Consider the following 144,179-nt stretch of genomic DNA (forward strand, 5'->3'; position numbering starts at 1 on the left):
TGCGGCACACCGACAACCCTGCTGCAGAAGCGTCTCGGAAGACTTGAGTAACTTTGTACCTTTGAGTGGGATCGGTTGCAACATTCATCATCCAGTAAGAATTAAAACCATTAAACACAAAAGGAGACCCATTCACCACAAAATGAGATCCCCTTACTTTAACAAAATCTTTATTTGCGCTACCATTTTTACTAAATATACCTAATCCAAGGACTACCAAAGCATACAATATCATCACTAATTTAATGTTATTCATAATTTGGAAATGTTACTTAACCACCCCAATACTGTTTAATTCAAATATAGGTAGGTTTGCATGTATGGTGGTGGGTATTTATAAGGTGTGATAAATATAGGAAATGTAAACTATAATAAATGTTATTTTCGGTGCAATTATAAAAATGTATTGTGTGTGATTTCCAAAGTTGAGGAGGGAATATTATACAGTATAATAGTTGTTGGCGAAGCTGATGAAACATCGTGGATGATATATCCATCAATTTTACACCATTTCCCATATTTAATCGGTAAGCCATTTTACAAGTTAATTTTTTTTTAAAATAATTAATGTAATTATGGAATCAATATATACACTTTAAAATAAGTGAGAAACAAATAAAAGCCCAATTAGTAGTTAAACTTAACTAGTACAAAATAGATCGAGGATAGGTCAGCTAATATATTTTAGAGTGAAATGTTCATATAATTAAAAATGATATAAGTTGGTATATAACTCTAAATATATATATATATATATAATGTAGTGAAAATATTAGAGGAGAGGTTGGTTGGAAAAGAACCGGAGCTGAAGTAGAGTAGTTTGAAATGTCCGTTGAGATCTCATCTTTTGGGAAAGTGTGCAGCGATAGAGAGAGAGAGACGAATATGCATGCATACATGTGATCTGCCTTTTACGTTATATATATTTTGTTATGCATGTGTTTAGTTATGACTGACGTTAAATTTTATTATCGAAGTTCCAACCAACTACGTGTTCCATCTTAATTGGTCCTATTTAGCATAATAATAATAATAGCAGGTACGAGTTATTTTTTAGATTTATTTATGCACCACGCAATTATGATATTTTTAATTTATTTTTTTACTAAATATTGTGTAACATCTTATATATATCATATCTAAGTTAATTCTTTTATTAATATGTATGATTTTATGTATAATATATTAATGTACACAACATTTTTAATATAGCTCATTGAGCAAATTACATATATTCTTATTTGTGTCGAGTAATTTGTATTTACTAAATGAATACAATGGGATAGTCACCATACATTTAAAAATGAAAAGATAAAAACTCAATCCATTGAATGCCGTTAATATGTTCACAAAGAGTAAAATAAAAAATAACACACATGTTAAATGTAGAGTATTTTGAGTTTTGGTTGAACAAACTTTAAGTATTCAACCAATTTAATACTAAAGTCACCACTAACTTGAAACTACATTGCACCATTTAAAAAGATTTAAAATGCGTAAATGTGTTGAGCAAGTTTGAAGTAAACTCAACAATACTGATTTGGATAATTAAATATAGAATGAGGACTTGCAATTAAACTATATTCCACTAGAATCAGTTCAGAACAGGTATTTGGTAGATACATAATGACCTCATATCTGCAGTGAAGAAGATTTCAACAGAAGTCCGTATGAAGTTCATTAATATGTTCAATGGAGGAATAAAGTTGATGTTATTCGAAGCAGTTATAAGAGTTACTGTGAAAACCTAAAGGATTTTAGTGAAGTTGGTTGGATAAGAAGACTTAATAGTGGTTTGTATGGATATAATACGAAGGTCTGAGACAGCAACTAGTCGTCTGTGTATGTTGCCCAGTGAAGATACAATTGTTTAAGGGGGTTGGATACAATTGTATAAATGTTTCGAACAAGTAATAAAATATTAAATCTTTTTATATATCTGATAAAAACTGTTACACAACTCTCTCAAGAAATACTGATGTTCTTGAGAGTTGCTAGGTCGAATGATACTAGAAATCGATACACTATGTGATGACCTAAACTGTGTTTATATACTACACAGCTACAACAAATCAATCTAAGATATGCATTATCAAAAGCTAACTGAAACTGATACATATCTTCAACTGAATAGATAAAGTCCTATAACTCAGACGTAAAAGATATCTACTCCACAATACAAGGAACAGAACAAATCTTATAAGCTGACTGTCTTCAAATACCGATGACATCCAAACGCTGATGATGTGTCAAATCTTGACGATACATCAAATACTAATGACACCAAACAGCCAGATCCTGAGCTTCTTCTGATCATTGAGAATTCAATATGTAACAATCTCCCCCAGTTTATGCTTAATGTAATGAAGCACAAATTCCATTCTCAATGATGCCAAAACCAATATACAAAATGTACAATGAGTAAAGCTCACTTCAGTATTTTCAGATAACTGACAGTTGTTTCCAGAAAGTTTTTCAATCTTTCTTCCTCCTTGTCTCGTAGGACTTTAACAAGCTTTTTCTTCAACTCTCTCTTCTCTTTTATGTCTTCTCCAAGCTGATAGATAGCTGATCTCAACTTAGAAATTGAGCTTTTGCTTATCTCAAGATCACCAATCAACATGTAGCTTAAACTGACATCTTCATGATCAGGACTGAAGGATAACTGAGGACTGTTGAGAAAAACTTGTAGCACTGTAGCTCCCTTTTTCATCTTCATTTCTTGACCAGTATAAGTTCTGTACTCAGGAACATAATCACCATTGTATTTATCATCTTTTGTCATGACTCTTCTTCTAATGACTTCAAGTATCATAGAAGACCAATTTCTGGTGACACTGTTCTCAACTCTAAGAAGATAGTGAATGTATTTCAATTCTGTCACAGTCTTCATTAAGAGTTGTTGCAATGTAAAGCTCTTTACTTTACCATCCCTGAAAAAGTACAGAATCTCTTCTCTGACATCATTATCATTTATCTTTCTATAGACGATCTTCACAGCTTCAACTTTCTCAAGATGTGAAGGAGAAACTCTTTCACCAAGATTCTGTCAGAGTATTTATATCCAGCAGATCAGATCTTGGAATCTCCATATCAGAATGACCATTGCCTCCTCTGGTTCGAGATTTGACAAGTTTCAATTTTTCATTGTATTCCACCCAAGAAGGTTTCTTGATGGACTTATCAACATCTTCCTGTTCTGGAATAGAATCTCTTAACCTTGCTGACACAAATTCAACATGCTTGAACCCTTTACGATAATCAAATGTATAAATGTCTTTCCATCTTTTATCCTTCTTGCTGAGAGGAGCATAACTTGTAGACAAATCATGAATCTTCCCTTTTGCTTTATGCCATAGCTCCCTCTTTGATTTTAAAACTCTTTGCAAATATTCTTTGCATGCTTGATCAGCTTTCCTTCTATCAACCTTTTCTTTTTCATCAACCTGTGAAATATGAGGAGTGACTACTGGAGTAAGGGCTGAATCATTTAATGCTTCGATCACTTTTTCATCAGAGTCAAAATCAACTATCAGGTTCATAGCATCAGGTTCTACTTTTACCTTAGGATTTGTGTCTATATCAGGAGTTACATTTGGATTTGTTGTATCAGCTTGATCAATGTCAGTGGCTGATCTTTTCTTCCTTGGTATAATCAACTCTTCTGGCTTCTGAACTTCTTCATCTCCTTCATGTCCTTGTACAGGAACATAACCTTCTCTGGATAGAAAATTCAGAAAAGTAGAGTTAAATGCAGTCACTTGGCTTGATTTAGAAGTTCTTCCTCCTCTTCCTCTTCCTCTAGCTCATATAGATCTTCCACCTCTTTTTCCTCTTCCTTTAGAATTGTTAGCTTCAGCTTCAATTTGAGCAATTATCTCCTTTTGTTGCATAACTGCTTCTTCAGGTGTTAGATCAGGAAATTATTCAGTTATATACCCAAGAGCACTCCTAGCATTCTTTTGCTCAAACCTCTTGTCTTTGTAGTACAAGACAATTCACCTGTTTCCTTATGCTTGTAAGGAAAGAATAATCCCTTAGCATATGCTAAATTAGAGATTGTAACATCATCATCCTCAGGAGCACCAGCAGTAGTCTTGTGCTTGGCTTTGTGAGTACCAGTAGACTTTCTTTGTCCTGAAAGATGAGTCTTCCTGGAATGTTGAGGTTGTTGAGCAGTAGAAGCAATTTGAACATCTGTAACTGGATTTTTATTCTTATCACCATCATCATCAATATCTTTATCCTTTGTCTGAATAGAATCTGGTGTACATTTTGTAGTAACTATCTTCTCCCCCTTTTTGGCATCAGTATATGAAAGAAGAGAAAACAGAGCATCTAATTTGTCATTTATAGAAGAGACCTTATCTTATAAGGAGGAAATTCTAGAGGCCATGATGTGTTGAGATTCAACAACATCTATTATAGTATTTTTCACACTTTTGAATTCAGCCGAGGTAGGTGTGTGAAGCAAAAATCCATCAATTTTCTCCTTGACAGCAGCATGAGACTTCTTCATTTCATCAAGGTCAGAGTGAATTCCTTTAACAGAAATAGTGGAGGCCTTAAGATGCAACTTTAGATCAGGAGTTTAAATTTCATCATAGGCACGATGAATATGTTGTAGGCCAACAGCAGATGATATAGAAGTATTGGCAAGTTTCCAATTATAATCCCATTCTGTCTGTCGAAAATGTTCAGCATCAGCATTGTAATTAGAAGGATTTTCATTGAATTACGAAGAAGAACCAACATTGGACTTCTTAGATGCATCAATTACAGACTTAAGCTGAGCTGTGTTAGAATCATCCTCATCACTGTCATTATCAAAATCAGACAACCCACCAGAAGAATTTACAGAATCAGGCAGAATTGCCTTGCCTTTAACCAAATTCGTTGCAAGAGATGCCTTTGGCTAATGAGATCCTGTGACGACTGAGAATTTTGTGACGTAATTAAGTCAATAAAGTATGTGTTATGTGATGTGATTATAATTATATGACTAAGTGCTGATTAATTATCTTTTCTGTATATTAGAATATAGGAGCGTAGATAAAAACGTTCCAATTTAAAGAGTCAGCTTAGGAGTTAAGCTGTGTCGTCGGGTCGTCAGGTAGAACGGAACCCGTCCTAATAAGGAGTTAAAGAATATAAAAGAGATAAATGCACATTGCACCCTCAAACAAAGTTGAAAAAACAATTTTGTACCAGAACTTTCGGAAATACAACTTGCACCCCTCAACTTCAACTTACTAATTCAGTATGCACCCTTTTGCAGATTATAATTAAAATAATAAGGGGTAAAAAGGGAACTTTATTTTAAAATGTAAATAAATTTTAGTTGGAATTTCAAAAATAAGTTAAAATATTTATAAAAATGATTTCTTGTATATTAAATATTAATATTGATCAGAATATTTTCATTAAATGCACTTTAAAATCATAACGACGTCAAAGACTTTAAAATGAAATAATTATATTAAATTAAATATATATAAAATATATATATAAAAAAATATTTTGAATTTAATTTTGGTAGAATTATATAATTTTTGGCATTAATAATATTACTAAAATTCAAAACTCAACTATATAATATTATTCAAAAAATTTAAAGATATTATTTTATATCTATAATAGTAAATTCAATTTTTAATATAATCTGAAAAATAAAAAAATTAGTTTAGTTAATATTTTACTGAAATTCCCATTCTACCCCTTACTTTTTTAATAATAACCGTCGAAGGGGTGCTTTCTGAATTGGCAGTTGAAGTTGAGGGGTGCAAACTGAGTTTCCAATACTATTGATACACATTTATTTTTGAAACAAAATAAGAGGGTGCAAAGTGCAATTTTCTCAATATAAAATGTGAATTATGTGTGATTGAATGAAATGAATGTGTAAATAAAGTATTTCGTCCTAAGTGACGTGTCGATCGATAATGATAATGAGAAGCGTAATCGAAACGCTGAGCGTCGGGCCGTCAGACTGAACGTGACCCGGTACGCGTAGAAAAGGATAAAGATTAAAGAGGGATAAAATCTATGATCAGACCTGAGTCGTTATGTGATCGTATATGTGTGATTGCCTGTCTGTGTGCATGACTATGTGTTCTGTGACATCTTTATGAATTTAAAAAGGGATTATGTGATTTAAATAAAGTTTTAATTAACCTTCGCGCATTTTTATAAAATCATCCGAGTAAGATAAAAACATGAGATTTGTTTTGATATCTTCTTAGTAGTCCTAGAGACTTTTTAAAAATGATGAGTGGATTTATTTGGTGGTCTTTGCATTTTTAAATTGATTTTAAACAGAAAAATGTTATTATTAAGGCAAGCTTGCGAAATTCATATAAAATCAACCGTCTGCTCAAAAATCTATTATGAGTAATAGTTAAAAAGCTAATTTCAAGATCTACGTGTTAAAATTATCACTTGCAATAATTTCCGACTTTTCGAGAGAGATATATTTTATATCTAATTTTTGTTGCATTTGAGTAAAAAGAAAATGGACATATAAGCATAAAAAGAATTAGTAAAGTACAAGTTTGCCCTTGATTTGGCGGTATATAAATCCATTCCCCCCCCCCTTTTTCTTTTTCCTCCCCGTGCACCCACTCTTCCTTTCTCTTTTCTTTCTCATCCCTCTCTCTCGAACACTCTCATTCTCTCTCTTTCGGCTCTCTCCATCTCTCATCTCTCTCTTGTATGCAACACTCAAACCTCACTCAAACTCAAAGATATTGCTTCCTTTAGTCTTTATTTTCGGTATACTTCTTGATTCCCATTTGCATGTAAGTGTTTGTAAGAGTTTTGATGATTAATCACTATGGTGGTGTTCAAGGAAAATGATTTCTTGATACATAACTATAAGAGTGAATTTAAGAGATTTTTGGGGTCATAAACTCGAGAGGAGACCCGTTATGGGCTCTCTCAAGTTCGACCACCACCGTCTATGATCCAAGGAGAGCCGGTGGAGTTTCTATGATATGATAATTTGATTTTTAAGCTTTGCATGTTATGGTTTCTTGAAAGATTGAAAAAGGGTTTTGTATTTTTCCGAAACTCAAGTATGTGATTAATAAAATGGTTGCATTGATTGTTTTAGGAAGTAAATGGATGTGTGTAAGTGATTGTTGCTTAGAAAATCAAAAATTAAGGTTTGCATGTGAGTTTTTAATTCGGCTTTATGCTAATTAAAAAGAGGAATTTGATTTGGTAAGTTGATCTTAGTGAACATTAAGTTTATTTAGCGTAAAAGTTATTGCATGTTAGTTTTAGGGAAAAACAAGTAGTGCATGTAATTGTTGGATCCTTGAAGTTGCAAATCATGTTTTTGCCGAATGGAAAATGGATTTTCTTGTTGATTAAGTGGATGCATGTTGATTGAATGAGTTAATTAAAGTTAGAATCACTAGGTGATGCATGATTTGGTGTTTAAATGAATGGAATGACCTAGTAAAGGATTAAAACAAGTAGGAAATGTGATTTATAACCTTGCATGTCAAAATTGATTCTTGCATGTTTGATTTATGGAAAAACCCGAATGGGTCTTAGGAGTAAAAAGAGGAATTAAGTTGGTTTTTGTCAATTATCTTAATGGCTAGTGAGAACTTGATTGCATGACAAAGATTGGGGTGGTGTTTATGTTCGAATTTTGATGATTAAAAGAAGGTGTTGATTTTGATTCTTAATGTGATTATGATTCGGATTTTTGATTAAAAAGGATAAGGTTAAAGTGAGTAAATGACTCTTGTAAATTGCATTAGTTGTGTTTGATTATATGAGGTTGAGATTGAATATACTTGGTTGTGTTTTGTATGTATGGTTCGAATTAAGGAATAAAAGAAAAAGGAAATTAAATCATTTGTTATTAAGAGCTATAAGTGATAGCTATGGTCGTAAAAGAGTTATATTAGTGTGATTTGAGAAATAGCTAAGGTTAAGCAAGTACGCTTTGATTATTAAGTATATAAGGATATAAAAGTTACGAGAAAGGGATATGCTATGTGCTATATGCTATGTGCTTATGTGTATAAGCTATAATCGTACACTCGAGTCAAGGATATAATCGAGTTATCGTATAGAGTGATCGTTCCGGGAACGAGAGTTGAGAAACTGATTAAGGTTTTGGCTTTATTGTAGATTCGGAGCGTGAGGGCATTCAGGCTAGGAAAGGAAAGGATATACTAGGTGGCAGTAGTTCAACCTTCAGGAAAGCAAATTCAGGCAAGTAACTCTGATTACTTGTGTAAATGGTTATAAAGAGAATGTTGTTCATACCATATAGAGTATTGAACTGTTTAATTATGAAACCCTGATATTGATTTGAGATACCCTGCCTTTGTTCTTGATAAACTGTTATTGATAAGCTTAATGATTCAACCCTTTTATAATATGTCCTTTCTGTTCAAGTTATTTATTAAGCCATGAATTGTATTGAACCCTCTGATTATCCTTGTTAACCCTGTTTAATGATACCTTGTTTTCCTGATCACCCTATTGATCCCTAAACAGATGTTGATCCTTCTAACTTAAGTGCTTTGTTATCCCTGATACAGAATCCTTATGAATTGTTCCTTGTTTATCTTTGAATCACTCCCTGAACTTTGTTTCCTTAAAATCTGAATTAATAATGAGTTTCGACTTAAAAGAGTTCGAATGATTTCAAATTCTTGGTAATGATAAAATGAATTTTAGAAAACCTATTTGTTTTTCCAACTCAAGGTTTTCAAAATGAATTCTTGATGGATTGGATTGAGACGTAAGAGGCTAGTGGGACTAGTCCAGTCATGGTAAGAGGCTAGCGGGGCTAGTCCAACTTAAGGCTGAAATTATGCCGATCGGTACCTTAAAGACCGGAATGGAGGTCGGTACGGGCTGATCACCCGTATATAATTAAATGGAAAGATAAAGTGATCCAATCAAGGGTTCTAAATGATTATTTAAAAAGGGAACTGAAACTTTCTGTTCAGTAAATTGATTCTTGAAAATGAGAATGGTTTATATTGTTTTGAAAAGAGTTGATTATGTTAATGTGAAGCTTAAAGCTCGAGAACCCTGATTCTTGAATTTGTTGATCATATGATTGATTCCATATATTGAAATACTGTTGCTTTCCTCTTTTGAAAGATCTATTCTGATCCTTTAATGATTTGTGATGAATGTCGGCTTTCGTCCTGCTTTGAGCCTTGTTCCTTGAAAGCCCCACATTATCCTTCAAAAACCTTTCTTTAACCCAAAAGCTGGAAATCTGCCACCTATATCAAATAAAGTAGAATGCCCTGAGTTTGGTAAAGCATATTGTGAATTGATATTGTAGAACTGCTATATAGTTACTTGCTGAGTTTTATACTCATATGTTTTGTTTAATCTAACCATGGCAGTTAAGCATGAAGATGGCCAGACTTAGGCGCACTGCTCGTAAGAGCGTACCTGGTGGTCCCTACCGTGTTGAGGACTTCCGGTTGCCAGAGCAGGTAGTGGTATTTATGAGTGAGCTCGCGCCTAGAAGGAAGTGTTTAAAGATACAATGGGTTATCTGTCGGTTCCCAGCCGGAATCGATATTGTTTATTTAATAATATTTTGGGTTTGTAAGTTATATTTTATGATTTGTAGTTGTAATCTTGTCTCATACTTTATCCTGTTGATCCTGTTAGTAGTTAATCGGGGTTTATGCTTATTTAATTACTAGATTAGAGGTGTGTGAGTCCTCATTTCCTAACCTAAAGATTGAGGGCGTCACAGATCCTAAAATAGAAACATGGTAACACCTAAATCTCTCTGTTCTTTTCAAGTGATCTCATCACTTCTCACACAATATATTACTTTTAAGAGTAATATTGTTCTCACAGAAGAAACTTTACAAGTAAAAAAAAAACTTATAAGATTCTTGTCTTAAAGCTACCTCTCCTTTTTCCAGTACAGGAGACTGCCACTCAAATTTTTTTATATATGATATTTGCACACAGTCTCACAGAAAGGCTCAATCACACATTTAGCAAAGAAATAAGAGATGGGTGAGAATAGTTGTATGCTTGTCATATAAATAGAGGTAATCCAAAAGAACAGACTATTTATAATCATACAAATATGAGAATATATGATGAAGTTAGCAATACCTGAAGGCGAGTCCTCAAGTGGAAGTGAGGATAATGGAGGAATAAACAGCACATCGGGATGTTTTTGCAAACTAGCAATCAGTAGGGGATCATTAATAGTAGCTAGTTCAGTTGAAGGATAAGTCTGAGCAGGAGCTGTTGTAATATCAGGATTTGATCTGTTAGGAGAAGGTGAGAGACCAGCATCAGTACTTTGAACTGATGGTTCTTGTGGAGTCTGAGAAATGTTAGCTGCTTCATCAATGCTTGGTGAAGGTTCTTGTGTGCTCTTCTCAAAAATAGGATCATTTATGATTGCATCCACCTTTGACAATATTTCTTGATGAGTTTATTTTTCCTGTAGTAGTTGAACAGAGTCAGCAAGAAGATTACTCTGAGCAATATTAACAATGATTTGTGCAGCCTCAGTGTCTGTATCTTCCCTTTGAGAAGATGGTTCTTGTGTGACCAGATGTGTTGTAGCTGCTAAATCCCTTTGAGACTTAGGTTCTTGTGTACTGACATCCTTGGCAAGAGGTTGAGTCTTTTTCTTCTTTCTGATGTATCCAACTACTTCTTCACTTTTTCTTTTCAACTAGCTCTTTGCAGTTTTCTTGTGTTCAGCAGTTGCTTCAATTACTGGAAGCTTGTCGAGCAGAGCACTAGCATCAGTAGTTGGCTCATTAGTTCCAGTAGTGTCAACAGAGTCAGCAGGATGTTGATCAATGGATTTCTTGATTTTTGACAAAGACCCTATTAGCATCTGATTATCTGAGTCAGAATCATCTTGTATGATCAGTCTTCTTTTCCTGACTGGAAAGCAGTCTTCTTTCTTCTCACTCTCACTCAGTGAGGCTTGTTTAGCTTTCTGTCCAGATATGACAGATTTCTTAAACAGCCTTTTCTTATTTACAACTGATGTCTTCTGAGAGACAGCAGAGGAGGCTAATTTAGAAGCTGGGTATGTTTGTTGTTTGGAAGAAGAAGTGCTTGGGTTAGAAACAATATGGGTGGTTTCTTGATTCTCAGCATCAAGAACTGTAACAGAGGTGCCAGCATCAGGATTTGCAGGCACTTGTGTAGGAGTAGGTCTATTTCTTAACAGAATTTGCCTGACCTCTCTAGAAAGAAAGGGAGGTCTTGAAAATTTATTATTTTTATCCCTTTTAATATGATCAGTGATAGCTGTTATGCCCAAAATTTGGTATAAACTTTATTTGGGTCAAAACCGGGTCAATTGGTCAGAATTGGGATGTCGGTGCCTAAAATTAAGGAAAAGATAAGGCATATATTTTACTACAAAGGAAGAAGGCGCACCCTACAGATATGGGGAGGCGCGCCCTTATGCATACGAGAAGAGTAATGCTGTAGCCTTACATAATCAAGGCGCGCCTTCATTGGTGAAGGAGGCGCGTCCTATTGATTTATGAAAAAAGGAGTCCAACTGATTCTTAGAGCTATCCCCAAACGTATTAGGGCGTGCCCTAAGTGAGAAATAGCTTGGATGGGACTTCAACATAGTTACTTGGACGGGTTCTTTGGATGATTCTCGGAAGAGGGAGATTATTATTACTAACCTATTTGATGCAGGTACTCTATTGAAGAACTCCTTCCTGTAGCATATCTACAGGAAAGGCGGTGTCCGTGGTCAGAGACCTCCAGGGGTATGCCTGGACTGAAGGCCTCCTCCTGTAGTCAATGGGTGTCCTCATTGGGGATGTGGGGTGAAATCTGGTGTGTGCTTTGGGAGCTCTGTCTCTGTAGTCAACGGGTGTCCTCGTTGGGAGACTTTGGAGTATCCTGCACTTTGCACCCAAAAGCTTGGGATCACTTGTCCTGTAATCTGGTAGGGGCTCCTTATCGGGGGACAAGGATGCGTCCAACATTTGGGGTGAACCACGGCTATACCTGCGTCTGCGGACTAGAGAAACAGCTGGTAGCGGAGGGTTATCCTTGGCCAGGGAGATGCCTCATCCGTGAAGTCTCGAAGCCGCGGACGAGCCTTGGGCCTTTGTGGTTGGGCCTCATCGGCGGACATTCCTAAAGCTAGTAGAAGACGGTTTCCAGTGGGTTTCCCATTGGGCCCCGGGATAAGAAATCTAAGCCCATTAGGTTTCTTGTTCCCCAAGAACTACGTGGGCTTGATCCTCTATAAATAGGGGTACGTAGGCAAATTGTAAGGGGTCAGAAGCGAGAGCACAAAGGAGCCACCACTAACCCTAAACAATCTCAGCCCCCAATAATCAACGCCACCAAACATTGTTCATACTTCCCGACGAACACTGTTCATCGGATCCACCGGGTACTGTTCACGTTTCCGACAAAGAACCACCGTCACAGATCTTGTTTCCGGCTACGAACCTCAAATTTTGTTGTTACCAAATTCCTCCATCAACAAATTGGCGCTAGAAGGAGGGGCTAATCAAGATCAAAATCTCAGGAGGAAGAGATGTCTCGTCACGATAAAGGTTCTTTGACGCAAGAATTGAAGGATAGCCACGGAGGAGTTGCATACAACGGCCACGAAGGAGATCCGTGAATAACTGTTTTCAGCAGGGGGGTCGAAGGAGATTTGGGTGTAGTATCCGCGGCCACGAGGGAGATCCATGGATGATGATATCCAGCCATGGAGGTTGAAGTATGAAGCCATAGCCATGAAGGAGCGAAGTTGGATGGAAAATTCGGATTTGATGGATTAAGCGATTTGCTTACACTGTTTGGGCCATATCTCGAGTTCCGTAAGTCAGATTTGAACGATCTTACAGTCTACGCGAAGCTTGTTGAATTCTCTTTAATTCGAAGATTATATGATTACGAGAATAAAAGTTGAGCAGTCCGAAAATAGAGAAAAACAGTAGCTGCGAATTTTTTCAAAAAATCCTATTTGGTTAAGAAGATTGGGAGAACCCTATTTGGTTTAGAAGATAGGGAGAAAACCTATTTGGTATTGAAGATTGGAGTATCCTATTATAATTAGAAGATTGGAGTATCATATTCTAATTTGAAGATTGGAGTATCCTATTTGATATATAAAATTGGGGAATCCTATTCTAATTAGAAAATTGAAGAATCTTATTCCATTAAGGAGATTGGAGAATCCTATTCCAATAAGAAGACTGAAGAATCCTAATTGATTTAAAATATTTGAGAACACTATTCAGTTTAGAGGATTTAACCAGGAGCAAATCTGAGGAGGATCGGGAGGAGAACACTTCAAGAAGAAGGAAGAATATTGTGAAAGAGATTTAGCACGGAGGAGACCCCGAACGCGCCTTGATGAAGACATCTGAGGCCCAGGAGACTTCCAACATATTTCAGGAGAGTTCGCTGATTGGACACGTCTGTCCCTCTAGGACACGTCCTCCGGGTAACATTTAAAGTTCCATATTAATTGTATTTCTTGCAGGAAGGAAGCCTTATCTGGGAAAAATCTCATGATTTGCGAAGCACAGTATCACAATCTATTAAGGCGCGCCCTCTGCGTGTGAGACATTCAGTGGAAAATTGCCTTCTCAGGGCGCGTCCTCAGAAGAAAAAATCTATGGAAGTTTTCAATGAAGATGTCTTGATGATCAGATGAGTCATAGTCAGTACTTGAATAATGGCTCGACTGAAACTAATTTCTTATCTTTTAAAACGCGCCCTTTCTTTAAGGCGCGCCCTCAGAGAAATATTGAGAGTGAGATACCCTTTATTGGATGACACTTCATGTTTCTACATGAGATGGTTTCGGCATCCCTTGAGCTTTGTAGAAGATAGAAGCCTTCTAAGAATATTGATCTTTGATTTGGTTTAATTACATGAAGATTATGTAGAAGACCCTTGTCGAGGTAGATGCTCCTGTTACAGTGGACGCGCCCTCCAAGATGATTTCCCTTGTCGAGGTAGATGCTCCTGTTACAGTGGACGCGCCCTCCAAGATGATTTCCCTTGTCGAGGTAGATGCTCCTGTTACAGTGGACGCGCCCTCCAAGATGATTTCCCTTGTCGAGGTGGATGCTCCTGTTACAGTGGACGCGCCCTCCAAGATGATTTCCCTTGTCGAGGTAGATGCTCCTGTTACAGTGGACGCGCCCTCCAAGATGATTTCCCTTGTCGAGGTGGATGCTCCTGTTACAGTGGACGCGCCCTCCAAGATGATTTCCCTTATCGAGGTAGATGCTCCTGTTATAGTGGACGCGCCCTCCAAGATGATTTCCCTTGTCGAGGTGGATGCTCCTGTTACAGTGGACGCGCCCTCCAAGATGATTTCCCTTATCGAGGTAGATGCTCCTGTTACAGTGGACGCGCCCTCCAAGATGATTTCCCTTGTCGAGGTGGATGCTCCTGTTACAGTGGACGCGCCCTCCAAGATGATTTCCCTTGTCGAGGTAGATGCTCCTGTTACAGTGGACGCACCCTCCAAGATGATTTCCCTTGTCGAGGTGGATACTCCTGTTACAGTGGACGCACCCTCCAAGATGATTTCCCTTGTCGAGGTAGATGCTCCTGTTACAGTGGATGCGCCCTCCAAGGATGATTTCCCTTATCGAGGTAGACGCGGCTCTTACGTAGGAAGCTCCCTCTAAGGATGATTATCTTTATCAAGGTAGACGTGCCTCTTATAGGGGAAGCTCCCTCCAAGGATGATTACCTTTATCAAGGCAGACGCGCCTTATATAAAGGACGCGCCCTCCAAGGATGAACACCTTTTTTGAGCAAAACGCTCCTCGTAAAGAGGACGCACCCTCTTATTCACAGATAATTTTATTTGAGGAAGACGTTGCCACTATAAAGGGCGCGCCCTCTAAAAGTATATGATTATAGAAGATCGTAAAGGTTTTGACTTTGAGTTAAAATGAATCACACTATTTGTGGAAAAGACGAGATCAATGATTTCAAGTTATGATTTGACAAGGAGAAAGAAATCAAACATGGAATGGTATTGTGTTGTTCATGGAAGGATCACTTTCACCAACAAAACACGTCCTCCTTCATCAAAGATTATTTATTATTTGAAGATCAGAGAACTGGTCTTTTATTCTGGTTATGCCTTCCCTTAGAGAGCGCCTTCTAATGATGACCCTTTCTGTTTAAGGCGCGCCTATAGGAAACCAATACTAGGATATAAAAGTTAGAAGGAACCCTCAAACCTTTGTTAAATGGATTATTCTTTTCCAAGGTACGCGAGGTGCACTCTTTTGTACGATTTCTCTTGTTTCTTACGCCGAGTTAGCTCATGTAAGCTTAGAGATGTGGTGCATAAGTGGTAAACCTCCCTAGACAAACCAAAGGTTAAAGTCACTAAGAAGAGAAGCGGTAGAGAGTGAAAGATGTTACGTTGTGTGGTGTGAAGCTGTTGTCTAGATTCATGAAGCGCGCTTTTATCTGGGGCGCGCCCTGTCATGTTCAAAAAAAAAGAAATAGAGTAGGATGAAGAAAAATGAATGAATAAGTTCGTAAGGGCATACCCTCAATTTTGTAGATGCTCATACAAATTTTTCAAGTTTGCTAGGGGGGTTGAAAATTCCAATCCCATTTTCAATGGCATATGGAATTTGGGGGGTAGTTGTTATGCCCAAAATTTGGTATAAACTTTATTTGGGTCAAAACCGGGTCAATTGGTCAGAATTGGGATGTCGGTGCCTAAAATTAAGGAAAAGATAAGGCATATATTTTACTACAAAGGAAGAAGGCGCGCCCTACAGATATGGGGAGGCGCGCCCTTATGCATACGAGAAGAGTAATGCTGACGCCTTACATAATCAAGGCGCGCCCTCATTGGTGAAGGAGGCGCGTCCTATTGATATATGAAAAAAGGAGTCCAACTGATTCTTAGAGCTATCCCCTAACGTATTAGGGCGCGCCCTAAGTGAGAAATAGCTTGGATGGGACTTCAACATAGTTACTTGGACGAGTTCTTTGGATGATTCTCGGAAGAGGGAGATTATTATTACTAACCTATTTGATGCAGGTACTCTATTGAAGAACTCCTTCCTGTAGCATATCTACAGGAAAGGCGGTGTCCGTGGTCAGAGACCTCCAGGGGTATGCCTGGACTGAAGGCCTCCTCCTGTAGTCAATGGGTGTCCTCATTGGGGATGTGGGGTGAAATCTGGTGTGTGCTTTGGGAGCTCTGTCTCTGTAGTCAACGGGTGTCCTCGTTGGGAGACTTTGGACTATCCTGCACTTTGCACCCAAAAGCTTGGGATCACTTGTCCTGTAATCTGGTAGGGGCTCCTTATCGGGGGACAAGGATGCGTCCAACATTTGGGGTGAACCACGGCTATACCTGCGTCTGCGGACTAGAGAAACAGCTGGTAGCGGAGGGTTATCCTTGGCCAGGGAGATGCCTCATCCGTGAAGTCTTGAAGCCGCGGACGAGCCTTGGGCCTTTGTGGTTGGGCCTCATCGGCGGACATTCCTAAAGCTAGTAGAAGACGGTTTCCAGTGGGTTTCCCATTGGGCCTCGGGATAAGAAATCTAAGCCCATTAGGTTTCTTGTTCCCCAAGAACTACGTGGGCTTGATCCTCTATAAATAGGGGTACGTAGGCAAATTGTAAGGGGTCAGAAGCGAGAGCACAAAGGAGCCACCACTAACCCTAAACAATCTCAGCCCCCAATAATTAACGCCACCAAACATTGTTCATACTTCCCGACGAACACTGTTCATCGGATCCACCGGGTACTGTTCACGTTTCCGACAAAGAACCACCGTCACAGATCTTGTTTCCGGCTACGAACCTCAAATTTTGTTGTTACCAAATTCCTCCGTCAACAATAGCCTTTTCAGAAATTTGAAAAATAGGGAATAATTCATCATCATCAAAAATAACATTAGGGCATAGAAAATTGAAAATCAGTTGTAGAAATCTAGTATACCCTATTACTCCTGAAGCATCTGCTCTCCTAGCAATTATGAATTGTAGTATAGTATTACTATAATCAAAATTACCAGAGTAAAGAAGAGAGTACCCAATTTTCAGAGAAGTGGATGAAAGAGCATCAAAATTTGTTGTCTTATTCAAGAAACATCTACTGATGTAATCAAAGAAAAAGTTCCATTATCTTTTTAGTTTAGTCCTTGCCAGTTTTCCAATGGTTGTGATTTCTCCTTATAGCCTAATGTCCTTAGCATATCAAATAGCTGCTCAGTGGTATGAGTATCAGGAACACCATCAAGGGCAGGCAATCTCAAGGCTTGAATCAGAATATCAGCATCAACTTCATATCTTTGGCCCTCATATTCAAAAGAAAAACCAGTGTTTGTTGAATTTACCAAAGCTGTATTCCAAACTTGCATGACAGCCCTGTATTACACCTTGACAGGATTCGTAAGAGCATACCCAATTGGACATTGAAGTAGAAAATCCTGAATATCATGAAACGATGATGGTAGTTGTTGTTGTGTAAGCAGAGCTAAGTAATTGTTAGTACCAAATGTATTTCCATGAATGATTGTGGTTTGGCTGAAAAGTGGTAAAACTCCAGACGGTGTCATGATGTGTATAGTTTGTGAGAGAGAGTATAAGTGAGATGTACACAATGAAACTATGTGTATGATGAATTGTGTCACATAATTTCTTCTGGTTTTATACCTTTACCACTCTGGATTATGTATAACACATTCATATGAAGAAGGTAATTTAGCGAATTTGACTTCAAACAGGTAACAATTACTGAGTAATAGAAATTGATGGCGGAGTAAATTGCGGAAGTAAAGACAAAATATATACAGATATGTCAAGCCACAACTGTGGAAATTTATTTATCAGATAATCCACCATTAACCATTAATTAAGTGAGACACTTAATTGCAGCAAGAAAACTACTCAGAAATTAATTAAGACTAATAATCTGAATTAGAACGTGTTGACCTGTCGTCAGTATTTGAGACCTTGTTTCTGTCAGGATTTGATAAACTCAGGATATGTCGATTCAAATTCAACAGTTGTTTGTCAAAGCATCACAAATTATTAGCAAACCACAATTTTAATCAAAACAATCATAAAGATATACATTTTAAGTGGATGCTGTAAAAATTAACATGCTTAAAAAAGAACATTCACATGCATACATAGAAAAATAATCATATACTAAATCTTGCAATAAAAAGAAATTTCATTAATATATCAGAAGAGTACATTTCATGAAATTTGTAGATTACATGCAAAAAGATTACAAGATAGTCCTAGTCTAAGAAGATGAACATCAACAGCCTTGGTCTAAGAAGCCTGACAAAGCTGATGGTGAAGAGAAACGGATGGAGGATGTTCAATGCTTCTTCCTACTTTCAACAAAGAGAATGGTAAGATGAATAATTTTCTCCTGCTGTTTAAGATTGTGGAGATGAAATTCTCTTTGGAAAAAACAAAAGATCATTTTTGATGACGTCTGGAAGTTGGATCCAGATGTCGTGTGGAATGTCGTTGATGGGATATGGAGTTTGGATTCCATTTTGAAAAATTGTCACAATATTTGTGCCATAGCAGTAGAGCCAGCTGGAGTTCGCCATTGTTTGTAAGAAGTAAAAATGAAGAGATGTGTTTGAGTATGAGAAGATGTGAATTGACTGAAGGATGAGTGGTCATTTAAATAATCGAGAGAGAAATAGAGAAAGAATATCAAGAGACCATGGATTTGATTAATAATTAACTGAAGAGTTAACTTAATGAATTAACCAAAGGATGTCTTGTTAAGGTGCGTCTCTCTAGACTGATTTGTAATGATGACAATGATATATTTATTCATACATGCACATTTAGCAAATAAGTTCACTTAATTCATTATGCATAAAATAAAATACATCACATATTCCTGGCTTAATATCTAAAAATAACATTTAGGACATATCAGAATTTGATCAATATACATCAGGATTTGATCAAATATAAATTGAAAGAAATTTATTTGTCCCAACTAACCATACCTAGTTCATTTACAAGCTTTGTAAATGTTGATTCAGGTAATGGCTTTGTGAAGATATCAGCCAGCTGCTGATCAGTAGGAATAAAATGAAGCTCTATGGTTCCTTCCATAACATGATCTCTTATGAAGTGATATCTGATACTGATGTGTTTAGTAAGAGAGTGTTGCACCGGATTTCCTGTCATAGCAATAACACTTTGATTATCACAATAAATAGGAATTTTTGAAAATGATAATCCATAGTCCATGAGTTGATTTCTCATCCATAATAATTGAGCACAGCAACTCCCATCTGCAATATATTCAGCCTCAACTGTTGAAGTAGAAATAGATTTTTACTTCTTACTGAACCATGAGACTAATCTGCCTCCCAAAAACTCACAACTTTCTGATGTACTCTTCCTGTCTATTTTGCATTCAGCAAAATCAGCATCTGAATAACCACATAATGCAAAATCAGCTTCCCTTGCATACCAAAGTCCAAGTGAAACAGTACCCTTGAGGTATCTGAAAATTCTCTTTACTGCAATTAGATGTGGCTCCCTTGGATTTGCCTGTAATCTTGCACACAAACAAGTGGCAAACATAATGTCTGGCCTACTAGCAGTTAGGTATAAAAGAGAACCAATCATACCTCTGTAGGTTGTGACATCAACTGTTGTACCTTCATGAGGATCAAGTTTTGTAGCAGCTGCCATATGAGTACTTGCAGTTGCACTTTCTTGCATATTAAACCTCTTCAGTAGATTCCTTGTGTACTTGGACTGATTGATATAGATGCCATTATCAGTCTGTTTAATTTGTAAGCCTAGGAAATAGCTCATCTCTCCCATCATACTCATTTGATATCTTGATTGCATCAACTTTGAAAACGTATCATGCAGTGTTTGATTAGTTGATCCAAAAATAATATCATCCACATAAATTTGAACTAAAAGCAAATTTTTACCTTTATTCAGATAAAATAAGGTTTTATCTATTGTACCTCTTTTAAATCCACTTTCAAGTAGAAACTGAGCAAAGGTTTCATACCATGCTCTAGGTGCTTGCTTCAGTCTATAGAGTGTTTTATCAAGTCTGTAAACATAGTCAGGATGTTTAGGATCCACAAATCCTGGTGGTTGTTCAACATAGACTTCCTCTTCAAGTTCTCCATTGAGAAATGCACTCTTGACATCCATCTGGAAGACTTTAAACTTCTTGTGAGCAGCATATGCCAAGAAGATTTTGATTGCTTCCAGCCTAGCAACAGGAGCAAATGTCTCATCATAGTCAATACCTTCCTATTGGGAATAACCTTTAGCCACCAATCTTGCCTTGTTTCTGATGATTGTTCCATCAGAATCAGTCTTATTTCTAAAGACCCACTTTGTGCCTACAATTGACCTGTTTTTAGGTCTAGGCACCAGCTTCCATACTTCATTTATTTCAAACTCATTCAATTCTTCTTGCATAGCCATGACCCAATCTACATCCTTAAGTGCATCTTCTACTTTCTTTGGCTCTTCTTTTGAAAGTAGATTATGATATAAACATTCATTCTGAGTTGCACTTCTTGTCTTTACACCATCATCAGAATTTCCAATGATCAGATCAGGAGTATGATCTTTAGTCCATTTTCTGGCACTGGGAAGTGTCCTTCCGGAGCTGGATGCTCCCCCTAAATTGTATGCCTCATCAAATACATTTGAGGCTCCCCCTGAACCTGTTGTGTTATCTCCTGATGAGATATTGGGACTTGACTCATGTTCATCTGATGTTGAATCAGCATTGGATTCTGAGAGATTAGATTGAGAAGAACCTTGAAATGATTCTTCAGTGTTAGTACCATCAGTTGGCCCTTGCTGTTGCTCCCCTCAACATGTGCAGGTTCATTAGTACAATGATTATCTTCAGAATCTGAAGGAGTGTCATGATTTGGATCATCAGGATTTGACAGTTCATTAGAGTTTGATCCAAATTCCAACAATGCATTTTCATTTGCAAAGATTAGACTTTCATGAGTGTCTTCTTCAAAACCAAGAATCTTTTTATCATCAAAAGATACATTTATAGAGACAACTACAGTGTTTGTTCTCAGATTGAGAACTCTGTATACTCTTGATGGTGAGTATCCAACAAAAATTCCTTCATCAGCTTTTGATTCAAACTTTCCTAGCTGATCAGTATGAGTTCTCAAAACAAAGCACTTACATCCAAATACATGAAGATGTTTGAGACTGGCCTTCTTTTTCTTCAGCATTTGATAAGGAGTAACACCATGTTTGTTTATCAGAGTGATATTCTGAGTATAACATGTTGTGTTTACTGTTAGGAATATGTGTATTAGTTTGATGATAAGTTAAACAAAATACTTAAGTAGAAATCTAGTGTTTGTAGCCTCAACGGATAAGACCATTATGGCTATCCGTTGATGGAGTGGCTTTACTTAGAAATAAGTTTAGTATTGTAGCACATTTCAGTTTTTGTATTTAAGTTATAATTCTTAGATGTTGTGGGAAATTATAAGTCATGTTGACTACTAGTGGATATGCAAATAGGAGGGCTAATTGTAAATATTTCATGCCTTGTAATTTTGTATAAATAAAGTAGTATCAACTGATAGATTAAAGGCCTTCAACAGATGAGAAACAAAGCTTCAACGGATGTCTCTAAAGCTTCAACGGATAACATCCATCAACGGATGAGTGCATCAACGGATAAAGATTCAACTGCTAATACATCAACGGATGAAAGCTTCAACGGATGCTAAGTTCAATAGCAGTTGACAGTGATAATTCATAAGCTGACAGAGGCACATGGGTTGACAGAGACAATTGTAATGTGGTAGCCTCTTGGAGGAATCAAGTAAATGCAGCATTTCCATTCTGGTGCAAACAAGGAAGTATTCAAAGATTCACTGATTATCCTAGATTGCATTGGATAGAGAAATGAAGAAGAAACATGTGAAGAATTTAAGCCACAAAATCCTTGTTTTCATTGTGGTAGTATATGGCATTCCATTTATACTTGTAAGGAATATCATAGTTTGTACTATGATTATTATCAGATAAAACCTTCTTTGAAGAAAGTTACTTTAATTCCTTCTAGTGTAAAGTATGATGCAAAGTCTGATACTGTAAAATCTGATAAGAAAAATGTTAACATAAACTCTGATGTTAAATCCGCTGCAAATGCTAATAAACTTAATAAGGCCAAAGGATCCAAGCAAGTCTAGGTCCTTAAAACTAAGCATTAGTGGTCTTTGTGATTGCAGGGCAACAGGAAGAACATCCTAGTTCTGGACAGTGGATGTTCAGGATATATGACTGGAAATAAAGCCCTGCTATCAGACTTTATGGAGAAAGTTGGCCCAGGAGTTTCTTATGGAGATGGAAACATAGGAAAAACTCTGGGATATGGCAAGATCAATCTTGGGAATGTCATCATTGACTCAGTAGCTCTTGTCTCAGGACTTAAACACAATATGTTGAGTATAAGTCAAATATGTGACAGAGGTTATCATGTGGATTTCTTTGAAGAACATTGTAAAGTTATAAGCAATTCTACAAGCAAAGTTGTTCTGAAAGGTTACAGGCATGGTAACATTTATGAAGCCAGTCTTTCAACAAGTACTGATGGTTCTGCAATCTGTCTGTTGAGTAGAGCATCAATTGAAGAAAGCTGGAATTGGCACTCTCATTTAAATTTCAACAATATAAATGAGCTTGTAAAGAAAGATATTGTGAGAGGACTGCCAAAGTCAGTTTTTGCTCCTGATGGCCTTTGTGATTCATGTCAAAAGGCAAAACAAAGAAAATCTTCTTTCAAGAGAAAAACTGAGTCATCAATTCTTGAGCCTTATCACCTACTGCATGTTGATCTATTTGGTCCAGTCAATGTCATGTCTATTGCAAAGAAGAAATATGTTATGGTTATAGTGGATGAGTTCACAAGGTATACTTGGGTGTACTTCTTGCACAAGAAGAATGGAACTGCATTTACTCTAACTGATCATGTCAGACAGCTGGATAAATTGATCAAAGATTCTGTTAAAATAATAAGGAGTGATAATGGCACTGAGTTCAAGAATTCGATTATGGAAGAGTTCTGCAAAGAGCATGGAATCAAACAGGAATTTTCTGCACCTGGAATTCCACAGCAAAATGGAGTTGTAGAAAGAAAGAACAGGACTCTCATTGAAGTTGCACGGACAATGCTTGATGAAGCAAAGTTGCCAACCTATTTTTGGGTTGAAGCTGTGCAGACTGCTTGTTTTACACAGAATGCTACACACATAAACAAGTATGGAAAAACACCATATGAGATGGTGAAGAAAAAGAAGCCAAATCAGAAATACTTTCATGTATTTGGTTGCAAGTGTTTTGTTCTTAAGACTCATCCTGAGCAACTGTCAAAATTTGATCTAAAAGCTGATGAAGGAATTTTTGTTGGATATCCACTTTCCACAAAAGCCTTCAGAGTCTACAATTTAAGAAAAAGGATTGTCATGGAATCTATCAATGTCTCTTTTGATGATAAGAAAATTACTGGACTTGAAGATTTCAATGATCATGATCAGCTAAGATTTGAGAATGAAGATTTAAATTCTGATTCTGTAAATTCTGATGATTTAAATCCTGATCCTGTAAGTTCTGACGGTTTAAGTTCTGATGTCTTTGAAACTGTGGTAACAACTCCAAAGGGAAATGCACCTGTCCAGGGGGAGTAAGCTGAAGATCCTACCACATCTCAAGACTCTCGAGAAGCATCGCAGTGTACAAGGCTATATACATATTTGCACGAAATGGAGGAACCCTGGGAGGAGAATTGGTATGGCAAATCATAGGTCAAGATATGCAATCATATAATGATGGATACCAAATTGTATTAGCCCAAGATCAATCAACCAGTGCCCTTATTACTCAGCAGTCTCATATGCTCTCACTTGTTTGGTACTGGTACACAAACACATTCCCTAAATGATAAGGCTCATGGTACTAGACATAAAGCCCGTACTCATCATTGGCAACATCACTTCAACAACAACCGATATCATCATCATGCTCGTCGAGGTTTCACCATAAACCATTCCCATCATCTGCACCATGTGAAGAAGAAACATGGACATATCATTTCCATGGAAAAACAGGAAACAATAATGAAGGTCATTAGTTATGTCATGACTACTCATGACAGCATCATCATCATAGGCTTAATTAGCTTAAGGAGAAGATCGGCTGGCTGGCTATATTCCTAATTAGCAAATAATTTTATTGATTGGATATTTATTTTGGAGAAACAAAAGATATCCAACACTGATTAGTACTTAATACTTATATCAGTTCCCCTATACTTCATTTATGAATGCAGGATCATTGTTATCAAGATGATTTCTCCTTAATCCCTTTTTCCATTATTATTGGTGCAAAATCTGCAAACCCCCGTCTTACATAAAATCCACTGGCCCACTAAACGAAGTAGTATACATGATCTCTCACAATTAAAAAAAAATGAATTCAACAGTCAAATTTATAATATGACAAATATAACCACAAATTTGGAATACTATTACACAAAAATTTATTTTAAAAGTTGTTATGCCGTAAAATTATCATGGGTATTTTATTGGATATTTAAGAAAATGGGTCAGATTATCGTCAAAAATAAGGAGAACGAGCTCCGAAGAACTCGTCCGCGGACCCCATAGGATGTGTCCCGTGCTATGTAACCGTACGGGTTGGCCGCTCCGCAATGCAAGATGGATAATTATAAAAGATTAGTAAGGAGGTTGTTGTTGGAAGAAATTTGTAACAAGACGAATTTGTAGGTTGCTGGAATTTTGTAATTGAGTTGACAAAAATTGTAATTTTGTTGTTCCTGGTCCTATTTGACAAATATTGTTTTTAGATTTACAACAGGAAAAGTTGTTAGTCCTGTTCCAACTGATTTTAAGTGGGAAAATGCAAGAAGGCAACAAAGGATTTTGTAGGGGAACTCTCTGTGATCCTTTTAGATGCGGGAAAGATCTATGTTTTTCTCGGAGACCATTTGTTCTTCCTTTGTATCTTCTATACTTTGATAAATTAATACAACTTCCTATAATTTCCTTAAATCTGCATTAGTTCTGTGTTTACTCATCTTCAAAAAATAATAATGAGGTTATCTGACATCAGACAGCTCAAAAGAAACTCATGTCCTGCCTTATTGATATATTATTTAGTAAATTTATTTCTTTATCAAGAAAGACTAATCCATATGTTACTCTAAGACGGATCAGTTTTGGTTCTGAAATGAATTCAATATTATCAATTTCTCGAAGAGACTCTGAAGGTTTTAGAGGTAGCATACATTGTTCTAGACGCTTCTCATATGTGAACCGACAATGTTTGTATACTTATTGAGTTCGGTAATATATAATAGTTTTTCATGTTTAGGCTCTGCTAAATTTTGGCTTAACGTTAACACAAGTATCTCAGTGCCTATTGCTTCAAGCATGATATGGTTAAAGCTTATTCAATGTCGTTCCACAATGCACAGCTTGTGAAGAATTAGAATTATGTTCAAACTAGCAAGTCCAGAAAAATGGTGGGCTGTTGATGTGCACATTTGTTAGAATGTTTGATGTTTCTTGTCAAAATGGTGGGATGTTGCTCTGACATCATGAAAGTTGTGAATCAATACAATTCAGAGCCTCTGACATAGCATTGTCAAATAGATACCAATGTCTCTCTGATAACTAAGATTCAAATTTCATCATATTATTTGAATATCGCGCTTATTTTAGTTGCTTATCATGTTAAAAATAACTAGCTACCCGTGCATCCCTGACTATTAAATCATATTAACTTTCTTTAACAACAATATTAAGTACCAAGTCAATGTTTGTATTTGTAAGAAACAGAGTGCGAAGAAGTTCATATAATAATCCTACTACTCAAATTACTACTTAACGACCAAACCCCATTAACTCCCTTGCTCTAATTATATATTATATATATAATATGAAAAACTGTTTTAAAACCAACAAGCTCGGATTGTAGCCACACCTGCCACACTCCCTTCTCGAAACTCGAGTTTTGAAGCCTTGTCCAAGAGAAAATGGATGTGTGCGTGCGTCTGTTTGATTAGAAAAACAAAAGAAAGAGCAATTTTGAAGCTCAGATTTTCGCAACTATATTCAATTCTGGGCAGGAGCAGTTTGTTGCAGACACCGACGGACCGACCTTTGTTTCCAGTACTCCATTACGGTAAATCGAGAAAGTAAAGAAATGGTGCACCAGTTAAAAAAATTAATTAATCAAAGAAATTACCTTTTCACAATATAGACTTGAAATATGCTCCACAAATGCCTTGAAAACACAACAATACTAATAAGCCTACTCAGAGAAATAGCACTTTAAAACACAAGAAACTGGCTATGCCTAGGGGGATTATATGCCCAGACGTAAATTTGATCATCAAATGCTCAAATGATCATCCCTTGGTAAGCTTTGAACAGTATCTGACCATCTCCCTGGAGAATGATCACTGGTGCTATTAGAAGACACTTGTGATTTTGCTCTTGCCTCTTTAATCATCCTCAAGACGTCCCTCATTTCGGGCCTGTTATCCGGTGTAAGTGCAGCACAAGCCATTGCGATGTTCAAAAGAGCCTCTGATCCCTCGTTGCTAGAGGCAGGGTCATCACCGGACTCAGTCTCTTCTTCTCTGACTGAACGAACCCAACGTGGAATGTCCGCGCCATGTTCTTGAACAAGGTCTTGAAATGGAGTCTTCCATTTGCAGAGGCGCTGGATTCTTCGGCTGAATCTGGATTTCGGAACATGGTGAGAGACAGGATTCAAAGTCGGATCCCAATAGTACATTGGAGGATTTGAGGTTTCCATGTGTTAGGCCTGGGTTTTGGTGGATGTAGTTTAGTCCGGTGAACAAATCTTCCGCTATTTGAGGCAGGATGTCAAGTGAAGAGGCTTTCCTCCAGCTGATGTTCTTGATCCTGCAACAGCAATAATCATACTACTGTTAGCTAAACCAAACATACCTACTATGTCCTATTAAAACCTCAGCTCAGTTTTATGCAAACCCAACCTCTGCTCAGATTTACGCAAACCCTAAATTCATTACATGCCTAAAAAGGACTTCGGCTTCATGCATTTTTAACACACAAATGTCACAATGTCACATATAACCAAATCTAGGTAGTATCTTTCACCCATATCTGTGAAGAAGATTAGCTTTTGATAATGAAAGCAGATAAAGAATAATTGAGAACATTATAACCTTGGGCCGACACCTCTAACTCTAAATTGTATGTTTACATAAAAGTTCAAAAGTTGTCCCTCTTGTCACATTTTTCTCAGTCTCTTCTGTTTTAAGTTTGGTCAACTGTTGGGTAATGTCATCACTTTCACAAACAGCAGGTGGTTTAAGAAAATATGTTAACCAAGAACTCTATCAAGATTGCTTGATCACACAGTTGAGGTCGAGGGGGAGCTTACTATAAGGTTCCTGTGGCAGGTAGCATTGCACATGTTGCAGATTTGACTGGCTTCAAGAAAAAAAATAGTTGCAGATTTGACAATTTCATAGCTTTCCTGAATCTGTTGCATAAATACTTGCTGAAGTTCTTGTCTTCGAGTGATTCAACCCGTCTTGGCGCAATTCTTAATTAATTTTCTCCCAGTTACAATGTCCTTTAAGAACCAACAAAGCATTCTAAATTATCTAATGATATAAGGTAGGAAACTATCCAGCAACTTTAACATATAAAATCAAACGGTTAATATCGAAGTTCTGAAAAAAAATACTTTAAAGAAACAAACAAAATTACAGAAAATATAGTAACAAAAATCCCGGTTTAACAAGGGACCTCAACTTGCAAGCAAACTACTAGGGTGTATGTTAAACTTTCTAATGCTTGTTTTCAAAAACTTAACAGATCTGATCAAACATTGTCTTGACAGTAAATGAAAGATAAGGTCTTACACCGTAGGACATTATCCTTTTTACATCCAAATGTTATAATCCTTGTTCATAATCATACCAAGTCTCCTGATAGAAATCAATCAATAAAAAGACACTTTCATGACATCGCAGATCATAAGCAGGGCAACATAGAATCAAAATCTTCCACCTCAGTGATAGCCAAGAGGGGCTGGAGAGTCCTTAAGCTCCTGTCCTTGATAATGTATGTCCTGCAATTATCATAAAAGAAAAATATCACTGTTAGAGATGCTAGGCAATAAGCAAATTTTGTTAGTGCTACACTTTAATTAAATTCACAGTTTTAGGTTTTTGCAATGTGAACATGACTTATATCTGCATTACATTAAGAAAAAATAAGTTACTGTCAAGTCATTACCGAAGCAAAGTGGTTAACATCTCGGTGGTGAGCCTCGTCTGCTCTAACAACCATGACAACATCTCTCAATGTAGAGTCAGCTGGGAGGCGCCAGTAATCAATGGCAATAGCCGGAGCAGGGACGTTCTCGATAGTACCTTTGTCCAACTCCTTCAGAAACTCGGTGTAGGAGTGAATTGCTTCCTCCTCCAAGTATCCCACAACTCGATGAGCCAGTTTAGGAGATGCTAGATAGGCAAGGAAGTAGGCGTTGAAGAAGACGCCCTGAACAGTGAACACAAGTGCACGTTCATACCATCTTGGCTGAGATACCTCCATGAATGTCATAAGGTGCATTCTTTCATTTTCAGCTTCATCTAACAAGGTCTTGATCCAACCTCCACTGTGCTCAAAGCGCCTGAGTGACTTGCAATGGAGCAGCATTCCTCCAACCATGCCTGGGACAGCAGCCACTGTTTCTAACATCATTGCACGGCACCCAAATCGTCTCTGCGATTCCACATACAGACATAAGAAATTTGCATCAAACAAAAATAACAAAAATTCAAGACTTGGCACTTCTATAGATCCTATTTTCAATTTTTACCAATTGATAATCAATACCGAATAATCCAAGTGCAGAAAAAGCAGTCCCTCTTTGTTCTCTGACATAATTTAAACTTCACAAGCGAGTAAAAGATTGTGGTCGATATGAAAATCAATCCAAAACAGATTTGGCATTCTTGTCCAAATGCAGAACACAAACAATACATTCTTGAGTAACATAAGAAAGATACACTACAGATTTGTCAAGCAACATTCAAATAATTACAATTGTCATTGATGAGGTAAATTACAGTACTAACAGCGACCAACCAGTGCCTAATTAAGCAATCAGACAAAAACCAAAACAAAACCGAGTTACAATACTAGAAATTCAAGAACAAAGGTACATAAGTACATAATGAACAAGTAAGATGTAATTACAATAAAATATCAAATTCAAGAACATAGGTACACAATAAACAAGTATGATGTAATTAATCACAATAAAATATCAAATTCACAGACATAGGAAAACAGTCACAAAGACCCCTTTAATCACAAAAATAACAAACCCTAGTAACCGAAACAGGGGAACACACAGTACACAATTCTAATTCCTGTAAAAAAATCGCACGTATGATGCAATTACAGAATAAAACATTAAAAAAGGACAGCAAGAAATAAGTTGTAATACCTGGAAGAAGACATCAGTAGGAAACCTGAGAGACTTAACAGTGTAGTAAGCAAGTTTGTCCAACAAAGTAGTAGGGACATGATGTTTCTTGAGATCTATTGTCAAGTCAGCCTGATATGTCTCCCATGGCTTCATTACAAAACCAAAACCAAACATTAATTAAAATCACATAATTATTTTTTTAACGATTGATTTCAAACATGCAACATAACATACCCTAAAGCAATTCCATTTCCAGGTAGTACCATCATCCTTTTTAACCTGTTCAGGCTTAATTCCCCAGTAACTAGCTACATCTTTATCACCCGAACCATCATCATTGTTTTTACTGGATCCGGAAAAAACATGTTCCTTTTGTTCTTTCTCTTCACCCAACGTCAAAGTGCTCCTCCAACGCACACCGCCCGTTAATGATCTTGACAGTGATCGGGTAGTGTTGTTCGGGGATAATAAACGGGCAGATCGGGCTAACCCAGCAGTGCCATGTTGCATCAACATTATTGGTATGATGATTCTTAAACAAGAGCAAGAAGAAATTTGAGTGGGAAGGGGAGGGGTTTTGTGTGGAAGTAGATGCAATGGGGTTTAAGGATTTTGTTTGTGTGGTATTAGATGGCAGATGCAAGGGTTTAACAAACTATTTATTCACTGAATTTAATAAAATACTAGTATTGGTTTATTGTTAACATGATATTGAATGTATGGTTTGTTTTTCTTGGGCGCCAAGAAAACAACAGATTTGGTAGTTTCTAGAATATTAATAAACAGAATATTGTCATAATTTTATAATTCTCTACATTGTACAACCGCCTGCCCCCTATTTGTTTTATAACCAGCTCTATTGAGGCACATCTAATATAAATTATTATAAATTTTGTATACATGTTTGTGAAATGAAATATATTTTTTATTACGGGAAATTATTTTATATGTGTATAATTTTTGTTGTAAGGATGAGTTTTTTCGACATGTGTATTTATAAAACTCATATGTTAGTGAAATATGTACATGTTATATAATTGAAAAATATGGTATGGTGTGAATGTGAGATGCACTTTTTTTTCAATTTTGTATCAGATAATTAATATATGATTTTTATAAAATATGTACTTCAAATTGTTTAAAGTTTGTTTTGTTAAATTTCATGTATAGCATTGAAATTCATTATTTGACAAAATCATGTTATTCGATTACAAAAAAATTGAGTTCATTTGTGTTAGTTAGCTTAATTTCTTATATCTTGTATGTATGTTTGTATGTATATATGTACTATATGTATGCATGCATGTATATATATGTATATATGTATGTATGTATGTATGTATGTATGTATTTGAATGTTAAATGTGGGAAATTAAATTATACGATAATTAATTTGACACAAGTATATGTGTATTTTGAATTTATAATACAAGTGTTATACGTATCTAAATAGAAATACGATATTTATTTTTTCGTTCGAATTTAAGTTTTTTCTACTGTATATGGAATAATTAAAATGTGACATACGACATTAAATGCGGTAATAATAGATATATAAAATTATAATAATATTAGAATTTTAGACTATACCTATAAAATACATATATAATTATAAGTATAAGTTCTTATTATACAATAATGGAGTAGTAATAAATATATAAAATTATTAGTAATTAACGAGCTAGATGTAATTAATATATGTTATTATATTTGATATTTATTAGTACATATTTATGAGGGGTAACTAAGTAATTTTAAATAAATAAATTATCTCAATAAAACCCTTAGTTGCTCTATTATATATATACCTAGCATAATAACATGTGCCAGGGAGGCACAGGTCATTTCTAGATTTTTTTTGTACACCATACAATTAAATTAGTAAAATTCTTGAAAATTTTCTTATTAATAAATATTGTATAACGTCTCAAACATATCAAATACAAGTTGAGTATTTATAATGTGTATTATTTTCATGTAAAACATTAATAACGTTCATAACGTTTTTAATATATCTCATTAATCATAATACATATTTTCTTATTTGTGTCGTGTAATTTGTATTTACTAAATGAATACAAGCAGAGTAGTCACTGTACGTGTAAAAGGAAAAGATTGAAGTTAATCCATCAAATATCGTCAATATGTTTATAAAAAGAAACTAAAAATTAATATATATGTATATTGCAGAGTCGAGTAAATTTTTTGAGTTTTGGTCAAATAAACCCGGAATAATGAGATATTTTATTACTAAAGTCATTACTAATTTACAAATATCTTATTTGATTTAAAAGGATTAGTAATGCATAATTAAAGTAGTCAAGACGTGCAATAGTAATATTCAATAAAGTAGAATTTACACTACAATTAATATAAGTTATTTTTTAAGAAAAATATTATTTTTTAAGAAAAATATTATTTTTTTTAAATTTTGTCATTGGCTCATTGCTAATATCTTAATTCATTAACTAAAATTGGTCTCGATCGTGTACTTAACTTTTAATCCTCTCTATTATACAAAGTAAATTTTATAAGATGTCTAGATAATTGTCGATTCATAAATTAAAATTGACATAATCTATTTAGTTTTTAACATATTCTTATTTTCAGAACATAAAAGACTTTTGTTATTTTTTCTAGTATATATATCAATAACTTTGAAATATACCATTAAAATTGAATTTTTTAATATTGGTAAAGATAAAGTCACATGTGTGTATGTAAATTATTATTATTATTATTATTATTATTATTATTATATTTTCGAGTAAATTATGTTGGTCTCGTTTAATTATATGTTAGATATCTTGGTCATGTATATATCTAATTTTTATTCAGTAAATTACTCAAATAACATGCATTATGATTATTCAAAAATTATAATTATCTAATAAATAGACTACAATTATTTATATATTGTAGTCGTAGTAGCACTGACAATCAAACAATATCTATTTTTACTCAACAGAGCATCAATCATGGATATGACATAAAAATAATTCATATATCGTAAAGACTAACTACTGATATTCATAAGTTTTTTTTTAAGAATCTAAAGATAAATTTGTGTTAATATCATCATTCAAATTATTTTGAAGTTCCTTTCATTTATGATTCTAATATTTCTTTTTATAGTAACTTGATAACATTGTATATTATTTTTCTAAAATTAAATATTTTCAATTTAATGATTTTTTTAAATATTAGTTGAACTTGTTAATGCTTTCAAAATGTCGACTAATATTAATTTTTTTTATTTAGATAGCATAACATGGATTAAATCAAATAGTACAATACATTATAGTTTTAACCTTTTTTCAACTAATTCAAAATAACTGTACAATATTTTCCGACACTAAATAATTTTTTGTAAATTTATTATTGCAAATTTAAAATATATTTTTTCAAAATATTGAATTCTATAATTATTAGTTAAGTTAAGTTAAGTTCTATTGAGTCATTATTTTTAGTTGAGTACGAGAGTCCATATTTGTTCAGCAAGTAAAATAGTATAATTTGTTTTGGAAAACGTATTATAATGTGAATCATGTTCTACAAACATCACTATTTTAATAAATATCAAGCAAATCTCATACATTTGACAAGTTGAACATTGCAGAACATATGATTTTATAGAACATGATCAGTTTGAAGAACATACTTATTCACGTTGTAGAACACGTAAATATTCAACTTGCTGAACATTAATGATATAATACCATAACACACGTTTATATCATGTATTTTATTATTTTATTTTTTAAATTACCAGAAACATAAAACCGGAACCATTAGATCGGATTGTTAAATAAAGTTAGGATTTTTGACTCCAGAACTCCACAAAAAATTAGGGACTTTATATATATGATTACTTATAATAACCATATCAAATTGAATAATATAAAATTTAGGATTTTTCTCACAAATATTTGAATATAAATATATCTTTAATTAAATAAAATAATAAATAAGCTATTTATATACAGAAGCATCAAATGTCTTAACATTTTTCAAATAATATGTTAATGAAAATTATTAATTTTACTTTATAATTGTAGTTTAATTTTTTCTAAAGAGGATGAAAAAATAGGACTTTGGGTGCACCTTTTTATAAATTCACCATCATTGAATAATATTTTAAACCTATTTTTTTTAAAAGTAAAACATTAATAAATAAATCGATTTAGTATATCTTCGTAGTTTTAACGGAGCCTGTGACATCTCATGTCAAATTTCGAATATATTTAAATATTGGGTCAAGTTCCGGATGTAATAATGTAAAATCTGTTAGTTAGTAATTTTGATACATAATATCAATTGACTTGATCGTATAAGGACCTCAAAAATATTAATTTTTATTAATATAAGACATTATAAAATTATTCCTTATTGGTAAGATATTCTCATCGTGCTCGTAATGTAACTCCTTAGTTTTGATGATCACAACACAGCAAGCCATCATGTTGTTATTTGAGAATGTTTGCAGGATATAACAGCTTAATGTCATGGCTGTTTAAGTATCATGCAGGATATATCATGCACGTATATTATATTAGAGAAGTCCTTACAACTGATATATATGAAGATCCTATAAAATCTCCAAGAAATTCGACTTCCTTGTTGAATCTGGACTGTGCATCTTGGCTTGCTGTTATTCTGACACTGTTGATCATAGCTTACTGAAAGAATAGGAGTTTGTTTCTCTTTCAAACTCTTTCTTCTATCTTCTGATTAAAACGTTTTATCCTCTACAAAATAAAAGAGATATTTTATGTACGTTGGACATCTTTCTTTCTCTTCTATCTAACGTACACATGAACGTTGGAAACCATCCCAACGATCTTAAACGGTAGAATTGGATTCTAGCCGTTGTAAGTTGTTGAGAATATTTCAAACGTTAATGTGTGGTTATATATGTGGTTTCTTGCAGTTTTATGACTGACGACTTTGCAAGCAAGAACACATACAACTCCTGATCTTTATTGATTTTAAAATACTCTCGAGCTTCTAATTATATACACATATTTTATTGAAGAGAGTTTATAGTTTGAGTTGTAATCTTTATCACTGATTTGTATTGTTCAAATTGTATTGATTAGTTGCTGGATAAGTTGGCTAGGGAAACAAGGGTTTAGTGGTACTTGTTATAGGAGTTTGTACTACGGGGTAGTATAGTACTTAGAGAGCAGGTTTTTAAACAGGATTTCAGCAAGCCATTATCAGCAGCTGGGATAAAGGGAGATATATTGTTGTATCTTGTAGTTGTAACCTTCATTGATCAATAATATATTCTCTTACCAAGTTGGTAAGGGACCAGGACGTAGACCATAGGGGCTTAGGGGTCGAACCTGGCTAAAATTCTTGTGTGTTCTATTTACTTTCCTGCACATTATTTTCTGCATTGCATTTAGTCATATCAGCTTACTATCATTGTCAGATTATAGTTCTGTTGGTAAAATCTCAGTAAGCTATTTTCGGGTAAAATTTAAAAGTAATCCTAGTTAGCCATAATCACTTATTCACCCCCCTCTAGGTGTAATTTCAGTTGGTATCAAAACTTTGGTATACTAATCTTTCTGTAACAGGAATAGTATTCGATCGAAATGGCTGACAAATATCCCGAAGGAACCTCAGATTACCGAGCACCTCTCTTGCTTGGTACAGAAAACTATAACTGGTGGAAAGGTCGCATAGAAGTGTATCTATCCAGGGAGCCACTAGCTTTGAGAGTTGTTCAGAAGGGTCCTTTTGAGTTCAAGGACAAAGAAGGCAAAGTGAAAGACGTTGATGATCTCACATAGGCTGAACTAATCAAATACAGCTTCAATGGAAAGGCTAGGAATTCTCTCATGAATGGGTTATGTCCTAGTGAATGTGATAAAGTCTCTTCATGCAAATCAGCTAAAGAGATATGGGATACTCTGGAATTGTATCACGAAGGATCCAAGAGCTTAAAGAAGGTAAAATTGAGCAAACTAATGAATGAATTTGGAAATTTCAAGCTTCAAGACGGAGAAACTATTCGAGAAAGTCAAGCTAGATTCCAGATAAATCTGAATGCCTTAAAGCAGCTTGGCAAACATATCCCACAAGAAGAAATCAACATGAAGATACTTAGTGTTGTGCCATTTATCTATGAACCAAATGTAACAGCTCTAGAATCCTCTCCAACTATAGATACTATGGATCAATTGGCTGTTTTTGCAGAATTGGAACAATTTGAAAGCAAAATCAAGGAAAGCCAATCAAGTTCTATGCAAGCTCCAGTTGCTCAAATGAAGCAATTAGCTCTTCACACTAATGATAGCTTACTGGAATCTGAAGATGAGTCAGACAAAGAACTAGCTTTAATATCCAGGAAGATCAGAAAGATGATCGAGAAGAAGAACAAGTTGAAAAGAGATAAAGGCAGATTTTCCAACAACAAGAAGCCCAACAAAGATTCTAAAGATCAGACGTGCTTTGAATGTGGAAATCCAGGCCATTATAAGCGAGACTGCTACAAATTGAAGTCAAAACAGCAAACTGTCTTCAAGGATAAGAAGAAAGCTAAAGCTCTAATGACTTAGAGTGATGATGACTCGGTTTCCAGTGATGATTCAAGTGGAGACATGGTCAATCTTGCCCTAGTTGGACTTGATGATGATTCTGTTCGAGGAAATTCAGAAAGTGGATACCTAGAAAGTGATTCAGAAGAAGATCAAAGTGAGGTAAACTCTTGTAAATATAATTTATCTTCTGAAAATATTATTTTGGAACCACTAACTATGCAGGAATGTGAGAATGTATTTATGGGAGAATATTATTCTCTTAAAGCTGAAAATAGCAAGCTAAAAGAGAAGAATAATTATCTCAAGACTATGGTTCAAAATTTAATGAGCAAAGTGGATACTTGGATTGACAAGAATGTACCTACACAAGCTGACAAAGAGGCTGAAATCAAGGATCTTCAAGCTAAAGTTAGTCATGTGGAAAACTTCAACAAAATTCTCCTCAAAAGAAACAAGACTCAATTAATGGAGATCACAGAGTTAAAGAAGGAGATTGAAGCAAGGGATGAATGTTTGGAGCTGTTCAAACTCAGAGAATCAATAGATGCAACACCTTCAAATCAAGCAGAAGAAGCATCTCAGCAAGCTGAAATCATAAGTCAGCAAGCTAAAAAGATTGATCTGCTCACAAAGGAAGTTGAGGATCTGAAAAGGGGCATGGGATCGTTTGTTCAAGGAGAAGAAAGTCTCAAATCAATGATGAACAACACAAATATTCCATTGGTCAGAGAAGGAATTGGAATGAATGCAAACAAGAAGGACAAAGCTCTAAGATATGAAGGAAAACATGGCATACCCTATGATTATGCTATGCCTTGGAAGATATGCAACAGATGTTGAAAGAAAGGGCATCTTGAAAAACATTGCAAAGTTCAGAATGGACAAAAATCATACCATGGAGGAAACAAACAGAAAACAGCTTACTATGGTCACAATGGCAGAACAAAGACTGCTTATTATCATCAGGCTGGCAGAGTTAAATCACCTAGATTTATCCAAAAATGGATAAAGAAATCTGATTTACATATTTTATATATTTTATCTGCTAACCATGTCGGACCCAACAAACTTTGGGTACCAAAAGGTTGAGTTATTTTATTTGTTTTGTAGATGTGTCTTGCCGCTCGAGTCAAATCAACTCAATGGATTTTAGATAGCGGATGTACTAGACATATGAGTGGAGACAAAGCACAATTCTTGAGTCTTCAGATGAAAAAGGGTGGAAGAGTGACTATTGGCGATAACAAAACTCTTCAAATCCTTGGAAAAGGTAAACTAGGTAATAAACACATTTCAATTGATAAAGTTCAATATGTTAAAGGCCTTAAATATAATCTGCTTAGTATAAGTCAGTTATATGATGATGGTCATACTGTTAACTTTGGTATTGATAAGTGTATTATTACTATTGGTACTAATAAAGTCCCCCTAGTTGCTAGAAGGGAAGGAAATATATATATTTTGGACTTTGAGTTGCAGAAAACAGCTTGCTGTCTTGCTGCAATAGACACTGATCCTTATGTTTGGCATAGAAGATTGGGTCATGCTCACATGGACTTGCTTAACAAGCTTTCAAAGAAGAAGCTAGTCAGAGGTTTACCCAAAATCAAGTATGTCAAGACTGAGGTGTGTTCGGCATGCCAATTAGGCAAGCAAATTAGAAGTACTCACAAAGCAAAGAAAATGGTATCTACTTCTAAACCCTTAGAACTTTTACATTTAGACTTATTTGGTCCAGAAGCTTATAAAAGTATAGGAGGTAAGTAATATGGTTTTGTACTTGTTGATGATTATTCTCGTTTTACATGGGTATTGTTTCTTAGAACTAAAGATGCTGCTTTTAATGAGTTTGAGAAACTAATTAAATTACTTGAGAATAAGCTCAATACAAAGCTTGTAGGAATAAGGAGTGATCGAGGTGGTGAATTCCAAAAAGACTTTGTTACTTATTGTGAAGAAAGAGGAATATCACATGAATTCTCGGCTCCAAGGACTCCACAACAAAATGGTGTGGTGGAACGCAAGAATAGGTCACTGCAAGAGACAGCAAGGACTTTGTTGTAAGAAAGCAAGTTACCTAGAAGTTTTTAGGCAGAAGCAGTCAACACAGCATGCTATGTTCTGAATAGAGTATTGATAAGACCTATTTTGGACAAGACTCCATATGAATTGCTCAAGAAAAAAAGGCCCAACATCAGTTACTTCAGAATCTTTGGCTCAAAGTGTTTTGTGCTCAAGACAATTGGTAATGATGGTAAATTCGATGTTAAATCTTATGAAGCTATTTTCTTGGTTATTCTATGAATAGTAAAACCTATAGAGTTTATAATTTGTCTAAGCATATTGTTGAGGAATCTATAGATGTTACTTTTCAAGAACCTAACAATGATCTTCCAAGAGACGAGGAAGATGATGCAGGTGAAGCTGGACAACATCAAGCTGAAACAGAGAAGGCTTCTCCAAAACAGCAAGCTGAAACAGAGACTGATTCTGGAAAACAGCAAGCTGAAATTAAAACTGCCTCAGGAAATCAGCAAGCAGAACCTTCTACTCCAGTTGATGATGCAATTGTAAAGATGGCAAAGATGACTCTTAATGGTCCTAGAGGAAATAGAGCAAAGGATAAAATGCCAATCTATGATGGTGAAGACTTAGCTCCTCCATCTAAGATAAGGAAGACTTCACATGAAGATATTGCAAAGCATTCATTACCAAAAGCTACACGGACAGTGAAGAATCACCCTCCAGAACAGGTTATTGGTGATATTTCTGATGGTCTCAAGACAAGAAAAGGCACAGCAAATTTTTGTGCTTATGCTGCATTTTTAGCTCAAGAGGAACCCAAAAATGTCAAAGAAGCACTTGAAGATGAAAATTGGATCACGGCTATGCAAGAAGAACTCAATCAATTCGAACGATGTGATGTTTGGGAACTGGTCAAGCCACCAAAGGATGCTTCAATCATTGGTACAAAATGGATTTTCAAGAATAAAGTGGATGAATTTGGTACTGTTACTCGAAATAAAGCAGGGCTCGTAGCACAAGGGTACAACCAACAAGAAGGCATTGACTTTGATCAAACTTATGCTCCAGTAGCTAGATTGGAATCAATTAGGATGCTTCTTGCTTATGCATGCTACAAGAAGATCAAGCTACATCAAATGGACGTCAAAAGTGCTTTTCTTAATGGATTTCTGGAAGAGGAAGTTTATGTCAAGCAACCCCCTGGTTTTGAACATGAACAACATCCGGACTATGTCTACAAGCTTAAGAAGGCATTATATGGCTTAAAGCAAGCACCAAGGGCTTGGTACAAGAGGCTTAGTAAGTTTTTGATCAAAAATGGCTTCATTCGAGGTAAAATTGATCCTACTTTATTTACTAAGCAAAATGGTAATGATATTTTGATTGTCCAGATATATGTAGATGATATAATCTTTGGATCCACTAATGATTCTATGTGTGAGTGGTTTTCTAAGTGTATGAGCAGTGAATTTGACATGAGCATGATGGGTGAGCTCAATTATTTCTTGGGGCTCCAAATTAAACAATCTAAAGATGAAATTTATGTGCATAAATCAAAATATGTCAAGAATTTGCTGACCAGATTTGGTTTTGACAATGTCAAGCCGAAATCTACACCAATGAATCAAAACAGCAAGCTGACATCAGATGAAAAAGGTAAATATGTTGATATCAAGAAGTATAGAGGTATGATTGGTAGTCTTTTATATCTTACTGCTTCTCGTCCAGATATTATGTATAGTGTATGTGTTTGTGCTCATTTTCAATCTAAACCTAAGGAATCACACTTAAATGCAGTTAAAAGAATAATTCGATATTTAAGTGGGACTATTAATCTTGGGTTATTTTATCCTATTACAAGCACATTTGATCTTGTGGGGTATAGTGATGCTGACTATGCAGGTTGTCAAACTGATAGAAAGAGCACAAGTGGTGTTTGTACATATTTAGGACAAAGTCTCGTATCTTGGCAGAGTAAGAAACAAACTTCAGTTGCATTATCCACAGCAGAAGGTGAGTATTTGGCAGCTGGTAGCTGTTGCTCTCAAATTTTGTGGATGATTCAGACTCTACGAGATTTTGGAATCAAGTGTGGCAAAGTTCCAATCTATTGTGACAACACTGGCACCATCAACATATCAAAGAATCCGGTTAATCACTCAAGAACAAAGCATATTGATGTTCGTCATCATTTCTTGAGAGATAATGCTGCCAAAGGTAAGATTGAATTAGTTTTTGTACCTACTGAATATCAATTGGCAGATATCTTTACAAAACCCCTTGGCGAAGCAAGATTTTCAACCATTCGAAGGGAACTTGGTATGTGGAGTGTATAATGGTAAGTTGTCTTTGGAAATTTGGTAATGTTAGCTTACTATCATTTTTCATGTTAGCTTACTATGATTAGGTATTTAAAAGGCATTTTTGTTTTTAATTTATTTTTTCATTATGATATGTCATTATCTGTTTATTGCTGCTTACTTGTTTGTTTGTTTTGATGCTTGATCTTACACTTATGATTAGCCCTCAACCTAGATCTTTTTTATGCTTTAAGGGGGAGATATTTAGGAGACTTACTTATGCTTATGTTTATTTCTGTTTGGTTATTAAGACTATCTTCTGTTGACTTATGGTTAAGACTTTCTGTTGACTAGTTAGCTTATGTTTAATCTGTGGTTTGCTACTTGGTTTAAATTGACTTTTGGTTTTTAAGACTTGATGTAATGATTTATGCTGGTTGTTAGTTATGATTGGATATTTGGATATGCATATGTGTCATTTATATTAATTGCAGTAACAAGTTATAAGATTTTGAGATATGCATATATTTAGGGGGAGTTTTTATAAATTCTCCTAAATGTGTGTAATCATCAAAAAGGGGGAGATTGTAACTCCTTAGTTTTGATGATCACAACACAGCAAACCATCATGTTGTTATTTGAGAATGTTTGCAGGATATAACAGCTTAATGCCATGGCTGTTTAAGTATCATGACAGCAAGCTGTCATAAGACAGTAATCTATTTCAGCAAGCTATGATCAACAGTGTCAGAATAACAGCAAGCCAAGATGCACAGTCCAGATTCAACAAGGAAGTCGAATTTCTTGGAGATTTTATAGGATCTTCATATATATCAGTTGTAAGGACTTCTCTAATATAATATACGTGCATGATATATAGAGAGCTCATTTATAAAACGTTTTTACTTATTCAAATTGATTTCCTAAAGAATAGGAGTTTGTTTCTCTTTCAAACTCTTTCTTCTATCTTCTGATTAAAACGTTTTATCCTCTACAAAATAGAAGAGATATTTTCTATACGTTGGACATCTTTCTTTCTCTTCTATCTAACGTACACATGAACGTTGGAAACCATCCCAACGATCTTAAACGGTAGAATTGGATTCTAGCCGTTGTAAGTTGTTGAGAATGTTTCAAACGTTAATGTGTGGTTATATATGTGGTTTCTTGCAGTTTTATGACTGACGACTTTGCAAGCAAGAACACATACAACTCCTGATCTTTATTGATTTCAAAATACTCTCGAGCTTCTAATTATATACACGTATTTTATTGAAGAGAGTTTATAGTTTGAGTTGTAATCTTTATCACTGATTTGTATTGTTCAAATTGTATTGATTAGTTGCTGGATAAGTTGGCTAGGGAAACAAGGGTTTAGTGGTACTTGCTATAGGAGTTTGTACTACGGGGTAGTATAGTACTTAGAGAGCAGGTTCTTAAACAGGGTTTCAGCAAGCCATTATCAGCGGCTGGGATAAAGGGAGATATATTGTTGTATCTTGTAGTTGTAACCTTCATTGATCAATAATATATTCTTTTACCAAGTTGGTAAGGGACCAGGACGTAGACCATAGGGGCTTAAGGGTCGAACCTGGCTAAAATTCTTGTGTGTTCTATTTACTTTTCTGCACATTATTTTCTGCATTGCATTTAGTCATATCAGCTTACTATCATTGTCAGATTATAGTTATGTTGGTAAAATCTCAGTAAGCTATTTTCGGGTAAAATTTAAAAGTAATCCTAGTTAGCCATAATCACCTATTCACCCCCCTCTAGGTGTAATTTCACGTAATTTAAATTTATTAAACTTAGATAGTGATGGTGTATTTTCGGCTCGGTCATGTAATCAAATTTCGAGTATTTTTTAAATGGGAAAAATTCGGATTTTGAAACTAGAAATTATGATACCTATCATCAATTGACTTGATTTCATAAAAACCTCAAATATATTAATTTTTTACCAGCATAAGATATCACAAATTTTTTTTTTGTTGATAAGATTTTCTAGTCGAACTCGTAATTTAAATTAAACATAGGTAGTGACGTGGTATTTACGGGCATGTCATTTAGTCAAATTTCGAGTATTTTTTGAAAAATGGGTCAAGTTCTAATTTTGAATTCGAAATAAATCGAAATACGCTAATTATAAATTATCTAAATATGTAGTACATATATATATTATTTATATAAGTGTATTTCTTTTCAACATATAAAAAAATTAATTATATGTACAATTTATTTTTATTAAAAAATATATTAAAAATGTATGAGACATATTTTTCAAATTAATTTTTTTTAATAAAAAAAATGATCCATTTATGTATTTTGTTTAACTTTATATCTCAAATTCAATTATTCAAAAATAACTCTACAAATATCTTCGTAATCATGTTTAAAGTTAAATAAATTATCGTTATTTACGATACTCACATATTATGTATATGATAATAAACTTAAGTAACAGTCTGGTGTTGTGGTAAAGTGATGTGTTTGTGAATGCAAAGACTCGGGTTCAATTTCTCCCAACAACTTTTTTTATATAAATATAAAGTAGAAGGGTAAATCAGTCATTTCAATGAGACTTTTTAATTTCATGAATATTATCACTATATTCTGTTATTATATATAGAAGAGATTTTAAACAATATTATTTCATTTAATTTAAGTTGTAGTAATTTTTGTAGTAATTGTAGTAATTTTAAATATAAATAATTTTTTAATTCAAAAATAAAATAATAAGAAAAAAATAATTAATGTATTGTATTGTGAGATAAAAAGGTTACAAGTCCTTTATTTAATGGGAGACTAAATGAGTGGGTGGGTGCTGGCCAGATAAAAAATAAGCACACATAAATTATGTGTAAATCAACTTAAATATAAATTGTAATTTTTTCTTTTATATGAGAATTATATTTATTGAAAATTATGAGAATATTTAAAAATGTAAAAAGTCATGAGTTGAATTAAGATTATTAGTATTATTGAACCTCTTGATAGTTATTGATAAATAGGTAAATAAAATAATTATTATATCAATAATAATTAATATATGAAATAAGAAATACTTTGGTATCATGTGCACATGACACATACTAAATGCGTATTATAAATTAAAATTATTTTAATTAATTAATTTTTTTAACAGCAATGGACCCCTAAATAAAAAGAACGAGCCGATCGCCTATAGAAACCGAATAAAAAATAACAAAAATTTTGGTACTTTGCTTTCGTTTTGTGGCCCAAGGGACAAAGTAACAGTTTGAGCACTCTTTCTCTCTCCTCTAATTCATCATCTACCCTCATTTCCGCTTTCTCTCTCTATACACACACATATACATACACCCAGCGCAATCAGAAGCAACCGAATCGATCGCCTCGAGAATCGTGTCCTTTGCTTAATCGCTGGTATAATATGATTCACTTGTATGTTTTAATACTTTAATTATTCCTTTTTATTATTTGTTTGCGGTATTTTATCGATTTTAATCCAATTCTCGATCTGAATTTCTGGTTTTGTATATTATTGTTTTTGTTTGTGAACATATGATCTCAGTTTAGTTGTATATGTATTATGTCTTGTTGTATCATGTATGCAGATATATGTAATTTTAAGTTTGACGTGTGTATAAATTGAAGTAATTACGAAATTGAGCTGATTTTGATCGATTATGTGCTGCTATCTCGGTTTCAAGATTTAATTTTAAGTTATTTTAGGTATTGCTAATTTAGTTTTTAATCAAGTTTTCGATAAGTTTGGTAGGTGATCGTGAGTGTATATTTTAATTTTGATGTGTGTATAAATAGAAGTAAGTATGAAAACTGAGCTAATTTTACCGGATTATGTGCAACTATCTTGATGTTGAGATATAATTTTACCTGATTTTTAGGTCTCTCTAGTTTAGGTTTTTATTAAGTTTACGATATGATTGCGTAAATACACCTTTTCGATAAGTTTGGTAGGTGATCATGACTGTATATTTTAATTTTGATGTGGGTATAAATAGAAGTGAGTATGAAATTGAACTAATTTTACTGGTTTATGTGCTGTTGTCTCGGTGTTGAGATATAACTTTAAATAATTTTAGGTCTAATGAATTTAGGTTTTTTTCAAGTTTAAGATATGATTGAATACACCTTTTCGATAAGATTGTTAGGTGATCATGACTGTATATTCTTGTATATATGCTACTTTATTATGATGCTATGTATAATTAGGCTTTGCTGAAGTTGTGAACAGCTGATGTTGAATGTTTAGCTACTATTTTGATGGTTTCTATTATATTACGAGTATTAGTTGCTACAAACTTATCGATTTGGTTGAGAGGTATCTTATGTATGTAGCTTAAATTAACTAGACAATATCTAGTATCTGTTTCTGACAAGCTTCTGTGGCTTTATTGAAACAAATACTCCCTCCGTCCCAATTTATTCTAGTCCTGTTTGACTTTTTCTTGTCAAATTGATTCAACTTTGATCGTAAATTAAACATCAATCTTTCATTATTTTTAAAAACTAAAAAATACATATTAAAGTAGATTACATGTACTTTCTATTGATATAATTTTTTTCGATTATATACTATATGAAATTTTTGGTCAAAATTGGGTCAGTTTGACCACAAAAAGTCAAACAGGAAAGATAAATTGGGATGGAGTATAAAAAATGAGAACCTTAAGCTGTGTTTGGTTGAGAATTAGAAAATTGGAGGGAATGGAATGAATTTGGATTATATTATGGGTGAATGTTCAAAACTCTCATTCCTTCATTCATTCCATTCCAAGCAACCTGAACTAGAGCTCAAACTCGATTCTCCCTATTTGAGAAGGTTTGTTCCAGTCTTCATACTCATTTAATAACCAATTCTCATAATGAAAAGTTTTCAACCGCTCAATTTTTTTAACAATCTTCCTACCTACCTTCATTTTATCTCTTTAATTTTATTTATTCCAATCCATTCTCCAGAACCAACACAACATTAAAGTTTGAACATCAGTAGAAATTTCAAATACCCTTTTCATATGATATTAAAGTCGAATTTATTGGGAATGAAGGAATGGCAAGCAGTGGAAAAGGTGTAATTAGTGCTAGAAGAGTTATAGGCTTCGATTCTCAACTATCTTGATGTTGAGATATAATTTTACCTGATTTTTAGGTCTCTCTAGTTTAGGTTTTTATTAAGTTTACGATATGATTGCGTAAATACACCTTTTCGATAAGTTTGGTAGGTGATCATGACTGTATATTTTAATTTTGATGTGGGTATAAATAGAAGTGAGTATGAAATTGAACTAATTTTACTGGTTTATGTGCTGTTGTCTCGGTGTTGAGATATATCTTTAAATGATTTTAGGTCTAATGAATTTAGGTTTTCTTCAAGTTTAAGATATGATTGAATACACCTTTTCGATAAGATTGTTAGGTGATCATGACTGTATATTCTTGTATATATGCTACTTTATTATGATGCTATGTATAATTAGGCTTTGCTGAAGTTGTGAACAGCTGATGTTGAATGTTTAGCTACTATTTTGATGGTTTCTATTATATTACGAGTATTAGTTGCAACAAACTTATCGATTTGGTTGAGAGGTATCTTATGTATGTAGCTTAAATTAACTAGACAATATCTAGTATCTGTTTCTGACAAGCTTCTGTGGCTTTATTAAAACAAATACTCCCTCCGTCCCAATTTATTCTAGTCCTGTTTGACTTTTTCTTGTCAAATTGATTCAACTTTGATCGTAAATTAAACATCAATCTTTCATTATTTTTAAAAACTAAAAAATACATATTAAAGTAGATTACATGTACTTTCTATTGATATAATTTTTTTCGATTATATACTATATGAAATTTTTGGTCAAAATTGGGTCAGTTTGACCACAAAAAGTCAAACAGGAAAGATAAATTGGGATGGAGTATAAAAAATGAGAACCTTAAGCTGTGTTTGGTTGAGAATTAGAAAATTGGAGGGAATGAAATGAATTTGGATTATATTATGGGTGAATGTTCAAAACTCTCATTCCTTCATTCATTCCATTCCAAGCAACCTGAACTAGAGCTCAAACTCGATTCTCCCTATTTGAGAAGGTTTGTTCCAGTCTTCATACTCACTTAATAACCAATTCTCATAATGAAAAGTTTTCAACCGCTCAATTTTTTTAACAATCTTCCTACCTACCTTCATTTTATCTCTTTAATTTTATTTATTCCAATCCATTCTCCCGAACCAACACAACATTAAAGTTTGAACATCAGTAGAAATTTCAAATACCCTTTTCATATGATATTAAAGTCGAATTTATTGGGAATGAAGGAATGGCAAGCAGTGGAAAAGGTGTAATTAGTGCTAGAAGAGTTATAGGCTTCGATTCTCAACCCCCCCCCCCCCCCCAATACTAAAAAATTTGTCAACTATCAGTGTCATCAAGATTGATCTACTGTATTCTTCCCAAACCCTTTCCACAAATATGAGCATGATAGGTCTTGACTGCTGATCAGAACATAAATGCAGCATTTTCTTCAGGTTGCTTTTGGTCGAGTTCAATGTTTGCAATATGGATGCCCTAAGTGAGAATACTCGTTATCAGAGGTTATTGTTGAAAACAAGTTTCTTTAGCCGATGGTTTCGTTACATGTTATATTGCAAAATAATATGAAAGCTATATGTATTTGAGGTTTTTGTTTGTTTTTATCTCATCTTGTTATGTGCTTTACCTATATGTTTGTTTTGATAGAACAAGCAGTTATCTTGTTGCAAAGTAAATATAAAAATTTCTCATTTTGCATTTGGCTAATTTATCTTTCAAATTTCCATAGTTTATTCTTTAATAATGTAATTCTTCTCTAGATCAATGGCTTCATCCATGGATTCATGGCCGAGGGAATATAATGAAGCGGTAAAACTAGCCGACGATATATCTGGCATGATCTCTGAAAAGAGTTCGATGCCGACATCTGGGCCAGAAGCACAACGTCATTCATCTGCAATTAGAAGAAAAATTACTATATTAGGTACTAGACTCGATAGCTTGCAGTCTCTTCTATCGAAGATTCCAGGGAAACCACTGTAAGTAAGCTATTGCATTTAGTTAATGAAGATTTAATTATTAGTGAAGTTCTTAAATTATTGTTTCTAGTATATTATTTTACCATGAATCTTATTTGTTGAGGTGACACAACAAGAGTTATTCGGATTTACGGGGTTGGGTTTGTTTTGTTTGACTAAGAAAGGCACGGAAACATGTTTGGCCCGTATTTTTTATTGTGGTGTAAGGACATGTAACTAATGCTGCTATAGATAGCCAACTTGTCCTTGCATGTATTTTGTCGGCAATTTTTTTATAAACAATCATTAATAACCCTTTAAACATACTACACAATAGTTGAACGTCTTGAGCTTCAAATTGATAATCCACGTTTGGGAGTTAATGAAAGGAAAGGAAGATGGTCTCCATAATGCTGTTTAACAAAAAATTAGATAAGGATATAACCTCAAACTCTGTAAGCTCTTGTGTATTTTTAACTATATCTTTGAAATTGATTGCTTCCATGTTTACTGATCATCCCGTTTTCCTTCTTTTTTTTTTGATAAATTACCCGATCTGGTTTTCCGTTTCCTGTTCTTTACATTGCGAAGCATTTTATTCGAACAAATATAGACCCAGATGCTTTCCAACAAAACTTAAAAAAGACTCAGCCACCTCTGCGGCTTTGACCATAAAAAGGCATAGCCGCTAGGCTATATGCCAGGGTTATCATCCTGTGATTTTGATATCGCTCACTTCAGAACGTAAATAGTTAAAGCAACATATTTTCATGAATATCAAAGTAACAATTGTTCATCTTTTTTAATACGTGTTAGCTTCATATATAATATGTGTTCTGTGTGTATATATCTTAACATTATCTCAGTGCATGAATACCAATTTTTGTTCAGTCATCTTTGTCCCAAGGGATGTATGTTAATTTTTTAATCCCTAGGGTGTATGTTAATTTTTTTTTATTTGCTGTACACAGAACAGACAAAGAGATGAATCGGCGCAAGGACATGCTTGCAAATTTGAGATCAAAGGTAAATCAGATGGCTTCAACTTTGAATATGTCAAACTTTGCCAATAGGGACAGCTTGCTTGGGTCAGAAAGTAAACCAGTTGATGCCATGAGCAGAGCGTCTGGTTTAGATAATCATGGTGTTGTAGGTCTCCAACGTCAAATCATGAAAGGCAAGTACTTATATGTTGTTCAGAGTGAATGTCTTTCTTTTAGTGCTGATCTTTTGTTCTCATCTTGGAATTGATGTCGCCTGTTCAAACAGAACAAGATGAGGGTCTTGAGAGATTGGAGGAGAGTGTAACAAGTACCAAACACATTGCACTGGCAGTAAATGAAGAACTCAACTTGCATACAAGATTAATCGTATGTTTTTTACATATATCATGTATACCAGCTTCAGCTTCAGCTTCGCATCAAAAGTTATCATTTGATCAATATAAGGATGTTATAGCTTACATATTTTTTTTGTATCGTGCTTTACAGGATAACTTGGATGATCACGTGGATGTTACTAACTCCCGTTTGCAGGTCATAATTGTTAACTTATACCCCGTCTACCTTAAAATAATCGTGCTAATTCCTTTGTTTTCTTCTCACAATTCAAGGTGTATTAAGAACATACTTGAAATATATTTTTTTTTGGTGTTCTTCTGTATACAAGTTTGAACTTCCTATTTTCACATAAAACAAAAATCAAGAAAGATAATATTAATAATTAGGTTTTTATGCAGATTGTGTGAAACAAACTTAAAAAAAATAGTATGTTTATTAGGGGACTGAGGGGAGGGACTATGATTTTTAGTTGGCCATTTTTAGCAAATTTTACTTGTTTGTAACTTTGTGTTGATTTTACCTATTATATATATGATAAAAATGATATTCTTCATGCATTCTGTACAACTTCAACTTCATGTCCTGTTAAGAGGGCTTTCCTCTTGTAGGTAGAACTCACACAAGAAATTAGTGTCACCTTCATTTCTCTGTACTAAGTTCAACAGAATAGTCTTTTATACCTCTCTCATGTGTGTCCTTAAATTTATGCTTCAGTTTCGAAAAGGATTTGCTAATAATGTTAATACACACCCTTAAATTTCAGTCATGATTTTTTCTGACATGTTAGTTGGTTTTTTCATTCATGATATTTGCCACTTAATGCTTTTTTGCTGTTATTATCTTGTTTGAAAACAGCGAGTGCAAAGGAACCTGGCTATACTGAACAAGCGCACCAGGGGTGGCTGCTCCTGCCTGTGTCTCTTGTTATCTGTACTCGGGATTGTCGGTTTGGTTGTTGCTATATGGTTGCTTGTTAAATACTTGTGAGAGCAAAACAAGATGAGCACCTTGCTGAGGTTATCTTCTTGTGTGCTTGTGCTGGGTTGTTTGTCTTGGTTTGCTTGTGAATCATGTGTTCAGTTGATAACTGTATCCTGCCTTTGTAAATTATAGACATAATCCATTTCGGTTGAGACAACCGAGTAAGTATTTATTTTGTTCCCGGGTCTGAACCAATTTGCACCCTTTAATGCTGCATAGCATCATTGAATGAGCATTCTGCAAATGTTAATGATTACCATACAAGACTGTGTGCTTTTTTTTGTGAATCTACGTTGCTTGTTAAGTGTGAATGGAGACCTTAATATTTGCACTTGTTACCTTATCGTCTTCATAATATTACATGGTAAAAGATATTGTCTTTATTATATTAGTAGATAAGATCTCTTTGTACAGCATACTAGTCACTTGGTAAGTTGAATTACGGTTGAAGGCAACTATTTTTATTTATTTCGAGTACGTGCCAAGAAAGAACACATGAAATTTTCTTTTACATAATTAGCCTCAAATTAAATAGCTAATTTTAATCTTCCGCTCGGACCGCAAGTCTTTAATCTCAGGTAACAGTTTGGTTACCGAAGCAGTTACAAAGTTCTAGATATTTAAATGAATAAAGCAAGTAGCAGAAAATTTTATGCAAGTTCCAAGTTGACAAAAGTGTAATAATTCTCGCTCACCCCCGGGAATTTACGAGAACAGATATTCATTTGTAAGGTTATAAGCCATCTTTGTTAAAAAAAAGTGTAATAAATTAGCAAATAATCAACTATGATTATTCCTAACAAAAAAACAACTATTATTATTTTTCGGTAATCTATGAATTTTCAGGTTCCTAGTTAGCAGAATCTATAGATTGTTGTAGACATTTTCAAATTAAAAACTAACATTTCAAAAGCGGAAATGCACGAAAGGCCCTCCGGGCGGGATTTTAACCGGGCCTTAAAAAACTCAGGTTTTGACCGAGTCGGACTTTTCAGACTTCACTTTGACCGGGCCGGGCCGGGCTTTCCGAAAATGTTAGAGTCCGGTTAGGCCCTCGAGGCAGCCCTTATCGGGCTTTTTTCGGGCCGGATTAGATTGGGTTGAACTTTTTTTTTTTAATTTTAAATCAGATCGAGTTTTATTAGAGATTCTGGAAATTAAATATGTTAGCAACTAGATCATCGTAAAAATGTATTAGTTTGTATGGAATATTTTATGAAAACATTACTTCATTTAAAATATTTAAGTTCGGTAAGAAATAAACATGTTTATAGAATAATATGTTTTATCAATTTTATCCAAATATATATAGTGTATTTGCTATATCTTCTTTCATTAATTCTGCAATAAAGTATATAAATAATTTTATTAATCACGAATATGTAAATATATATGTGTTTAAAGTATTATTTATATTTATAGTAAATGTAAATTCATAAATATATAAAAAAATATATTAGAACTAGTATTTTTGCCCGCTACGCATGGCGTTTAATGTTGATCATAATTTTTTTATCCTAAGTCCAGTGTGTGTGCTACCTCTATGATATTTATTTTTTTATACATTTTATTTTTGATGTAACATGGATTAGTTTTATTTAAAATTTTATAATTTAATATGCAAGTAACTTATTCTAATATCAATTATAATAAATATGATTTATTCCTCGAAAAAAGTAACCCATCATTACAAATTTACAAATACAACTAAAAATGTTTCAACATCTATAAACTAAAAATATTTTTAAAAACCATAGATATAATGTCTTTAAAAGATTTGTTTCTCGTTTTTCAACTTTGCCTGATCCTTGATCTTAAAACTCATTGTTGTTTGCGTAAGTCCGTCCATTTGAGCTTAACTTCTGCAATCAACCAAAAGAAACAATCCGATGTCTAAACATGTTAAAGAAGACCAAAATATAATATTATTTAAAAGGTTGTTTTTAGTATAGCTAACAAATCACCTTCCACATAACCAACAACTACAACCGGTAATTTTGGACACAACAAGACTTACACGACACGAAACGAAAATTTAGTATTTGTGTTTGCATTTTTAGTACACGACACGAAAGTACATGAACACGAAAGTACACGGTCGAGATTTAGTGTCGGTTTTGTGTTTATCCTTCAAGTACACGACACGACACGAAGTATACGACATAAATAAATATTATAATTAAATTTTAATATTTTTTATGAATATATGTACAATTATAATAAATATATGCATATTTATTTTTAAAATATGATTTGATTTCATTATATTGTATAGATATGAGATCTAAATATATATATTTTTCATATATTTTATAATTTTTTTACCTAAAAATCTTATATTTTAAGTTATATTAATATTAAATTTAATATATATTAATATTCAATTAACACGTCATACACGACACGAAACGAAAGTACACGAACACGAATGTACACGAACGCTAAACATGTCGTTTTGTGTTTGACCTTCAAGTACACGAAACACGAAAATACACGACACAAAAGTATACGACACGAACGAATTGTCAGGTCTACCTACAACCTCCTTTCAGCTCCTTTCAGCTTTGGAATTTCGGATTCAACTTTATTTGGCAGTCAATTAAGATTAGGCAGTGTAAAGAAAAAGCAGTAGTGATTGTAATCAAGGATAAACCAACTTCATCTCTCTAGAACACAGTACTCAACCTTACACATCAATCTGTTACATTGTTTGCTATATAGCTACAGTAACTAACTTCCCTAACCGACTCAAATCATAATGTTCAAGTTACTAATATATCCCTAATAGGTCTACTGAATTGACTATTGTACCCTTGACTCCTCTCTTTACTCCCCTGCAAACATGGTGGGATGACCAGCAGAGGGCAAAACACCAAGTTTGTTCATAAGAGTAGCAGTCTAAGAAGAAGACAGCTGCTTGGTAAACATATCTGCGAGTTGGGCATAGGAGGGAACATGACGGGTGATAATGTGACCAACAGCTACTTTGTCACGTTTGAAATGACAATCTATCTCCACATGTTTTGCACGTTCGTGCAAGACAGGATTTGCTGAGATTGCCAAAGCAGCTTTGTTATCACAATTGAGTATGGTTGGTGGCAAGTCAGGCAGTCCCATGTCATTAAGCAAAGTGCGCAACCAAGTAACCTCACAACTAGCAAGTGTCATGGCACGATACTCGGCCTGGCACTGGACCGAGCAACCACAGATTGCTTCTTGGTTTTCCAAGAAATAGGAGAGGCTCCCAACAAAATGCACTGACCAGAGGTGGACTTTCGAGAAAATTCACAGCTAGCCCAATCAGAATCACAATAAGCAGTAAGTTGTGTTGCAGATTGGCTAGAGAGAATGATTCCTTGACCAGGATTACTAGCTAAGTATCTCAAAAGTTTTTTAGCAGCTTGCATATGATCAGAGGTAGGGGCTTGCATATACTGTGTGAGAAGATGAACAGGGTATACAATGTCAGGACGTGTAACTGTCAGGTAAATAAGTTTACCTAGAAGGCGTTGATAGGGTTGTTGATCTAGTAAAGGTTCACCCTTATCCGGACGAAGCTTAACCTTGGTTTGCATAGGCAACTTACTGGGTTTGACACCCACCATGTGATACTCTTTAAGCAAGTCCATGACATATTTTTTCTGAGATAAAAAGAAACCATCTGAGGACCTATAAACCTCAAGTCCAAGAAAATAATTGACATTGGCAAGATCTTTCATGTGGAAATTTTTAGACAACAAGAGCTTCAAACCATCAATGTGAGCAGCTGAATCCCCTGCAATAAGAAGATCATCGACATAGACTAAGACCAAAGTGATTTTGTTGTGTTCAACCTTTGTCAACAAACTGTAATCACCCCTTGATTGAACATAACCATCTTTCTTGAGAGTATTGGTAAGCTTACTAAACCAGCACCGTGGTGCCTGTTTCAAACCATACAAACTCTTGATAAGTTTGCAAACAATACGGTGACCAGATCCTACAGGAACAACTAAAGTTGATGCTCCAATTCGGCTCCCCATACTAGTATACCCTTGAGGAAAACACATATACACCTCTTCTTCTAAATCACCGTGTAAAAATGCGTTCGTAACGTCCATTTGAATTGTAATCCAGTTTTGAACAGCTGCTACAGCCAACAGAGTACGCACAGTCGCCATTTTTGCGACGGGTGCAAACGTCTCACCATAATCCACTCCTTTTTGCTTGCACCCCAAAATGACCAATCTGCTCTTAAAACGATCTATGGTGCCATCAAATTTAAATTTGGTCTTATACAACCATTTGCAACCAATGGCAATCTTACCTAGTGGAAGAACTGTAATTGCCACGTACCATTTCGTTCCAGTGCTTCCAGCTCACAATTCATGACGTCAACCCAATGTTGACATTTTACACCTGCTTAAATGAGGTTGGATCAACTAATGTAATGAGGGCTGTCAAGAAACATGAGAATTATGGAGTAATTCTTTTATCAACAATCTCACAGACATCCTGCTGGACACAATTGAAAGCATAATCCTCCATCCAAGCAGGGGTCTTGCGTAAACGAGCAGATTTTCGAAGCTGTTGTGATTGAACATCAGCAGTAACAATAATAGAAAAATCAAAATTATCAGATGGAGAAGCAAAAGTGGTGATAGTAGAAGACTGGGGGATGTATATATCATCCCAATCTGTACACGTTCCAGTTGGCATCTGCATAGGGAGAGGTTCCAAGTAACTGGCCTGAGAAATAGTACGGTTATAAGGAAAAACGGTTTCCTGGAATATAACATCTCTGGACACTATGATCGACTGATCTAGTAAGCTTAACAATCTGAACCCTTTCTGTGTAGCAGGGTACCCAATAAACACACATGGAATCCCCCTACTACTGAATTTGTCAGTGGTAACTACAGTGGAAGCTGCAAACACCAGGCAACCAAATGCTTTAAATTCATGTGTAATCTGGAGATTTCTTATAAAGAACCTCGTACGGAGAAATATTATGCAGCACTGAAGATGGAAGTCTATTGATTTTATAAACAACTGTAAGAATGCATTCCCCTCAATGAGTTAGAGGAAGACCTGACTGTAATTTCAAAGCACGAGCCATCTCTAGGATATACCTGTGTTTACGCTCAACTCTTGCTTTCTGTTGAGGTTTGTACACACATGACATTTGATGAACCATACCAGCCAAGTTATAAAACTGTAAACATGCATTATCTTTGAATTCCAAGGCATTGTCAGTTCGAATGATCTTGAATTTGGAAGAAAATTAAGTGACAATATGACTCACAAAACATTTAAACACAGTCAAAAATTCTGATTAAGTATGCAATAAGTAGACCCAAATCATCCTAGTGCAATCGTCTACTAGAGTCAGGAAATATTTATACTTATTTCTTGTGCACACCCGGTATGGCCCCCATGTGGCAGCATGTATTAAGTCAAACATCTGTTCAGCATGAGATGAGCTAAGAGGAAAAGATAGATTTGTAAACCTGGCCATAGGACATGTCAAGTAAACTTTAGAGCCTTCAAAATTAAGAAGACTTTTCAATTGTGAAATGAGTTTGATCTTGGCTGCAGGAGCATGACCAAGGCGATTATGCCAAAACTCATATGTCTTCTGTAACTGATCACACCCATTTGCTTTATATGCAGAATTATGACATTCTTTAACAGCACCATTGACAAGAAAATATAGACCATTCTTCAGAATTCCCACACCTTGGACGTTATTTGACTGTGCATTTTGAATCACACACTTGTCTGGTAAGAACATGACTATACACGCATTATCCTTGGACAATTTGTGAATTGAAAGCAAATTATGATGAAAAGTAGGTACATAAAGTCCTCCTAGCAGCTTCAATCCATTGTTGAGTGTACGATCACCTATATGTGAGATGAGAACACTGTCTCCAGTAGGTAGCCTTATTGTGTATTGTTCCGGTGCCAACTTAACATTTGACAGCAAAGACATATTGGATGTCATATGATCAGTCGCACCAGAGTCTACTATCTATTCTTGTTGAGAACTCTGTACATTGTAGCACAAAGCCATGCCGGTAGAAGAGACCATTCCAGAAAAAGGAGAATTCAGTTCTTCCTGCTCAGACTTATTAGCAGAAAAGGTGGCTGGTAACATCTTAAGCAGTTGCTCCAATTGCTTTGCAGATAAAACAACATTATCATATTCTTGATTAGCATCACAGGTTTGCACAACATTCACCATCTTATTTCCTTTATTTTGAGTCCATTTCACAGTATTACCAGATCCACCTCCTTTCTGAGAGACAACTCCAGACCTCCTATGTTTGGTATGCCATTTTGGATAACCAATGACACTCTAATAATCAGCACTATCATGACCTCTCTTTCCGCATTCAGTACATACTACAACAGATCCCATAGGTTTAGAAGTATTAAAAACCTTGTTATACATGACACTAATATCATGTCCCAGACTATCATTAAGAACAGATTTCTGCGATTCCTCTTGTTGTATCAATGAACACACCATTTCAACAGTTGGCAGAGGTACAGTCATTAAGATCTGACTTCTCTGTGGAGCATAACAATCATCCAAACCATTTAAGAACTGAAAAAGCCTAGATTCTTGCTTCTGTACCTCTAATGCTCGTAAAAACGCTCTAATTTCATCAGTGAGATTAGCAATTGCAGGTAATACATTCATAGCATCAATCTCTTCCCAGATCGTGCTTAAATTTGTAAAATATTAAACCAGTGGCAATCCGTTCTGTTTTATGCTAAACAAATCTCTATTCAACTTATATTATCGTGATCCATTCGTTAATTAAAATTGTTGCTCTAACGACTTCCATATATCAGCAGCAAAATTAACAAACAGAATCGATTTCTTAATAGACTCAGAAATATTATTATGAAGCCACGAAATTACCATATTATTGCAAGTGTCCCATTGCACACCATCCGTAGCATCTGTTGTGCTTCTCCTTTCAGATCCAATCACAAACCCTAGCTTTCGCTTTGACGCCAATTGAATTTCTATCGATCCTCGCCACGTCCGATAATCCTCCGATCCTTGCAGCTAAGCTACATTAATGGACGTCGGACCATCAATCGGATGCAAAAATAATGGATTCTGCATATCCGCAAACGAAAATCGACTTCCATTTGCCATCAATATGCTTTGATTCACATAATTTGAGCTTTTTCTTACAGAAATTGTTGTTAATAAGCTCTAAATTTGCTGAAATCAAGCTTTAATACGGTTGTTTTTACTTCATGTTCTACAAGAGCAACGAAGATAAATCAAAGATCACCTCGAATAACAGCTCTGATACCATAAAGAAAAAGCAGCAGTGATTGTAATCAAGGATAAACCAACTTCATCTCTCTAGAACACAGTATTCAACCTTACACATCAATCTGTTACATTGTCTGCTATATAGCTACTGTAACTAACTTCCCTAACCGACTCAAATCAAGTTACTAATATACCCCTAATAGGTCTACTAAATTGACTATTGTACCCTTGACTCCTCTCTTTACAGTGCACCTGGTTGATTTAACTTCATATTTCACCAAGCATATTATTTCTTTAAGCCATACATAGTTTTATGCTGCAGCACACTATTTATTTGTATAAAGGCGCTACAAAGATTGAAATCAATAATATTACTTGTAAATTATGCGGCTGCTATTAAAATAGGAGCTGATACAAACTGCCAGTGCGCCCGCTAATTCAGCATAACACAACTGCAAGTAATGGAACTACAATGTGTTAAGTTGTATTTGGTAAATTAAAATTGAAAGCAAAACTTAGCTGTTGCACCTTTTTGGCCTTGCGCCCAAAGGGAAGATCAGTTTAATGAAACAGGAATATCATCATTTAGTGTTATGAACTTAAGCTAACTTGAATTTGTAGGAGTGCTTCCATTACTCTTATGTTTGCAACAATTTGTATTTCCTAACATTCAATAGTGTAGCACTGAGCATTTTGTCCAGTTTCAATATAACTTCGTTTAATACATCAATCAAGAGTTTGTCTGATTACTTCTTCACAAAGTCAAAAAAATCATTTAGGCGCCTTGAGTAAAATAATTGACCGAGTCCTTTACAAAGCACATATCAATGCAACAACAATCAAGTTAGACATTTTCATCAAAATACGAACATATGTCTAAAGTAATTATCCTGTAAGAAGGAACAAACAAATATTCATATTCAAACTGTTTGAAGCATATTAACAAACAGTATATGCTATATGTATCAAAATCTAAATTTTCATAACAATGGTATTCAAAATGTTCTACTAAATCATATCAAAAATATGTAAAACACTATTCACACACATGACACACATGTTTTAAGAAATGAAAGAGGAAGCAACTACTTGTCTGACAAATCAGGTATCTTATTTGTCGGAATACGGTCTAAATATAAGTTTTGTGCCTGCATATCAAATTTAAAAAAAGATTAAAATAAGATATATAATTATGCCTAAACAAAATGTAAATATTGAAGTCTGATATATGAAATTGACGTGTGAAGCGAAAGATTGGGGGAGATACTGGGGGTAGTAAAGTGAGAATTTGAAAATAATCTGCAAATTAGCAATAAGTATGACAATCCATAAGTAATTAATAAAAAAATGATAATAAGTAAGCATTATAATGGAAAATAAAGAACATACTTCGGTGATGCATTATATCAAACAATTGATGGTATATATACAAAATCAGAAATAAAGGATAACAATTTATGGCCAAGAACCAATTAGCAAATTAGAAACAAAAATCAAAGCTTCGTTCCAATATAATCAAGTTTATACATGATTGAAACATCTGTAAAGAAAAAAACAAAGTATAAACACACTTGATATTAAGATTCAAATGAAAAAAAAGACATTCAAATCGAGAGAGAGAGAGGGCGGGGGAGTGGGAGGGGCGAATAACATCACAGGCGGTTAAGTTCAATTTTTCAAAATTTGAAATTTGATTTGAATTTGCTATGTATGAGTTTGAGTTGTGCAGTTTGTTTGTATTATACATGTGGTCCTGCACTTGGAAAAGTGCATAAAAAGTATGGCATATTTTGTTAGTTCAATGGCATTTATGTAATTAAATAGTAAGTCTTGGGGTAGGGGGTGTAAAAAGGGTTGTAATTGTGGATTTATGATTTATCATATAAATAGATTATCAGATTTTAACCGTGTTTTTTCGGATTTTTAATCGGATTGGGCGAAAGATTGGGTCGGGTCGAAGCTCGGGTTTTTAATCGGGTCGGGCCGGGTTTTGCCTAAAAATATAGAGCTCGTCAAGGCCCGGGCCGGTTTTTGACCCGGCCGGACTTGATCGGGTTTTGCCCAGATCGGACTGGACCAGATTTTCGGGTTCAGATTTTTTGTGCATATCTAGATTAAAATCCAAAATTGGTAAGTTATGTTTTTTTTATTGAACTCCGAGATTGACTTGCTCACACCGGATTTAAGGCCTTAAACCTGAGATGCCATGATCTTGTATGGCCTCGTCGAATCAGAGTGGTATAAATAATTTTTTAATAATTAACTTTCATAGTCTGAGATTGTGAATAAAGGTAATTTAATATTTGTGCTGTGATTTTCTAGTTTTTATACTTCTAATGTAATTGTTTTTTTTCATTTCTATCATTACGTACGATAAATAATTTAGGTTGTTTGTTTTAAACCTCAATATTAGTCTTTTATTTACTCACGTATGTGCTAAGTTTTCACTTTATATTTATATAACCATTTCTATTGTATGGTGGATGGACTTTGTTTTGCTTGAGTTGTTTGGACTGGTACGTGGTAAAATTAGAAGTATTTAGTTATGAACGAGTTCTTTAAGAAAAAGATTGAGTTCAAAACATCAAAATGAGTGCAATAATAGAAATTAAAGTGACTTACGAGTATGATAGATGCTATTATTATATTTTATTTTGTATTATATTTTATTTATATAATCGTATCTTCACTATTACACATACAACCCGGAGGTTTTTGTGGAAACACTAATATCTTCAAACACTACGTACATCAAACATTATTTTATACGATATTTACTGGGTAAATTTGGTTGATTGATTCACTTATTATAATTTTATTTGGTTAAAACTAATATACGACTCCTGTGCTTTTGTACTTTTTATAATAAAAAATTACATATAATATAATGATAATATTAGCAAAATACATATAGAAACGTCTTGCCTGGCGCATGGCCTGTGTTACTATGCACTCTTCAGGGCCTACATATGACTCCGGCCGGCTCGGCTACATTATTTAGGAAACAGATACAACGAAATTTGGGACTTCCAGTTTGAACTGACGTGAACGTTAATAGCATTAGCTCATGCACTAATCTCGACCCGGATTACCTCAGATTCAATTGCAGTAATGAAATCGCATGCTTAATACAGTCAACAGAGATTATTTAACTTTAGCCAAAAAAAACCTACTCATCCTTTCACTTTAACTGATTCAGTTTAGTGCTAAAAATATATAAAAACTTGTTTAGGCCTTACAACGTCGATCAAAACTCGATTAATTTTTTACCGATTCTAGCCCAGAATTATGAGATCAGAGTTGTTGACAGGTCATGCAATAACTTTTTTCTAAAATACTTGATCATGCAAAAAGTCATATTTTTAAGACCTCATTTTCAAAATAAAAATTGTAACCCTATAACAGTATCAAAAAAACTAGTACTACATCTTAAAGTTCTATTCAGCCTATTCATCGAGCCAACCTGCCGAATTATTCTGCAAAGGGCGATAAGGACCTGGAGCAAATCCCAATGAATCAAGCCGCATGTTCCCCTTAGTGTGGTTTGACTCTGTAGATTGCCTCGGTATGGAAGACTTCACTTTGTCATCACATAAATCAGCCATGGGACTTAACTCTGTAGATTGCGGCGGTGTGGAAGTCTTCATTCTCTCGTCATATACATCAGCTGTGTGGTTTGACTTATCAGCTGTGTGGTTTGACTCTGAAGCTTCACTTGCAGTAGATGTCTTCATTCTATCATCATGTAAATCAGCTGCAAAATTATTTGCAATTGGAGACTTTGGATGACATTCCACCATACTACTGCTTCTCTGACATGGTGATTCAGTAGGATGTGAGACTTCCGCCCCCCTGCATAGGTGGCCCTGCTGTTGAGCAATTGCCATGTGTTTAGACGTCCAATCTGGACGACTCCAAAAGTAGAGTGAGTGTGTAGGCATGTTCCACTGCTCCATCTGTTTGCCATCTACATCCATGGATCCAGGCAAATAGAAGGCCTGTAACAGAACAACTACAATATTGATCAACTAAATCCTACAACAAATACAATTCCAGTGGAAGGGAAAAAAAACCCACCGACAACTTTAAAATTAGAAGTTCTGAATTGGTACCTTGCCAGTAAACAATTCATTATCCTCGAAAAGCAGATCATATGGAGGATTCTTTCTATCTAACCTGGTCAAGAGGAAACACATGTAATTATGTGAGTGTGTGAGAGAACGGGAGGGGTAGGCATAATGGGAAGTACCTTTCACTTTCCGATGGAACAATAAGAACAATGAGTTTCGGCCTGAACTCGAGGGCCTTGTTGATGAACTGATTTGCACGACTTGCATTAGCTCCAAAAGGCGGGTTTAGTCCAATAATCTACTTAAAGTCGATAGTCAATTCAAAGTTGTAAAAAATCAAAATTTTAAAACTTCAAGGAGTCTAACAAAAATGAAAATAAACAAAATCTCACCAACTGAGACCCTGGTAACAATTCACTTGGGTGGACAGACATCCAATTCCTCTTCTCAAAGTGAAAATCATTCTGCAATGCCGACCCAGAAGCACTTATCAAACACACAGTGATATGATACCGATAGAAGTTTGAAGTCACTGATAAGTTGCTAAGGGCATTTACTTCACTCCTGAAATCTACTGACTACCTTACATTGTTATTGTTCAAAAACAAAAATAGAACTGACAGATGATATAATAATTAATTGCTGATGTAATATTAATGACCACAAAATAAAAAGCTGCATATAACACAGGCATCCCCAGAATTTGGCAAGTCAAAAGTTTAGATATATATGGCCACTACTAGGGACCCAAGTTGACCTCGCACACAAATTCAAGCAGCTAGGAAATTTGGTTTATCCAACTATACTTTTACTACAAATTTTAAATTTATACAGAATTAGGGACAATTATAGATATGCGTTGCAGGAATTAAGACCCGGCGATAATTGTGATAAATATACTTTCTAATCTGTAAGGAATTTGAGACAACTGTATATGTATTGCAGAAAGAAAGACCCGATAATAACGGTGACAAAAATTTGGGATTCAAAACATCTGATGATACTCTTGTATGTAAATTTTTAATATATTCAAGTAAGACCATGCTCAGCCAAATAGAACACGTGCGATCAAACTCTGAGAATTTTAGTAGTTGTAAGGACTCTACATACAAGAGAACGTGGAACGCATGCATTCCCCTCTATAAAATTGAAATTCTTGTAACAGTAACAGAGACCCGTGGGAATTTAGAAGAAACAGCCAGGGAAGAACATGTACACTGAATGACCTAAATGTGTAATCAAAAGATAATGGTACTTCACCTTGGGCTGTATTATATCATAGTTTTTGTACGAACACTTCTTCCCAATATCATCAAGCTTCTTTTTCATAAGGCAACTAAAATCATTGGCACCACAACCAAAGTCCACAATCTATCAAAACAAAACAATTTAATTAATAAAATAATATAAATATACGAAGCACGTGACATTCAAGGCAAAATCACACACATGCACAAAAAAACTATATACCAGCGGAGAGTATCTATCTATGAAATTATACAGATATGAGTTATTTTCATGGGCGTGTCACAAAACGAGATTGACCCATGCAGCCGTACATTAACATAAAATAGTAAAGATAAAACCAAACACAGAATCAATGTAGATATTCAACTAGATCAGATTATCATTAAAAAACTCACAAGTAAATATAAAAACAGATGAATTGTCAAGTTTATAGAGAGACATAATTGCAATAACTTGGACACCTTACAAGAAAAATATAGAGGAACAGGGGTATATAGTCATGTATATCCTTCCATAGCAATAGTGGCACCCTATTTACTATTATCCACCATCCTCCAGACTTGCTCTAAAAAATTAGCTAAGATTAACATATAAACACAATACAATGAGAAACTGAGTAATGGTGTCCAGTTTAAATATCTTCTAACAGTGTTGCAAGTATTAGCATATGTGATTTTATATGTATTATTGGCAATCCAATCACAGCCATTTCCCTCAATTCAAAATACGCCAGAAGCATTAAATCCTTTCGGAAAAGAGCTGAATAGCAATTTGAAAAAGTGTGCGGAGATAATCAAGAAGATTGTCTCATATCACTTATATATGGGATGAACAATTTTTTACTTTTAACCATAACCAGGTTAGCACCAGATACGGCGAAGGTCAATGATAAAATTTTAGCCTCACAAGAAAGTGCACATATCTAACCCTAGAAGAGAAAGTAGACCAATCATAGGATTTGTTTTCTCCGTGACTACATCTCAAATCAAGCCGCAAAAGACACCAGATCAGTATATTATGACCAAGTCCACATGATTAATACAAATACCAGAATAAAGATATAGATATGTGGACCTCTTTATAAGCAGTCAGGCAACACTAATTAACAACCTGTTACAATGTAGTCAGGTTTAGCAAAGAATACTTCAAGCTCCTAAAGACATCAGATAAGGTACTTTTTATGAAATCTAAATTTTCAAAGAGCGCTTGCTTAGACAAAAGTTACTAAAAGCATGCACTAAATTTGAGTATAGCTGCGGGTTCCGTACGATAAAAAAAAATGGGTATATACTGAATAAGTGTACTAATTCCTCATCATCAAATCCAATAATATAGAGAGAGAATCCATACAACAACACTGTAGCAATTTCAGAAAGCAGAAAACTTTTTCAGAAATTTATTCTGCATGCCTTTTTAGTTGACATTAATAAAATATCACTTTCCACATCATTGCAATTTTACTTAAATACCTAATGCCAAACTAGTTGTACATGCACGGAAAGCAGATCATATAATCTGCTTTCTTACACGAAGAAATATCAGAGGGAAAGTCAAAACAAACATAGAGAGAGAATTCATACAACAACACTGTAGCAATTTCAGAAAGCAGAAACTTTTTCAGAAATTTATTCTGCATGCCTTTTTTGTTGACGTGAATAAATATCACTTTCCACGTCATTGCAATTTTACTTAAATGCCTAATGCCAAACTAGTTGTACATGCACGGAAAGCAGATCATATAATCTGCTTTCTTACACGAAGAAATATCAGAGGGAAAGTCAAAACAAACAACTTACCATGTCATCCTCCTGAATATAAGAGTGAAGAATATCTGCTATCTGCACAGAAGAATATCATGCTCTTAGATCTAACATTATTAATGTAATTAAGGATCCTTAAAAGGAATCTGCATGTTTTCTTTTTGGCTTAGATGGAATCTGCATGGTATTGTTCATGGACATTTATACGCAAACATTAAAAATATAATGACATAAAGCAGAAATTCATGTACTAGATACATAACCAATATATAGGGACAAACTAAAAGAATAAAGCCTTTAAGAGGCCCAAGTAACGACTTCTTCCATATATTAGATACATAACCAATATATAGTTACTTATCACTTCTCACTTCTCAGGTATGGCATAAAATCAGAAGCATCAACCAACTGTATGCAATTTTTCCGGGAAAGATTGTAACAGAATCTGGTCGAAATTCCAAAAATTGGTCTTTGAACCTAAGCAGTCTGTTTAATTTTTTGGTATAGAAAAAATGTGCATTACTAATTTTAGTACCCATAACCTCTAACATCATAACCAATTAAAACTAGTTTTAAGACCTCATTAGGTTTTGTTGTGCTTTTTATTGTTTGATTCACAAACCCAGGTACAGTAAAATTGCTAAGCACATTCTAAAATACATGTGGAAATGACGTCTACAGCAATAATTGCCTAAAAAAATTAGCTTGACTGGGTTGGTATGCGAGAGAAGAAGATAAACCTGAAACTAACCAAAATTACTTGTAATTTAATCAGGTTTTTTACTTCAATTAAATTTTTTGAAGAATATCCTAGATTTTACTAGAAGAACAATAAAAAGGATATGTTTCCTTTTTTTAGTAGTTTATTCATTCTCCAAGTTTTAGGATTTTTATTCAAACCATTATCATCATTGATATTTGTAGGAGTCAAATTTTATGAACTGAAAATTTGATAGATCTTAGGATTTTTTTGTGACTCGGTCCATCCAGTGGATTTGGATGACTAATCTACAAACAGGTGACATAAAATTCATTCATGAGTAATAATACATTAGAAAAAAAATCAGACAAAATTAATATATATAGACCACTATACAATTGTAGAGCTCACCTCTTGCAGCTTGTCAGATTTCGTAAAATAGCGACCATGTGAGGTGTAATGTGCACCAAGTAAAAATGGTTCCATATAGGTTCTGAGCTTAGTCTAAAGAAATATAAAGAAGAGTACATGAGTATGACAGTTTATGGTATCTATAATCTACTTGAATGTCAGGAATTTTATATTATCCGAAAATTAAAAGCATTAGTACAAGGCATGAGATATTATTATTAGGGGTAGTTTAGTCATTGCAGAATCAGTTAGTAGAGGAAGCCTAGTAGCCAGTAGCCTAGACAGTAGTCATGTTTGTATTCCTGGTTAAGCATTATGATAATATGAAAATGGAACTTGTTCCACAAGTCCATCTCTCTTCTCTCTGGGGTTTATCTCCCTAACTCTCTATTATATGTCTCTCTAGCTCTGCTCTCTCTCTTTATTTCTCGGATTATCTCTCCCTATATCTCTAATTTTACTGTTCGCTAGTTCCTGACATTGAACAGTTCTAATAGTTAAATAAATGGTTGTCACTGCAGCAAGTCTAGCCGAGTCGACGGGATTCTGGCTGAGCGATGAGACTAGCAACTAGTCAATAACTTAAAAACAATAAACTACATATTTTATATAGAAATATACACACACACTTCAATTTATTTAAACAAAAAAAATTAGCACCTTTAAGTATATTGTATATATAAGAATAGGATCCCACCAACCACCAAAAATTGATTTAACAACAGGTATATAATTCAAAATAATTTTAACTTCTAGTTTAAAAATTAAAATTTAATCGAAGGTCCCCCTCCCTCTCTTTTTCTCTCGTTTTCAGCAGCGAATGATTGTTTGGTCCGATATATCTAATGATATCTACTATACATTTGCATTATTTCATTTTTATCATTTATTTCTCTGCTTTCTAATATTAATTTGATTTTAATAACAATATCCTACTTCATCATATTAATTGAAGGGTCAACAAACCACATCTAAGTTTCAATAATGTGTATATATTTAAACCTAAAAAATTAGGCTTCAATCCCCATAATATCTATCTAGCCCCACTCACCACAATTCCTGGGTCAAGGTGCAAAGAAAAATGTTTCAACATTTTACTACAGCAGACCATTCTTTCTACAGTGGATCTATTCACTGGATAGTGGAGGATCTTAGTTGGAACACTCTTAGTTGAAACAGTGTTCCAACTAATGTTAGCTGTGGATCCTCAGACTACTCATATAAATATATAGAAGACCAAGTGTCCAACTTAGGCAGGACATGCAATTTTCACTCATTAGTCCACCTTTTAGTAAGCCTTCACAGGCTCTGGATACAACAAGGAGGTTATTGACAGCTAAGTATATCGTAACAATCTTAAAAAATGAAAGAATCAAACAATAAAACACAGAAATACTAAAATAAAAAAAAAATGAATTGATTCAATTTTTTTTAACATCTGCATCCACAAAAATCACCAGGATCTTAATTGAAAGTTGCAATCAATTATAGAGCTCAATATAGTAGTTTTAGCAAAGAAAAACTGAATAGTGATATGTGCTTTGGCCCGTGGAATATTGCAGAGACTAAAATACAATACTATGCTGACCTGGTATATTCATCGGGTTAAGCAAATAAATCAAAAAATCAAAAAATATGCATAAATTTCCAAAAAATATATATTTCATCACATTTCCCGCCTTTCTTTCCAATGAGCTTACCACCCCACCTTTTTAAAAAAATATATCTCTGAAAATTCAAACATTCTTAAAAGATGGAGAATTTGTGGTATCAATATTTTAGTAGGACATTTACCTTCCACTGTGTCAATTGGTGGAGAAGCCCAGGCCCACAAACTGCTTTTGCATCATCAATGCTGCATCCTTCATCTAGCTTCTGCAAAGCTGCGTAAAGAGCCTGCAACCAAATGCACAGTGGATGAGAAATAAGTTTTAAACTAGATTGAGACATTTTATTACAGAAGTATTCTGGACTAGTAACATAGGACATACCTCGACAGAACCCTGCACCTTTCCTGGTGTAATCTTGTCCACAGCATTCTGGGATAAGTTTGCATTTCTTGTTAGCCGCTTGTGCTTTGTATATATATCCTCAATTGTAATCGAGGAGGAGACATCTTTTATCAAAGTCAATATGCTGCATCATAATATGTCAGTTTATGACTCCATGCCAATATCCATTATATGAACATCAGTGCCAAAAAAACACAGAAACCCCGGTTTAACATTCACCTTCTTTCTGATTCAGCACCTAAAGTTGGTAGACTGTATTTTTCCTCTGCCGACTTCACATCATGGCATGTTTCATTATCATGCCTTGCTTTATGCTTTTTGGAAGAATCAGTCCTTTCAGGTAAGGAGATACTCCTTTTTTGTGTAACCAAGTTACTAGCTGATGGTCTTTGATCAGTCTGAATTGGTGATCTGACAGAAGATTGCTCTCTAGAGGCATTCTTAGCTGGAGCTGAAGTTCTCTTACTAGATTCAGCTTTTTCTCCACTTAAAGGCACCTCTGACGCTAGCTTTTTCTTCTTCATAACAGGGAGCTTCACATGGTTTCTTATAGGAGTTCCCAAAAGCTTATCAATCTTATGGTCTCTGAAGAGAAGGGTTATAGGGTTATAATAATTTGTTAAGTTAAATAGTTTCATTCATATTTTCTAACCATGATGTATGAAATCGAGAACATATAACTTACAGACAATATATCAGTACACGTTTCTTGGGCAAAACTGCATCCCAAGCTCTTACTGTGATTCCCTCATCTTTCACAGCTTTAAATGAAATCTCCCTGGTCAAAATTGCCAAAGCATCACTCAAGCATCACTCAATTAAAGTAGAAGTATAAAGTTTGTCAAAAAAAAAGAGAAAATGTTAAATATCATATTAAACAGTACCTTGGCAAGCACTTAACATGGTATGACTTTGGACAACGCCTACACAAGGCAAACCTCATCTGATCATCTCTTTCAATTTCGCCCTGGTTACAGACAGAACACTTATGAATAGGACAAGTGAATGATGCCCCGTTAGAAATTTTTTCCATTAGCAGTTGTGCCTCCTCTTCGCTCTCACGATGCAGCATCTTGGAAACGCAGAGAGGATGATAAAATCGGCCGCATTCACCAGAGACGCATCGGAATACCTAGATAACGTTAAGACCAAGAAGTGCAAAACTTAAATTCACTAAAGTTGATGTTCGGTGGTCAGAATTTAATTGGAAACTATAAGGGGCAGGATAGCTATGTATTAGTGGATACAAACGGCAGTTTATGATATAAAACATGCAAGTACTCTCTGTTTTCGAACAATAGTTATTCAAGGTTTACGCACAAGACTTGAGCAAACTCACCCTTTCTAGAAGTGAGATTGTAAGTGACAAAAGTACAGATTAAGTTTGCAAAAATTATGCAGAATACTCTAAAAATTGAAAACGAATTTTATCTACAAACAAATATATATTTTCTTATATGGCCCCGTCATTGTAGAGATGGAGCACTGTTGAGAGATTAGTATCGTATGCAGAGGTTAACAGCTGAAATTATTTTCTTAGGCTTCAAATAATGAAAATTGGCTTTTATCCAACTCTACCTAAATTCTCCAACAAACTTCACACATTCATCCATAAATTCTACACCTAGATAACACACACACTCCCTGAATCTGTTCTCTATATCTCCCAGAATGACTCAAATGACAATTGTAATAAAATACCATGATTAAACTGAATTGAAACATAGATCATACCTCAGCAACAGCAGAATCTTTATCAGAAGATCCCAGTTTTCCGCAGATGAAGCATTGGTGTTGTTTATATTTGCAATTATCACAAAAAAAATTGCAGATAGCCTTCAAAATATATGTCAACCCATGATTAATGCTATGAAGCAATACAAAGTAGCGCAGATGATACAAACTCGTAGAAAAATATCATACCTCTACTTCATCACTAGCGAATCCGAGAGATTCACAATTGATTTCCGCACTGGGATGAAATGACCTCAAACACTCCCCATCACAACTGAGTGAGATCAGAAATTTATAAATTAGCCTTAAGAATAGCTACCTCAAAATTCAAGCAAAGCAACTATGACACAAGACCTTTCTACGGACCACAAAAAGAGATAAAATACTCAAAAGCTAGATGTAGAGTTCATTCAGAATAGAGCTAGCTAAAAAAATTCACACAGCTAGACACTTTCAAAAATATCAGTAAAATCTTGTCATTTTATCTGAAGATTGGGTCACTAGTCGTTTATTATTCAGTTAATTCTTAATTGGCCAAGAACTCTACTTTTTTTAGTTAGTGCCTAAAAGCAAGCACGCATTCAGCAGTGAAACAATGGAAGGGAATTAGAAAAACATGGCCATCACGGAACATGTGATAAAAACGAAACCAAATTCAAAAATATCAGTAAAGTCTTGTCATTTATCTGAAGATTGAGTCACTGGTCGTTTATTATTCAGTTAATTCTTAATTGGCCAAGAACTCTACCTTTTTTAGTTAGTGGCTAAAAGCAAGCACGCATTGAGCAGTGAAACAATGGAAGGGAATTAGAAAAACATGGCCATCACGGAACATGTGATAAAAACGAAACCAAATTCAAAAATATCAGTAAAGTCTTGTCATTTTATCTGAAGATTGAGTCACTAGTCGTTTATTATTCAGTTAATTCTTATTTGGCCAAGAACTCTACTTTTTTTAGTTAGTGCCTAAAAGCAAGCACGCATTGAGCAGTGAAACAATGGAAGGGAATTAGAAAAACATGGCCATCACGGAACATGTGATAAAAACGAAACCAAATTGATTTTTACAAAGATTCTTCTAGTCTACATAGGATAAAGCCGTGCTACTACAACAGAGGGCACATCTATCTCACTATATAAATAACTGGAGAGTATAAGAGGGTGTTCTTCATAGAAGTAGTACCATAGGTATTCAAACTACAGCAGAATAACATTATAAGAGCACTAGTAACACAACGGACAGCAAGCAATACAAAATATGCAATTCAGCATTGATATATAATACACATAAACATTGTAAATAATGACACAGATCAGGAGCATTGATACGGAGTGAGCTTGTAACGTCAAAGATATAATTATAACTGTAAATGGTGTAAAAAACTGCATTCAGTGAAAAGTAAAGATTAAATACAGACCATAAAACATTGCCCCCATCGTCACAGATATCACAAACACCTTTACCCCGTTCATCATCATCATCATCCCAAGATCCGTCAACTTCCTCGACCATAGCATCACATAAAACCTCAGACATCTTAGTAGTTTTAGCATCCTGTAATCACGAGTACTTTTTCATAAACGAAACAATAAACAATCAACACCAAAATAGGTTTTATAATATAGGATGAGTTTTTACCTTAGCAGAGGCATCGGTTTTTTTGGCCTTATCATTCTTCTCATCCAGAAGTGTAATCAGAAACTGATAAAAAAAACTTGTTTAGAATCATTAATAATACTCCATCCATCCTATGGACTACAAGTACAGATACATTCAATTCTCTGTTTGTTACAATAGTAATAATTTTGTAAAAAGCAGACAGGTTTAGGGTGTTTATATATAGTGTTAGCTTGTTATATCTGTTTATAAATAATCTATGATGCAAATTCTACTAGTGATAGTGTAAATATTTTTGGCATAGATACGTCAGCCTAGACCAACAGTGAATTCAGACTTTATTTCTTTATTGACTCTCTGCAACTCCTTTGTTTGACTCACATTCAACTAACGTAAAAGATATTTGTCTTCATGAAAAACATTTCGCATGTTTATACGGGTAAGCATTTAATCCAGCAAATTATGTTTAATTATGCAAGTCCAGAGATGAATACATAACAATGCATATGTTTTTTTACTTTAAATACCTACGGTTTGGCCTCATACATTATGTATCAGTAATGCACAAGATAGTTATAATCTACATTAAAAGCATACAAGATTATATGACAGTGCTTGGCTATTAATTACAGGTTTTCTTTTTTACGGCTTACAATATCTGATATATTTAATAAATTACAAACAAAAAAAAATTCAAACCAAAGCAAACCTTTGATTTTGCGAGTACTTTATCCTTTCTAACAGCCTCGCCAACTAAATCCATGTGATCCCTTAGATCATCCTTAGAAGGTCTACGCCCAAACCTATCATTTGGATATCAAAATAGTAATCAACTTGTGGAAAAATGTGCTCAACAAATATATGTAACAACTTGTATAATAGAAAAAATGTAGTGACTAGAAAACGTAACAGGAACCTGTAAACTTGAGATATGTGATCAAACAAAGTTTTGTTGGCTGCTCTAAGGTTGTCTCTACAATAATGTAGTGCATGCAAAGTAATCAAGATGGTTCTGATTAAACTTTGCGCATAACTTTTTTTTGGTGATTGCAGCTTCACCCAACGATTTCTGGAAAGCACAAATATCTTGAGCTTTGCATCTGAAAGGTCAAACTTCCATGCAGTAACCGGAAGATATTTGTTCAGTATTCCATTATCTACTTTCCCACGCAAAACCATACTCTGTCTTTTCCCGCCAGTGTTCTCACCATCACGCCACTGAAGAGGCAAATCCTCAAATGATATAGCCTCACCGCTCTCATCCTCAAAATAATATTCTGTCACAGCACAAGGCACCCGCTCATCCTCTTCATCAGAAGATGCCATCTTTGCCTCCCAAATTAATTACAAACCCAAAACTGCAACATCGCAACATACATCAGAATACTGAAAAAACTGCAGTAAAGTGATAACGCAGAACTTAACTCCAATAATCATATTACACTCTAAGCACAACACAACACCGATCACAACACACAATTTTTAAAGCTTAACCTCAATTACGCAAACAACTTCTTTCCCGCAACCAAATCAACCACAGTTACGCAAATAACCTCTCAACAGAAATCAATTACTACGCAAAAACAGAAACATCCATAAACCACTACAAAAATCTCCTAAAACTACAATAAACCAATCAAACAAAAATTCAAAAACCACGACCATCATACCGTAAATCTAATTAAGCAAAAAACAGAAACAAAATCAATTAAAACAACAAAATTACCTAATTTCCTCGAACAAAATAACAAACCTATTTAAAACCCTAACTAAAATCTTCACTAACAACTCATTAAAAAAATTTAGAAAACACGCTGCTTCTACTTCACAAACTTATACAAAAAAACATAAAAACAAAACAAAACATCGAAAATTGAAAAAAAAATTCGCAATTATTTATTTCCCCAATCATGTATAAACAATGATAATACATGTATAAACAATGATAAAAACATGTATAAACATGCAAATATGTATGTAGAGGTGTGATCATACCTGACCGGAAAGTGTCGCCGGAGCTTTGATAAGTTTAATCGGACGGTGAAGAGTGAATAAATAAATAATTAACCCTAGGCTGGTTAAGAGAGCTGTGTGTAATACAGATGTGTTGTGTGTATAGATGGCAAGACAAGAGGGGGCGAGTGAGTGAGACAGGCTGTTTAAAGTGGGTCCTACTAAACTTTGGCGGTATTCAAAGATGGAAAAGGAAATTGTGTAATTAATCGAACAAAATATCGACATTGAAAGTATTTTATGAGAAATTAAATATGATAACACCCTCGAAAAATTATGTAACACTGACTTAAACATGTAGGATCCGCAATAAATATCGAAGCACGCTTTTCGCTGTGTTCAATGCGGATTATAAAAGGGAAATATGGTCAAAGTATTTTTAGAAACTCTTTTATCTAAGATATCGATCCATTCTATAATTAGGTAAACTAAATAATCATCTGATATTGTTAGTGGAATATCATGATAATACCTTTTTCGTTATTATATTATACTAGCTTAAAACCGGTGCAGTGCACAGGTCGCATAAATTTTTTTAATATTATATAATATTTTAAAAAAATGAATTCAATTTTTAATTTTTTTCATTTAAAATTTTAAATGATGTGACTTCATAATAATTATATTAGTAGACGTATATGTTCATAACTTTTTAAAATATTTAAACTGATTTAAAGTGATAGCATTGTTAAGGAAAGAAATGTTATTATAACGAAATTATTATTTTATTGAGGGTAAAAATATAATGTTTTCATTATGCTGGGACCTTAAAAAATATTATTTTAGCATGTTGATTACTTAATCGATTGACAATGATTATATAAAAGATATTTGAAAAATATAATATTACTGAGTGAACGATATAGTTTTATTGATAATTCTATGTGTATTTTTTAAAAATAATATTTATGTTTTAATTAAAAATTGATTTTTAGTTCACATTAATAGGATACGAATTATATTTAATCTAATATTAATTTGATTTATCTCTGATCAGTGATTTATATTATTTTATTTTAGAATACATCGACCAAATCAAACTAATTATTTTTAGTTTAATTTAATTTTTTTTAAGTGTGGATCAATAAGATAATTTTCTTTTAGGCTGAATAATTAGTATATATTATTTTTTTGTTGTTCGCATTTTATTTTTATTTTAGTTTTGTGTTAGTCTGAATTAATTGTATAATGTATTTTCTTATCCTGGATAAATAAAATATATTATTTTGTTTATCTAGGTTTATTTGTATAATTTTTTTAGGAGGACTAATAGTATTATTATTTTATTTTAGCCCGATTCAAAGACATATCAACTAAATCTTAATAATTATATTTAGTTTGCTTATTAATTTTAGCCCGAAGTAACAAATTAAAATAATATGAAACTCGATATCAATTAAAATATAAATTGGTGGAAGATTTTGAATTTAATATAAATTATAATGATATAGAGTTCGATATAAAATAGAATTGAAATTGGTAAAACAATAGAGGAAGTTGACTACAATATCAATTAGAATTAGAATTGATGGACCCAATAATAAGAATTGAGCCTGCAAGGGTTGACTCAATTGATTAAAGAGGGGATAACTATCATATTGGTCACGGGTTTGAATCCCCACGAGAGGAGAATTTATGATTATGTCTCATGAGTCAGAGTCCGTCGTTTAATTGCGGTTTACATTGATTCACGTGCTTTGCAGGTTATTGCGTGAGGTGAGCCCGTAGGGTTTACCCAGCGTGCACCCGAAGGATAGCGGCTGCGGGTTACTTACGATAAAAAAATAATAAGAAGAAGAAAAATTGAAATAATTAAGTAAGGGTAATAAAATAATTTCACCAAGTACCTACCGACCGACCGACTACCAGACTTTTAATGTTTCATTTATTATAATATAGTATAGATTATGGATGATACTATTCTGTGTATGATATTTTGCCATGAGTGAAATATTATGTAATTTCTTACTTTATTTTTTGAAAATTTAATATTTATTTAATAATTATATTATTTAAATATGTACCATATTTTATAATTTTTAATATTTTAAGATTAAATAATTTCTCAAAATTTAAAAATATATAAAACTAATAAAATTAATATCGATTTAGGGATGAGGATTTATGCCGTAAATCTGAGATCCTAATCCCTACCTAAAATGTTGACATTAATTTTACAATTTTTAAAATTTAAAAATTTAAATAATATTTTTATTGACAAATGAGTATTTTTATTATCCAGTGCGCACCCGAAGGGTAGCGGCTGCGGATTACCTACTATAAAAAAAAATTAAAATAAAATAATGGAGTATTCTGGGTTGATACTCGGTAACAAATAAGTACCATCCTCATATTTCAAAGATATTCCTTTATTATTGAAGTATTATTTTGGGCAGTCTAAAAGTCTGTTAGGTAGTTTTGACAATGATTATAAAAATATAGTTATTTAGGACCTTAACCCGGAATGAAAATTAAAATTTTATATTTAAGGCGTTTTTAATTCGGATCCTAAAAATATTTTAAATTCGATGATGTTTAATAAGGACTAGAATAGCGGGAATAGTGGGAATGGGTCGGGTTGAGATCGGTTATTGTAAATTCAAATCAAAATATTTTCGGATAAAATTTAAATTTGTGAGATTTTTTCATGTATCTAAAATTACAAATAATATAATTAAATTTAATATTATTCATATATGCAAACACTATTAATTATATCTATATAATGATTAAAAATAAAAAATAACTAATAACTAGTCAAACATATTAAATTGAACGGATTGACATGATATAAAAAATACACGATATATTTATGTATCGAATTTTTATCCGCTTACTAATTTGAATTAAATTTTGGATTTCTGATCGGGTATTGGTTCAGTATTATTAAACACTATAAACTGCAAATTATGTTACAAATATGTTTACAAATTTGCAAAATGTATATTCATAAATATTTTTTAAAATTCAAGTCGAAAGCGCGGTTGCAAAACATATTTTTACAAATATTTTTAAAAAGTGATTGTATTTTTCCAAAAAAATAATATAAAAATTTTGGTAGTAATGAAAAATCCCTTTTAAAATACATTAAAATTTTAATTTCAAAAAAACTTGTATTCAAATTACATGGGTTTTTTTATATTTGATATGATGGTAGATTCTGATTAAAAAATTAATACATTTTATGTCTTCTAAAATTTTAGCAAATTTTTTGAAATTTAGAAGGATTTCTCAAAATCTATATTTAATAGGTAAGACTCCAGAAGATATTATAATAATTTTGCTAAAATTCTGTAATCGGTAACAATCATTTCAAATTTCTTAATTATTTTTAATCCTCTAACGTCCAAATCGAATACACACACTATAATCTGTGTCCATATAAAGCCAGAAAAAGACAGGGTTGTTTTTCTAAAATTTATTCAGCTTAGTCGGGAAATATTATGCTCAAATGAAGAACAAGTGACAAAAATGTTCTAAAAGGGAAAGAACAGAAAAAACATGGTTGCTTTTCTAAAATTTATTCAGCTGAATCAAGAAATATCATGCTAACAAGTGAGAAAAATGTTCAAAGAGAAAGACCGGTGTAACAAAAACGAATTTCTGAAATTTTAAATAGGCATATGTCAAAAATTTCTAACAAAAAACAAAATTTCTAATCAATTTATGTCCTGAGAACGAGATCATGTAATTTTGAAGTATATTCTTCACTATTTATATTGTGAGATTAAGTTGAATAGATATTTACCCCAATTTGATCATCTTATTTATACGAGGAGGCACCTTGTGAAACTGAACAATTTTTCTTAAACCTTCTCGGTTGATACAGTCTTCGGAAAAGGAAAGTTGAAGCAATAAACAGTCTTCGGAAAAGGAAAGTTGAAGCAATAATGAAAAAATCAAAATTTAGGGAGGTCAGGACCTTGGCTGTCATTTTAATGCAAAATCACAAATAAATTAGTAATGTAAACTATGTTAATCTATACACTAGTTTATATCTGCTATTCCATACTAATCAGTAAACGCTAATGCTATTGAAGATGCTCTTATGGTACTTGTCGCAAACATTTTTCATGACATACCTAGTTAACACCATTTCACAGTGAAAATAAAAACACTTCCGGACTCGTGCCTTCATAAAATATGACACTTTCAGTAAAACGGACTGATATCTATAGTAGCAAGTACTGAAATTATATTTATATATATGGCAAAAAAGTAACTAGGTATAGAACAGGCTTTTTTCTATTTTTTTTCACTATGAGAACATTTGATGTATATATCTGCACTTATGGAGGTCTATCTTATCATTGTACACATTCTACGGAAACCTTTTGGTTCGTCTCTTCCCTTCCCACCTGTAGTTCAAATGACCGCTAATATATATAAAGCAATCACTTTTCATCATGTTCTAAAGTCTGCATATGATCATCAACCTGTGAGGAGACCAGTGCGTTGTTGCTCGAGACTTCATCACCGCTGGCAGCACTTTCATCCTCACCACTAACAGAAGGTGCAGCCGATGATAGACTGGTAGCAGAGACATTGCATCTAGCTTCCTCGTCAATTGTCATATTTGAGAAGTCACCGTCCACAGAGCTTTCATCCTCACCATTAACAGAGGGTGCAGGCGATGGATCAGGAGTCATAACCACAGCAGGGGTGGAAGAAGCATCGCCATTAATCGATGGGGCAGGAGATTCATCAAAAGTACAAGCATCACCATTTATGGAAGGTGCAGGGGATATATCAGGGGTAGTAATTGAAGGAGATGGAGATGACTCTGCTTGCCGCTGAAGGCTCCATAACATGATGCTGGCTGTGAGCATGAGCATCATCTTTTGGTTTACCTGAAATGTATTTACCAAGTTTAAAAATCCAAAACTAAAAGCTGTCAAACATTCTTCGACACCCATATTGGAAACATAAATTTAGCTAGGAATGGATTAGAGTTATTAGCATTGCCAGAATTTATTGACACAAGTAAAGCCTTTAGAAACTATTAAAACCTTTCATCATCCAATTATTCGTATTAAAATTCACAAAAATAATGTGTGCTTGTAATATGTACACTATCTTACAATTCATGCATCTGCTATTTACTTATATCTGAACAAAATCTTTCTGCAGTTTAAACTTTTTGCATAGAAGTAAGAACTTCATATGAAAAGTTACAACAATCGTACATCATATGCACAATTTGACCATATAAAGCTATATTTTTGCCTTTTCTTAATTAATATCGCATGTATCTTTAGGTGACAGACACAGTATTAGAGGGAAACCAGATTCATATATCAACAAACAATACTACATGGGTAAACTGTTACTAACACTCGAATAACACCAGTAAATCCCATACCTCCATAATATCTTCAGGCAACAAGAATATCGAACACCCAAGCTTCCGCGCAACACTAATAATATAAGTAGCATTCAGCTTCTTCTTGTCATCTGAGAAATAACAAGTGTCAAGCTTCTGTCATTTGGCAGGAATTGATCATGATATGCATTATAAACTGAAGGAAAGTATGACAATGCATTGAAATTTACAAATATAGATGCAACTTCAAAGACACTCTCTCTACCAAATTCAGTTTGTAGAATACATTAAAATTTTAGAATGTTAAGGAACCAGTTACTCTAAAACCTCAAGGTGTTAGAGAATGGCCATTTCCAGGATCTTATATTATTCTAACACTCCCCTCACTCGAAAGCCCATTTATGGGTCGAAGAGTGGATCACGGGCGCCCATCTTTGGGGCATAAATTTGCCTTTCGTGTCCCTCATAAATTGTGATACCATGGTATTTAACATGATATCAAAGCTAACCAGTTACTCTAAAACCTCAAGGTGTTAATGAATGACCCTTTCCAGGATCTTATATTATTCTAATATAGAAGACACAAGGAACCAAGAAAGCAATCATCCCCACCGGGTTCCACTAAGTACTAAGACATCTGTTACACTATCCTAGTACGTCTTTGTTCTCGAGAGACTAGAGACCAGTATCCTAGGGGGTTCATTTGGTCTGCAGCCAAGAGAGCTCCATATAATTGCTACCACAAAAAGTGTACATTACCAATAAAAAAAGTGATACCTGGGGCGATCATGAAAACATAAACTTAAAAGTCATACCTTAACAGGTATAAACAGTTCTTACCCCTTCCACAGTAAAAGTTTTATGATTTGTTAGTTTATTTTCTACCGTAAATATGATCTTAGTCAAACTACTCAACTGCAAAGAGTCGCCCTCATTTCATATTACACATGTAAATGATCTTACTGCTTTCAGGACAACTTCAAAAGGAATCATACCAGTTTCACCCTTAGTAACAAGATTCCAGTTGACGACCCTCGGTTCTACTGCACTAAGAAGCTCAAGAAAGAATAAGCCATTTGAAAGATTTTTGTCCTAAAAGAAAAAAAAACAAAAATAAAACCAGTCAAACTAAAGACGATAATTTAAATGACAATGTTGCTCTTAAGGAAAAGAGAAATTAAGAATCTGTAACCTTAAAGCTCTCAATTTTGGAAGTTCGGCCAGTGCTTTTCACTTTCCTGTTCGCCCAATGTAAAATATCAGCATCAGTGATCTCCTTACCTTGGGTGCGCGACCTTAAGTTCTTTAAGAGTTGAAGCATATTGAATCTCATCAACTGCCACAGGAAAGCTGTTTAAAATCAAACAAAAATAAGTACTTTGCAAGGCTAACTGTGATCTTTCTGTTATTCTGTAATCACATTAATTATAATTTCGTAACCAGTTGCAATGAAAATTCCTTAAGCTAATTAAGTGGTAGCACAATAGATAGAACTTAGAAGAAGGCCGGAAGTTCTGGGAGGCCAAGATCGACATCGTAATTTGTAAGTTCTTTTTATAGATGACAAGATTCTGCTAAAGACGGTGCAAATTTCAAAAGGCTGTAATGGTTGTCCAGTGAAGGGAGAAGTTGCATAAAACAGTAAATTACCTTGCGTTTGAAATAATTAATATTTTTTTCCGGCTCTACGAAGTTTTACTTCATCTATCTATGTGAAATCTCAAATTTGACTCTATAGATGGTTCAGTCTTAAGTGGAAACAGAAAATAAAAACCTTTTGACACTGTGAGCATAGACATTTTCTGGAACCTAGATGCACGTGCGATCGCACAGACATACAGTAACTTGGATATGACTAGCTAGCTTCTAGTTTATACAACCCCCATAACCATCTAAAATAATTCAACACGGAGGTAAGCCGATATAGATAACCCTGGCACCGATTTATTTCACAACAATACATATCTTCCTAGAAGATCGGCAAAATTGTGTTTGGGATGAATGACTGTAGAGGGAATGGAATGAAATTTAACCTAAAATATCACTATATGTTAAAAATAAATAAATTATTCCTTTCTTCATTCCATTCCTAATAACCTCACCTAGAGATCAAACTTCCTTCTTAATCATATGCCCATTTTCTACCCAAATCTCCTCATAGGAAATTTTCTCCCACTCATTTTTTCAAGTCTTCCCTCCTACCTCTGAATTTGGAATAATTACTGGCAATGATATAACTGTTGGTGGATTAAGAAAACTAGTTTACACTTCAAATCCCAAGAAAACATCAAACACGTGTGCTACTATAATGATAATGTAGAAACAGAAAAGCAAGCCAAACACGAAATGCAATTGTATAAAACAAAAAACCCAGCATTTCAGTATTTGAGAATGAGAAAATTACCGAGTATTAGTTTTTTATTCCCTTGAACAAAATCATTCCCAGCTACATTCACCAAAGAAAACTTCAACTGCCCCCCAATTCTAACTACTTGGTTACAGTTCTCTACTTTTCTAAATGGCATTTTAATAGGAGGCTTTGTTGCCTGCTTCCAATTAACTGATCCTGGGGATACCTTGTCAAGTGCTTCCAGGAGCATCCATCTGCAGAAGTATTACATTTCAATATTTACAATCATACGGTAGAACCAAACAACTTTAACTAGCCACTTAATTATATTTACCAGTAATTACAATGAAAATTTTGGGAAAAAATAATTGAAATTCTACAACCATAAAACATTCGGATTTTAACCAGGTCTTTAATGCGACCAAGTAATACAAATAGACATTTACATAAATGAAAAAGGTTTTGCAATTATTGACGGCCTGACACAATAATAGAATTCTGAAAAGTAAATAAAATACCCGTTTCTTGCATCCTCAAATATATTATTCACATAAGAAGAAATCCCAAGACTGTTGATCCACAATCGAAAGCACCTCTCATCTCTAGATGTTTGCTCATCATCGGTCATCATCTCTGCATAAGAAACTTTCTTGTTGTCCGCGGACAGGCCACTCCTACACGAAAAACCCAAGTTGTCAAACATGTTAAGACTGCGAACAGATTCCAATATGGAATCAGCCAAAAAACAAGACACTGAACTTAAGACTTTTCTAAGCACTAGGCTTGCAATAACTAGATAAACTAAGAATTGCACAAATACACAAGTCAACACATTAGATTTTTTATTAGAATGGAAGGAAACGAAATGCAACTCTAAGACACCCAAAATTAAAGGGTACCAACTCAGATTAATTACACCTGTGTGAAAACTTTGTACAGTCAGGCTGAAGCACTTGACCACTAGCAGAAGTATTGTGTTCATCCACACTACATTTTCTGAAGTGTGGCATCGACTTCATTGATAAACATAGTAAAAACATAGTAACACAGTAAACCTTTTTTGTAGATACAAGTTGGATTATCAACACGCCACAAGCGTGATCCTATGAAGGGAAACAATTAACCAGTATTCCGAAAAATAACTAGATATCTAGAGCTAACTTCCTAACAAACCTTTGATGGAATATCTGTGCAACAAATGCAAGGTTCAGATTTGATGAGCCATCAACGATGTCTTCTGGATTTAAGTATCTTTTACAGTCTATTTTCTCAGCATGTTCAAGAACCAAGTTAGCCCTTTCAATAGGATCCTTGGCATCTATTGTATCTGGGTTGCAGTGTTCTGGTGCAAGAACGTTTAGCAGGTAGGCATAAGCTTCCCCATCCTAAAATTTATGAGTGTAACATGTCTGTTAGTATGTCATATACCAAGAAAATAAAATGAGTAATTACTTGTAACTTATAAGTTCTAACGATGACGTATTTTGCATTCGTCAATCAAGTTGTCATGCTGGATGATGCATCTATGTACGCATAGATTATTGTGTATATATAGTTTAATACATGTCAGCACAGTCAACAAAGAAGAATTCCAAGTAGCAAATGACTCGAGCTCCATCCTTTTTTTCTTTTCTTGAAATTCTATTTCACATTCATATAGATTATCATACTAAACATGAACTTATTGACAAACTTCAGCTGATAACCTCCTAAAAAACCTACAGATAACAACAGAAATTGGAAACCTGAAACTTTGTCAAAAAGCCATGAACAGAGAGCTGTATGGTTTACTTCATGTATTTGGCAGGTTTCAATGCAACTTAGTGACAACTTAAGATTTTTAGATTTAATAATTTAATAAGAAATAGATCAAGCATGCATTTTATAAGTCCATTGTGAAAGGTTCTTACAATTTACAACCAAAACAATATCATGAATGAATAGTCTACCTTCAAGTCAGAAGAGAAATTTGCTACAGTTTTCTTATAGCCTGCTTTTTTGAGATGGAAGTTCATCCATTTTAGAAGTACTTTCTCGGGCGGTAAACCGATAAGCTCCTCAATATCCTACATACATTTTGCACAATTGCCATTAGTATCACAAAGAATTCCAAAAGAAGCAAGTCAATTCGTGTAAACAACTATCACTATCAACTAACATTGTTTTCTTCAACCAATTCCAGAAGCTGAGGTGTTTTTCTGAGGTTAAGATCTGCCAATAGTTGAATCTGAAGACCACAAACATGAGTTCAACATGCATTAATAAGGAAAACCAAAATCAACAATTAACTGATATATATACACAAAACGTACAAGTCCCATATCAATAATGTTGTCATCATTCTGGAGTCTTTTAAAAATTTGAAAAGGGCGCAGAGATAGGTTATCATATCCCCCTCCCCAATTATATAGACAAATTAATGATAGTTGATAAAAGGATGACATACCTTTATGATTTGAGAGATTAATCCAAGTACCAGATGAGTCTGCATTTTTTATAAACAAATTAAGTTATATCCTGTTCTCCAAATTTTTTAAAAATAACTTAAAATAATAACCACAGCTTACTCTTCCTTCAACGATGTCCTGGGTACCAATATTAACTACAGTGCAGCCTATAGCCTTGGCAGAGTTAAGGCAAAGCGTATGATTCTCATTTCTTTCCCATGGATTTAGTACTTTTTTGGTGTTAATGGCTCTTTCATCTATTGTATTCGGGACAGCAACATTAATAAGTTTGCTGCATTAAACCATATACATATCATCGTAACTTCAAATATTAGCACCTTATGTTGTACTTAAGAATAAATATACAACTAGCAATTCTGATTAAGTACCATAAAAGAACTCCATCTTTTGCCAAGTCAAACAAAGCATTTGTTTTTGGATCTATAGGAAGAAACTGCTTTAAGAAAGGATCATCCCTTAGATAGCTGTTGATATGAGCAACGTAGCATGCCTTCTCCGATTCAACTATCGTGTGAAGGAGAGTAGTTGTTGTGGCTTTAAGGAATGAGCTATTTGAATTGCCCAATTTAGCAGCAGCTCTTGATTGCAAATCCAAAAAGGTCTGCACGCAACATGTATTAAAATAACGATTCAGGTTCATGTCCTTAAAGTAAAGAAAAACAAAGCAGCTCCCTTAAAATAAATCGGATACTCTGCACTTATAGCAATAATATTGATATTGATTTACATTTTCATTTACATGAGAGGAGAATGGAGTCTATCAGCTTACAGATAACAAAGCAAAAATGACTGGAGAGTAAACAAAATCACATTCAGTGGAATAAACCCTCACCTTGAGGAATCCTTCAAAATCGATCACAGTGCTCAAATCAGACCCAGATTCATCCAATAACGCTTTGATCACCTCCTCGGTGAATACCTCACTAGAAGTTTTCCGTTTGGCCAGGACAGGTGGCAAATCGCCAATTGTAACTTTACCATTCTTGTTTTTAATAGTTGTGAACTGTAATAAAATTAAGATAATTTTGTTAACTTAGTAATAGAACTATAAAAAAAATCGACCACTAATTCAACATTATTTTAGGAGTTGATCAGATGCAACAAATTGTAACGATAACAATAAGCACATTACTTTATTCTTCAGACTGCGGAGCTCAACTTGCGTGAACTGGCTTTGAAGCCACTGATCGGAAACAAGAACACCCTGAAATTTAGACATCTCCTACCCGCGGTTACAGAGTTTGCAACCGGCGGGGACTCCAATCAATTACCCCCGATAAATTCCTTCCTGCCAACCTTCTCTAAACTAGAATAAGTCACAAAACAAAAGATATGTCATTACCAAACAATAAAGTTGAATTCAATACTAGTGAGCAAAAACAAACATATGCCAACCAGTGCATACCGAAAAACCTCACTATATACCTAAATCAATAACAACCCTACACTACCCTTACTACCTATAACACAAATGAAATCGACAAACACACAAGATTAAAAGAAACACCCTAGTCTGCGAAAATCACCCTAAATATCCAATTCCATCACTACACTGCTACAAACTCAAAATAAATCATAAAATAAATAATTCACAAATATATCCAATACCATATGACAAAAAATTCTTCAACACACATTAAGATAGATACATAATTGCAAACAAATGCCCATCAATGATAAGTGCAAAAGCTCATTAAATAACTAAAAAACCAATCTAGCTAAAATGAATCACAAAGCATAACAATAACCAGATCTTTTCACACAAAACAAACAAATGGGTCATCAAAAAAACTACAAATTCAACATTTCTAATCCTAAAAAATCAATTCTTGAACACAAAGCAACTCAAGAACACAAAATTACAGGTGCCCGTGTGAAAATAATCAAGAAATCGAGAAAATAAAAAGAACCCATTAACACATACCTAAAAAGATGAGAACTTGTGAAGAAACAATTCTGGTTTGAAGAGTTTGACTAGGTTCTTGAATTTGTGGAGAGTCAGAGATTTACTCCGAATAAAACTCAAAACTCACTGTTTTATTGTTGTTGTTTTTGAAAGTATATTATTTTTTGTGTATGTAATTATTTTAATAAAAAGGGGTGCAAAAGGGATCAAATATATTGCTTGTATATAAGGCAAATAAAGACCAGTGATGGGGGTTAAAGAACATGGACTTGCCAGTTAGGCGAGTAGTGTATCTATTTAGAATTTTTTGTGAATTTTGTATTCGCGAGTATGGTTGATGAGTCATTGTGTGTACTCGCTTGAATTGGTTGACAGCTGGTATGGGCGGTGGACACGTGGATTTGCCACCTGGGTCATGTAATTGGTGGGGGATATAAATAGTGTGTGTGTCATTGTGTGAATTTCTGTTGCGGAAAAGTTAATTTAGCTTTAGTATGACGGGTCATGGAGTATGGACTCGTGGGTCACGAAGTTTCGCTGAAAACTAGATTGAGAAAATTTTAGAAGTTTGTTAAAAAGGGTCTCTCTGCGCGAGTCCAATTACGGTATCGAAATCCGGTCCGATTTGATCCGATCCGAAATCTAAAAAAGCGGATATAAATTATTAAAAAATAAATCTGATTTAATAATGATCCAATTCAATAAATAACATATATGTATTTAGGTCGATCCGATCCGTTAACAATTGGATACCGCTATTTATTATATATATAATAAATAATTAAAATATATGATATCTATACTATATTATAATAGACGAAATATTAAAAGTTTTGTGATGGGTGGGTCGGTACTTGCTGAAATTACTTAATTACCCGTACTTAATTATTCTAATTCTAATTATTGTGTCGATCAATTCTAACTCTAATTAATATTGAATTCAACTTACTCTATTACTTTATAAATTTCAATTATATTTTATATCAAACTTTGTATCATTATAATTTATATTAAATTTAACTTCTTCTACCAATTTAATTTTTTTTCATATCGAGTTCTATATTATTCTAATTTTTGCTTCGGGCTAAATTAAATTTAAGTAAATTAAATATAATTATTAAGATTTAGTTCATATAATGTGACTCGGGTTAAGATAAAATAATAATACTATCAATCTTCCTAAAAAAAATTATACTCATGAACTAAATTAAATAAAATAATATATTTTATTTATTCAGGATAAAAAATTATATTATACAATTGATTCAGACTAATACAAAAATAAAATAAAAATACAATTCGACCAACATAAACAAAATCATATATACTAATTATTCAGTTTAAAACAAAATTATCTTATTGATCCAGATTTAAAAATAATTAAAAATAAACTAAAAATAATTAGTTTGATTTGGTCAGTGTATTGGGCATCAGACTGAAATAATATAAAGTAAACCACTAATCCGAGATAAATCAAATTAATATTAGACCAAGTATATTTTGTATCCTATTGATGTGAACTAAAAATATCAAATTTTAATTAAAACATGATGTGAACTAAAAATATCAAATTTTAATTAAAACATACATATTTTTTCTAAAAAATATACAAAGAATCATCAATAAAACTATATTAGTAATATTGTCTTTTTCAAATATCTTTTATAGAGTTATAGTTAATCGATTAAGTAATCACCATGTTAAAATAATATTTTTTTAAGATCAACATAATCGAGACATTATATTTTTACCCTCAATAAAATAATAATTTCGCTATAATAATATTTCTCCGCCTTACCAATGCTATCATTTTAAATATGTTTAAATGTTCCAAAAAGTTATGAACATATATGTCTACTAACATAATTATCATGAAGTCATATAATTTAGAATTTTAAATAAAATTAAGAATTAAAATCATTTTTTTAAAAAAATAATAATATTAAAAAAAATTATATGATCCCTACATTGCACGGGTTTTAAGTTAGTATAAATTGAAATAATAACATGTACATTCGTTGAAATTCCTAATACTAAATTCCTAACATGAGAATATTGAAGGTTACACAATATTAACTCTCATACTAGCTTTGTACCCGTGCCATGTTGGGTGATTATAATTTTTTATATAATTTTTTTAATATTTATTTTTTTATTGAATTAATTTTTAATAAGAAAATTTTTATTTTTTAAATAAATTTTATGTATTTCATGAATAATGTATTTTCCAAAAAATTGTACTTTTGTACTTATATCTTTAGTTATTGTTGTGTTATTATTATATTTGACATTGATAACATAAATATAACATATGTGTTATAATTTATTTTATTTCTTTCATTGTTTATTTTTTTTTCACAATATAATTTTTTAAATATATTATTTTAATCATATCATATATTATGTTTACGTAATTATTTTTTTATTTAAATATATATTTTTCTTAATATTGTGGAGTTTGATAAAAAAATAAAAAAGTTATTTGGAATTTGCATTTTGCGGCGTTTCTGAAAGGATAACTTCGATATATTATTTATTTTGGTATTTGTACGATTAAACATAAAATTTAAGTACACTTAGATCCTCTCCATTAGGACATTATTTTAATTGATCCAGATCAAAGTCAAATAGTCAAACCAACTAAATTATTTTCAAAGACTATTTATAAAAAGAGGCATTCCATTATTTTAAAAACAATCAAAATTATATTTTATGGAATATATCTCTAAGGCAATTTGATCAAATAAGAAATATCAATTATGATATTTTTTAGATTACAGTTGCAACATCAATAAGGCAACAAACTCGAATAAGGAATATATCAAAAATATTTTTTAGAGATCTGGTGCTAAATCAAAAATGTTTTACTCTTCGCTCCAAAATATATCTCTACATATAATCAAAAGAGTTTTTATCCAAAGATTATTAATATTCATGATTGGAATATTAAAATCCAGTTCTGCAACTCAGTTCTGTATACTTACAGGAATTTTCTTCCGGTTCGTAAAATCAGCATCTCTCGGAGAAAATCATTCAAAAATACTGAAACACATTTCCTATCCTCCAAATATATTTCACATATTAGGAAATATATTCTAAGTATTTATACAAGTCAAAACTTTGGTCAAAAGATCCATCTCCTTTATTTTAAGACCAATTGTATTTTTACTCGGAAGAAAGACTGACAGAACAGTTTTATTTTAGATAAAATACTTCCACATGCTAGAATGACTTGAAATTTTATATGGATCATTTAAATGGTATTTTCTAAGTATGGTAAAAATTTCGTAGCATTCAGAGAATTTTTGTCCGGGCACAAAAATCGAGGCAGTTGGTCCCACGGTTGACCACGTTTGACCTAGTTACCATTGACTAAAGTTGACCAAACTTTGCAGGACATCATTTTATAATATTTAGATAATTATCATATTTTTTATGATATTTATTTAAGAGTTTTTGGGATGGTCATAATTAATGGTGCTTAATCCTTAATTAAAGTGATTAAAAGAAAAGGAAAATATATATTTAATATATATATTTCAGCTGGGATTTGAATGAATACTATCTTGTGTTTCCTTCCCACTTGCAAAGAAACACAACCTACTTGCCATGTCATCAATCCATATGATACACTCCATCCACCATCCATTCATTCTCAAATCTCAACCATTCACTCCACCCAATTTCCTCTATAAATAAACCCCCACCCCAACCCTTTTCAACTAAGCTAAAGAGCCAAATACTTGCTGGAAATTTTACAAGAAGTGCCTCTCTTCATCTCTTTCAAATTCTATACACACACTTCTTCTCAAAAACCTTCTCTTTCTTAAATATATACACATATACTTAAGGTTTTTGATATCCAAGCTTAGCTTCACCCAACCAAGCTTGTTCCCACCAAGTGAACTCATCCACCACCACCACTTTCCGGCCTCCCGAAGGGCTGCCCAAGTTCGTCCATAGTGCCAAAATCCGGCCGAACCTCCGGCGAATTTTTTCGGCGAACTTTTCCGACCGTTTTCCAAAAGTGGTGAGTTTTTAGCTTCTTCTTTGATTTTCTTTATTTTGAGCTTTGTGCTTAATTTCTCTACTTCATTTCAATCTCTAATACAAGATCTCCTATAAAGAAGGTTCTCTAAGAAAAGAGAACGAAGATTCGAACTCGGAATTCGAATAAGTACTTTATCTTCAAACCGAAGCTCTAAACGAAGAAGATATATAATATACAAGTACTTAAATCTCTAAATAACTCCTCACGAGTGAGATTTCATAAATCTCTAAATAACTCCTCACGAGTGAGATTTCATATTTGACATCACGAGTTGATCAATTACTTGCACTTCATTTATCTCGACCTTGACCAACATATTTCGTGAATATAGTATCATTACGAAAGGTATCGTCTTCTAACCCCTTCTAGCATCTTCAGTGTTCCGGGGGATTTTAAGTCGATCAATAGTGATCTTCGTAATTTTGTCAAATATAAGAGACGGATTAAATCACACGAGTTGGCTAATTACTCGCACTTCTATTATTTGGATCTTGACCAACGCATAGTTCGTGTATATAGTCCAATTACGAAAGATATCGTATAATCCCCTTCTAGCACCTTAGTGTTCCGTGGGGTTTTTATTCGATATATATTAACTTCGTAATCATCCGTCTAAGCTTCAAAGGTGGATTTAATCACACGAGTTGACCAATTACTTTGCACTTCATTTATCTCGATCTTGGTCAACACATAGTTCGTGTATATAGTATCATTACGAAAGGTATCACTTATAACCCCTTCTAGCATCTTCAGTGTTCCGGGGGATTATAAGTCGATCAATAGTAAACTTCGTATTCATCCACCTAAACTTCAAAAGCACAAATTCAAAGCCAATTACTCGCACTTCTATTATTTGGATCTTGGAGCTTGCTTTGTTAGGTATATTCTTCTTTACATATCTATTTATATATGTTTGGGCTGCATGTATATATTTGTGTAGTTGCATGTATGCATGTGAAATTGAAATGTGTAGTTGTTGCATGTGTAGTTGTATGTGTAGTTAAAATACGGATTTACATGTAATAACAAGTGCTTGTATATATTTGTGTTTGTGTTGTTTGTAAATATATTTGTGTTTGGGGCTTGTCGTTGTAAATAACATGGTTTATGAGTGAATATAGGAATTTTATATTGATTATACTAGGTAGTAAATGTACTATAGTATATAGTAAATTAATATGTTATTTGACAATCAGGTAGTTTGAGAATAACATGGACAAATCTTGGATTTTCAAAGATAGGGACACACTTGACTATGAAATCGGGGTTGAAGAGTTTTTGATATTTGCCGAGGAAAATGCTAGTGATCCTAAAAGAATCCCCTGCCCCTGTAAAAGATGTGCTAACTTCAAAAAAGTTGCATTTAAGATTATCAGGGGACATTTATATGAAAATGGTTTTAGTCTGGGGTACCTTGATTGGATTTGGCATACACAAGGGTCTGCAAGTAGGTCATCAGTTAATAGAAATGCTCCGACCCCTGCATCTACGCCTGCCCCTGCACCTACGTCTGCCCGCGCACCGATACCTTCCCCTGGCCTTGCATCAGAAACAGTCAATGTTTGTGATGCTGCATATAATTCGAGTGAGTACAATAATGAGTCGTATCAGTTTAGGAGATTTGTGGCTGATGCTGAACAGCCTTTGTATGAGGGTAGTGAATGTACCAAGTTGGAGTCGATGCTAAAATTGCACAATTGGAAAGCTAGGTTCGGAATTAGTGATAGTGCCTTTAACGATTTATTGTCTACCATTGGCTTTCTCCTTCCTAAGGATAATGTGATGCCACCTAATGCATATGAAGCCAAGAAAACCTTATCTGACTTGGGCCTAGAATACATAAAATATCACTCATGTCCAAACAATTGCATACTGTATCGGGGGGTAAATGTTGATGCTTCCGAGTGTCCTAAGTGTCGTTTATCTCGCTGGAAGTTAGGAAAGGATGGTAAAATAAGGATTAATGTTCTTGCTAAAGTAATGTGGTATTTTCCAATTATACCGAGATTCAAACAGATGTTTAAATCTCCTTCTACATCTGAACTAATGACCTGGCACTCAAAGCAGCGAATAGAAGACGGAAAGATGCGGCATCCAGCCGACTCTCCTTCTTGGAGAAATATCGACTATAGGTGGCCTGCCTTCGGTAGTGATGCACGAAATATTCGTTTGGCATTGTCTGCAGATGGTATAAACCCACATACTAACGGTCTAACCAATAGATACTCTTGTTGGCCAATAGTATTAGTGACATATAATCTTCCTCTGTGGTTATGTATGAAGAGGAAATTTATGATGCTAACAATTTTAGTTTCCGGTCCACATGAGCCTGGCAATGACGTTGACGTATATTTACAGCCTTTAATCGATGATTTAAAGAAGTTGTGGGAAGAAGGTGAACCAAATGTTTATGATGCATACACCAAGTCATATTTCACTTTAAAAGCAATTTTATTGTGGACAATAAATGACTTTCCTGCATATGAAAATCTGTCCGGATGCGTTAATAAAGGTTATATGTGTTGTCCAGTATGCGCTGATGATACAGTTGCCAAGTATTTAAGCCATAGCAGGAAGATGTGTTACCAAGGCCATCGGCGTTACTTGGCTAGAAATCATCCATAAAGGAAGCAAAAGGCCGCTTTTAATGGACAACAAGAATTAGGGCAGGCACGCCAACCTCTGCCTGGAGAAGAGGTTTTATTGCAGCAAGATAAAATTAAATTTCAGTTTGGGAAGGAAGTAAGGAAGTCAAAGAAGGTTGATTGTCCATGGAAGAAAAATCGGTTTTTTTCGAATTAGAATATTGGAAGTTTCACCATGTCCGTCATTGTTTAGATGTCATGCACGTCGAGAAGAACGTGTGTGATAGCTTGATCGACACACTACTAAATATGAAATCTAAGTCTAAAGATAGTGAAGCTTCTCGTCTTGACATGATTGACATGGGGGTTAGGGCTGATCTAGCTCTACAAAAAGGAGAAAAAAAACCTACTTACCCCCTTCGATTTTTAATTTGTCCAAGGCAGAAAAAAAGAAAATGTTGTCATCGTTAATGCACATGAAACTTTCTTATGGACACGCGTCGAACATTAAAAACTGTGTTTCCATGGAAGAATTAAAGATGTTTGGGATGAAGTCCCACGACTGCCATATCTTACTCCAACAACTGCTTCCTATTGCAATTCGTGCGGTACTTCCAAAAAAAGTCAGGGTCACCATAATTAGGTTGTGTTTCTTTTTTAATGCTTTGTGTAGCAAAGTTGTAGACGTATCGAAACTAGATAAATTGCAATCAGATGGAATAGTAACTTTGTGTGAGTTGGAAAAAATCTTTCCTGCATCATTTTTTGATATAATGATACATCTCATAGTGCACTTGGTTCGGGAATTACGGTTATGTGGGCCGATATTTTATAGATGGATGTATGCATTTGAGAGGTTTAATAAGGTGTTGAAGAGTTACGTACGCAACCGTTATTACCCCGAAGGCTGTATAGCTGAATGCTATCTGGGAGAAGAATCAGTAGAATTCTGCCAAGAGTTTGTCAAGCAAGCTTGCACCACTGCCGGTCTTCGTAAAAATGAAGGCAAGTTAAGTGGTCCATTATCTGTTGTGACAATGAAATCAATCGAAGAAAAAGAGCGGGATGAAGCTCATTTACATGTTCTTCTAAACAACATTGAAGTACAGCCATATATTTTGTAAGAATTTATTAATTTTGTGGCTGTTCAATTAATATATAAATTATATATTTACTGGCTAGTTAATGATTATATAATTTCTGTTAGAATGCATAAAGAGTATCTAGAGGGAATCCATCAAGGAAAAAAGAAAAGTGTTCATTGGCTCTTGAGAGAGCACAATCGCCTTTTTGCCGATTGGTTTCTCGAAAAAGTTAGTATTTTTATAGTTTCATTTGTGCCTAATTTATTTGCTCTGTAGTAATATGGAATTTAGAAGTATTTTGTTTCTGAAAATGTGTAGGTTAGTAGTGAAATGGAGGAGAATCCTGGAGGAGTTTCAGAGACAATAAGATGGATAGCCGGAAAACTATCATTTTCAGTTTTGACTTACGAAGCTTATCTAGTAGACGGGGTCCGATACTTTACAAAAGAGCGAGACGGTGTGAGGGTTGTTCAAAACAGCGGAGTGTCTTTAGTTGCTAAAACTGTCCAAGTGTCTAGCGCTAAAGATTTGAACCCCGTAGAAAGTGACTTGACATTTTACGGTGTTATCTTAGAAATATGGGAGCTAGATTATCATGCATTGAAAGCCCCGTTATTTTTATGTAATTGGGCAGATAATGACAAGGGAATTAAGGTGGATGATCTTGGGTTCACACTTGTCGATCTAAGTCGACAAGGCCACAAGAGAGATAAATATGTGTCTATGGATCAAGTAAAGCAAGTTTATTATATTGAAGATCCAGTGGATGCCAAGTGGTCCGTTGTATTAACCTCTACAACTCGAGACTACCAAGATGTGTATAACGACGATGATTTAGGAGACACAACCATGGAAAATTCCCCATTCTGCTGCCAAATTCCTATATGTGATGTCAGTGAAGATGTTGAAAAAAATATTAGAGAAAATATTAAGGGCACTTAGGTTAAGAAGTGACAATATTATTTGCAGTCATGTATCTCCTTTTTTTGTAACTGTTTAGCATTGTTTATGCCTAATGATATTATTTGAATTTTCGTATGTTTATGACTGTTTATGAATACATATAGTCATTGTGTCTGACTGTTTATAACTGTTTATGTATGCATACTTCACTAGTTTAGTTATGACTGTTTATAACTATTTATATACGCTTTTGACTAATGAAATATATGTTTCATTTTCAGATTGAAAAATATAAATGGCAAATAAAAAACAAATATCTAAAGTACAAGACAAGTCAGATGAGGAGGTGGATAAAAGCTTGGAGCCGGAAACAGAACCTCAAGATGAAAATGTGGATTCTATGGAAGACACGAAGACAACAGTCACTACTTCCGAAACTACAAAGAAAAGGTATGGATCTGCCCGAGGGGTTTCCTCTATGCACAAAGTGGTGGTGAGGAAGGAGCAGGGCAAGAAAGCAAAGGTATCGTGCAATACACATGGAGTTCCAGTCGGGAATGCAAGGCACAATCTACAGTCCTACACCGGAATGTTGGCTAGGACGATGATTCCGATTGATTATCCTAACTGGTCAAAGGTACCCGATGAACTAAAGGAGAAAATATGGATCCATGTGAAGGTATATAAATAAGCAATTTCTTATGCACTTTGTAAATTTTGCATTTTCTTGTACTCATGTAGAGCATAACATTGGTTTCAGGAGACATTTAAAGTCCCCAAGCAACTTCAGAAGGGGCTGATCAGGTCTGCAGGAGCAAAGTGGAGAAATTTTAAAGCAAATTTAACAAGGGATTATGTTAAGCCGTATCTTGGACAGAAGAAGAAACTACGAAAGCCTCCAGTGAAGTATGCTTTTGTTGGTAAGGAGGCTTGGAAAATTTTTGTTGCTGAAAGGACTACCTCGACATGGAAGGTATACGCGAAAGAGATCGTGTGTTTATATCTGTGTTTTATTTATGTTGTGAACTGATATTTTTATGTATTACAAATATTTTAGGAAAAATAGCATGTTAATATTATTTAAAATGTTTGTTGTAGTCACTTAGTGAAAAATAAATGGAGCGGGTGAGCAATCGAAAATATCCTCACCGCATATCTAGAAAGGGTTATGTTGGATTGTTGGAAGAAGAGGTAACCTCTGTTTAAGCATTGAACTTAAATAGTTGCATTCTACATATATTGTTGTTTTAATATTTTTTTGATTTTAATCAGCAAAAGAAAGGAACCTTGGCTCTCGATGAAGAACCTGGTCGGGCTCTTATGTGGCACAAGGCTCGTAAGGGAAAACTTGATGATGAGGAGGTTGATCCAGAGCTAGCTGAAATAGGAAAAAGAATTGTGAGTATTTAACAAGCAACGTTAATTTTTTTAATTCAATTCAATTCAGTTTTAATTTTAATATTTTTATGAGGAGGTTCATTCAGTTCTGATTTATATGTTAACATTCTCATGACAGAAGAATTTACTGGAGCTGCAAAGTAAGGGGGAATTCATTCCTTCTGGGAGTCAAGATGTGTTAAATACGGCCTTGCAAACTCCCGAACATTCGGGGAGGGTTCGAGGAGTTGGAGTCTTTGTTAGCCCATCAATTTTCTTTAATTTACCAAATGGAAAAAGAAGTAGAATAACCAAAGCTGGGTTGTTGGCCCGGGATTGTGAGAGGGATGCAAAGTTGGAGAAGGCCAAGCAAGAGATGGCGAAGGAAATGGAGAAGACAAGGCAGGAGTTGGCTGAACTGAAGGGCTTACTCAGTAAAGCAAATATTTAATCTCCTCTGGTTTCGGATAAAGCAAGTTGTGATGCTCAAATAGTTGATGATCAAATGGATCCTTTTCCACCAGAGAACAAGGTAAAATAACAAGCACATTTATTTAATTTAGCTCGACATTATTCAAGCATTCGTCATAGTTACTCGTTAAATATATATATGTGTGTAGGCTGGTCCACGAAAATATGAGTTGGCTGTGGGCATAATAGAAAATAAGGTGGCATTTGGCTTGTTGTTTGACGATGATGACATGAACAAATCTATTCACGGATTGCCAATGCAGCCTGGTTGTGCTCGTGTCTCAGTGGATGGGCCAATCCAAGGACAAGCCAAGATTCCTATTCCGGTAGTCGGTGAGATTGAAACAGTAGAGCAGGCTGTTGGCTCCTACGTCTCATGGCCCCGCGACTTAATCATATTCCCAGATGCCCCTGCTACCGCGGTATATATTTTTACATCTATGTTTTATTGGATCTCGCACTATTATATTAACTCTATATTTGTTTCAATAAATTTGATAATATTTTCAGAAAAGTAAAAGGAAAGGGAAGGTTCCTTTAACTGATTTGCATAAGGTTCAGTCCTTATTTGAGAATATGGAAATTAATAAAAATGTTCCGAAGCGCTTTCGGTTGTTGTATAAACATGCAACGACATTCATGAAGTCCACTGGAAACTCCATTCAAATCCCGTGCGATGCGGAGGTGTTTGGTGTTGAGAAAAGAATTTTCATTTTGCATGAAAACATAATTGCTTTGCTTGAGTTTAAAATGATTGACCAAGCAGCAATTTCTGCATACATGGCGTGAGTAGTATAAATTTTTTAATTATTGTCTTGTCTTCTTGTTGATAATTTCTGCATTTATATTTATATTTTTTTTATAATTTCATTTTATTTGCAATGCAGATACTTGCATTGCATGGTTTGTGAAAATGAAAATTTGGAGCAATTTGCTTTATGTGATCCCGGAGTCTCGTTTACCTTGTACAATAATTTTGAAGATAATTTGGTTAGTCGATTTAAAGAGGGTAATCCTGATCGTCTCTTTTTTATGCCACATAATAGCAAGTAAGTACATAAAAAATGTCTCCAGATTTATTATAAATCGCTTTATTTATTTATTTATAAGCATGAAATTCAAAATGATATGATTCTGATATTAATTCTGTTTATTATAAATATTTATAAAAAATAGCTGCCATTGGATATTGGTTGTGATTTGGGCGGGCGAGGTTTTCATACTCAATCCTCTGCCTCGTTCAACTACCTATCCCGAGTTGGAAAAAGCAATATCAAGGTATTTGCATTTAATTTCGAGTGATTATTTTCATTATTGAGATATCAATCAATTTGTGTTATTGATACTGCTAAGATGACAGGGCTGTGATTGCGTTCAAAGTTTAGGCCGGAAGGGGAAATAAAGCACCGACTATCAGATATATTACCGTAAGAACCAGGGGCATTAATTTACTTATTAGTCAGAGTTTTTTCGGTTAGATAGGGGCATTAATTTACTTATTAATTGGTCTGAGTTTTTTGGATTAAATAGGGATGCCCCAAACAGCCCGGTGGAACTGAATGCGGCTATGTTGTTATGTGGTATATGAAAGAAATTGCCATGGATAATGAAATGAGATTTGTCAAAAAGGTATATTTTTTTGCTTAATTCATTCTTGATATAACTGGTGTACATATAATTTGTGGTAGAATTCATTGTTACTAATTCCTGTGTGTTACACTTTTCAGTGGTCGACAAAGAATCGAAAGGTGACTGTTGCCAAGGCTGAGCTGGACGAGGTTCGATGTGAGATTCTTAGCCATATCGAGTCCTTCTTATAAAAAGGCCTAATCTGCAGCTCCTTTATGTAGACTGAATTTGTAAGAATTTGTAAGAGCTACTAGTGGTTTTTGTTGATAAATATAATGAGGGAACTTTAGTTGGTAAATTTCTGTTTGGGATGAACTATGTAAATGATCGATGGTGGATATCTAGTACTTGCTATTGCAGCTATGTAGTTTGTTTGGATTATGAAGTTTGGTTGGTGGTGGATATATGTACGTAATTGGTATAATCTATGGTAAATCAATGAATGTATGTTTGTTTTGGTTTGGTTAGTTTTGGAATGGTAAAATGGCAGTTGGTATGTTTTTGGATGACTCTTGTTTGTGTTTTGGGCATTTGATTGAAACAGGGGATTCATGAATAAAAAAAATAAACAAACATCACTTCATGAACAAAATAACTGATGTAAAATGTAGTCAAATAAGACATTTCATTCAATAAACTGATGTCATAAGCAGGCACATATATCAGCTCACAAGAAATGAATGATGTAAAATAATATAATAGATATCACATTTTATAAGAACTGATGTTAAACACACATAAAGACATCGGTTCCATTAAAAAAAGAAAGGTATGACATCGCTTCTAATAAAAGACTGATGTAATATGTTAAGTTACACATCAGTTTAACAAGTTTTTCGATGTTAATGTATCATATTGCTTTATATGTGATAAGTTTAAAATAATATACATGACATATGAATGAATAACTGAAACCATAGTGAAGGTATACATTGAAGGAAAATACATCACATTGTTAAGAAAAACGATGTCTAAATTGTGTATAGACATCGGCTAATAAGCGATGTGTAATGCACCTACCTTTCTCATCGCATGCAAAGACATCGCTTGGATTTTAAATAGACATCGGCTAATAAGCGATGTCTATCGACAAATTTCTAGTAGTGTATGGACATGAATAAACATGATTTAATTGGACTTGTGGTAGAATATAAAAGAAAATACAAAGATGTTGATCAAAGGCTTCACTTAGTATGGTCCGAGAAAATGAAAATAGAAGAAATACATTATACTCAAAATAAAGAGTATACTCGGATGATGGACTCAAGAGTCCAAGATGAAAAAAAGATTACATCTCTAAGAGATCAAAACCATCTCATCAAGGTTGAAGTAAATAAACTTCAAGAAAATATAATCAACCTTGAAACAAAGAATATATCACTAATCCTCAAGGAGGAAGAGATGGTACGTGAAAAGGTTCAATTGAATGAAAATATATGTGAACTTCACGTTGATCTATTGAACCTTAAGATTCAAATGGAATCAAGTGTTCAAAATAAAGAAACATCTTCTAAAGACAATCTTGATAAAGAAAATGAGCTAATAAAGATCAACGAGCTTACAATTGAAGCTCAAAAGTTGAAAGAAGAAAATTACAAGCTCATAGTTCAAGTTAAGGATCAAGAAATAATCCTTAACAACAAGATTGATGCCTTACAAAAAGATAATGAAAGTCTTGAAAATGCTCTTCAAAGATTTACAAAAGGCAATAAGATGTTTGATCAAATGGTGCATACAAAAACCTCATACAATCATGAAGGTTTAGGATATAATAAGAATTCTCCTCCTAAAAATAATATTCGGAGATTTGTATCACCAACTAAGACTTCACCCGAATCACCATCGTATAAATGTTCCTATTGTAACGAGATTGGACACACTGTTCAATATTGTAAATTCAAGAATGGTGAAATTAAGGGGAAGCATGTATGGATACGCAAGGAATCATACAAGAAAGATGATAAGCGCGTGCCTTACAAAAATATGGAATATAAAGATCAAAGGAAACAAAGGTCTCATCAACCTAATACGTTTCCAAGAAGAAGCAACCAACATCATGTCAACCATAATGATTATGCACTTAAAAGACAACAATTTCTTAGATATGCAGAGTAAAGTTCTATGGAGTCCACCTTTTAATTGGAGTCCTCGGAGTCCATATATGTTCTACAAGTAAAATATAGCTTAAAATATTGCAAAATATATTATTTTTCGACAAACATCACTATTCTATTAAAAATCTTGTAGATTGCATACATTTTACAAGCAGAACATTGTAAAAATATATTATTCTACAAAACATGTTTAGTTTGCAGAACATAAATGTTCATGTTGCAGAACGTATTGCAGAATATACATATTGTACTGTAAATATATGAGATTTGCATGATTTTGTTGAAGTTATGCTATTTGTGTAACATGTTTTGCAAAATAACACGTTTTACAAGATATTTTATTTGCAGAACGTAAATGGACTCCGAGGACTCCGACAAAAAGGTGGACTCCATAGAACTTAGCCCTAGATATGCATATCATCATGATAATAACATATATAATGCTTATCATGCTCAATCTAAATTCTATGGTACATCTAGAAATTACCCAACTAGGAATTATGTACTTAAAAAGGTTCATGTTTTTAAGGAAGATAATAACATGCCTAGCTATGATTATCATCATACAAATGCTTTTTATGATGTACTAACCCCAAGACCCTCAAGACAAAGAGGTACCTATAAATTTAATTAACTTGTTTTATAGGTTTGTCTTGCCGCGAAACAAGATTTATGGTACCTTGATAGTGGGTGTTCAAGACACATGACCGGCAACAAGTCACTCTTGAACAACATTAAAAGGTTACCGCGGGGAGCGTAACATTTGGAGATAATAGCAAAGGAAACATTGTCGGCATCGGGGATATCGGAAATGGAAAGGTTAGAATTTCTGACGTACAACTAGTCACCGGACTAATGTACAATCTTCTCTCCATTAGTCAACTATGCGACAATGAATACAAGGTAATCTTCTACACTACTCATGGTTCAATTTTAGATAAATCCGGAAAATTGGTTCTCACTTGCCCCATAAATAAAAATGTTTATATATGCGACATGAGCAAGCAAGTGAGCATATGCCTAATCACTATAAATGATGATCCGTGGCTATAGCGTCGAAAATTAGGAAATGCCAACATGAAGTTAATAAAAAAAATTATCAACCAAAGACCATGTACGAGGTATACCAAAGTTAAACTATCAAAAAGATCATACTTGTGAAGCTTGCGAAATAGGAAAACAAATTCGAGCCTCTCATAAAGCAAAATTTATGGTATCTACCTCAAGACCTCTTGAGTTATTATATATGGATCTTATTGGTCCGGTTACTATACAAAGTCTCGGAGGTTGTTCATATACGTTGGTAATCGTAGATGATTATTCACGATTTACGTGGACGGAATTTCTCAAAGGCAAAAGCGATGCTTTTGAATCCTTTTCCTCTTTATGCAAAAGGATTCAAAATCAACAAAATACGACCATAGTCTATATAAGAACTAATCATGGTAAAGAATTTGAGAATTTCAGTTTTACCAACTTTTGTGATGAACATGGCATCACACATAATTTTTCCGCTCCATATACCCCACAATTAAATGGAGTTGTTGAAAGGAAAAATAGAACACTACAAGAAATGGCTAGCACAATGCTACATGAATATCGTCGACCAAAATATTTTTGGGTCGAGGCCATGTCGACGGCTTACCATATTCTTAATCGGGTTTTGCTACGACCTATAAAATAAAAGACTCCTTACGAGCTCTATTTTGGCAAAACTCCAAAGTTAAGCTACTTTCGAGTATTCGGAAGCAAATGCTTCATATTAAATTCAAAAGAATACCTTACAAAATTTGATCCTAAGTCAGACGAAGGTATATTTCTTGGATACTCGAATAATAGTAAAGCTTACCGAGTGTTTAATCTAAAGTCTCTTGTGGTGGAAGAATCAATGAATGTAGCATTTGATGAAAGTAAACCACATGCGAAATATAAAGATCTTGTTGATCAAGAAAATGTCGAGAAATATGATATTGAAATTATCATTCGACAATTTGAGAATATGGATCTCGGGAGTCCTATCAATAAGAATCCATTAGAAATAGACGAAAAAGAGGATGAACTACCCAAAGCCATTCCTACTATAAGAAGTCATCCACTTGAAAATATTCTTGGAGACTTAAGGAAGGGAGTCCAAATGCGGTCACAAGTTCAAAACGTTGTGAATCATCTTAGCTTTTTATCTCAAATAGAACCTAAGACCGCTAAAGAGGCTTTATTAGACGAGGATTGGATCTCTGCAATGCAAGAGGAACTACTCCAATTTACTCGAAGTAAAGTTTCGGAACTTGTCCCAAAGCCTCGTGATACCTCTATAATTGGCACCAAATGGGTATTTCGAAATAAATTAGATGAAATTGGAACGGTAGTTCAAAATAAAGCGAGATTAGTCGTACAAGGATATACCCAAATGGAAGGCATAGACTTTGATGAAACATATGCGCCGATAGCAAGAATAGAAGCAATAAGAATGCTACTAGCCTATGTATGTCATAAAAATATCAAAGTATATCAAATGGATGTGAAATCTGCATTCTTAAATGGGATATTAGAAGAAGAAATATATGTCAAACAACCTCCCGATTTTGAAGATGCAAACTATCCAGATTACGTCTATAAATTATATAAAGCCCTATATGGGTTAAAACAAGCTCCAAAAACTTGGTATGAAAGGTTGAGTAAGTTTCTCTTAGAAAATAAATTTAGAATGGGAACAACCGATAAAACCTTATTTACGAGGCAAGAAAATGATGATATATTGCTCGTACAAATTTACGTAGATGACATCATCTTTGGTTCAACAAATGATGCACTATGCAAAGAATTCTCGGAAAATATGAGTAAAGAATTCGAGATGAGTATGATGGGAGAATTAAACTTCTTTTTAGGATTGCAAATAAGGAAATCAGATGAAGGCATCCATATCTCTCAATCAAAGTATTGTAAAGAGATGTGGAAAAAGTTCGAAATGGAAAATACCAAACCCATCTCTACTCCTATGTCTACATCCGATAAATTAACGGAAGATCCAAAAGGAATACCTGTAGACACAATGAAATATCGAGGAATGATAGGTAGCTTGCTCTATATCACTGCAAGTTATCCCGATATTCAATATAGTGTTTGTAAGTGTGCTAGATTTCAAGTCGCACCAAAAGAATCTCACTTATCAGCAGTAAAAAAGATATTGAGATATCTTAAAGGAACCACTGATGTTGGTCTTTGGTATCCTAAGGGTATACCATTTGACTTAGTATGTTTTTCTGATTCAGACTATGCCGGGCATTTAGTTGACAGAAAAAGTACTAGTGGTACGTGTCAGTTTCTCGATGGATGCCTAGTTTCTTGGTTTTCAAAGAAACAAAACTCCGTATCCATCTCAACTACAGAAGCTAAATATATAGCAGCTGCAAAGTGTCGTGCTCAAATATTATGGATGAAGCAAACACTGGCTAACTATAATATAAAATTTGAAGTGATCTCAATATTATGTGATAATACGAGTGCTATTGATCTTAGTAAAAATCCCGTATTACACTCAAGATCCAAATATATAGATGTGAGACATCACTTTTTACGTGATCATGTCAATAAAGACGACATAAAAATGACTCATATAGATACTGAGTTCAATCTCGCTGACATATTCACAAAACCATTGAATTCCGAAAGATTCACTAAACTCCGCTTGGATTTAGGAATGTTGGAATCAATAAAATAGATAGACAATTGTATTTTTATCTATCTGTTGGGTTATTTAAGCCTATCTTATGAATAGGATATTTTCTCGATCGAGTTATTGAGTCTCGTAAATTCAGATTTGTCAATAAAGAAATTTATTGATCGGATTTATTGAGATCTTATATAGCTTTGATTAACTGAAAAAATAAACTGTGCAAGCAATTTTATAAATTACAATTGAGATTTATAAAGGCTAAATATATATATATATATATTTTATTATTTGGGTATATCAAAAATCTATTTTCAAAATATATATACAAATAAATATTTGTTTTGGATTAAATGTTATTTGTTAATCCAGCCCGAACAATATTCAAGGCCCAAATGTTTTATAAAAACCTAAAATCCTATCTATATATTTATATAAAACCCCAGCCCAGAATTTTATTCAGCCCAGTTTTTATAAGCCCAGAAAATTAAAATGATTTAATCGTGGTCATTGATCATTTGCTTAGATCAATCTAAGCCGTCCATTTCGGTTAATATAAAACCGAACACACTGTTTGCACAGTGCATTCGTCTTCTCTCCTAACCCTAACCCCGTCTCACTTGTTCTCCGCCTCTTTATTCTCTCTGTAAACCCTAGATCAATTTCATCGTTTTCTTTCAAAAATTCGATGAATATGAACAGATACTATACTTATTTCTTATATCTCGTCGTTTATAACATACAATTGATGATTAATCGTGTTTGGATTGAAAAAACAAATGATTTCGATGATAAAAATCGATGATTTCTATATGAATCCATCGAGAATCATCAAATCAAACATTCAAATCATGTTTATATACATATATACTTTCGTTTTTGATTCAATTATAACTGATTTGATGAACCCTAACCAGTTTATTGAGACAATATGCAGGAGAAGAACGGAATCGAGCCTACAATCAAACATAAATGAAGAAAAAGGAGTGCATGCGGTGTTTTGGAAGTTGACTTAGTCCGCGACTGAGTCAACCAGGTAAGACCTGTAAGCCAGGCCAGGCTACAGGCTCAGGTATGAACAAATCGAACCCTAACAGTGTGCTACTGATTTAGTTCTTGTGAAATCGAAGAGTTGAAGCTTCTGTGATTGAAATTTATGAAGATATATGTGCTATTTGCGGAGATTATTTTAATGATATGATTAATTCTTTACGAAATCGACTTGGTTTATCAATTGATTATACGAGTTCATAAACTGAGATATTTATATATGGCTGTTGAGGAATTTCTTGAAATATGTTTCAATTCTGGTATGAACAAAACGTTATTTGTGATAATATTTGATAAAATCAAGTCATTTATGTCTGATTAATCAAAACTGATGTATGTTAGATATTTGTGAAATTTGTTCCTAAAAACTGCCTTGTTTTGATTTAAAGATAACTCCCTGTGAAATATAAGTGAAAAATCAATCTCAGACAAGAGTTTAAGCATATGGGTTCTTAATCTGAAATATATGTGATCTTAATCTGAGATATGTGTATGAATGTGGTTAATATTTGTCACTGATTTGAGTAAACCTCCAGTTAAGAGTCACTTGGTGGGATCAATACTAAAAGCTGTTTATTAGTATGTCTGTGATCAAAATTGAAGTATATATCTAGTATGTGAACTTTTGACTGACTCTGGTTTTATGTCATCTGGGATAAATCAAATTCAGTATAAGTGTTTAAATATATGTGATCATAAATTAATGTATATATATATGTACTATATATAATTGTATTTTGGGTATGTCACTGTTTTGACCATAATAAAACTCCAAGTGTGATTTATTAGGTGAAATCAAGACTACAGTTGATTATGTGCTAATTGTGATAAAAATTTATACATGTGAATTGCTAGTGAATTACTATGCGAAATGTATCTTGAGTTAACTGTTGTTCTGAGTATAACAGTCCTGAATGAACTGTCTTTAGATATGAACTGATTTGATATAAACTGATTAAAGTGTGAACTTTTCTTGATAGAATCTGATTCAGTGAATAAGATGCATAAATATTGCTTTATATTGTATGATCCAAAGAACTATGTGGTCTTATTGAAACAGATCTTTTAATTCTCTTAATCAAAATAACTCAGGCTTGATAATACTCAATAATGGGATAAATTCATCAACTTGTTATTTATGAATGCTTACTGATCCATGGCTGAGTTAATATTTATGAGAAATTAAGTGCTTAACAGTGTATCATGTATCTGGACTCATTGTATCCTATCAGTATCTACTTGAATCAATCTACAAGGTGTCCTGTGCTTATGATCTTTTGAAATATGTGCACTTATTTGATCTGTCAGATTTAATTTGAATTCAAAATGTGATATACTTCCTGATTCATTGAACTTCTGTGTACTTCAATCTTCATCTTTATATGTGATATATATGTACTCTTGTACACTATGATTGATTACACTGTGATGATTTACTGTAGATTAATGTATAAATTTAAAGATTTAATGCAAGAAATGAAAACACAAGCACACACTGCCCTCACAGAAAGACCTGGCAGGGGAGCCTTGAGCACCTCTGTATCTGGATCACTGCTGTGATTAATGGCCACTTAGAGATCTTAGGAAGAACACTCTAAAATGCCATAGAGAAATTATGTTTAAATCTGACTTAGTGTTTATTCTGTGTAATTGTGTGATATTAATTGCTATCTGAATTAAATGGAATTGCACATGTAATATAAATGCATCAGCTGTGTTAAATGTGATATTACTCTCATAAATTCCTTATCATTTAACATAATCTACCTATAGATATAAATGCATTATTCTTTGTTAAAAACAAAAAGGTTATTCCATTAATATCTGTCAAAAGGTGCTGCACTTTTTGCATATTCAGGACAACCATCTGAACACTCTTAAATGCATAATTTGTCATCTTACTAGAAGTCTATGCTGCACTTCACCTTTATGTCACACAGTTTCCCAAAATCTGTGTACTATGTACTTAAAACAATATTAAAAAGTATAATCAGACACTTCTGTCACTATTTTCCTATAACTGCTATAAATATATTTTGTCCTAGAATAACTAAGTAAATACCTAGGATTTGGACTTATGTGACACAACATGCTTTGGCAAACTGCACTTAATGATAAACACTATTCATAAACAGTAAAAGTGACTTTAAAATGAAATTATTTTCTAAACTGATCTTGGATTTTGTGCAATGTGCATGCATATATACTTGTTACTTGCTGCATTCACACACACTCAAACACTTAGAAAAAGGTTATCTTCTTTACTTTACAAGTCATGAATCCAAATGCAATGCCATATTACCCCAGACCTAGACCAGCAATCACCAATCCATATCTACTTCAAGATATGAAAAATAAACAGTTTATTCACCACAAAAATTCTGCCTTCAAAACTGTAAACACTTCCCAGTCCAGAAACCCTAACCAGAGAGTCCTGTCCAAAAACGCTAGAAAAGGATTTAGAAATCACACCATTCCATTTTATCAAAGCAGAAAATTCCAGATCCCAAATGCTCAAAACCCTATTCCCTCTAAGCCTTTTCAAGCTAGAGTATACACCAGGAAATCAAACCTCAGAAATGAACCAAACACAAAAACAAACACAAACAGTTCCAAACCCCCTCCTCCAGACCTTGCAAACCCTTCCAACTCAAAGAAATACCTAGACCTTGTCCAAAATGTCCAGCCTGGCATTTATGTGAATCTGACTGGTGAAGTTGAGAAGGTAATCAGATCTGCTAAATGGGATGGGTTAGTATTTCATTTGTGTAGACAGTATTTCATACATCTGATGGGTGAATTCTATTGCAACATGAATATCATTAAGGGAGTAGATGGTTTGCTGCATTTTACTACAACTGTGAACAAGAAGGTTATTTGCATTGATAACAAGAGTCTAAATAGAGCTTTGTATTTACCTTTACACCCGTGTGAACTTCCTTGTCATGATATTTACTCATTGTTTGTCTTTAACAAAGCTGAGTATGAGTTAATGTTGGGGGTCCTCTGTGAATCTGATGTGCCTTTAGGGTTGTGTGATGTTAACTGTGGTATCCATTTTAAGCATTTTAAAGGGGTATTTCAACACTTAGCTTTAATAATAGGGCCAATATGTTACCTAAGCCAAATCAAAGCAAGTATTTTGACTTTTATGATGTAAAACTCATTTACCTCCTTTATAATAACAAGATAAACTTCAGTATATCCTATATAATCTTGTTAAACATGATAAATGCTAATCTGGTAGGATATATGCCCTATGGTCTTCTCATTACATCCCTCTTTCTGATGTGTAATGTTCACCTTCCTGAAAAATTTGCTAACTTGGGTGATTCTCATATCACCAAAGACCATATCAGACCTCAGATCTCCCTTAAAACCTGTGAACCTCAAGAGGTTGAACCTACTGTACTTCCTCCAATACTTAGAGAAGAAGACATCTTCCTCTCAACTTTTTAGTCTGTGAGAGTCATAATTAGTGAGCTTAAAACTGAACTTAAAAAGGTTAAAACATAAAATAAGGAGATTAAGGAAAAGGTGACTTACCAAGAAAGTGTGACTATATCCTGTAAGAATAGGATTTCCTATTTAGAGAACCTAGCTGGATCAAACCTAGGGGAACCTAGTTTGACTGACCTAGAGATGGTGAACTCATTCCAAGTTCCAGTCTCAAATGACTTAGATATGGTTCAGGAATTAGAGGATATAGGCATGGATGCTAGAGGACCCCCCATTGAACTCTTACCTGATTTGATTCATGTTTGTGATGTGGATGGAAATGTGATTGGATGATCTGTGTTTGCTGAACTTGAAGTGGTGTGTGATTCTGTGCTACTTAACTCTGCTCATCTGATGTTAAATTTTGTATCTTTAACTTTGTTTGTAATGAATGGAACTGGCTGTTAAACTTGTAACTTTCTGGAGTGTATGCACTCTTTTTGCTTTGTAATGTTAAGACAGGTGCAAATGTATGTTCTCTTTAATCAGTGAACCACACTGATTGAAATGGAACACTTTTGGTTTCTTGTGAATATAAAATTTGCATTCTGTTACATTCTCTTCCAGTACTGTATTTATACCTTTATGGATCACTAATATGCATCTACAGGTACTATGGTCAAGTTACTAAATGGTTGTACTGATAATTTTAAAGAAATGATTTCAGTTTGCTAATAATTGAGTTAGTTAAACAGTTTGATATCTTAGAAGTACAACTGCCTTGTTTAAATCTGACTAGTCTACTAACCAGTTGTATTCAGTCCACTAGTTCAAAGAATATATATGGATTAGCAACTATGTATACTAATCATTTTTGCAGATTAACAAGTTCATTTCTCAAAAACTCACACAGTGCACAAACAAAATGCAAAAGAAGTGTATTTGATAACTACACACTCACACACATCACTCAGGTATGAAAGGTACACACTGTTGGACTTATTCAAATTGTATTGTAATTATCGTTTATTTAACTTATAACATGATAAGTTAGAATCAGCTTAGAACAATTTGAATGTAAACAGTCGGTTCCTTAGATTGTAGTAGTATTTATCCCATGTAAACTGCAAGAATGGTTATGAGTTTCAGATAAAAAGCACAGCAATATCATGTATTAGTCTTCTGGATCTGTAAACAATACAAAAACATAGAATGTATTAGGCTCTCTCATGTGTAACAATTTCTAGTGCAAGACTGTACTCTGTATTATTTCTGTGCAACTCGAAAGGGTCATACGTACTTCTACTCAATCATCATGCATGCAACTAAACTGGTATATGTTTGATAAATAGGTTTATGTTTGATAATTCAAGTTTAAAAGGATTTGCGTAAAACACGTTTGTATTTTCAGTCAAACTCTTTTTGTGATTGCTTAAAACGAAACTAAGGTTTTAAAGTATGCTTTAATCAAGGTTTAAAATCACAAGATGACATGCAGTTGAACTCAGTTAAGGTCTACAAAGTCTGATATATATATTGGGTAATTCTTTAACAAGCTATGCATGAAAAATTCGAATCACAAGACTAGTTTAAAAGGTATAAGTTCGTAAATGGTTTCTTATACAAAGAAGTTACTTCTTTAAACTAAACTGCAGTTAGCCTGTTTTAGCAAGAGTCTTAAAAATCCGAAATTATGCATGTAACAAGGCCAAATAAAATGTGTACAAATGAATTACACTTAACATGTTTTAAGGTCTATAAAACTATCATTGTTTGATTCAAGCTATGTATGCCTAAAATCTCACATGCTTAAATCAGAAACTAACCTGCATGAATGAAACTGAAAACCATTAAGAAACTACTTGCACTTATTCCATGTTTTAACATGATCATATTGTTTCTAAATTGGGATTCACCTACTTTTTGTTATATTCCAAACAAAAGGGGAAGAGAATTTAAAGTATTCTATTGTAAACTAAAGGGAAATAAAAAGGGAAAAAAGTACTTAAATGAATTTAGCCCCCTCAATTTTTTAAATGCATGATTTTGCTAGATAATCACTATGCTTCAATATTTCTGAAATATCTAACAAGGTTTTGCAGGATTTATCCTAAGAGATGAATCAAGCTGAGTCCCTTAAACTGTATGTGCAAAAATATTTTAAAACTCATGCATACACCAAGGGGAAGCACACACTTGAAAAATTTAAATTTTATGTTTGTTTGGCAAATACCAAAAAGGGGAAGATTGAAAGGATATCTTCGATATATTATTTATTTTGGTATTTGTATGATTAAACATAAAATTTAAGTACACTTAGATCCTCTCCATTAGGACATAATTTTAATTGATCCATATCAAAGTCAAATAGTCAAACCAACTAAATTATTTTCAAAGACTATTTATAAAAAGAGACATTCCATTATTCTAAAAACAATCAAAATTATATTTTATGGAATATATCTCTAAGGCAATTTGATCAAATAAGAAATATCAAGTTACGATATTTTTTAGATTATAGTTGCAACATCAATAAGGCAACAAACTCGAATAAGGAATATATCAGAAATATTCTTTAGAGATCTCGTGCTAAATTAAAAATGTTTTACTCTTCGCTTCAAAATATATCTCTACATATAATCAAAAGAGTTTTTATCCAAAGATTATTTATATTCATGATTGGAATATTAAAATCCAGTTCTGCAACTCAGTTCTGTATACTTACAGTAATTTTCTTCCGGTTCGTAAAATCAGCATCTCTCGGAGAAAATCATTCAAAAATACCCAAACACATTTCCTATCCTCCAAATATATCTCACATATTAGGAAATATATTCTAAGTATTTATACAAGTCAAAACTTTGGTCAAAAGATCCATCTCCTTTATTTTAAGACCAATGGTATTTTTACTCGGAAGAAAGACTGACAGAATAGTTTTATTTTTAGATAAAATACTTACACATGCTATAATGACTTGAAATTTGATATGGATCATTTAAATGGTATTTTCTAAGTATGGTAAAAATTTCGTAGCATTCAGAGAATTTTTGTCTGGGCACAAAAATCGAGGTAGTTGGTCCCACAGTTGACCACGTTTGACCTAGTTACCAATGACTAAAGTTGACCAAACTTTTCAGGACATCATTTTATAATATTTAGATAATTATCATATTTTTTATGATATTTATTTAAGAGTTTTTGGGGTGGTCATAATTAATGGTACTTAATCCTTAATTAAAGTGATTAAAGAATGATTAAAAGAAAAGGAAAATATATATTTAATATATATATTTCAGCTGGGATTTGAATGAATACTAGCTTGTGTTTCCTTCCCACTTGCAAAGAAACACAACCTACTTGCCATGTCATCAATCCATGTGATACACTCCATCCACCATCCATTCCTTCTCAAATCTCAACCATTCATTCCACCCAATTTCCTCTATAAATAAACTCCCACCCCAATCCATTTCAACTAAGCTAAAGAGTCAAATACTTGCTGGGAATTTTTCAAGAAGTGCCTCTCTTCATCTCTTTCAAATTCTATACACACACTTCTTCTCAAAAACCTTTTTTCTCTTAAATATATACACATATACTTAAGGTTTTTGATATCCAAGCTTAGCTTCACCCAACCAAGCTTGTTTCCACCAAGTGAGCTCATCCACCACCACTTTTCGGCCTCCCGAAAGGCTGTCCAAGTTCATCCATAGTGCCAAAATCCGGCCGAACCTCCGGCGAATTTTTCCTGTGAACTTTTCCGACCGTTTTCCAAAAGTGGTGAGTTTTTAGCTTCTTCTTTGGTTTTCTTTATTTTGAGCTTTGTAATTAATTTCTCTACTTCATCTCAAGCTCTAATACAATATCTCCTATAAAGAAGGTTCTCTAAGAAAAGAGAACGAAGATTCGAATTCGGAATTCGAATAAGTACTTGATCTTCAAACCGAAGCTCTAAACGAAGAAGATCTATAATATACAAGTACTTAAATCTCTAAATAACTCCTCACGAGTGAGATTTCATAAATCTATAAATAACTCCTCACGAGTGAGATTTCATATTTGACATCACGAGTTGGTCAATTACTTGCACTTCATTTATCTCGACCTTGACCAACATATTTTGGGAATATAGTATCATCACGAAAGGTATCGTCATATAACCCCTTCTAGCATCTTCAGTGTTCCGGGGGATTGTAAGTCGATCAATAGTGATCTTCGTAATTTTGTCAAATATAAGAGACGGATTAAATCATACGAGTTGGCCAATTACTCGCACTTCTATTATTTGGATCTTGGCCAACGCATAGTTCGTGTATATAGTCCAATTACGAAAGATATCGTATAATCCCCTTCTAGCACCTTAGTGTTCCGTGGGGTTTTTATTCGATATATATTAACTTCGTAATCATCCGTCTAAGCTTAAAAGGTGGATTTAATCACACGAGTTGACCAATTACTTTGCACTTCATTTATCTCGATCTTGGTCAACGCATAGTTCGTGTATATAGTATCATTACGAAAGGTATCACTTATAACCCCTTCTAGCATCTTCAGTGTTCCGGGGGATTATAAGTCGATCAATAGTAAACTTCGTAATCATCCACCTAAACTTCAAAAGCACAAATTCAAAGCCAATTACTCGCACTTCTATTATTTGGATCTTGGCTAAGAATCATAGAACATATAAAGTTGCTTGAAGTTAAAAGTATACTTTGACCGCATAATCGTCAAATCATAAGTATACTAAATCCATAAGCCTAAGAGCTTAAAAGGATAGGTACAATTTCGAGATTGTAACCAAAGTATTCTTCGATCCATAAATACATAATCGAAAGAAGAAGAATACAAACGAAGTCATAATCCATAGTGCTTATACATATATATACAAGACTTCATATTACTCCCATAAACATATATTTTACGGAGTATTCTACGTATACTTGACATATAAATATATATTCCGAGTTAAGTATACGTGTTGAGCTTGAAGATCAAAAGAAGTCATAATCCTTATTGATTATACATATAAAGGACTTCTTATATTACTCGGATTAACACATAATCCATAAAGACGGAGTAATCAAAAGTATACTTGATATACCATTTTATATCTCAAATCAAGTATACATATAGAGTATTAATATTCTTATTTGAATATTATACCATCTTTGGGCTAGTACCGTAATATACTAGTTCAACACATATTTTCTCTATACTTTGTGTTTTGTGGATTGTCTTATTAGTTTCGCAGTGAGGTGAGGTGACGTGAGGTGATCTTCGTTCTAAGACCCAAGTCTCATACGCACTAGCGGGGAGTTAGTCGTATTTGCACCGTGAAGAAGAGGAAAGACCCAAGACCGGATACTCAGATCCGAGACCGGTGAAAGCTAAGGAAGCCAAGTCCATACAAGGGATCTACATCAACTTTGAAGAGATAGCGGGGAGTTATTGTCTAAGATAAGTTGTGTAGGAACTACAATTATTTTGAGGTGGTGACCCTTGTGTTACGCACCAAGATAAATATTTGTAAGGGTGTAAAGGCTTCTCCGCCTACTAAAGGAGCGAGTTTATATTAAGGGAAAATCCCGAGTCCGGGAGAGGAGCTCGAGGACTGGAGTAGGGGTGAGCGGATCTATTAGAGGTTGCGCCATCGCGAACCAGGATAAAATCGTCGTGTGGTATTTTCTTTTCTTGCACTTTATTTTCCGCACATATAAACTGCATAACCACTCGGTAAACTTTTTAAAACGCCATCATAATTTATAAATTGGTAATTAAACTATTCAACCCCCCTTCTAGCTTAACATAGCCGGGCCTAACAGTTTCTAATAATATATTATAATTTTTCGGTTCTAGTAATGATTTTGAAAGAAATCTTTACACTTAATTGTCATAATACTTTTAAATATATTTTATTAGATTTATATTTTCAATTTTGAATTATAATTTTTTTATTATTATAATATTTCTTCCTAATTTTTATATTTTGTAGGTTTCGTGTGCTTTAAATTTTTTAAAAGCCTGTAATTTTCCCATTTTACCAATTTAAGCAAAATACATATAATATTTATACCTAAATACAATATAAATGTGTACCTTATTTTATAAGATAAAAATTAAAATAATCTATTCAAAAATAGTTTAAATCAAACTTACATATTCCATCATTTTTAAGAAAATGATGGAAACTTTTATTGATTGTTATTTGTATTTATTTTTATTAAGATAATTGTTGCTTGTATTATATATAACACTTTTAATATTATTTTATAACATTTAAGGATATGTAATTATAGTTCAATTTCTTAATTAATTACTTATCGTGTAATAGAATAATATAATAAGTAAATTAAATATAATCTATTTTTTCTATTTGTATTTCAATTTTGAATTATAATAGTTTTTTATTAATATATTTTTTTCCTTTTTTAAGTTTTATAGGATTCATGTATTCTAAATGTTTTAAAAGACAAACCGTAGTTTTCCTTGTTACAAAACAAAATAAAACACATGTAATACTTATACTTAAATATAATTTAAATGTGTTCCTTTTGTTAGGAATATGTGTATTAGTTTGATGATAAGTTAAACAAAACACTTAAGTAGAAATCTAGTGTTTGTAGCCTCAACGGATGAGACCATCTTGGCTATCCGTTGAAGGAGTAGCTTTACTTAGCAATAAGTTCAGTATTATAGCACATTTCATTCTCTGGATTCAAGTTGTAATTCTTAGATGTTGTAAAAAATTATCAGTCATGTTGACTACTAGTGGATATGCAAATAGGAGGGCTAATTGTAAATATTTCATGCCTTGTAATTTTGTATAAGTGAAGAAGTATCAACTGATATTGAAGACCTTCAACAGATAAGAAACAAAGCTTCAACGGATGTCTCTAAAGCTTCAACGGATAATATCCATCAACGGATAAGTGCTTCAACGGATAAAGACTTCAACTGCTAATGCATCAACGGATAAAGTTTCAACGGATAAAGCCTCAACGGATAAGGCATCAACGGATGAAAGCTTCAACGGATGCTTAGTTCATTAACAGTTGATAGTGACAATTCATAAGCTGACAGAGGCACATGGGTTGACAGAGACAAACTGGAATGTGGAAGCCTCTAGGAGGAATCAAGAAAATGCAGCATTTCCATTCTGGTGCAAACAATAAAGTATTCAAAGATTAACAATTAAGCCTAAATTGCATTGGATAGAGAAATGAAGAAGAAACATGTGAAGAGCCTTTTTAATTGTATTTTACAGTTTTGTCTTCACTTGTAAACTTGGTGATATATAAACCAAGTAGTAGCTAGTAATTAGATATGAATTTTTCTAGAGCTGTTTAGAAAAATCCAGAGAGAAAATCATCTAGTTTGTACTAGGAAGCAGCTGTGATTTAATTCTTTGAATCACAGATTTTCTGAAATAACACATCTCTGGTGGAACAACAAATCCACCAGAAAAGTTTTTAAGTTCTCTGTGTTCTTTACATTTGTGTTTGAATATATATCTGTCTGCATTAGCTTCAAGCAATTCACACACACTTGCTCTCAAAAACACTTAGCCTTAGAAACTGCTCAAAACTTGAAATTTTTTTGAGATTTACATTCAACCTCCCTTCTGTAAATCTCATTGTTAGTCCACTGGGAATAACAATTGGTATCAGAGCAAGCTCTTAACATACAAAGAGTTAAAGATCTATTCTACTAACATCATGAGTAAGAAGGATATTGGTGTAAAGATTCCAATCTTGGAAAGAGATAACTATCATCACTGGAAGGTGAAGATGCATTTACATCTTCTCTCTCAAGATGAAAGCTACATCAACTGCATTGAAAATGGTCCTCACATCCCTCACAAGGTGGCCACAACTGCTACTGCAACAGTTGCTGTTGGACAGTCTATTCCCAAGCCAAAAGCAGAATGGACTGTTGAAGATATTGAAGAGGTTCACAAGGACAAGAAAGCCATGAACATTCTGTTTAATGGCCTGGATCAAGATATGTTTGACAATGTCATTAACAGCCAAACTGCTAAGGAAATTTGGGATACTGTGCAGCTTATCTGTGAAGGCACTGAGCAAGTTAGAGAAAACAAAATGTAGCTTCTCATTCAACAGTATGAATATTTTCATTTTGAAGAAGGAGAATCATTGAATGATACCTTCAATAGATTTCAGAAATTGTTGAATGGATTGAAGCTGTATGGGAGAATGTACCAAGTCAAGGACTCCAATTTAAAATTTCTAAGGTCTCTACCAAAGGAATGAAAGCCTATGACTGTTTCTCTTAGAAATTCTCAAGATTATAAGGACTTCACACATGAAATATTATATGGAATTTTGAAGACATATGAACTTGAGATGGAGCAAGATAAGCTGTTGGAAAAGGGGAAGAGAAAAGGAGGATCAGTTGTACTTGTAGCTGAAAGTGAGAAGGTTGAAGCCAGGAATGAGGAGAAGACAATGCCAAGTCTCAAAATTGGCACAAGCAAATCAGAATCAAGCAAGGGTAAAGAGCAAGTAGCTGAGGATGAAAACAATTCCAGTCAGGATGACTCTGATGATGTTGATGAACATCTGGCCTTTCTGTCCAGAAGGATTGCAAAGATGAAGTTCAGGAAAAATACAAAATTTACTAAGCCAAACAAAAACATGGTGGACAAATCCAAGTTCAAATGTTATAACTGTGGCATTAGTGGACATTTTGCAAGTGAGTGTAGGAAGCCAACCTCTGATAAGAAGAAATTTGAGCAAGTTGATTACAAAAAGAAGTACTTTGATTTGCTCAAACAAAAGGAAAGAACTTTTCTCACTGAAGATGATTGGGCAGCAGATGGAGTCAATGAAGATGACGATATGGAATATGTCAACCTAGCCCTGATGGCTAATTCTGATGAAAATGAAACTAGTTCATCAAGCAACCAGGTAATTACTACTGATCTCTCTCAGCTTTCTAAAAATGAATGCAATGAAGCCATAAATGATATGTCAAATGAATTATATCATTTGCGAGTTTCCCTTAAATCACTAGCCAAGGAAAACACTAGGATCAAAGAGAATAATGTGTTTTTAAGTGATAGGAATGTTGTGTTAGAGGATCAGGTAATTGAGCTTGAAAAGATTAAACTTAAATGCTTAATTATTGAGAGTGAACTAGAAGAAGCTGTTAAGAAAGTAGAAATTCTTTCTAAACAGTTAGAAAGTGAGCAAGAGGTAATCAAGGCCTGGAAAACATCTAGGGATGTTAGTGTTCAGATTGCCAAGGTTCAGGGAATTGAATCATTCTGTGAGGATGCCTGGAAGAAAAACAAAAAGGAGTTAGAATTAATTGATGGATTGTCAACGGATGTGGAATCAATGAATGATGAAAGTTATCCGTTGAAGGAAGAAAAAGAGCATCCGTTGAAGGCTCATCAATTAAAACAGGCAAGTAATTTTAAAAATAAAAATCTCAATAAGAAGGATGATTCAACTTTCAAGAACTTTGTCAAAGAAGGAGCTAGCGCATCCAAAGATGTCAGTAAGTTGAATATAGGACACATGACTTTAGATCAGCTGAAAAATAGGCTTAAGTTGGTTGAGGATAAGAAGGAAACTAAAAGAAAATCTAAAAGAAATGGGAAAATAGGGATTAATAAATATAACAATTACACACCTGATAGGTATGCTCCTAGAAAAAGCTGTGTGCATTGTAAAAGTGTTAATCACCTATCTGATAATTGCAAATCTGTTAAAAATGCTCCCATGCCTTCAAATCCCTCCATGCCTAACATGTCCATGTCACCTCTGCATGCTACATCTGTTATGTCTCATCAGAATCCCCATGCACATTTTGCAAACATGCCATATATTAATAATCCTTATTTTACTGCATTTAGTAAGCCTCAAATGCCATACAATATGCCTATGTGGAATAACATGTTTGCACAATCTATGCCTTATCAAATTCAATCAAATGTGCTAAATGATTCCGTGACTAACCCTACACTTCAACCAACCACATCTGAGATCAAGGTTGACCCAAAGTTACCTAAGTCAAAAGATGCAGGAGGAATGAAGTCTAGGAAAAAGACTAACAAGGCTGGACCCAAGGAAACTTGGGTACCAAAATCAACTTGATTGATTTTGTTGTGTGCAGGGAAAAAGAAGGAATCTATGGTACTTGGACAGTGGCTGTTCAAGACACATGACAGGAGATTTCACCCTGCTCACAGAGTTTAAGGAGAGAGCTGGCCCTAGCATAACCTTTGGAGATGACAGCAAAGGATTCACTATGGGATATGGCTTGATTTCAAAAGAAAATGTCATCATTAATGAAGTTGCATTGGTTGATGGTCTCAAACACAATTTATTGAGCATCAGTCAACTATGTGACAGAGGGAATACTGTTTCCTTCAATTCTAAAGCCTGTATTGTCACAAGTAAGAAGGACAATAAAGTGGTTATAACTGGAGTTAGAAAAGGGAATGTGTACTTAGCTGACTTCAACTCTACAGATGCAGAATCCATTACTTGTCTTCTCAGCAAAGCAAGTCCAGTTGAAAGTTGGCTATGGCACAAGAAGCTGTCCCATTTGAATTTCAAGACAATGAATGATCTAGTCAAAAAGGACTTAGTTAGAGGAATGCCTCTAGTAGAATTCACAAGGGATGGACTGTGTGATGCTTTTCAGAAAGGAAAGCAAAAGAAAGTATCATTCAGTAAGAAGCTTGAATCTGCAATTGATGAACCATTATAACTGCTACACATGGATCTTTTTGGACCAGTCAATGTATTGTCAATTTCAAGGAAAAGCTATTGCCTAGTGATTGTAGATGATTTCTCAAAGTTTTCATGGGTTTATTTTCTTGGTTCAAAGGATGAAGCTAGTGAAATCATTATCAATCATATCAAGCAAGTCAACAATCATCCTGATTTCAAAGTAAGGAATATTAGGAGTGACAATGGAACTGAGTTCAAGAATTCAACCATGAAGTTGTTCTGTGAAGAAAATGGGATCATGCATGATTTCTCAGCTCCAAGGACCCCACAACAAAATGGTGTGGTAGAAAGGAAGAACAGATCACTAATTGAAGCTGCAAGGACAATGCTTGAAGAGTCAAAACTCCCAACCTACTTTTGGGCTGAGGCTGTTAACTGTGCATGTTACACTCAAAATATTTCTCTAATCAATCAGGCAAAAGGCATGACTCCCTATCAATTATTCAAGAGAAGAAAACCAACTTTAAACTTTCTGCATGTCTTTGGTTGTAAATGCTACATCTTAAGGAATCAATCTGATCACAAAGGGAAGTTTGATGCAAAGGCTGATGAAGGAATATTTGTTGGTTATTCTGCTGGAAAATCATATAGGGTCTACAATCTAAGAACCAACATTGTCAAGGAATCTGTGCATGTTGTGTTTGATGATAAAAAGATTGATGGACTAACAGATGAGGGACATCATGAAGGACTCAAAATTGACAATATTGAGATATATTGTGATGATAGTGAAGATGAGAATAATGAAGAAGGCATCTCAAGAAGAATTCAAAATCTGCCTTTAGATAATGCACAGAATGTTGCATCCATTGAAAGTCATAATTCAGCTTTCGTTGAAAGAGGCAATGCAGCATCCGTTGAAAGACAAAGTGCATCATCCGTTGAAGTTCATAATGAAGCATCTGTTGATCACAGTCTGTCAACGGATAATCAATTCACTTCATCAGTTGATAGAGCTCCCAACTCCTTTCAAAGGATCAGCAACTCAGGGGGAGTGTCAACCAATCAACATTCTATCTCACATCATGACAATACTGAGGCAACCTCATCTAGAGCTAATCTACCACCTCAAAGGAAATGGACCGAGAATCACCCTTTTGAACTGATCATTGGTGATGCTACATCTAAAGTGCAAACTAGAAGGGCTACTCAAGATGAATGTCTGTATAGTAGCTTTCTATCACAGGAGGAACCTAAGAGAGTAGAAGAAGCTCTATTGGATCCAGATTGGATTTTAGCAATACAAGAGGAGCTAAACCAATTTGAGAGGAACAAAGTATGGAAGCTGGTACCCAAGCCAAAGAATAAGAGTTATATTGACATAAAATGGGTATTCAGAAACAAGATGGATGAAAATGGCATTGTCATAAGGAATAAAGCCAGATTGGTTGCTAAAGGCTATTCTCAATAAGAGGGAATAGATTTTGATGAAACATTTGCTCCAGTTGCCAGACTTGAAGCCATCAGAATCTTTCTAGCCTATGCAGCCCATGCCAATTTCAAATTCTATCAAATGGATGTCAAGAGTGCATTTCTAAACGGGGAATTGGAGGAAGAAGTTTATGTAAGCCAACCTCCAGGATTTGAAGATCCAAACTTTCCAGACTATGTGTATTATCTGTTGAAAGCACTCTATGGACTAAAGCAAGCACCTAGAGCCTGGTATGAGACTTTGTCAAAATTTCTTCTAGATAATCACTTCACAAGAGGTACTGTTGACAAAACTCTTTTCTTTAGAAATGTTAATAGCTCTACAATACTTGTTCAAATTTATGTAGATGATATTATATTTGGATCTACAGATGATAAACTTTGTAAAAAGTTTGCTAAGTTAATGCAAAGTAAATATGAAATGAGCATGATGGGAGAGCTAACTTATTTTCTTGGTTTACAAGTTAAACAAGTTAGTGGTGGAATTTTCATTAGTCAAACTAAATATATTTATGATCTTTTAAAGAAGTTTGACTTAATGGACTGTTCATCTGCAAAAACTCCCATGGCCACTGCCACCAAGCTTGAATTAAACAAGGCTGAAAAGTCTGTGGACATTTCAAGTTATAGAGGCATGGTTAGCTCACTTTTATATTTAACTGCTAGTAGACCTGATATAATGTTTTCTACATGTCTCTGTGCTAGATTTCAAGCTGACCCTAAAGAATCTCACTTAGTAGCTATTAAAAGAATCTTCAGATATCTCAAAGGGACTTCAAATCTAGGAATTTGGTACCCCGGAGAGTCTAGTTTTTATCTAATTGGCTACTCAGATGCAGACTATGCAGGCTGCAAAATAGACAGGAAAAGCACAACTGGCACCTATCAATTTCTAGGGAACAAGCTTGTGTCATGGTTCAGCAAGAAGCAAAATTATGTTTCTACATCAACAGCTGAAGCTGAGTACATTGCTGCTGGTAGTTGCTGTGCACAGATGCTATGGATGAGGAATCAACTATTTGACTATGGTTTAACTGTTGACAAAATTCCAATATTCTGTGACAACACCAGTGCCATTGCCATTACTGAAAATCCAGTGCAGCACTCAAGAACCAAGCACATTGATATCAAGTACCACTTCATTAGGGAACATGTGATGAAAGGTACAGTGGAACTTCATTTTGTTCTAAGTGAAAAGCAGATTGCAGACATATTTACCAAGCCACTTGATGAATCAACATTCACAAGATTAGTAAGTGAGCTAGGTATGCTTAATTATTCATAAATCTATGTCCTCTTTATAATCTGCCTTAAAGCCTGAAATGAATTTGCCGCAAGAACAAAGTTGGCTTTAAGTAAGACTTATCCTATCAACGGATATTTCCTATCCGTTGAAAGCCAAAATTGTTCTATCAACGGATGTTCATTATCCGTTGAAAGACAAATACATTTCTGGTAATTTTATCCCTCAACGGATAAAATAGTGTTGATCATCAACGGATAACTATTTACCTTATCCGTTGAAGTGTCACATCAGTTACTTTAAGTGAGTCACAGCCGTTGATTCTTTTCCTTAACCGTTGATACAGATATACAATATTGTATGTATTTATATTAAAGGCAGTTTTCAGAATTTCTACAGTTTTCTTTATTCTTAAACGGCTGTAATTTACTCAAAAGTATCATTTAATCATTTTATTTACGTTTTAATTCAAGAAAGTATAAAAGCCCATTAAATTCTTATTTTCACTTTACGTTTTCTTGCAATTTTTATTCTCCTTCTCTCCCAAAATTCTCAAGTTTTTCTCTGCAACCTCTACTCACAACAATGGCACCAGTAGTCAAAATTATGTCTCAATCTGGATTTGTTTATGAAAAGAATAATTTCGTAGCCTTGGTTGAAAAGAATGAAGCCCATTCTGATTATCACAAGATGACGGACTTCATCAAAAACTGCAAATTAAGCTATGTAATGCTGGAAGCCCCAACCATCAACTATGAGGTGATTGAGGAGATTTGGACAACTACAGAGTTCAACTCCACAGATATGACTATTTCCTTCTCTCTCAAAGGTAAGGATTATTGCATTAACTGTGATGATATACAATCTTGCTTTAAGTTACCTGAGAATAATGCCATGACACCACACACTGATAAAGATGTATCTGCTATGTTAGATTTCATAGGCTATGCTTTTGATTCTGCTAGTTTAGGTAGTATTACAAGGAAGGGCCTTAGGAAAGAATGGAGTTTTCTTGGAGATGCCTTTATCAAGGTTTTCTCTGGGAAGATTAGCAATTTTGATGCCATAACTTCATCTCTTGTTAATATGCTCTATATGCTAGTTTCTGATAGGTACTTTAATTTTAGCAACTCTGTCATGCTAGAATTAGGTTCCAGATTAGGTAACAAAGCTAATAGACCACATAACATCTACTATGCTAGATTCTTTATGTTATTGGCTAACCATGTTGCTGAAGGATTGGTTATGTCTAATGAGAACAATAAACTCAAGTGTTGGGCACAAGAGAAAAGGGTCCTTGCAGACCTTTTGAGAATGAACCTCAACAGTCAGGTGCCATTGGTATATTTGTCAATCATGAATGCACCACAGGTAAGTGAGGTAAATACTTCTATAACTCCTACTGTTTCCAACCCCATTATTTCTTTTCCTTCTAGTGTGGCAATGGAATCTGTGTCTTTGTCCAAATAGGTTCCTACCAAAGCCACCAAAACTAAAATTTCAAAACACAAGTCAAAGAAAACCACCTCTGTTGTCTCTCAAAAGACAACAGTTGTAACAACTACCATAAACCCTGAAGGGAGTGAACAGGGTGTGAGTGGTGAGGGGAGGGGTGAACATCAAGAAACCCCCCAGGATAAGGTGGGAGAGGTGAGTGGTACCCCAGCCAGCCAAGCCACAGTCTCTCAAAAGACTGTGGTGGTTCAAAAGGAGTCAAACACATCCCTAGTTGCATCCTCCCAAAAGGGTGCAACTATTGAAAATAGTCCCCAACCAGGGATACAGAACAAAAGAGGGAGGGATACTGAAGCCATAAATTCATCAATCAAAGCCTTTTCAAGAAAGAAGAAGGCCAAGACCCTAGTTTCCACACAAGGGGCACACACAGCACAGATACATCCACCTGTATCTTTTCCTTCTCAAATTCAGCTTGATGTGACTCCAGTAAATGTGGAGTCACAACCCCATTCTCTCATAATAGAAACACATTCATCATCAAACTCTCCATCACCCTCTCTGGATGTGGATATGATATTCACATCACTTCCTGATTCTCCCTCATTAAAACTAAGGGAGGAGCCCCACTCAAAACCGGATGATCATCATCTTTTAGATGATTTGTTGGATCATCAGCCAATTCTTTCAGATATGGTTGAAGAATCTGTGTCACCTCACTTAAAATCAATTCACACAGATTCAACAATTATGTCACTTTCTATATCTACATATTTTCCTTCTTCAACGGATATCTCTCATCCGTTGACAAGTGGTTGTTCTTCGATGGATAAGCTTAACAGCAGTTATCCGTTGATACCATCAGTTTCCACTTCAACGGATACTCCCTATCCGTTGATGGTCTCTACACATATAACAGAAACAACTCCAACTGTAGAAGACATGGTTATTGTACAATCACTTTTAGGTTTGAGGGAAGGGAGTGATATTTTGAGTGAGAGGCTGGGTTGCTCCCAGGCAAAAGGAGAGGTTGAGAGTCATCAGATGCATGCTATTTCTTCCAGCATGGCAAAAGTGAGTGAGGGGAGTGCCACCTTAGAAGGTGAGGGTGAGGGTGTGAGGGTGTGTGTGAGCTAGGGGGAGCCCCTGATGCAAGAAAATAGAGAAAATGAGAGAAAGGAAGGTACAGAAGCTATAAGGGTGGATCTAGCCATTGCTAGTGAGTCAATGATAGTGGATGATGCAGAAAAGGAAAGACAATTTCAGCAACATTACAAAGCTGTAATTGATAACATTTCCTTGGATGCTTACACTTTTACTCACCCTGTTCCAGCTTATCAATTATTGGCTGCTCAGGGCAATGTGGAGGCAGAATAGACTTTGCACATTGTCCACACTTCAGAATCTCTTCTCAGAGACAAAGCTGCTGTTAACAGGCTGCCTTCTCAAGCTGGTGAGCCATCTGAAGAATTTGGAGTAAATTTTAATGATGACGAATCTAATTTTTTGGATGAAAGCATGAATTTAGGGGGAGTAGCAGGCCCAAGTTCTGTTCCAGGTCTACCTGATTGGGCATGGGCAAAGGCATCTACACCAGGAGAATTTGGTGTCACTTTGGTCAGGCAAGTAATGACTATTTAAAAGGCCCTTCAGGAGACTACAGATGCTGGTACCAAGGCAATTCTTCAAGCTCATATGGACTCTCTGCATCTCTTGCAGTTGCAGCATTTCAAACAGAATCTAAGTGTGGATGAACTCAAGCAGGACATTGCTGATCTGAAATCCTACAATGCTGAGAAGTTGGATTCAGTCATACCTTATGGTACTATGCAAGATTTGTTGGGGAGACTGAGGAAAGAATCTGATGCTGACAAGAGGCTGGCTAGATTGGAAAATAGAGTTCAGATCATTGAAGACTCTATGGTCACCATTCTTCAGAATCAACAAACTCAGACAAATCTCCTAATGCTGCTGGCAAAAGCACAAGGCTTGACCCCTACCCTTGATGATAACAAAAAGGGGGAGAATAAAAGGGAAGGGGAAGGAGAGCCATCAACAACAGTTCAAATATCTCAAGTGCTAGTTCCTGCCATCACCACTTCTCCAATTATTCAAATCAAAGGAAAGCTTGATGGAATTGATCTAATCCAGATAGCAGCAGCTGAATTGCAAGTCAAAGAGCAAAGGAGGAAAATAGATGAAAAGATGCAACAAATTTTTGGTTCTACAACTTCTAAATCACAATCTGTGAAGCATAACACAAAGGTGGAACCAATTATTATGGAGCTCAAGCCAGTAAGGAGGAATAAGGTTGGAGAGACTTCTTCCAAGAATCTGAAACCTATGGTTCTCAAGCCCAACAACAGATCCAATAAGGACTCTACGTAGAATCCTCTAAGCCTTGCTCAGATGAAAGAAGTGGATTTTCCTCTTCCAAAGCCTGATGAAGACAAGGTTTTGGGTGGAAGTATCATAAAGCACAAAGAGACCATGGATGTTGTTGAAAGGAGGAACATGGCTATTATCTTTAGAGAGGGAAAGAGCATCTGTGTGATGCAAGGACATCCCAAATTCTCAATAGCCAAGAGGGAAGAAACCAGAAGGTTGAAGGAAGAAGCCAAAAAGCTAAAGGCGGACAAAAGAGCACAAGCAAAGCTTGAAAAACAGCTAAAGTCAAGTCAAGTTGAAGAAAAGAAAGAAATTGAAGACAAAAGTGAAGATGAAGGTATGGGGGACATGGTTGATAATGATATGGAAGAAAGAAGTAAGGAAAGAGAGGAATGGCAGAAAGGGAATAGAAAGAAGGCCAATGCAAAGAGAAAGATGGTAGATGAGACTGAAGAAACCCAATCAAAATCCAAACCATTGCCTTCTATTCCTGAACCCATTGTGCCTGACCCCTTCATAAACATTCATGGTGAAACAATCATTCCTAAGGAGGAACCAATTGATTGGGACACCATCAAATTGCCCACCTTCTTAACCTCTTCTCCACACCATCAAAGAAGCAGAAAAGAAGAATCAAATCAACACCTCCTAAAACCTCAATCAAATTCACTCATAAGCCTAAGCCTAAGCCACAAGCCTCTAAGGATGATTATGTTCATATTTGTGACATAAAATAATTTTCAGACATTGAACTCTATCTGGATGAGCTGGAGGAAGTAAGGGGAATAGCTGCCTACAAACAACTACCAGAAAGACTAGTGTTCAAATACAAAGGAAGTGGGGAAAGAACTTGGCCTCTCTACAGGATTCTGAATGAAGGCTACTCTACCTTGGTTAGAGTCTACTCAGCCATACAAAGGGATTCTGGCTTTACCAGGACTGCCAAGACTGAGATTCTCAACAAGATTTCCAACATAAGGAAGACTTGGTGGGAGCCCAATGCCTTGCCTAGAACATTACTCATTCAAGAAAGAGGAATTACAGTTCACAAATCACCTCATTGGTTGATGGAGTTCAGAGACAACAAAGGAGTCAGAAGATTTTTCAGACTTGAAGATCAGCTCAAGATTGCCAGTAATGAAACTCTCAAGGATATGCAATCTAAGTTGGACATCAATGAAGAAGACGAAGTTGAGTTCTACAGACAACTTCAACTTCAAATAGAGGAGAATGACAGGAGGCTAGGAAAGAAAACAAGGGATCAAAGGAAAAGAAATTAATCTGCTCAGGCTAAAGGAGCATCCTTGGAAATAATGTAATTCTTCAATTCCATCTCAGCAACACATTTTTGCAGCACTTTTAAATTTCTGCTTTATTACAGTTAATATATTTGTCAAGTGTTTTGTTATCATCAAGCTAAACCCAAATTTATGCCTACAGTTCTAGTAGACATAAATAGGGGGAGATTGTTAGGAATATGTGTATTAGTTTGATGATAAGTTAAACAAAATACTTAAGTAGAAATCTAGTGTTTGTAGCCTCAACGGATGAGACCATCTTGGCTATCCGTTGAAGGAGTAGCTTTACTTAGCAATAAGTTCAGTATTGTAGCACATTTCATTTTCTGGATTCAAGTTGTAATTCTTAGATGTTGTAGGAAATTATCAGTCATGTTGACTACTAGTGGATATGCAAATAGGAGGGCTAATTGTAAATATTTCATGCCTTGTAATTTTGTATAAGTGAAGAAGTATCAACTGATATTGAAGACCTTCAACGGATAAGAAACAAAGCTTCAACGGATGTCTCTAAAACTTCAACGGATAATATCCATCAACGGATAAGTGCTTCAACGGATAAAGACTTCAACTGCTAATGCATCAACGGATAAAGCGTCAACGGATAAAGCCTCAACGAATAAGGCATCAACGGATGAAAGCTTCAACGGATGCTTAGTTCATTAGCAGTTGATAGTGACAATTCATAAGCTGATAGAGGCACATGGGTTGACAGAGACAAACTGGAATGTGGAAGCCTCTAGGAGAAATCAAGAAAATGCAGCATTTCCATTCTGATGCAAACAAGGAAGTATTCAAAGATTAACAGCTAAGCCTAAATTGCATTGGATAGAGAAATGAAGAAGAAATATGTGAAGAGCCTTTTTAATTGTATTTTACAGTTTTGTCTTCACTTGTAAACTTGGTGATATATAAACCAAGTAGCAGCTATTTTTTCAGAGCTGTTTAGAAAAATCCAGAGAGAAAATCATCTAGTTTGTACCAGGAAGCAGCTGTGATTTAATTTTTTGAATCACAGATTTTCTGAAATAACACATCTCTGGTGGAACAACAAATCCACCAGAAAAGTTTTTAAGTTCTCCGTGTTCTTTACATTTTGTGTTTGAATATATATCTGTCTGCATTAGCTTCAAGCAATTCACACACACTTGCTCTCAAAAACACACTTAGCCTTAGAAACTGCTCAAAACTTGAAAATTTTTTGAGATTTACATTCAACCCCCTTCTGTAAATCTCATTGTTATTCCACTGGGAATAACACCTTTTATAAAATAAAAATTGAAACTATCTATTCACAAATATTTTAAATCAAATTATTTCTTCTATTATTTTTGTCTTGCTACTTTTTAAACAAATTTGAACTATAATATTTTTTAATATTATTTTATATCATTTAATAATATATAACTATAGTTCACATATGTTCACGTAGTTATTTTTCTTTTATTTATATATATATATATTTTGTTAATATTTTAGAGTTTGATAAAAAATTGCAAATTTATTTGTTGTTTGTTGTTGGCATCTTGCCGATATATCTTAATTTTTCTTTTCTACTAATGATTTTGAAAAAAAAATACTTTACATCTTATTGTGATAGTAATTTTAAATTTATTTTATTAACTTGTTTTTCAATTTTGAATTATAATAGTTTTTTATGATTATTATATTTATTTCTAGTTTTTATGTTTTATAAAATTCATGTACTCTAAATTTTTTAAAGGACAATTAATAACTTTCCCGTTTTACAAATCAAAATAAAACGCATGTAATATTTATACATAAATATAATCTAAACGTATTTCTCATTTTATATGATAAAAATTAATATTATCTTTTATAAATATTTTTACTTTTTAAGAAAATGATCTACTTTAACCCTATAAATAAATAATATTTAAATATTTCTTAGATTTATTTTTATTAAGATAACTGGTGCTTGTATTATAACTAAAATATTTTTAGTATTATTTTATATCATTTAAGAATGTGTAATTATAATTTATGTTATTAATTGATTACCTATTGTGTTTGTTATACATATTATAATAGAATATTATAATAGATGAAAAAATAGTATATAATATGTTTTATTAAATTTGTATTTCAATTTTAAATTGTAATAGTTTTATGATTATTATTATTATTATTATTATTATTATTATTATTATTATTATTATTATTATTCCTCGTTATTATGTTTTATAGTATTAGCGTACTCTAAATTTTTTAAAAGATAAAATAGTTTGTGCCTTGATGTATTTGCGACCATATTTCATAATTTTTCGGTTCTAATAATGATTTTGAAAAAAAATAATTTACATTTTTTTGTGATAGTACTTTTAAATTTATTTATTAATTTATTTTTCAATTTTGAATTATAATATTTTTTTATTATTATTGTGATTGTGATATTTCTTCCTACTTTTAATGTTTTATAAATTTCATGTAGTCTAAATTTTTTAAAAGACAATCCGTAATTTTCTCGTTTTACAAAATGTAACAAAATACATGTAATATTTATACCTAAATATAATTTTAATTTTTTTTCTTATTTTATATGATAAAAATTTAAATAATTTCTTTACAATTTTTTTAATCAAACTCACACATTCCAATTATTTTTAAAAAAATGATTGACTTTAATCTAATTAACAAATAATTTGTTAATTCTTACTTAGATTTATTTTTATTAAGATAATTGTTACTTGTATTTTATATATAATTTTTTTTAATATTATTTTATATCATTTAAGAATGTGTAATAATAGTTTAATTTCTTAATTAATTATCTATTGTGTTTGTTACACAGATTATTAAGTATTAAAATGGAATATTAGAATAAATAAAATAAATATGATATATAATATATTTTATTAGATTTGCATTCAATTTGAAATTATAATAGTTTTATTATTATTAATATTATTATTATTACTATTATTTATTATTATATTTCTTCCTCATTTTTATGTTTTATAGTATTATTGATGTACTTTAAATTCTTTAAAAGAAACAAAATACATGTAATATTTATACCTAAATATAATATAAATGTGTTTTTTATATTATAAGATAAAAAAAATTATCTATTCAAAAATATTTTATATCAAACTTGCATATTTTAATTTTTTGTGAAAAAATATATTATTTTAACTTATTTAATAAATAATTTCTTAATTGTTACTTATATTTATTTTTATCAAAATAATTGTTACTTATATTATACACACATATATATAGTAGTTTTTCTATATGTTAAACTTACGTACAACTCAAACGTGTGTGAAGTGGATAGTTAGTTTTAACTGCCTTACACTAATTATATATAGGATATAATATAATGATGTATTAGGCTTTTATGTGAACCACCTTGTTTCTTATATGTACAACCTTAATTTAATTTAGTGGTTTTTTATATATGGTCTAAATTTTATCTACTAGTATATCCACAGCTCCCTTATATGAAATATTAAGTTTAATTATAAGGATTTTTATAAAAAATGGCACACCAACAGAGTGTTTGAGTACTTCCTTAAATCATTAGGACATGCACATTATTTTTTATTTTTAAGGAATTTCTAGTACTCCCTAATAACATTTTTAACAATAAAAAATTTATTCATTTTTTGTCCATATCTTTTCAAATTTATTAATATAATAATAATAAAGAAGGAAGATAAGAATCATTGTTGTAATTAAAATTCAAAATCATGTATTAAATTACTAAGAGTTAATATTTTATAATATTTATAAGAAACCAATTAAAACAGTGTTATATTTGCTCTGAATTCATTAGCTATCAAACATAAACTCACTCTCCTAGTCAAAAGTATTGTTTTCATTCTGTCTTTGCATGTTTATAATTCACAAGTTAATGATTAACTGAAAAATTCACATGAACCGTGTGCATTTTTTTTTACAAATGCAGAATTTTTTATTAAATTGAATATAATACAGTCGGGACAAGCCCCCAACTGATACAACCACGTAATAAAATAAATAACATACTAAAATCAATTAGATGATTTGATGATTTGTTTCCTGATCGTTTAACACATAGAATTTAAAAATTCTTGAAGCTAAAAACGAAATCAAAGACATCTCAGGCGATCCAAATTGCACCAGCATCTCTGAAGTTAGCAACATCGCAATTGACCATATCACGTAAAAACTATGGTTAGCCCAATGTTCAGAAATAACAATCGCATAAAATGAGATTGGAGAAGTGGCACCCCAGCTATCTACATGTCGGACACCAGCTATATACATGCCGAAGGCACCCCAACTATCTACATGCCGGATATCAGCTATAGACATGCCGAAAGTGTAAACTCATAAAAGATGAACAATCTTCGGTTGTGAAATGTGAGCTCTTGTAATAATCATCACCGTCCCAGATTCGATACAGGTTTTGCAGATCACAAAAAATATCGGCAACTTCGTCCTCAACAGATCCAATACCAGATTAACCCAAGCATGACTAAACAAAAATATAACAAACACTCCAAAAGGAGAGACAAACACACACTCCAAGAGGAGAGACACACAAATACCCAAAAGAATTGGGTTTTATTGAAAAAAAATTAACGAGAATAAAAGAAAATGAAGGGATTGGGGTTTTCCACTAGAAAAAACCAGTGAAAGCCCCTCGATTTACTTGAAAATGGACAAACCCTAAGACAGGGGAGAGAGGAGGGAGGCGACGGCTCTAAAAATCTAAAGATAGTTTGTTGAACCGTGTGCATTTATTCTTAAACTTTTTTAAATACACTAAGATCGGAACTCCGATCTAAAAATCCTTGATCCGGATATGGACCGATCTTTAAAAAATTCGACCAAAATCAGATCTAAATTTGAATCCTGTAAAATTAAATAAATCGGGATATGGGTCATGGCTGATACGATCCAAATCCGATGCATTAACAGCCCTAAGTCCAACATCACCTATTAAGTACTACTAATTTTAATGAGTTTGAAATATTTTTATTAGTAACATTATTCTGCATGCAGGGAGATCGATCATATTTATAATTAAAAGGCCAATAAAATGCTTCAAACTTATAAAATTGTGTGCTTATTGCGTGTTAATGAGTACTGGATAGAAGAACGGAAAAATTGATTTTTTTTCCAAAATAGTGGGGATATTTTGGGAGTTAGTGAAAATTAGAACAAGATATAGAACCAATTATTTGAGTAATGAAATTATTTTTATAAAACCCTCCAAATCCGGGGTATAGATTTGGGGCATTATTAACAACAACTATAAATAAACCTGCACAAGCAGAATATAAATATAAATATAATAATTACCCCAAACTATTACTACTCAGGATCTTTTAAGGGTTGAGTTGAAAACAAGAACCACATACTACACTTTATTACAAACCCAAATAAAATAATTTGTCTTAAGAACTCTCTTTGTTACAAAACTTTATTCTATCTACATTCTCACCACACAACTTTTATTCAAACTACATAAAACTTTTATTCAACCCAACATTACTACTTATCCTACTACACCTGATCTGGTAATTCAAAGCTCTCTTCGGGAATAGGAAGGAACACTCTTGGTATAAGAGGGTCCCGCTGCTTGACTCGCTTCTTGACTACGCGGGTCCTGATGGGTTTCATTCTCTACCTTAACTGTAAAACAATAGGAACAACAATAAAAAGGGATGAGCCAAAATTGCTCAACAAGCCTGCAACAATATATATAGTATAAAGAGAGAGAAATAAGTGAACCAATAAGCTGCTGGTTTGAACAACCATCTGAATCTGTATAGGATAATAATTTTCCAACACTGGCGAGTGCCAAATGAACAAGACTGGAACAAGAACCAACCCGCTGATCAGTCAGGATACAGTGCGGATCTATACCCAACTGCATAGACCCAACCAATATAAAGAGTACTCAGGCAACTATGGCCTATTAAATAATGGTCTGGGTAAAACCCAGCCCGTATAGTAACCATCCAGTCCAAGGTATAGCATCCGGAACAATCGAAATGCCTTTTGATATATCCCAACACCAGGATATACCAGAGTATATGTAACAAAGGTAAAAGTATTGGAATATGAATAGGGAATTCAATAAATTGGGAGAAATCAAGAATCGAAATGAAATAGAAACAAGCATTAATAATCGGGTAATAGTGTATATGAACAATAATTATCAAAGGTAACTGATATGAGATAAGAATTATAATTCACTATTCTGAATTTAGAATAGGGGAAAAACTTGCCTTGCGCGTACTTAACCTGGTTTAACTCACCGCCTTCTGTCCCTAACTTGCTCTGCCTTGCTAACACTGAACCAATCATAGAAAGATAGTCGTTTAGATAACTTACTATATACGTGTATCTCGAATTGATATCACGTAACCTTATCAGTCTACCCATGCGTTTCTATCTGACTCGCATATATACACATATAATGATATAACACGTAAGTTCACATAATCACGTAAAACACATAGCACATAAAGCACATAATTAATTTTTAGACTTATAATTATTTTTAGAATCGATACTAGACTCATATTTATAATAATTAACCCTATCTGATTTTATTACAATTTTTCGAGATTTATTCGACTCGATTCTACCCCTAATAGAGCCTATGAATAGTTAATTATCACAAAACCACTCTTTTCCGGAATAAATTATAACTTACAATTATTTTTATTGGATTTGTTTCATTTTTCTGAGTTTAGGGGTCTTCGTTTTGCTCAATTCGGACTAACGGTTTAATTATTATGAATTAAACAAGATTTAATTAATTAATAATTAATTATAAATAATTAATTATAATTAAATAATCCTTAATTACACTTTTAAATAATTAATTAATAATTATTGTATTTTAAAATAATTAATCCCTAATTATTAGGATTTATTACTATTTATTACACTTATTTAAAAATTAATAATACTTACTCGATTAAATCAATTATTTACAAATAATCACTCGATACTATTAACGGATACGCTATTTATCGAATAACCACTAACTGCTCGGATTATAATCTACTCAACGATTAACTATTCGTATAAATACGAGCTACTCGCAATCCTCATATAATTATCGAACCATTACATTATTATTATTGTACTTATACGATTCGTTAATCAATTAATTATCGGTATTTAACTATACGATACAAATAATTACTGCAATATTATTCGAATAACTATCGCTCGAATAATAACTCTAATTATCAAATCACTACTCGTATGACCACGAGTTACTCGTAATATTAACTAATTATTAGATTATTAATCATATTATTTAATTATTTTTAATCCTTATTTATTAATTAATTATCTAATTATTATTAATTACCTAATTATTAATTAATTAGATAACTAATAAATAATTAGATAAATAATTAAATAATTAATTAAATAATTAAATTCGAATTTATAATTTAATAAAATAATTCAGAAATTATTAATACTATTTTTCAGAATTTAAAACTAATTTTTAATTAATTATTAGAATTATTAAAACTAATTTCTAATTTTTAGAAAATAAAATAAATATATAAAAATACAGAAACACAAAACAGAATTCAGGGTTTGGGTTTTTAGGATCAAACCCGGGTCGAAACCGGGTCGAACCCGGGTCGCGAAGAACAACCGGAATCTGGCAAATTCTCCGACGACGACGGCCGGAACCGGCGAAGCAACGACGAGGCAACAATCGTGATTCCAAACTCGTTTTTCAGCGATTAAACTCCCCGTACTCGCAGCCTTGGACCTCCCTCTTTCCTTCGTCCTTCCTCTCCGTCGAACCCGACCGACGAACACGAACAGCGGCGGCGACGCCGCGTTTCCGACGATGCTAAAATCTCAACCAAAATCGACGAAACTAGTGTCGTTCGACTCCAAAATCGACGATCTAAACGTCTCTAACAACCATAACATCAAACAACACACAGAAATTCAAACCCGAATTCGCGATTAAAATCCGAAAAAATGAAATTAAAATCAATTAATCAAACACTAAAAATAATTGCATAATCAGAAACTACGATTCTTGGGCTTCAATTTGACTACTTACGTGAACGATTTGGATGCCGGAATCACCTTCAAACTTGGCTTTGATTCTGCTGCCCTGTTCTTCACCAAACCCTAATCCCCTTTTTCTTTTTCTTTTTCTGATTTTTTAATAGTAATTAACTGAATTAATTAATGATAAATCTGGTATTTATATTTATGAAAATAATACCCCTAAATAAAATTAAGGGTCTAATTACACTCCTAATAAAAATATTTGGCCCCAATTTTTATAATTTTTGGGTATTAATATAGAATTTTTAAATATTTAATAAATACAAAATAAATGCTAAAAATTCCCAAAAATTGTGATATTACAAAAATACAAAGAAAAATGATATATGATAATTTCATGATCATATAAAAATAAAAATGTAATTTTTGTGGGGTTTTTGGACCCGAAGGGGTCCGGAAAAGTCGTTTTTCGCGAAAAAAGTAAATTTGTAAAACGTCTAGGGGTTCAGAATAGCGATATGGTATAGGGCATTTTTAACAAAATAGGGCCAATGATTTTATTTGAAATACGGGCTTTTGAAACATAGTTTTGAGCTGTACGGGTTTTGATATAAAATATATAACTTACGATAAAACACTTAATAAATATCCAAAATACGTTTGGATCAAAACAGACAACACGTAACACATAGCAGTTAGGGTTTAATGACTCAACACATTTAATCACATAATAATACACATAATTTATCTTTATTATGATATAATACAAGCGTAATTTCTCGGTCGTTACAATTTTAGCATCAAAAATTATTTTTTAATGCTAAATTATGACAACTACTATTTTTATTTTTACACACCACCCATTGAATATGCTCTTACTGTGTATCAAGAAAAAAAAAAAGCTAAACTCGGTAAAATAATAAAAAAAATCCATGAATGTTTAGAAAATACTTTCATAAAAATAAAATTTAACATTATTACATTGTCTTTAATGATTGATGTTATGTTCACGTACGTGATCTTTTCTCCTTCAAAAAATTTTAGTTAAATATTTTTTCTCACTAAGTATCCCGATTATTATCTTGAATATTGAGAATTCAATTTTAAAATTTTTAAAAAGTCAAATCCTGAAAATGATTAATATAAGGATAATTTTACAAGATTATCATAAAATTTACTTATTTTAATAGACTTCGAGTACCCCGAATTTCTTTTAAAAAATTCAAAGCTCAGAGGGAATCACATGTAGCATTTGATAAATGTTGAGTTTATGATGAGATGTCTATTTCTCTGTACTGTATATATTTGGTTAATATAAAATTTCTCAAATTTATGATAATATTATTTTAGAAGCAAATTTGTTTATAAGTGGCCCGGTGTTAATCTTTTATGTTCTTAGTCCTGTCCCTAAATTTTGAATCCTATTTTCACTTTTTAAGTTACAGAAATTCAAAGCTCACTGTTGGATTAGTCACTATATTTACTAATTTATTGTATATATTCCTGGTTATTAAAATATTAATAAACATGTGAACTTCAATTTAATATTGGATTAAAATATTTAGTTGTTAATTGAAATCGACTTAATGTGTTAAGTTGGCTACTGAATTAAAAATGGTATCAAATATTAACTTTAATTAGCAACGCGTACACTCTGTTAATTATCCTCAATATTTAACGAAATAAATCGATATCAGTCATCACTTTCAAAACTATACTCACGACTGTTAACATCTCTAAATTTCTCGCTAGTTAAATGATGCTTAAATTTTAACACATTAGCTCGTTAAATATTAAGAAAAAATTAATTGAACGTACACGTTGTCGACTTTAATAGCTATCTTGATACTGTTAGTGTTGAAGTGCCAGTGTCATGTTAGTTAAATTATTTACGGTAATTTTTACTTAACAATATATGCATATCTACAATTTATACATGATATATTTACTTTATAATATGTCATTGCGTGTTGTTGGGTTAATGTCATACTAAATATTGTTTTGTTTTCTAGTATAGAGATTAACGTAGGGTTATTTTAATCATTGTCATATTTTTGTGAATGATTTCAACTTTTTTTTCATATACAAAATTATTAATCATGTATATTCGCTTCATGTGCTAAACTTTTCTAAATTTGATAAAAAATTCATAAAATTAGTACTTAAATTTCTAATGTTATTATGAAAGAAATAATACGATAATTTATGTGATCAATATAATTACTTTTCATTTTTAGCATAAAATAAATCAAACTAAACCAAACATACACAGTATATCCCGCATAACGCAGGATCCGGGGAGGCTAAGATGTACGCAATCTTCCCCTCATTCAGAAGAATGAAGAGGCTGTTTCCCGAAAAACCCTCGGCTTGTGTGTGCATGTCAAAAATACGTAAAAAATGAGAAGAATAATATAACATATACGCAAGAATCATATATGTGTGTGATTGGTAAATACAAAAAGTAACCACTCGAAAAAAGTTGATTCCTCTACATGAACAAGATGCATTTTTCTATTGTCAAAGTTGCCTCCGAATAAAATTGTATAAGGGAGAAGATAATCGCTTTTGTTCCAAACTTGGTATGGATTACTATAAGACGTAAAATAAAGAATTGCCAGTGCCCTTGATCTTGATCTTGTAATAAGTAGTGCAGGAAAAGTTGAAGATGATGATGGCGGTTACATGAATCGCGCGCATGCGAGAGAAAGAGTGTTTCCCCATATCTTCAATTTGCGGTATAATCACATAAATCAAAAGCCCTGAAGATCAATCGAGCAAATCTCTGTAGAAAAACTTCGCATCGATTTTGTTTAAACAATCAAGGTTTAATGAGATTTGTGTTTGTAAAGTGATTGAAGCGCATCAAATCATATATTTTAACGTATATATAAGTTTTACTCATATATTATAATTTCAAACATGAAAATAATTTTATAATAACATGAATTGTTTCATATCAAATTAAACAATTGCAAGAAGTTTACTGTTTGATTCAAAAACTTTTAAATTCATATATAATTTTGATTATATTAAAAAATATACATTTTACATTTTTTTAATTAGGATACTATATAAAATTGTTAAAATCAATTCATTTTTCAAATTACTTAAATGCTAGATTTTTTTATTGTGAAAAAAATTATATCTTTTATTATTATTTCTCGAATAAAAATTAGAATATCAAATTTGCTTTTTAAGAATTCGTTTGTATTAAAAAAAATACATTCATGTAGTTTAAATTTTGATATTATAATGTATTTTGTTTTAACAAAGTGGCATATGGAAAAAAAATTGGTCGATTAAAACATCGTATGTTTACCCGACCATGTGATAATGTGGACAAAATACTGAGTACTTTTCAAAAATCGGGTCAAATTCACGATAAATCACAATAAATTAATCTTACAGTTTTTACATATATTATTTATTGACCTGTACTTATAAGTCACAAACACATTAATCGATGTGGATGTAGGTTGTTATAAATATCTTATTTCATTGTATAATATTCTCGTCGATGCAATAAACAAACTTTCAAAATCTGCTAATTGAAAAATACACTTCAACTCGATCGAGCTCTGATACATTTGTGAGTTTTTTTTTTGTTTTTTTAAATGAGTAGATTCTGATGCTAAGTTCGAGATAAACCTAATATATTGGTCAAAATCAAAATTTGAATAAATTTATGAATTATGTATACATCTAATACTATTTCATTTATCCCATAATTGTACACTTATTTGATTTTTTGCGTTCAATTTGGTCAAGTAACTAAAACTTTGTATTCTATTTTTTCTTAAAATTATATTACATATACTTTCCAAAAATATTATTTTTATTAAATAAACATGCATTATAAACTTTATTTATTTATTTTTCTTATTAGTGTGAACATAATTTTTCTGGCATTGTTTATTAATTATTATATATAATATCGTAGATTTTAATAAGACGATTATTTAATAATATATTATATTATATATTGAATACATGTTATGTCTTGATTTCTTTTTATTTTTCATATAATGACTTTATTTATATGTTAAATATTGATCAAAATTATTATCTTAATTGCAACTTCAATTATTTAGAAATATATAGATAACTAAATCAATATATATATTTATATATAAAAAAACATGACAAAAAGTGTTTTTTCATGAATTACAATAGAAATTTAAAATTTTACTCTTTAGTGACACACGCATATATTAAGTGTTTGATTAAAAGCATAAAAGACATGATAGCATAGTGATATTGTAGTGTGAGAGCTAATGGGTAGATTATTGTTAGACTCTCGTCAATAACAATTTTTTAAATATAATACATAGAAACGCAAATTCGTCATTTCACTGACAATAAAACTTTTTTTTTTGAAGTCTCCATGGGTGATACACTAATGGGCTTTGGCCCATGGTGAACAGGCTTGAAAGTTTTACTTGATATGGGCTTAAATTAGTATTGTTTTCCGGTGTAATATCTTGGGTCGGTGAATAAATCAAGATAGGCCTTTTTTGGACTAATTTACACTTTACATCCCAAAACTTTGGCTGAATCTCAGTTGAGGTTTAATATTTTAAACTGAAACAGTTTGCACCCTGAAATTTAGAAATGTTGTCAATAAACATTCATTTAACGTTTCTGACGTTAAGTCAGCCGTTAACGTTACGTGTCACAAGGGTATTTTTGATAATATATATTTTCAAAACAATTATGCAAACATAAATTAGAGTTTGCATCCCATATTTTATTCTTGAATCTCATTTCAGCTCTATAACTTTAAAATGTAACAATTTGCATCTGATAGGGTATAAAATAAACCTTAATTACGTCATTAATATTGCATTATTACATCTAGGACTGGAAGGCCCATTAAAGAAGGCCATATGTATGACATTCAGACCAAGAAGGTTAACACATTGATCAGGCCCAAGAAGGTTAAAACATTGATCAGGCCTGATGGAACAAAGAAGACCCAATAGCCCTGAATATTTATTATTTTCGTAATTAGTAAATATGGGAAAAATCAGCTATTAAGGAAAGTCCTAATAAATGTATGAAACCATGTGGATTAGTCTCCAAGAGGTCTCATAGGATAAGGAATCAGATTCCTATTTCCTAGGACTTCAAAATCCATTCTAATTCTGAGATTTGCCCACCAAGTCTCCTAAATCTAATCTAATTCAAGGTGTTCCACACCTTTATAAAGGGTCTCACCCCCACCAAATAGAACTAAGTTTTTTGACTTGATTCCTGGCATACAGCAAGGTACATAGGCATCTTGTTAAGGCAGATTGAGTCACGAGACACAAGAGCAGTCAAATCGAGCCTCGAAGCTCACGAACCCTAGCAATAAATATACCCTAAGTTTTTATCCATAACATTTGACGTCGTTTGTGGGAAAGCATAACAACAACCATGGCGAGAACACGGAGTGGAAACAACGCCCCTGAAGGAACACCGGCTGGAACAACTCAAACAATTTCATCGATGGTAGAGATTCCCCCACACTCATCATACGCCTCCGCCCAAGGGAGAACCCCGATAGGGGAAACTGAGCCTCAGCCACAAGGGACAAATCCCCCGACTCCACAAGGGACGGATCCCCCGGCTCCTCAAAGGATGAATCCCCAATTTCAGCAGGTACATGTACATGTGAACTCTCAACCCGTTAGGTATGAATATTCAACTATTGTGACCACTAACCCCCGTAACAGGATGCCCCTATACCCTGAGGTTGAAGGAAGTGTACATGCTAATTGGAGTGAGGCACAAGGACAGACACCCCCTACATATGCGGTTTGGATCATATTCCAGAGGAAGAAGAATTCTCTCGACCTTACACTGAAAGAGACACTAAATATTCGGATGACAGTGTGGCTCCAAGAAGGATGCGTGCTGGTAAAGAACCAATGCCTGAAGCTAACCAACGCCCTAGAACCCCACGAGAGACGAATACCCAAGAAGTACAGGAGAGGATCAGGGCTCATAAAGCTGAGATCCAAAGGCTGAAACATGACTTGGAGGCCCACCTAAGACCACCACTACCTCCGAGGAGGAGAAACCCTCCTCCAATCATAGACCAGGATGATCCAATATAAAGAAGGGCTATTATCCCAAGGGCTGACCTAAGTGATCTTCTGCCTTTAGGAGATCCTGATGATCCAACTCCACCATTCACTGACGAGATAATGAATGCCCATATCTCAAGGAAGTTTAAGATGCCTACCATCAAATCCTACGATGGCACTGGAGATCCCGCTAATCATGTCAGGATATTCTCTAATGCACTGTTGTTGTATCCCGTGAATAATGCTATTAAGTGTCAGGCCTTTTCTCAAACCCTGTCGGGGATGGCTCAAAGATGGTACAACTGTTTGCCACCAAATTCAATTGGGTCCTTCAGAGATCTAAGTCAAGCTTTTATCAAACAATTCATTAGTGGGAGAGTGCACGAGAAAAGTTCAGCATCCCTCATGAGCATTGTGCAAGGAGCAAAGGAGTCCTTAAGAGACTATCTGAACCATTTCACCAAAGAAGCTTTGAAGGTCCCAGACCTTGACGACTAGGTAGCTATGATAGCACTGCAGCAAGGAACTAAGGATGAGTTCTTCAAGATGTCATTAGCCAAGAGCCCCCTGAAAGTATGTTGTAGCTCCAAGATAGGGCCGTGAAGTATATCAAAGTGGAGGAAAGCATGAGGAAGACGGTAGTGAATAACGAGCCTGCTGGTGGCAAGAAGCGAAAGACTGATCTAGAATATATTGATAAGGACAAGTATCCTAGAACTGAGCAAAACACTGATTCAACCCCGAGAAGGGAGGACCTGGACAAAAGTTCACCGAATATGCTAAACTGAACGCTCCTAGAAGTCAGATCATAAGAGCAAATATTGTAGATTTCACAAGAACACTGGTCATGACACCGATGAGTGTAGGCAACATCAAGATGATCATGTACGAAATTCCCAACCCAGGGGACCAGTGATAAACGCAATCTTTGGAGGACCAAGACCCCGAGGGCCCGTGATAAATATAATCTTTGGAGGATAAACTGCTTATGGTTGGTCTAAAAACTCGAGGAAAGCATATACTAGAGAAGTTATGCATATTGTCTGAGAAGCCCCGAGGAGGACTAGGACAGGAGTAACAATGACATTCGATGATTCTGATTTAGAGGGTGTCAAATTTCCTCATGATGATCCTCTGGTCATAACACCAATAATAGGGAACAGCCCGGTGAAGAGAGTCCTCATAGACAAAGGAGCTTCAGTAGACATATTACTCCATGATACCCTTATAAGGATGGGTTACAATGATTCTCAACTAACCCCAACTGATATGTCGATATATGGTTTTTCTAGAGTAGAGTGCCCCGTGAAGGGAATAATTAAGTTTCCCCTGACTATAGGTCAGGAACCAAGACAAGCAACACAGATGTCGGACTTTGTAGTGGTAAAGGTTGAATCAACTTACAATACAATCATGGGAAGAACGAGAATACATGCTTTCAAGGCAGTCCCCTCTTCTTACCATTCAGTGATGAAGTTTCCCACCCGGAACGGGATTGGAGAAGAGAGGGGAGATCAAAAGATGACAAGGAGTTGTTATGTAGCCTCTCTTAGGCCTGATGGAGTTGGGGGGCAGGTATTGCCTATTGAAGATCTGGATATTCATGAGAATGACGAGAATAGAGGAAAGCCAACAGAAGACTTGGTCTCGATCCCATTGGCTCCCGAGGATCCAGAGAAAGTGAATTTCATTGGAGCATCACTAGAGGATCCCCTTAGAGGGAAGTTGGTGAGGTTTTTACAAGAAAATAGTGATGTATTTGCATGGTCAGTAGCAGATATGCCTGGCATAGACCCGGAACTGATCACTCATAAATTGAATGTAGATCTGAATCGAAAGACTGTGAAGCAAAAGAAAAGGAGTTTTGCCCCTGAGAGGCAGGATGCAATCAAGCAAGAAGTAGAAAAGCTGTTGGAGGCTGGTTTCATTGAAGAGATACAATTTCCAGATTGGTTAGATAACCCTGTAATGGTAAAGAACTCTAATGAAAAATGGAGAATGTGCGTGGATTTCACTGATCTGAATGATGCATGCCCGAAGGATTATTTCCCGCTGCCAAGAATTTATACATGGATGGATGCAACCGCTGGTCACGAGATGCTGATTTGTGTGGATGGATTCAGTGGATATAACCAAATTAAGATGCATAAGGATGACATCCCAAAGACATCATTCATCACTGACTTTGGTATTTTCTGTTATCTTGTTATGGCGTTTGCCCTTCAGAATGCAGGAGCTACCTATCAAAGGTTGGTAAATAAGATTTTCAAGGATCTTATTGGGAAAACTATGGAAGTTTATATCGATGACATGTTGGTCAAAATTTTGGTGAAGACTGATCACATAACCCATTTGAGGGAAGCTTTTGAGGTGCTGCGATATCACAAAAGGATATTAAATCCTCCAAAGTGTGCTTTCGGAGTGGGATCTGGAAAGTTTTTGGGATTGATGCACTACTAGAAAAAGTAGAATAGACATCGTCTCTTATACATCGGTTGCTATTGGCACCGATGTAAAAAGTATTTTTCACATTGGTTTTGTCCAACCGATGTCTTTGTATATGATAGATATCAGGTTTTTCAAACCAACCGATGTTATACGTCTATTTTTTTTAAAAAAATCTAGCGCGACTCCTCCGTGTTTCCCCCCTTAGCCAAATAATTCAATCCCTCTTAAAATTTTCCCTCGTTTTTGCCTTAGGAAAATTTCAAGAAATCTTCCCCCTCTTTTGAAATCTACATATTATTAAACTATAATTAAAAATTAAAAATACATATAGATATAACATCCCTTAAAACATGAAACATAAATTAAATATATCAAAAACTCTCATCTCCCTGCTCGACTGAAGAACAACCCATCTCAACCGTGCTCAATTATGCTCATCTCTCTCTCTCTCTCTCTCTCTCTCTCTCTCTCTCTCTGTCTCCCCGCTCGAATGCTCTCTCTCTGTGCTCTCGTTGAATTTTGAAAACGTCATAATTTGTTCAAGTCAGAGTTTAAAGCTTAAATTGGAGTATAAAGCTCAAGTCAGAGGTAAAAGCTAAGTCGGAGGTCAAAGTTTGAATTGGGTAAACTTTAAACTCCAATTTTTAAATTTGGGGTTTCAAATTAAAACCCTAGTTTTTTGATTTATTGATAAATAATGAAATTTGGGGGGTTTTGTATTGATTGTGGTTGGGGTTTAATTTTATTAGATTATGAAGTTGGATAGCACTATCGCGTATCTATGTTTATAAAATCGTGATGATTAGTCTGAATGCTTATCTTTTTCTTATCTTTTTGTGAATGATTATTTTGTTTTAATTTTGTGTGAATCGGATTTAAACTTTTGTATAAGAATTATAACAAGTTTTCATATTAGATTTTACACTATGTGAACTTTTACTCCTATCAATTTCCATTCCATAACTTTACCATCATAGAGTTTGATTTCTAATATTATCATGGTAGTGTATACTGGAAGAAAGACAGTTCGTAATTTCGTAATTTGATAACTTTACACTATGTATACTGGAAGAAAGACAGTTCGACAATATTATCATCATTGGATCCAAAGATACCTCTTGTTGATCATTTCGTAATTTGACACCTCTAAATTATTTCTAAATTATAGATGCCAATGTTTCATGGTGCAATAATTTCTATATGTAATTGCATATTACTTTCTCTTTTTTATAGCATTGAAATCTTGGTTGTGACTAATTTCAGGTTCCACTTCAACAAGGACTGTTTAGTTGTGCAGTGGTCTGGTGACAATCCTCTCAGCCTAGCAGGTGAAACTTTTGGATTCGGGGATTCTTAATATGTTGTACTTAATGTTCAAGATTACAAAGTTTTGATCATGTTTTTTCCGCTTATTCATTCTGTTCCTTTGATGAATTGTCTGCTTTGGAAAAATTCCTGATGCACCCCAGATGTATACCTACTTATGTCTTGAAAGCACACCCAAATATATAATTGCATAAGTTTTAGTGTGGAAGCTATGTGAATTAATTACCTAATGTAAATTTTAGTTTTGCCATCCGTTACCTAAAATCAACTATCTAATATAGTTTAGCTGCATAATATTTGAAAACTGATCTTGGAAATTGCAGGGATGACACTCAACACTCCAGGAAATATGGCAATCAGTCTTGGTACTAGCGATACTGTAAGTTTACGTGTATGCAGATGGAAATCTTGAATTTTAACTTGGTAGTTTTGCACTCAGTTTTTCATATTATTATCTGAATATTTATCTGATGTAGGCAATATTTAGTTTGTAATCTACAATATGAGTACTAGCTATATTAGTCTGTGTTTACATATATATTGAGTAAGGAACCTCTTACATTGTCAGCAAGTTGCCTAAGATGTGTTGTCATGTTCCTCATATTTCTGCTTGGAATTATTTTTAGCTATTTTTGCTATTTGCTTGCTTGCAAGAGTTAGTATTAAAT

The 144,179-nt window shown here is 33.8% G+C and overlaps 8 protein-coding genes and 1 pseudogene across 11 annotated transcripts in view; 3 read left to right on the plus strand and 6 right to left on the minus strand.

Annotated features, from left to right (window-relative positions):
- Window positions 1–235, minus strand: part of LOC141713887 (mannan endo-1,4-beta-mannosidase 5-like) — a 1,733-nt gene extending 1,498 nt beyond the window's left edge. The window contains exon 1 of the mRNA XM_074517452.1: window positions 1–235. This exon is cut by the window's left edge and continues 275 nt beyond it. Coding sequence (XP_074373553.1) covers window positions 1–235 — 235 coding nt within the window.
- A 26,040-nt stretch (window positions 236–26,275) lies between these two features.
- LOC141713888 (inactive leucine-rich repeat receptor-like serine/threonine-protein kinase At1g60630) lies at window positions 26,276–27,033 on the minus strand (annotated as a pseudogene).
- A 902-nt stretch (window positions 27,034–27,935) lies between these two features.
- LOC141711702 (ubiquinol oxidase 2, mitochondrial-like) lies at window positions 27,936–30,227 on the minus strand. The gene is made up of 4 exons (XM_074514348.1): window positions 29,791–30,227; window positions 29,575–29,703; window positions 28,356–28,844; window positions 27,936–28,188 (listed from the first exon to the last, which is right to left on the minus strand). Exons 1-4 carry the CDS (start codon window positions 30,070–30,072, stop codon window positions 28,129–28,131), a joined length of 960 nt encoding a protein of 319 aa, XP_074370449.1. The 5' UTR covers window positions 30,073–30,227; the 3' UTR covers window positions 27,936–28,128.
- Window positions 30,228–43,655: 13,428 nt separating this feature from the next.
- Window positions 43,656–50,139, plus strand: LOC141711703 (syntaxin-51-like). 3 transcript variants are annotated; one of them, XM_074514350.1, is made up of 6 exons: window positions 43,656–43,837; window positions 47,283–47,501; window positions 48,452–48,657; window positions 48,750–48,850; window positions 48,971–49,015; window positions 49,676–50,139. In XM_074514350.1, exons 2-6 carry the CDS (start codon window positions 47,287–47,289, stop codon window positions 49,805–49,807), a joined length of 699 nt encoding a protein of 232 aa, XP_074370451.1. In that variant the 5' UTR covers window positions 43,656–43,837; window positions 47,283–47,286; the 3' UTR covers window positions 49,808–50,139. The 3 variants fall into 3 exon arrangements, with proteins under 3 accessions (XP_074370451.1, XP_074370452.1, XP_074370450.1); XM_074514351.1 differs by having other exon boundaries at window positions 43,658–43,855; XM_074514349.1 differs by lacking the exon at window positions 43,656–43,837 and adding an exon at window positions 46,945–47,024.
- A 4,117-nt stretch (window positions 50,140–54,256) lies between these two features.
- On the minus strand, window positions 54,257–56,027 carry LOC141713889 (uncharacterized). Its single transcript, XM_074517453.1, has 4 exons — window positions 55,839–56,027; window positions 55,203–55,751; window positions 54,872–54,995; window positions 54,257–54,708 (listed from the first exon to the last, which is right to left on the minus strand). Exons 1-4 carry the CDS (start codon window positions 56,025–56,027, stop codon window positions 54,257–54,259), a joined length of 1,314 nt encoding a protein of 437 aa, XP_074373554.1.
- A 4,367-nt stretch (window positions 56,028–60,394) lies between these two features.
- On the minus strand, window positions 60,395–72,781 carry LOC141711704 (protein ENHANCED DOWNY MILDEW 2-like). 2 transcript variants are annotated; one of them, XM_074514352.1, is made up of 19 exons: window positions 72,632–72,781; window positions 71,553–71,994; window positions 71,346–71,439; window positions 70,658–70,720; window positions 70,437–70,573; window positions 69,208–69,292; window positions 69,019–69,120; window positions 68,169–68,416; window positions 67,970–68,062; window positions 67,504–67,869; window positions 67,264–67,408; window positions 67,067–67,168; window positions 65,273–65,365; window positions 64,198–64,239; window positions 62,414–62,524; window positions 61,546–61,617; window positions 61,333–61,451; window positions 61,196–61,259; window positions 60,395–61,081 (listed from the first exon to the last, which is right to left on the minus strand). In XM_074514352.1, the coding sequence occupies exons 2-19, from the start codon at window positions 71,960–71,962 to the stop codon at window positions 60,530–60,532; spliced, it is 2,898 nt and encodes a 965-aa protein (XP_074370453.1). In that variant the 5' UTR covers window positions 71,963–71,994; window positions 72,632–72,781; the 3' UTR covers window positions 60,395–60,529. The 2 variants fall into 2 exon arrangements, with proteins under 2 accessions (XP_074370453.1, XP_074370454.1); XM_074514353.1 differs by having other exon boundaries at window positions 60,905–61,095.
- Window positions 72,782–76,834: 4,053 nt separating this feature from the next.
- Window positions 76,835–84,942, minus strand: LOC141711705 (fimbrin-1-like). Its single transcript, XM_074514354.1, has 15 exons — window positions 84,715–84,942; window positions 83,923–84,096; window positions 83,623–83,793; window positions 83,159–83,391; window positions 82,890–83,061; window positions 82,769–82,807; window positions 82,481–82,549; window positions 82,272–82,388; window positions 81,496–81,707; window positions 80,841–80,996; window positions 80,377–80,576; window positions 79,165–79,322; window positions 78,968–79,064; window positions 78,012–78,103; window positions 76,835–77,499 (listed from the first exon to the last, which is right to left on the minus strand). The coding sequence occupies exons 2-15, from the start codon at window positions 84,007–84,009 to the stop codon at window positions 77,044–77,046; spliced, it is 2,259 nt and encodes a 752-aa protein (XP_074370455.1). The 5' UTR covers window positions 84,010–84,096; window positions 84,715–84,942; the 3' UTR covers window positions 76,835–77,043.
- A 5,017-nt stretch (window positions 84,943–89,959) lies between these two features.
- Window positions 89,960–91,372, plus strand: LOC141713890 (uncharacterized). Its single transcript, XM_074517454.1, has one exon. The coding sequence runs from the start codon at window positions 89,960–89,962 to the stop codon at window positions 91,370–91,372; it is 1,413 nt and encodes a 470-aa protein (XP_074373555.1).
- Window positions 91,373–95,202: 3,830 nt separating this feature from the next.
- Window positions 95,203–97,352, plus strand: LOC141713891 (uncharacterized). Its single transcript, XM_074517456.1, has 8 exons — window positions 95,203–95,229; window positions 95,318–95,590; window positions 95,679–95,953; window positions 96,056–96,158; window positions 96,345–96,446; window positions 96,699–96,797; window positions 96,896–96,946; window positions 97,266–97,352. The coding sequence occupies exons 1-8, from the start codon at window positions 95,203–95,205 to the stop codon at window positions 97,350–97,352; spliced, it is 1,017 nt and encodes a 338-aa protein (XP_074373557.1).
- Window positions 97,353–144,179: the final 46,827 nt, after the last annotated feature.

The sequence above is a fragment of the Apium graveolens genome, chromosome 3 (genome assembly GCF_009905375.1).
Source record: "Apium graveolens cultivar Ventura chromosome 3, ASM990537v1, whole genome shotgun sequence".
Classification (NCBI taxonomy): Eukaryota; Viridiplantae; Streptophyta; class Magnoliopsida; order Apiales; family Apiaceae; genus Apium; species Apium graveolens.

Bases quoted from the DNA above. Each gene is read 5' to 3' on its own strand.
- LOC141711702 (XM_074514348.1), bottom strand. From the start codon at position 30,072: ATGTTGATGCAACATGGCACTGCTGGGTTAGCCCGATCTGCCCGTTTA. The intron at 29,704-29,790 runs GTATGTTATGTT...TTTGTAATGAAG, and splicing joins GGAAATGGAATTGCTTTAGG to CCATGGGAGACATATCAGGC. The intron at 28,845-29,574 runs GTATTACAACTT...GTGGAATCGCAG, and splicing joins CTACTGATGTCTTCTTCCAG to AGACGATTTGGGTGCCGTGC.
- LOC141711703 (XM_074514349.1), top strand. From the start codon at position 46,990: ATGGATGCCCTAAGTGAGAATACTCGTTATCAGAG. The intron at 48,658-48,749 runs GCAAGTACTTAT...CTGTTCAAACAG, and splicing joins CCAACGTCAAATCATGAAAG to AACAAGATGAGGGTCTTGAG. The intron at 49,016-49,675 runs GTCATAATTGTT...GTTTGAAAACAG, and splicing joins TTACTAACTCCCGTTTGCAG to CGAGTGCAAAGGAACCTGGC.
- LOC141713889 (XM_074517453.1), bottom strand. From the start codon at position 56,027: ATGGTGAATGTTGTGCAAACCTGTGATGCTAATCAAGAATATGATAAT. The intron at 55,752-55,838 runs GTACAGAGTTCT...TCAAATGTTAAG, and splicing joins GCATGGCTTTGTGCTACAAT to TTGGCACCGGAACAATACAC. The intron at 54,996-55,202 runs GTGTGCACAAGA...GCATGTTTACAG, and splicing joins CCACATGGGGGCCATACCGG to TTTTATAACTTGGCTGGTAT.
- LOC141711704 (XM_074514352.1), bottom strand. From the start codon at position 71,962: ATGGCATCTTCTGATGAAGAGGATGAGCGGGTGCCTTGTGCTGTGACA. The intron at 67,870-67,969 runs GTAAGTTATATG...CCTTCTCTTCAG, and splicing joins CGTGTACTGATATATTGTCT to AGACCATAAGATTGATAAGC. The intron at 62,525-64,197 runs GTAAGTTGTTTG...TTGTTTTGATAG, and splicing joins ATATTCAGGAGGATGACATG to ATTGTGGACTTTGGTTGTGG.
- LOC141711705 (XM_074514354.1), bottom strand. From the start codon at position 84,009: ATGTCTAAATTTCAGGGTGTTCTTGTTTCCGATCAGTGGCTTCAAAGC. The intron at 83,062-83,158 runs GTACTTAATCAG...GGTTTAATGCAG, and splicing joins AAAGATGGAGTTCTTTTATG to CAAACTTATTAATGTTGCTG. The intron at 77,500-78,011 runs GTATGGGATTTA...AATACATTTCAG, and splicing joins TGCCTGAAGATATTATGGAG to GTAAACCAAAAGATGATGCT.
- LOC141713890 (XM_074517454.1), top strand. From the start codon at position 89,960: ATGGACAAATCTTGGATTTTCAAAGATAGGGACACACTTGACTATGAA.
- LOC141713891 (XM_074517456.1), top strand. From the start codon at position 95,203: ATGGATCCTTTTCCACCAGAGAACAAG. The intron at 95,230-95,317 runs GTAAAATAACAA...ATATGTGTGTAG, and splicing joins CTTTTCCACCAGAGAACAAG to GCTGGTCCACGAAAATATGA. The intron at 96,447-96,698 runs GTATTTGCATTT...TGGATTAAATAG, and splicing joins TTGGAAAAAGCAATATCAAG to GGATGCCCCAAACAGCCCGG.